At 43.6% G+C, this 132,741-nt stretch overlaps 13 protein-coding genes across 18 annotated transcripts; 6 read left to right on the top strand and 7 right to left on the bottom strand.

The window, feature by feature from the left end:
* Positions 1-10,041: 10,041 nt before the first annotated feature.
* LOC127775209 (uncharacterized) lies at positions 10,042-13,798 on the top strand. 2 transcript variants are annotated; one of them, XM_052301535.1, is made up of 4 exons: positions 10,042-10,372; positions 11,879-12,412; positions 12,895-13,059; positions 13,248-13,798. In XM_052301535.1, exons 1-4 carry the CDS (start codon positions 10,241-10,243, stop codon positions 13,341-13,343), a joined length of 927 nt encoding a protein of 308 aa, XP_052157495.1. In that variant the 5' UTR covers positions 10,042-10,240; the 3' UTR covers positions 13,344-13,798. The 2 variants fall into 2 exon arrangements, with proteins under 2 accessions (XP_052157495.1, XP_052157496.1); XM_052301536.1 differs by lacking the exon at positions 10,042-10,372 and adding an exon at positions 10,411-11,286.
* Positions 13,799-14,080: 282 nt separating this feature from the next.
* On the bottom strand, positions 14,081-21,060 carry LOC127774315 (uncharacterized). The gene is made up of 16 exons (XM_052300540.1): positions 20,900-21,060; positions 19,866-20,021; positions 19,662-19,773; positions 19,489-19,571; positions 19,315-19,378; positions 19,113-19,230; positions 18,088-18,242; positions 17,871-17,965; positions 17,623-17,656; positions 16,711-16,915; positions 16,483-16,614; positions 16,344-16,381; positions 16,166-16,216; positions 15,343-15,510; positions 14,728-14,840; positions 14,081-14,484 (listed from the first exon to the last, which is right to left on the bottom strand). Exons 2-16 carry the CDS (start codon positions 19,985-19,987, stop codon positions 14,361-14,363), a joined length of 1,614 nt encoding a protein of 537 aa, XP_052156500.1. The 5' UTR covers positions 19,988-20,021; positions 20,900-21,060; the 3' UTR covers positions 14,081-14,360.
* A 10,226-nt stretch (positions 21,061-31,286) lies between these two features.
* On the bottom strand, positions 31,287-36,025 carry LOC127773292 (leucine-rich repeat receptor-like serine/threonine-protein kinase BAM3). The gene is made up of 2 exons (XM_052299335.1): positions 32,737-36,025; positions 31,287-31,827 (listed from the first exon to the last, which is right to left on the bottom strand). The coding sequence occupies exons 1-2, from the start codon at positions 35,414-35,416 to the stop codon at positions 31,403-31,405; spliced, it is 3,105 nt and encodes a 1,034-aa protein (XP_052155295.1). The 5' UTR covers positions 35,417-36,025; the 3' UTR covers positions 31,287-31,402.
* A 2,158-nt stretch (positions 36,026-38,183) lies between these two features.
* Positions 38,184-40,138, top strand: LOC127773293 (aspartic proteinase NANA, chloroplast-like). The gene has a single exon (XM_052299336.1). It carries the CDS (start codon positions 38,477-38,479, stop codon positions 40,085-40,087), a length of 1,611 nt encoding a protein of 536 aa, XP_052155296.1. The 5' UTR covers positions 38,184-38,476; the 3' UTR covers positions 40,088-40,138.
* A 2,712-nt stretch (positions 40,139-42,850) lies between these two features.
* LOC127773295 (uncharacterized) lies at positions 42,851-44,596 on the bottom strand. Its single transcript, XM_052299337.1, has 4 exons — positions 44,269-44,596; positions 44,028-44,144; positions 43,881-43,951; positions 42,851-43,442 (listed from the first exon to the last, which is right to left on the bottom strand). Exons 1-4 carry the CDS (start codon positions 44,332-44,334, stop codon positions 43,202-43,204), a joined length of 495 nt encoding a protein of 164 aa, XP_052155297.1. The 5' UTR covers positions 44,335-44,596; the 3' UTR covers positions 42,851-43,201.
* An 8,187-nt stretch (positions 44,597-52,783) lies between these two features.
* LOC127774411 (putative RING-H2 finger protein ATL12) lies at positions 52,784-54,356 on the top strand. Its single transcript, XM_052300654.1, has one exon. The coding sequence runs from the start codon at positions 52,902-52,904 to the stop codon at positions 54,057-54,059; it is 1,158 nt and encodes a 385-aa protein (XP_052156614.1). The 5' UTR covers positions 52,784-52,901; the 3' UTR covers positions 54,060-54,356.
* An 8,463-nt stretch (positions 54,357-62,819) lies between these two features.
* On the bottom strand, positions 62,820-75,457 carry LOC127772938 (structural maintenance of chromosomes protein 5). Its single transcript, XM_052298933.1, has 29 exons — positions 75,101-75,457; positions 74,861-75,014; positions 74,662-74,735; positions 74,350-74,499; positions 74,107-74,211; positions 73,850-73,995; positions 72,876-72,987; positions 72,641-72,796; positions 72,336-72,457; positions 72,117-72,261; positions 71,967-72,032; positions 71,453-71,581; positions 70,907-71,005; positions 70,637-70,802; positions 70,396-70,541; positions 70,235-70,298; positions 70,048-70,172; positions 69,861-69,938; positions 69,454-69,526; positions 68,671-68,774; positions 67,641-67,757; positions 65,614-65,691; positions 65,417-65,516; positions 65,273-65,327; positions 64,205-64,253; positions 64,043-64,130; positions 63,862-63,934; positions 63,676-63,779; positions 62,820-63,255 (listed from the first exon to the last, which is right to left on the bottom strand). The coding sequence occupies exons 1-29, from the start codon at positions 75,365-75,367 to the stop codon at positions 63,203-63,205; spliced, it is 3,198 nt and encodes a 1,065-aa protein (XP_052154893.1). The 5' UTR covers positions 75,368-75,457; the 3' UTR covers positions 62,820-63,202.
* A 67-nt stretch (positions 75,458-75,524) lies between these two features.
* On the top strand, positions 75,525-80,844 carry LOC127772939 (peptidyl-tRNA hydrolase, mitochondrial-like). Of its 5 annotated transcripts, XM_052298936.1 has the most exons (8): positions 75,525-76,090; positions 76,474-76,685; positions 76,773-76,857; positions 76,975-77,017; positions 78,593-78,642; positions 78,717-78,791; positions 79,315-79,391; positions 80,179-80,844. In XM_052298936.1, exons 3-8 carry the CDS (start codon positions 76,785-76,787, stop codon positions 80,239-80,241), a joined length of 381 nt encoding a protein of 126 aa, XP_052154896.1. In that variant the 5' UTR covers positions 75,525-76,090; positions 76,474-76,685; positions 76,773-76,784; the 3' UTR covers positions 80,242-80,844. The 5 variants fall into 5 exon arrangements, 3 of the variants coding, with proteins under 3 accessions (XP_052154896.1, XP_052154895.1, XP_052154894.1); XM_052298935.1 differs by lacking the exon at positions 78,593-78,642 and having other exon boundaries at positions 76,474-76,656; positions 76,746-76,857; positions 78,718-78,791; positions 80,179-80,843; XM_052298934.1 differs by lacking the exon at positions 78,593-78,642 and having other exon boundaries at positions 78,718-78,791; positions 80,179-80,842.
* A 3,471-nt stretch (positions 80,845-84,315) lies between these two features.
* Positions 84,316-85,321, top strand: LOC127774939 (transcription factor MUTE). The gene is made up of 2 exons (XM_052301230.1): positions 84,316-84,450; positions 84,546-85,321. The coding sequence occupies exons 1-2, from the start codon at positions 84,355-84,357 to the stop codon at positions 85,131-85,133; spliced, it is 684 nt and encodes a 227-aa protein (XP_052157190.1). The 5' UTR covers positions 84,316-84,354; the 3' UTR covers positions 85,134-85,321.
* A 2,805-nt stretch (positions 85,322-88,126) lies between these two features.
* On the bottom strand, positions 88,127-91,158 carry LOC127774854 (histone deacetylase HDT2-like). Its single transcript, XM_052301144.1, has 10 exons — positions 91,052-91,158; positions 90,241-90,311; positions 89,922-90,140; positions 89,764-89,791; positions 89,649-89,693; positions 89,387-89,544; positions 88,925-88,993; positions 88,709-88,805; positions 88,490-88,622; positions 88,127-88,408 (listed from the first exon to the last, which is right to left on the bottom strand). Exons 1-10 carry the CDS (start codon positions 91,062-91,064, stop codon positions 88,348-88,350), a joined length of 894 nt encoding a protein of 297 aa, XP_052157104.1. The 5' UTR covers positions 91,065-91,158; the 3' UTR covers positions 88,127-88,347.
* A 2,914-nt stretch (positions 91,159-94,072) lies between these two features.
* On the bottom strand, positions 94,073-96,266 carry LOC127774120 (origin recognition complex subunit 4-like). The gene is made up of 2 exons (XM_052300397.1): positions 96,109-96,266; positions 94,073-95,980 (listed from the first exon to the last, which is right to left on the bottom strand). Exons 1-2 carry the CDS (start codon positions 96,184-96,186, stop codon positions 94,445-94,447), a joined length of 1,614 nt encoding a protein of 537 aa, XP_052156357.1. The 5' UTR covers positions 96,187-96,266; the 3' UTR covers positions 94,073-94,444.
* Positions 96,267-97,519: 1,253 nt separating this feature from the next.
* On the top strand, positions 97,520-102,130 carry LOC127774737 (uncharacterized). Its single transcript, XM_052301023.1, has 7 exons — positions 97,520-97,713; positions 97,950-98,045; positions 98,133-98,274; positions 98,352-99,689; positions 99,802-99,875; positions 100,989-101,103; positions 101,820-102,130. The coding sequence occupies exons 2-7, from the start codon at positions 97,999-98,001 to the stop codon at positions 101,850-101,852; spliced, it is 1,749 nt and encodes a 582-aa protein (XP_052156983.1). The 5' UTR covers positions 97,520-97,713; positions 97,950-97,998; the 3' UTR covers positions 101,853-102,130.
* A 9,340-nt stretch (positions 102,131-111,470) lies between these two features.
* On the bottom strand, positions 111,471-111,987 carry LOC127774779 (uncharacterized). Its single transcript, XM_052301071.1, has one exon. The coding sequence runs from the start codon at positions 111,904-111,906 to the stop codon at positions 111,658-111,660; it is 249 nt and encodes an 82-aa protein (XP_052157031.1). The 5' UTR covers positions 111,907-111,987; the 3' UTR covers positions 111,471-111,657.
* Positions 111,988-132,741: the final 20,754 nt, after the last annotated feature.

The following is a 132,741-nucleotide window of genomic DNA, read 5'->3' on the forward strand; positions in this document are numbered from 1 at the left end:
AAAAGTTGAACACGTTGAGAACTATAAATGTTTAGTTGATAATGTTTTCATTTAAAGTCATTTAGGGTATTAAATATATGTTAAATGATTTGGACACAAATAGGAAAAAATAATAATAACACTGATTGAGTAGTCAACATGTGATGAGGAGGAGATTTGGTAAGGGTGTTCTTTGTGGAGGCGGAGGTCTTGAGTTTGAAACTCATAATACGCATGCATGTCTATATTACACAAAAAAATGTGGATCTGTAGGTTGTGATGTGTGACCTTGTATAGGATGGCTAGTAAAATCTAAAATATTTTTTTTTACTTTTTGTTGCTTTAAAATTAAGAGATTGTCATTCTTGCTTTGTCAGTAATGAGTCGTTAGCAACAGGCGAAAGTTACGACGACACGCCACTAATGACTTATCTGTGACGGATGATAAGTTATGACCTATTACAGATGACTTAAATACCCGTCAGAGATGAGTTATCTGCAACAAATGTTCACTCGTCACCGGTGAGATTTTGTCTTTGCTGGAACTAGATCCAAAAACTTGCAAGGGGTTGTTGTATTCTTGCTTTCTCTTCTATAATGAAATTGGTAGAGCTCATGCCCTTTCCTTAAAAAAAGATTTTGTCATCACTAACCATTTATCTACGATGGGGTTTGGACCTGCCAGTGATGACCTAATCTGATGTAGTGACGTTAAATTGTTGTCGACAGTAAGAGAGGAAACCGAGGAGTTACGGACGACGACTTGTAGCTAAGTTTTGATAAACACACACACGCCATGTATGCTCTAAATTGTGTTTGTGTCGGTCACAACGTATATACATGTACCCCATTTTGTTCCAAGTTCCAACATCACGAGTTCATGACGGATTAGTCACCCTTGTTGGTGGATCAATATAATCTCGACTGTACATGATATTTCATACTTTTCTTAGAATTAATCAATTATTAGTCTCATATGTCTCTAAGAGTATTTTGGATATTGAAGATGTTTCCACGGTCAGTCACTTGTGTTTGAGTCGGTTTTAATTTTATGTTTTGGTTTTAATTTATATATCTTCTCTACCTCTACTATATAAAAATTGAAGATTTTTTGCTGGTATTTTGGTATGTTATCCGTGTATGAGTCGGTTTTTAAGTTCGTTTGCTTTTGATAATACAGAAGGAATCATATAAGAAATCTGTTAAAAAAACTTGCATGCTAACATGAGACGATCAGACTCCTACCTACAGCTCATGATTATATAAAAATACATGTGCGTTGCAACAGATAAAGTCTATTTTAATCTTATTATTGTTATATGGTTTAATTAAGATGAAATTCACTGTAGGAGTTCGCTTGGAGATATATATACAGTGAATTTCATCTTAACTAAACCATATAACGATATATTATATATATATCTCCAAGCGAACTCCTACAATGAATTTCATCTTAACTAAACCATATAACAATTATAAGAACAATAATAAGATTAAAATAGACTTCACCTGTTGCAATGCACATGTATTTTTTCTAGTCTTAAAAAAAATCTAAACCAATGATTTATTGTAGAACAACCAATAAAATCATTGGTACATTATAGAAAAAACAATATCAATCCCGTTAATTGACCATATAAGAGCTCGATGGATGGGAACACTTCCCATAAGAAGATTTTTCTTCTCGTTAGCCGTTACGACGAGAAGATCAAGTACTAACTTTTTCCCCATCCCATATTCATTTTAACTTTTGCTTATTCCAATTCCTTAAGCATTTCTATTTCATTTTTATCGTTTTCTTGGTGAAGCTAGCTAGGGCAGCTACGTGTATGTATGTATACACGGTGCCATTTGAAGTGACCAGACAAATATGTCTTGCTAGCTGGCTAAAATAGTTGCCTGGTTTAATTTGGAATGAAAAGGCCACAGGATATGCTAGCTAACTTAGGTGATAATGATATGCATTGCTGCTATATCACACCGTACAAGAAAAGAGAGAAACAAAAGATAGTTAAGCTTGTCCACTTGATTCCAAAAGGAGAACTTAAATTAATTAACACCTGATAGATGCAAAGCTGCTAATCTAGCTAGCCGACGTCATACATTAAATCATTCACACACACAAATAAAAGGAGACGTGCATTCCAAAAGGGTCGCGGTCTGGAACGTGCATGTGGGGCTACTTCGTGGTGTGACCCAGTGATGCCTTCTCTCCCGTCCTCCATAATATCACTCACAATTTTAAGGCATGTCACCTTCAATTCGAACATAAGAATAAATTATTCTCAATTCATTTATAAAGTGACTTAAATTTTATAGAATTATTGTAAAATACTTATATAGATGTGTTTTTCAATTAAAAACCTCGTTTTTTTTTGTCAAGAACATTTGATGATGGTGCCGCATCTTTGGCATGAAATATTTTTGACTGGAGGTAGTGATTAATTTCGGGATTCATGTAAATAGGTAAATGCGGCTAGCTAGTACAATTGCTAGCTAATAAAAAATTGAAGTATTCCATCCGTTTCTAAATATAATTCGTTCTAGGTTGTTCAGCAAATATTAAGGTGAGGGGAAAGATTTTCTTTTAGTTATCCCATTGATCAAATTTCAAATATTGAATATTAATATTCTCCTCGTAAGCATCTCATTGGTTAAAAATGCTTGAATTCCTCAACATTAAAATCAGTATATCAGAATTACTCATATTACATATAAAATCTAAATCATAGAAATGCTTAAGATTGGAAGGACAATAAGACAATTAAGGGGATGAGGTGAGGACGGAATCGGGCGTTGCCATCGCAGGCGAGAGGCCACTATCTAGCTAGCCTTCTAGTACTAAAAAGCTAAGCTAGAGGTTGAAGCTGTGACCTGTGAGTGCCCACCAGCTGCATGCTGAGATTCCCACTATCTATCCAACGCCACTTCTTCTTCTTCTTCTTCTTTCTCGGCACAAATTCATCAATTCATCTCTCTCCCTCACACACAGTTCTCACGTTGTACACTTGCTCTGCAACACGCCTTTCTATTTGATTCGATTTTATTTCTCATATATATTTGTATTATCAGCATTAGGTCTGCTTAATGGAAGTAGTAAAATTTAACTCCCAGTGTGACTGATCAAATAAATTAATAGAGCTATATATATCTATCAAATAAATAAATATTGGCTAGCTAAATCAAGAATATGTCCGGCCAGGGCCCAGACGGCCGCGGGAAGAAGGGAGACTCTCAATTCTGGTTTTGGTCTCAATTCTGGTTTTGGTCGGCATGCTGGCTGGTTTCCAAATCTAATCATCATTCACCACTGAACATATTGCATTGTCCCATCATATAAGGGTTTTTGAAGAGATATGACACATCTAATACCATAAATATAATCTAGACAGATAACCTATAATATGTCATATCTCATACTATGTTAACTTATTTTGAAACGGATGGAGTATATAATAATAGATTATGAAATTAAATTAAAATTGAGTTATTATGTTGCTAGTTATAGGTATAAATCAAATTATCATACGTATATATACTCACATGATGACTAGTTTCTACTATGTACCCATCATATATATCTAGTACGGTTCTAGCTATGTATACAGCTAACGTGAGTTGCTTCTCATTTTCTAGTGTTAAATTGCTTTATTGTCTCTAACTATAAATAATATAGAGAGAGCTTTCTGGTGGGACAAGTAGACTTTTCATCATAAAAATAAAACGAAACTAGTTACAGTTCACCTGATCACTTGATGCATGCATCGATCTTGTTCGCGACTAGCTTTTATCAACTGGTCGGTATGCCTTGCTAGGTGCTGATCGATGCCTGATGCTGCTAGTGACGTTCTGTTATTTTATATGCTATATGTCATCAATTAGGAAGCTAAGACGATGTTACTTTGTTGGTTATGTATAAAGCAATATACTTCTTCCGTTTTTTAATATATAATATCGTTGATTTTTTAATATGTTTGATCATTCGTCTTATTTAAAAAATTATGTAATTATATTTTTTTTATTGTGACTTAATTTATCATCAAATATTCTTTTAGTATGATTAAATATTTTTATATTGGCAAAAAATTAAATAAGATGAAAGATCAAATATTGATAAAAAGACAATGTCATCATATATTAAAAAATGGATATAATATAGAGGACCAGAAGAAGGAACCATATAGACCAGCAGGATACAAAGGCAAATTAATTAAAAAGCAGAAGAGGAAACAAAAGCTAAGTAATCTGAACTCTGCAAGAAGTATATATCGATTTCAACCTTGAATCATGAAATCAGAATCGGATACTTGACAACCCAAACTGCTAGTTTCATATTCTACAAGCAAATTACCCATGATATGCCATGTGATGAAAAACTAAACCGTTTTGTCATATTTTTAAGTAGACAATTATGGTTTTCGTTTTCCTATTTTTGTGTTTTTTTTTTCCTAATTGGTTGGTTTTCTAGGAAACCTTCGGTTCTTTCTAGAGGGATGGGGGCAGCATCGGTTTCCTAGCAGACATTTGGGTCGAGAAAAAGAAAGGTAACATGGAAAGGATGACTAGTAGAGATATGGAAAAAACATTATAGTTTCTATGGCGCGACGGTGATTCTAAAATTCACATTTGGGTGAAGAAAAAGAAGCGTAGAATGGAGAGGATAACGACTCTCCTTTTAATGTAGTAGAGATATGAAAAAAATAACAATACTTGCTATAGTTTCTAAGGCATGATGATGATTTCAAAATGCGAGTTTTATTGGCATCTACAGTAACATATGTACTCTACGAGATCCCCTAACTTTAGAGTCATTAACATATAAGACCATAGCTAGCAAAATAGACCCGCATGTTAGTAACTTAGTAACTTCTGGAGAAGGAGGGAGCCAAGCATGAACATTACTAGCTATCCTTAATTGATATTGCGGCCGGAGGGGGGATGGCATAACTACCTTTAATCGAAATTGTGGTCGTCAATGATTTATTTGCAAGCCTTAGGAACATGACCATGAGCACCAACCTAGTTAGTTTTTTTCAAAAACAGCAGGCGCTCACAACGTGCGCGCATTCATTCTATGATACCGACTCTATGGCTTCAGCGATATGGAATTGGTATGGACACTAGCCCAATAAACAACCAAGTCACGTATCAAAACAACTGATATATATGTGTCATGGATAGATTTTTGGATTGGGGGGAGCTGAGGGACGGTTCGAGGTTGAAATCCAGAACCTTATCTTTTAGGCTACAAAGAATCTATTGCTACCAAAACAAATTTTGGAGTTAATTTAAGGGCATTTCAATGTAGTTTTTTTCTATGTTGGTTTTTTTAAGTCGCTAAGAACATATCTGTAAAAGTATTATGCCAATATTATTTTTATAGCTAAGAAATTGTTTTGACATATATATAGTTAGCTCTTGGCCAACGATAGGGCTAGCTGCCATACTTTCTACAGAGTTTTGGAGGAGGCAATAAATATACTTTCCAAAAATAATCACTACAATCTATCTAGCAGATGTGATGATAGTGGTGTTGATTAAGAACTAACTGCCCATCAATGTCATCTGGAGTAGCTTTTCTTGGCGGGGGACTAAAATAGTAATATTTTATCTGTCCTAAAATATTTCAAACCGAATACAACTTGATATTTATATAATTACGAATATCAGAATTAATTAGTAAATCAAGAAAAATGTTAAATATGTTTATATAAAAAATAATAGTTATGTAACACACGGATAGTGGTTAATTGAATAGTATAATAAATAGCTTACACATATTTTCTCCGTCCCAAAATATAAGCATTTTTAGATTCTGACACGGTCTACGAGATGCTACTTTGACCAATAATATATATAAAAGTAAGATGTTTTAAACAAAAAAGAGTTACACATTATGATACTTTATTTAATGATAAATGTAGTAAGATCAATTTTACATGATGGATCTTTTTAATATTTTTTCTATTAATAGTTAAAGTTTAAAATGTTTGATTTATCGCTATGCTAAAAATACTTATATATTAATAGTCAAAGTTTAAAATGTTTGATTTATCGCTATGCTAAAAATACTTATATTTTAGGGTAGAGGAAGTACTACTTATTTCAACATATCGTTATCGCGTCTCTTTCAAACTAGGTTTATTACGGCTTGAGCCCGGGTCGCGTCCCTATATTGTGATGAATCGATTTCAGGGGGGAATAATGAATTTGCGGTTTTGGGTGTAGCTAGCTCTTCACCAGCTTGGTTTCGTTCCAAAATAACGTTGCGATGAACTAATGGTAATTGAGCCGGCGCACAAAGCATACTAATTAGTATTAGATAGACCACAGTCTGATCATACACACACAGACGGACTAATAATATATGTCTAGATTCATTAATATCTATATAAATATATGAATATGAAAAATACTAGAAAGTCTTATAATATGAAACAGATGAAGTATTTAAGGACTCCTACTTACGAGTAACCTGGTAAGAGACGGGTACTAGAGAAGGGAAATGAATTACCGTAGCAAATTAATTGAACAGGATGGCAATATATATATATATAAAGATCGTGTGTATATAATGGATACTACTCCAGTAGGAGTACTAGTAATTAAGGAGTAGCTATCGTGGAATTGATATCGACGGCGTGGCGTGGCGTGGTGTACGTGCCACTTGTTCAACGGCACGCGCACGGCGGTAGCCGTACGTCTTTGTCGTCGTCCTTCCTCCGATCCATCCCAATGGATCCATGGAGTATGATTATGTTTTAGCCGGCTCCACCGCAGGCTACCATCCAAACCCCCTTCAATTCATCACCCTAGCCTAATTAATTTGCTTACATATATATACAATTGTCGTCAAGTCGATCGACTATATATGACACGAAATAACAAGTTCAGTAATACGTTACTTCTGCTTAATTAGATTTATTATACTAGAACATATCTAACCTTATCCTAATTTATAGACACAATATAGTATATCCAACATAGACGAAACTTAGGTCGCTGTTTCAGTTCTCCCGCTAGCAGATTTGCAGGGAGACGACGGTGTGGTGGCCACGTAATAAAGTTGTTTACATAGTGGTAAGATGTGTTCTGGGTAAAAACCCGGCCTGATTTATAAGCCGGCAACAGTGACATTCTCGAACACCGCCACCCCGTTGTGGGCATTGTCGTGGCTTTCTCCTTCCATAGTGGATTCCTTCAGGTGGAAATGTAGTCTCGATTTACTGAGGCGACGGCGGCATCCTCAGTGTCATTTGAAGGTCTATTTTCTGATAATCACTTCTCTTCTTGAGACGGTTTGTCCTCTTGCAGTGCCACTTCTGACCGTTACAAGATGGCCATAGTGGGTTTGTGCAAAGTAAGAATGGATCCATCTCCTTCCTTGCTCTCTCCCTCTCCAATCTAAAGATGTGGATGGAGATGAGTACAGTCGGGATGTTGCGCTCCTGTGTATTCCTTAGCGGGTTGTTTTGTTGTAGGCGTGTAGTAGGTCTTGTTGTTTTCTTTTTTTTTTTTTGCCAAATTATAGTCTTCACCGGTTATGACTTGTATTTTTTTTATATTAATAGGAAAACCCATACTATCTTATGCGGTTTGTTTAAAAAATATAGTATATTGTGCATCAGATGCAATGTCCTCTTTGGTTGCTAACAAACAATTAATTGCTGCTGCTTGGACATATATATATGATACTAGTACATAATATGATGCCGGGGCCTTCGATCCAGTAGGCTCCGAGAGGAGGGGAGAAACACCTAGCCAGCTGTTTGGTTTTCATAGGATGGAACAAGATTAGAAGAGGACACGACAAACTGCCTGCCTACATGCATATTCGTGTGTGGTTAATAATTAATGCAGGGAAAATTGTATATACTATACTGGGTAGGATGCATATGTATGTTGTGTGGTGCCAAGGACGAATTAGAGGAAGCAAAGCATGCAACTGTGGATATGTGATTATTGATGGTGTAGATGCGCAACGATGAAAAGATAAAAGACCCCCATGTGTACCTCCCAGAGACCCAGACTGCCGTACGTACTGCCTGTCTGTCCTACGATGCAGTGGAGGCGCAGGCACGGTTGATTTTGTGTCCACGGCCGATTATTATTAATTAGGATTAATTTGATACATGCAATTACAATTTTACAAATATCAATATAATTCATAAAATCTTCTACGTGTCACTGAAATCTTGTGAAATTCAAATCATACTATATATTGCAGTCTTGTGTCCAAACCTCTATCTCTGTTTAAGGACATGCTATTTCTTCCTCCTTGGTCTTCTTCCTATGGAAAGATATTTTGAAGCCTCCCTGCTCCTTTCCCTTCCCTAGCTAGCTCAGGCCGCCACCATCGCTGTTCAGAGGGGGGGGGGGCACCGCTCATTCTGCCGTCGCCGCCAAGGCCTAGCTCGGCTGCCCATCAATCGTCACCGCCTCGGCTTTCCCCTACATATCTAGTACTCCACAACCCTAGGAAAGGCTCAGTGGCATAGGGGCAGTGGACATCGTCACCACCGCTGCCTGCTACTTGTGTCGGAGCTGGGAAAGAAACGCCGGAGGAAAGAGAGAGAAAGGATAGAATATGGAAAGACCGTGCAATTTTGATGGAGTTATGGGCGACAATAGCACGGTTAAATTTTACAAAATTTCAGTGACATGCAACAGGTTTCACGAGTAGTAATGATATATTTTTTTTAAATACGCTAAAATTACATTAGTATATGGATCAAACTTACCGTTGTTATTATTTAGTGGAAACACATAACGGGATACTCTACTTTAAGATAAGTGACTTTATAGTCACTTGCATGAGTTCACTCTGCTATTGGTCCGACGCATTAGCAGCTCTTAAGTCAGGTAATAATATAAGGTAAAGGATCTAGATCCGTATGAGCGGTACAGCTTGAGCAATAGTTTCTGAGAGTAATTCTCAAAGAGAAGAGGTAAAGTAGTAGTTTGAGGCAGATGAAAGGGAGAGGTAGGTAGGGAAAATTGGCTTGTTGCTAGAGTAGCAAACGGAGTAGTGTAGTTTGCATGTGGGATGAATGGAAGCAATCTGAGTGGAGATCAGGGAAGGGAAGGGAGGGAATCACCTGCAAAGCGGCCAAGGGAAGCTCCACAAGAGGAGGAGGAGGAGCACAGAACAAGACACTCTGCCTTAAGGCAAGTGATTTTATAATCAACGGCATGAGTTCACTTTGCTATTAGTGGACACGTTAGTATGTACTCCCTTCTTCCTAAATTGATCATCATATAAGTTTATGCACCAAGACCGAGGACAATTTAAATCACATCAATCAAGACACCATGCACACATTCTTCCACGATGTATGCATTGATTAAAACCCCATGCCGATTACATCTTAGCATGCACACATTCTCTCATACTGCATTAATTGTATTCCGATGAAATCCGTGTCCATACAGTTATATGATGATCAATTTGAGAAATTTTGGATTCTATTACATGATGATGATCAATTTGGGAAGGAGGGAGTAATAACGTAAGTGAAGGATTCAGGTCCGTAGGAGCGGTATAGTTTGAGCAATATAATAGTTAATATGAGTAACTCTCGTAAAGAGAAGAAATGGTAAAGTAATTTGAGGTATATGAAAGAGAGTGGTAGCTAGGGAAAATTGGCTTGTAGCTGGAATAGCAAATGGAGTAGTCGTCTGCATGTGGGATGAAAAGCAATCCGGGTGGAGAGGGAAGGGAGGGAGGAAATCGCCTGCAGAAGCGGCCAAGAATAGCTTGGCAAGAGGAGGAGGAGTAGACCTGCGAAGTGCACAATAAACATAGTATAAGATACGATATATTTTAATACTATAAATCTGGAAAGTTTTCTAGCAGTATTAGTAGTAGTAGTAATAATAATAATAATAATAATAATTGGAAAGAGGAGGAGAGAGAGAGGGAGGGGAGGCTGGCATCAGCTGTGGTGTGGAGCTAGAGTGGTGAGTGGCACTGTAGAATGCGTGGGCCCATGGACCGCGACAGGGGGGGCCCACACGCCACACATATACTGCAACCAGCTTTTGGCGTCTTGTACTCCTCCACTGTCTCCGTTCATTGTCACGCGCTCCTTCGATTCCTCTTTTCTCCTCCTCCTGAAATGAAAGACAAGAAGAGCTGGTTGTTTTCGTTTTGGCTATAAATAAATCTGTTGCATAAGCCCTCTCCCTGCTTCCGCCTTGTTCAATAATCAATATACTCTTCTCCTCGATCTCTTCTCTTGTCCATCTCCAATAATTCTCCATGTACGCCGCCATGTACCCGGAGACCTTCGGCTTCTCTGCTTACCCCCAGCAGCAGCAGCCGCCGCCCGACGCCGCCTCCTGCATCTACACCACCGCCTTGCCGCTCATCGCCGACCCGCCTGACATCCTCGTGAGCTGCCTCCTCCTCCTCCTTCCTTGCACACTAGCCAATCCGCATGCATGTATCCATGGAATGGATTTTCCTCTAATCGCTCTTTCTCTTACCCATGGTTCATGCATCTGCTCTCTCTCTCTCTCTCTTTCTCTCATCACATCACACGTATGAAGATATGAAATGAATGAAGAAAAACAGTCGCTTTCTCTTGTTCCTATTTCTTTCTGTTTTTTTCTTGCTCCGTTATGATTAAGATGGCTTGTTGGTCCATGTACTATCTATGCCAACAAAAGCCCTCAATAATTCACCCCTTCACTTTCCTCTTTTAAGCAAAGCAACCACAACATGTATGTACCTCAGACATTTCATGAGTGAGATGACTAATCGAATCGATCCATCCATCATCCTTAATTGCTGCTGTTGCTTTCCTAATTTCTCTTCAAACGCAAACGCTTAGCTAGCTTCCTAAACAGAGCAACTAAAAATTCACTCACTCACCTTTGAGATTTCTTTTCTTCTTCCACCACTACTCTACTACATACATGGCGTGGCGAATGAATGAATGAATTAATTAAAATTCATACTCTCACCTTTCCTTTTCGCACTCAGCTAATAAGCAGCTAAGCCACCGCGCGAGTGGTGCAAGCAACTGGTCATGTTGGCTGCAACTTTTCCTTTCCTTTTTGTCTTTTTCATTCACATCTTTCTTCCTTTTTCATACTTTTTTTTCTACTTTTCTGCGCGCGCGCGCGCACACACATATATTGGTACATACATGCATCGCGCATGGGTTCAGTCTTTGAGATATTTAGTTTAGTGGCAGGGAGGGGGGATCTAATTAGGTTGAGTCTTAATAGAGCTTTTTTGGCCAGGATTTCTGATGCCCCTCCTGTCCATCAGTATATGCTCTCGGAGCATGACAGGGACCTGTAAGTTGACATGTACTGCACCATCAACATACTACATGCTTGTAGTCGTAGATGTACCCAAAAAAAAAACAAAAAAACAAGAGAGAGGCATAGTACTACTTGCAAATGCATCCATATATACTCACTTTTAATTACTTGCCAGCCACACTCCACACACACACTTTGTTATTGCCTCGCGCACTGCTTCCTCTCTTCTGCAATCTTCCCCTCCCCTCCCCATTGAGAGAGGCTACACTTTTCTCTACTCAAATTCCCTAGGAGTACTTTTTTTTTCTCGTCACTCTCCTTGCCTTAATTTGGAGGGAAAAGAATATCTACTTACTGCTGTCGACTCATGTAGACAAAACAAAACAAAGCACAGTCATTAATCTGACCTTAATATCTTTTGGCCTTCTCTACTTTTTTTCCCATAGTAAAAATAAATTATGTTTTCACTCCTGAAACAAAAAGTAAAATCTACTGACCAGAAAATAGAATGCTTGTTAGTAACATGTTTGCAATTAAGAACGTTACATTTCAGTACTTCATTCATTTTAAAATGAATTAACTAAGTGGACTGAAATAACCTCTTTGTCATCTGTCGATCCTACAGGGAAACATGGCACAACCATCCTTGCTATCAGAGTATGACCTTGGAGGGGAAGGGGACCTGTTCAAAGCTCCTGAACCCATCATTGAAGAACCAGTGCTTAGCCTTGATCCAGTTGCAGCAGCCATTTCGATGATGTCTGGCAGTGAGAACGTAATGGATGAAACTATAGAGGTTGCAGATATCAGCGACATTCAGAATGACTCTCTTTTAAGCGAAGTATTATACGAGTGCGAGAAGGAACTCATGGAGAAGTCCGCAATCGAAGAGACTATTTCTGAACTGCTGGACGTCAAGATTCCTATGCTGCAAGTGGAAGAGTTCCCTAGGGAAACCCAAGTACAACTCCCGGCCATGGAGAAGGAGAAGCCATCAGTTCCTGAATGTTGTTCACTCCAGAAAAGTGTCAGTTCTGGGTGCCTCAACTCAGCTGATTGGATCAATGGACCAGCCAGGCCAAACTTCCTGGACTTCCAAGGATTGGACTTTGAGACAGCGTTTGGGTTGAGGAGGGCATACAGCGAAGGAGACATTCAGGTTTGATCATTTTTCTCTTGCGGTTATGTTATGTACTTACTACTGTATATAGGTAAGGTAGTGATAGATAAGGAATCGTTGTGAGCAAGCAACGGCTGTGTATTGTAAAGTGTGTTTCCGAAACACAGGTGTCGAGAAAAGGAATCACCTTTGCCCTTGTATGTATATGTGCGTGGTGCTTCTTTACTCAAATTAAAGGCCATCAAAGCTATGACACTGATTTTACTATTTCTGCCCAAAGTAGGCCTTTTCCTTGTGGTTTTAATTTTCTTTCAAGATACTTTTACATGCAAGCTTCTGCATACAAAGTTGGTTTCTAAGAGACTACCTAGGTGCCAAAGCGTACGTGTATATCCTATGGTTTTTTGTTTTTATATACTGTATTATTTTAGAAAGGCCGTGAGATTGTTCGAGTAAACATTTGCAGACCCTGCTAGGTTGTTGAAGAATTGTACTTACGATGCTAGTTGTCTTTCCAACAGAATCTTGGAGCTAGCACCCCTCGACCCGGGAACTCAGGAAACGCTCCATTAGCATCTTGCGAGAGGCTTGTAACCATCAGTGACCTGAAATCTGAAGAAAGGAAGCAGAAGCTATCTAGGTACAGAAAGAAGAAGGTGAAGAGAAACTTTGGCAGAAAGATCAAGGTAAAACTATATATTGTCCTCTTTCTTTTTAATTTTTCAAAGGAAAGAAAAAAGAGAACATAAGGACAGAGAAGGTACTACTACATGATTAATTAGAGAAGCTGATTGAGGCTGATGAATAATAGTACAAACAAGGAGACTGACTGACTGACTGACACTGACTGATACATCGTTTGGCATGGTTGCAGTATGCTTGCAGGAAGGCTCTTGCAGACAGCCAGCCAAGAGTGCGAGGGAGGTTTGCCAAGATCGAAGAAGGCGACCTGCTCAAGCCAAGGAAGTAGTAAGAGGAAGAAACAAATTAAAGTAACTCCTGGAGAGGACGAATTGCACTGGAGCTGCCAGTGAAGGAAGGAACCTTGGCTTCTAGAAGCTTCTAGCAGGTGGAGGAGGAGGAGGAGGAGGAGAGGAAAGGATCCAAGGTGCAAGGGCCAGCCTTTGTGTGTAGGGGGAGGGCGAGGCCAAGGTGGAAGAGAGGCGCCGTAGTCGCGGCTGCACTTGTCGGAATTAATTTTAGCTGCTTTGGATCGTCTCCTTCTACTACTAGACTAGTACTTGTAATTCTATTTTCCTTCCAATGCATGTGTAATAATAATTAGTAATAATGCTAGTAGTCGGTATTACTTGCTGCGAGCTGAAGGCCGCCCATCCATGTACAAATGGCTCGATGAAGAAACTTATCACTAGTAGTAATAAACTTCAGCTCCCTTCAGGCTTCGCACTGGCACTGGAAGGCATCCATTATCTCTCTCATCTCGTGTGTACATCTTCTTCTTCTTCTCTTGTCACGACGACTCTCGTACAAGTTAAAATGCCGTACTCAATCAACGCCTATGCAATCTTTAAACTAGTAATACCTCCATCTGTACAAGAAATGGAGCTTCCAAATGCTGCACTATATATCTTATTATTATGATTAACAACTCCTTTCCTTTCAGTTCGAGAATGCTCCAAATTAGCATCTCGCACTCGAGCAAGTCCAAAAATAAGGAAAAGACATCATAAGGCTAAAACAAGCAAGAGACAAAACATGTAGTACCATTATATAACAATAACAAAACAAGTGGCATCACCATCCGTTCGACCATTTGAGTGAAGGTGGTGGTCTGATTACTCAGTGCACGCTCTACAATTGAAGGTAGACAATTCTTCTTGAGGCCTCTTATTTGCGCCAGATCACATGGGCATAACCCCAAATGTCACGATCGCAACTTTATTACACTCTTCCATGGTGATGTAATTAGGTAAAGTGAGAGAAAATGAAAAAAAAAACAAAACAAACAGGGGAGATGATTCGCCGGTTAGTTGACCCCGTAGATCCACTTCTCTTCGTTGCTGGTGTAAGAGACCAGCTCCCTGGGCTCAAACCAGAGACCAATCTCAGCCTTTGCAGTCTCTGGGCCATCGCTTCCATGGATGATGTTCCTGATGTTGGAATTGATGGAACGTCAGTTAGAAAGATTTACAAAGAGCACATGATGGCATGAAGAAATTCAGGATTTAATTGACAGGTTCTCTACATCTGTATATATGGATGGAAAACAAAATGGATGTTGGGTAATATCTGATTACAATATCAGGCAATAGAGATGGATGCAGTGCCCTTTCTTCATACGAAGTATATACCAATCAATGATAGGGCTAATGCAAGCAAGATGAAGTATTTACCTGCCAACAACAACAGCAAGGTCACCCCTGATGGTTCCTGGTTCAGACTTCTGTGGGTCTGTAGCACCAATCAGTTTTCTCCCGTACTTGATAACACCCTCTCCTTCCCAAACCTGTATAATTGTGGAAGCAATTCGTGTATTGTTACCCAGCAGCACAGGGCATAGTATAAAATGTACTAGGTGATTCCCCGCACTTTGCTAGGGGAATTACTAAGTAATTTTCAATATATATTTTTTTCGTTAGAATCAAGCTAGGGGTAAAAAGAGAACAAATGAAATATCAGAGCTTATCAATATTTTTCATGAAACAAACGAATGAAACACGCGCTTTAATGTGGAACATATTGATAAGTTTATGTTAAATATTATAAAAATGATAGATAGATTTGTAAAAATATTGTGAAAATAATGTGAGGGGTGATGATTGGATATGTTTGCATGTTGATTTGTTGAATTAAATAGATTGTAGATAATGTTGCATACTTGCATGAGGTTGAATATGTAATTATTACTAGTGGGTGATGATGTGGCATGGTTGCATGTTAAGGTTTAGAGTTAGTGGGTTATAAGTTTATAGAAAGTATAGATTTGCAGGGATGAAGCATCAGTTTACCATGGCAAGCACAGGGCCAGAGCTAAGGAAGTCACACAATCCATTGAAGAAAGGTCTGTCTTTCAAATCATGATAGTGCTTCTGAGCAAATTCTTTGGATGGAACCACCAGCTTGATGGCAACAAGCTTGAATCCTTTTCTTTCAAATCGGGACAGTATCTCAGAAATCTGTAGAAAGAGGAGGAAAAAGCGGATATGAACAACATCCATCATACAGTATTCCCGTAGGAAATTATTAGCAGGCATATGGAGACAATAAACAGTAGAGTACAATTTAGTGTTTGGTTGCATGATTGAAATTGGTTACATGTCGGCCTGCCACTAGCCAGGATGTTAGTAGTAGTACTGGGGACCATTGATTTGACAAACCTGAGAGAAGAGGAGATGAGAGGAGAGGACCCCAAGTGTGCAGTGCAGAGTTGAGGAGCCCAATTGGAGAAAAGAAATGAAAAGAGAGCAGAATGACAGATCTGCCATCACATCTCAAAGTTTGTCTCATGTGAATGTGATTACTACTCAGTATTATTAGTCATATGTAGAACTGAGATGAGATGGTACTATGCATTATATAGTTGTTACTAGTGGTATATCGAAGTATATGTACTCCAGTATGTTAGTAATAGAGATGTACTAGTAATCGGAGGAAGCACATGGTACCAACATGAGCATGTAATGGGATTCCGTAATTTTATATCGTAGTATGATGTATGCACTAGTAATTTGCTGGTGTTAACGCTACGGTGATACTTAATAGAACCCATGTTAGTATTATTAAATTAAAAAAAAATCATGTTGGTGATGCAATACAAGTAGGAGTAGTTACCAGGCCCCTTTGGACGCCGTCAGGCTTGATGGCGATAAAGGTGCGCTCCATCTACATTGGAGGAAAGGAGCATTGTCAAATAAATCAATTCTAATAGAGCAGTGGATAAGTAGGAGTTAAAAAAAAAAGTGGGGAATGGGATGGGTGGGGGCGGAAGGAAGGAAGGAAATACTAGTACCTCTGCAGCATGCGCCTCCTGATCCTGTAGCATGTAAACTGCAAAAGAGAAGAGGAGAAATGGGAATTCGATTAGAGTAGAGACAAAAATTAAGAAAGGATCGGTTGGTGGTGGGGATCGGATGTGGAAGGAATAGAACCAGCGGCGGGGATGGCAGCGAGCCATCCGGCGGCGGCGGCGGAGGAGTTGTGGTGGTAGGAGTAGGCGTAAGCTGTGGGGAGGGTCTTCCTCCCCAGGTTGGTGAGGGTGGCCAGCGCCGCGTTCCTCCCCTCTGCGTGCAGCGTGCGTACAGTATTTCATCAGTTTGTCCACTCCTGGAACCCTCCTCCCTAATCAAATCAAAAGAAAAGAAAAGCAACTAACTGACCGGCTAGGAGGGAGGTGCGCGGGGAGGAGGCGGCGGCGGTGGCGGAGAGGAGAGACCTGGCGGCCTTGCACGCCGACTGGCAGAGCTTGCTCATGGTGGCTTGGCTAGGGTTCCGCTGCTGCTGCTGGGTTGCGGCGTCGATCGATGTGATTTGATTGGATTGGATTGGATTGTACCCCCACCCCACTAGCCCTCCAGTCTTGTACTAGTATGTACTATGATATGGTAGTAGTGGCCTCGCCGGCGTCGTCGGTGCCGCTTTGATCCGGAGGACCTCTTCTCCTTCTCAGTGGCTGGCGCACGCCTCGACACGACACGCTCAGGATTCCTTTTTTTTATTTTACTCTTTTCTCCCTGCCTCGAGGCCTCCTTGTCGGGGGCACCACGGTCATTTCCCTTCTTGCCCCTTTGCCTTTTTTTTCTTTTCCCTTGGGCCTTCGGCTTCGGGGAGGAGAGATCGAATCTCGTTAATTTTCCCCCAACCAACGCAATGCATGAGCATCCCATACCATTCCTTCCTCGCTCCTCCCTCCCTCCCATCTCATAGCCAGCCAGGAGTATTATACCGGAGTAGAGTACCTACCATGCACCTCTTTTTTTTTCTAATAATAAAATCAAACCAATTAGGAAGAGCACAGCACAGACCCGAGTAAACAATTGTTCCATCGGATCCGCAAGCCAGGAAAAACATTTTACATGTGGTTGCATGCCGAGATGAGATCCAATCTCACCATTTCCCTCCCATTCTGCAGGGGCAGGTCTCCCAGCGTACCATTCCACATCACCCGCTCATACTACTAGTATTCCTTGCTTGTATTGTTCCTCACAACTCCCAAATCTTCAGTTAACCGATTCAAATGTCTTACACTTGCCCATTTACATGTATCACCACATACATATGCAATGTCTTACACTTTGCCCATTTACATGTATCCACACATAGTTGCTATCAGCACAGGCATTCGCTTCTCTATGGGAAAAAAAAATACCACCTATCTACTTAAAACCTGAAAACTATCGTAAGATTAAAAAATGGACATCTTTTTACATCTTATGCTAGTTTCCAAGTTTTTCACTATATATTTTCTCGACTTATCTACTGTACATCACTGCATAATACATCTTTATGTGTACGCCCTTCAAGAACAAGGATTGATTACCATGACCCAACTTCTTGCCTGCTTGTCTTGCTCCTACTCTCACCACCGTCAGACAATCCGCAATCTCCTCTTATCGCTCTCACCCATGAATCCACCTGCCAAATCGTCAACCATATATACTAATGATTGTCAGGATCAAGCACGACCAAGTATACCAGTATATTTTCTGTTTTATTTGGGGGGGGGGGGGGGGGGGGGGCATAGCGCACTCTTTTACCTGTATCTCAGACATGCTCGAGCATTCAAACTTCAAACCTTGACTGGTCATTATGTAGAATGCGTATCTTGTTTTCTCATCTTCTGGCACAAAGTTCGGAAGCTGTCCCACTTCCACAATATCACACAGCAGTGTGGATTCTTGGGGACTTAGATCTGAAATCAGTACTTAGCTAAGATTGGACTCTGTGACAGGTTTTCTTTTGCATAAAAGTAAGACACCTAGAAGGCAGGGTTTACCAAACCGTTTGGGGTGGGGTTACTGCCACCCCACAGTTTTGGCGGTTACCGTGGTAACCACGCGGTTATCGTGAGGTATCAAAAACTGAGAAGGTTATCGCACGTGATAACCGCACGGTTTTGTAAACCCTGCTAGAAGGTTTATGAATTTAGTCGATCTAACTGTATCAAGATTCCAGCATACCCGGCAAAATATGCTGTTGCTGGGGCATTAAGTACATATGTTTCGACTGTATTTAGTGGCAGAGCCACCCCAACAATTTTTTTTCTCCAAACCAGCTAAGTACCAAATTATGTATTATCTAAGCTCTAATGCAGCCAACTGCTAATGGGCTAAAGCAGGAAACAAGCCAGGAGTCATCCCCGTGATCAATCGGTTAATTAGCCATGCCTCTAGAAGATCACAGTATGCATGTTATTTGTCTTAGGGTTCACTTTTAGTTATTATGAAATCTTAGTGGATACTGGAATGTTGGTTAGACATTTTTGCTGGGTAATTTTGTGAATATGTAATTTATGTGTTTATCAGACTAATGAAAAGGCAAACGAATGTTAGATTGCTTTTACAAGACAGTTAGGGCAAAATATTCTTTTGTGTTGCCTAAGATGCCTAAACGCATATGTAATATATATAGATATGCTCTATTACCCTAGATGCAGAATATATATTGTCATCTTTTATGCCATTGCCTCTTGCCCCGCCTCATGTTCAAATCCTTGACCCGCCACTAATTAATGTGTGATTGAGTGACCAACACATGACATACTCCATAACAAAATATTTACCTGTAGATTTAAGATAATAGTATACACATTGCCCTTGCAGAACAACAAACCGAGGAAGCCAATCATCGACATCAGCATCATCTAGAATAGGTGGCTCTCCAGGAAGTTGAGTCCATCTCTATATGCAACAAAATATCATATCAGCCTCCACGTGACAAGAGTGAAGCAATGGGGAGAAGGTCAAAGTGCAAAGGTTTCTTACACTTCTAATATAGAGATACCCAGAGAGCCGTGCATATCTCAAAACTTCATCAATATTTTCCAACCTGGAAGACACAAACTATATCAATCACATATGGCGGGAAAAAAAATGCTTACATACTGTGACATTGTTGGAAAATAAGGTCAATAAACTTGGTTAACTAATGTACCGTACCGAGCTTTTAACTGAGATTCCCTCTCTTCAGCATCAGCAATCTCGGTTCTTAATGATTCTACTTCAGCTCTGGTTAACTCAATCTGTTACCAATGAAAAATGCTTGTGCTATATAAGACAGAGATCACGGTAGCATGATGTAAAATTTCTACACTAGGAAGTACTTGATTAACCTTGTCATCATCCTCAGTGCTGGAAGACCATCTTATGCGAGGAAGAGACAATAAATGCAAAAGTGATGCAGCTCCCATTACTCGTTTCGGAGTCCAGGAACGTCTACGTGAACTGTTAACATGACAAGAGCAACATACTATTGCAGTAAGAAAGGGGGGAAAATAATTTCAGAGCCAGAGAATTCCTTTGGTTGAAAGTATCACCTTGGTGGAGAATCCAGGTTAGTCTTACTTGTGGAGAGACCATCAGCAGGGGTCTCCATGGATTGTTGTGATGGTAAGAAGTGCTGGGGGAAGACCTCTATCCTTCCATAAACATCATCCATCCAACTATGTTACCTCTATTAGAAAGAGCATAGTCTGTTTAACACAATGCAAATAACTGTCAACGGACAATGGATAAGATGATACTCCTACTAGAGAGAAATTTATTTATAGTATTTAATACTGTTTGTATAAAGGGGGAGCTCAGGAAAATACAAGTAGTTGACTACTGTGTTGGAAGCCCAAAAATGTTAGCTAGTCATACTCAGGGGCGGATCCAACGTGGGTGCAGGGGGACTCAAGTCCCAGGACTCAAGTCCCCCCTACACCCACAAGACTCATGGATACCCCCGGAGCACCCCCTTCAATTTTTTCACCATAAATGATAAACTAAAGGTCCCTAGATAGCTGGAGGTTGAAGAAACTGTGTAATTAAGCCCCCCCAATTTTTTGTTCCTGGATCCGCCCCTGGTCATACTTGCATGTTTAGGATTGATTATTCATTTAATGCCTGGAGTAGTTTGAAAGAAATTTCCATCTCTTCTTATTGTAATTGGCGCATGCGCGTACAACATAAGCTGGATGCAGGAGTTAGATTGTTTTTGTTGTTGATGATGATTTGGGGGTAAAAAAAAACAGATAGTGAATTGCACATTGAGCCAGGTATTTTGAACATAGCTTCACATTGAAGCAGGGCATACCTATCCTTTTAAGTTGTATTGTTATAAGGCCTTATGAGGTGTGCTACCGTAAGTACAAGGTAGAGAATAGGAACAGGTGCTAGGTAGCAGGGGCGGATCCAACTTGGGACATGGGGGTTTTGAGGGGAACAAACAAATCGTTACTTGTAGTAAGGTTAAGGATCTGAAATTAAGAGATCGAAGAGCTTCTTCCAGATCTAGAAGAGAAGCTAGGGTTAACGCAAGCAAATTCGAGATAAAAGTAGGTGGGAGAGAGAGGATGTGGATGTTCACCAGGATGCAGCAGGACGGGTGACTGCGCCCCTCCCCTCCCCTCCCCTGCTCTCTGCTCGCGACTCGCGGGATGGAGATCGGCGCAAGGAGCGACGACGAGACGGGAGATTTCCTTCGACGCAGAGGGGAAGACGGATACACGACAGAAAGATTTTGGACGCTAAAAGATTCTCTCCTACCGTCCCTCTCTTTCTAAATAAATTGTATTTCTCTCCGAACTCTCTACCTTTAATTTTTCTTTTATTTTATAACTCCGACTTTCAATTAGTGCAAATCAGAAACAGAATAGGGTCGGTTTTATAACACCTCAACTGTGGTTAGAGTTTGATTCGTATCCCTCGATCATAAAACACGATATAAAAACTCCCTCAACTCTTTAAATCGAGTGAATTTACCACCCAAAAAACAACTTGGGTAGCAGTTTTGTCCTACGTGACATTAAACACAAAATAAATAATAAAAATACCAATAGGACCCACCTGTCAATGTTAGTTAGTTAGGGAAAAAATTAAGACAAATAATATGGGACCCACATGCCAGGGGTACTTTCTCCTTACCAGGCTCCCTCCCTCAATCTCTCTACCTCCTCTCTTGATGGAGCCATGGAGGCATAGCAGAATCAAAAGGGAGCTCGCTAAACGCCACAAGGAGGAGGTTGAGCTCGAGGCAGAGGTGGTGCTCGGTACTATAAAAAACTCGAGGCTCAACCAAGGATCACATTCTCATTTTTTACAAAATATCATCCCTATTTGAGATTTTTGTTGCAAAATTAACCCCGTCTTGGTGGCCACCCTTGCAGGTTCCATTGTCGTGCCTCTCAGTAACCCCAAGATCATCTCTGTATTGACCCAGCCCATGTCGCTACCCCTACACCATCACCGAACATAGTCTTGTACTTGTCAAACCGGTCGTCCGAGAGCTGCTCACATCTTGTCAACCAGCCACTGCCACTGCACGCTCGTGTCTCGCTCGCCATTTGCCAACTCGATGGGTGGTGAAGATCGGTAGTGGCGGACGGCGGCAAAGCCTAGATTGTGCGAGTGGCCATCTTCACTAACATCGCTTACACCCACCACCCAAAAGATTTCTCCCCGATGACCACGAGCTTCTACCCACCTCTTCTTCCCTCTCTCCAGATCTGGCACTATGGTCGAGCTCGTGTTGGTGGCCCATCCATCGAGTACATGAGTCTGCCACCATCGTCACGTTGCTCCTTGGCAATGGCTTGCTTCTAGAGCCATGCACCTCACTCCGACTAATCTCGTCATGGCCTTGCTCCTCGGCACTTGTCAACTCGTCTTCCTCCACCGTGGCTTGGGTAGTAGCGTCAAAGGCTCGTGTCTTGCTCCTAGTACTCTCACCGTCATCTTTGCCACCAGACCTCGGGTCCCTCAGGACGCTGGCCACTACCTCTATTTCAACGCTGAGGTGTTGCTGGATGGCCATGGATAACACCCGTCGGATCTCCTCCTCCACTGACATTGAGTTTTTTTTGTTCTCTAAGAGCGTCGAACCCAAGGTGGACACTTGCCCTGTGCTAACTCAAACCGCGGTAAACTTGCTACGTCAGTGTAGTCACTTCTCAAACAATTGAAGGAGTCTATCTGTACCGGTTTTTGAAGATGGAGGATGCGTTATACCCGTTTTTTCAGTTGAGACATTAATGGCCCGGGCCTATCAATCCCCGTTGGAGGGGAGATTGAGGCCCTCTTACCTGCTCGGCTGGGCTGGGTTTGCCCCACTTTGCCTAGGACTACATGCATATCAAGCTGCTTTCTCAGTCTCCGCATATTGAAACTTTTTTAGATAAGACCCGACATCATACCATCTCGATCAAAAGAGGTACTTCCCCGTTTCATATTGAAAGTGCATCTAGGACCCCTCATTTATTTTGGTGTTAATGACAACACAATTAGAGGGTAACTAATGCTTTTTGTTGAGATGTATGCAAGGATGAAAAAGGAGTGGATGTCAACACAATAAGTATTGCGGCATCTTTTGTGGTAATTGTCTTCTAATCCATGTATATCTTGTGTTCTTGAGTATTAGGATGCCGTACTATTAAGAGGGATACTACATGCATATATTTGGTAGAACACTAGTGCTCAAAATCATTTATTTGAAGTGTTCCTGTTTTATTCCTGTCGGACTATCCGATCTTGATCAGACTATCCGATGCTCAGACTATCCGAAATTTCACAGAACTTTGCTTTCTGTCTTTGGTCTGAGTATTGGCTAAAAATATCGGACTATCCGATATAAGGTCGGACTATCCGATACTTTGGACTATCTGAAATTTCCCAAAACTTCACCCTCTGTTTTAAATTGCTTTTTATTCCTCTTGAGTGAGTTTCAAATCAGACTATCCGATGTGATCGGAGTATCCGATGACCCAGAGACTCCGAAATTCAATGGAACTTGAGTCTCTGTGAGAGGATGAAATTCTTGGTTCAAAAATAACGGAATATCCGATATGACATCGGACTATCCGATCAATCGGATTGTCCGAAATTCTCCAAAATTTCGTTCTCTGTCTCTGGCCTACTTGGGTGTCAAAAACATCGGACTATCCGATGTCACCTCGGACTTTCCGAGGTGGGATGAAAAGATTCTCTCCCAACGGCCATATTTTGGAGGCATCTATAAATACCCCCCACCTAACCCTTTTCTAGGGTTACCCAACTCATTTCATTCTCATTCACTTTGGGTTGAGCTTGGTGCTAAGGTGCTTTGGATCTTTGAGCTCTCTCTCCCTCTCTCAAATCCCTCCTTGTTCTTTGTGTGGTGGATCTTGGTGGTTGTGGATTTGGTGTTTGAGGGCCTAGTGTGTGTTTCACTCGATCTTGAGCACTAGGGTTTGACCAAGAGTTGTGTGGTGTTTGTTACTCTTGGAGGTTGAGGACTCCTAGACGGCTAGGTGTCACTCCCGAGCCACCGATCTACGTGTGGTTGGCCGGGAGAAGTTTGTGAAGGCCGGATCTCGCCTCCGCAAGGAAAGAGATACCCCTTAGTGGAAGGAGGAGTGCTTAGTGCAACCTCTTGAGGAAAGGGTTAGCAAAGACCCGGCTCTTAGTGAGCTCCTCAACGGAGAGTAGAATCCCCTCAAGGATTTGAACTCCGGGAACAACTCGGTGAACTTCATTGTTGGTGATATCACTTCTCCCCTCATTTAGCTTTGCTTTTTTGTGCCGCTATAGATCTAGTCGCTGTTTGCGGCATATTCTTGTTTGTGCACTAGATCTACTTGTAGTGTTACTTTAGTGGATCAGACAGTCTGATCCAACATCAGACTATTTGATATTTTCGGATAGTCTGACTGTGGATCAGACTTTCCGACCCTAACTCAGTTTTAGCTTCCGCATAAAATTTTAAATTAGCCTATTCACCCCTCCTCTAGGCCTAATTGACCCTTTCACATATTATAAGACTTTCTAGCATTACCCACATTCATATATATGTTAATGAATTTAGACAAATATGTGTGCCTTGATTCATTAACATCTATATAAATGTGGGCAATGCTAAAAAGTCTTATAACCTGAAACGGAGGTAGTAGTAGCTAGTTACTTCCCCCGTTTCATAATGTAAGTCATTCTAGCATTTCCCACATTCATATTGATGTTAATCATTAACATCAATATGAATGTGGGAAATGCTAGAATGACTTACATTGTGAAACGGAGGGAGTAGGTACGTAGGGACATTGATCTCTTGGATATATATATATATATATATATATATATATATATATATATATATATATATATATATATATGTGTGTGTGTGTGTGTGTGTGTGTGTGTGTGTGTGTGTGTGTGTGTGTGTGTGTATGTAATATATATATATTCATAATTAATATACACATTGATCAGATCAGGTCGATCGTCAGTGTAGAATGGAATGGGGAGAACACCACACACCCAATGGGAGGGGTGGCCATGTATTAATATAGGAAGCACATGTACAGGATCCTCAATTAGAGGATAATACAAGGAAAGAAACAATACAATACAATCTGTACATATATGGCAAAGTATTCCTAATACCCGCCCGCAGTCGCAGCGGGAGGATCACGGACGCAAAGGCTGGATCGACAATCTGTAAATAACTGCACAGGCAAGCCCTTGGTCATGATATCGGCGAACTGATGCGTAGATGGAACATGGAGCACACGGACCTGTCCCAGAGCCACCTTTTCCCGAACAAAGTGGATATCGATCTCAATGTGCTTGGTGCGGCGGTGGTGAACCGGGTTGGTGGTCATGTAGACAGCACTGACGTTGTCACAAAAGACAATGGTCGTGGTGGAGATGGGAGCATGCAACTCCTGGAGTAGCTGGCAGAGCCAACAGCACTCGGCAACCACGTGAGCAACGGCACGATACTCCGCTTCGGCACTGGAGCGGGAGACCGTCGTCTGTCGCTTGGAGGACCAAGACACCAGGTTATCGCCGAGGAAGATGCAGTAGCCTGAGGTAAAGCGACGAGAGTCGGGGCAGCCGGCCCAGTCTGCGTCGGAGTAGGCGGTCAGAGACCCGACCGGACCGGTGCCGATGTGGAGGCCGGCGGAGAGTGAGCCCTTGATGTAGCGCAGGATGCGTTTAACCAAGGCGAGGTGAGGCTCGCGAGGGTCATGCATAAAAAGACACACCTGTTGAACGGCATAGGCGATCTCAGGACGGGTGAGGGTGAGATACTGGAGGGCACCGGCGAGGCTCCTGTACTCGGTAGGATCGGCGACGGGGGCACCCTCCGAGGCGGAGAGCTTGGCGCGAGCATCAACCGGGGTGGCGGTGGGGTGGCATTCAAACATGCCGGCTCGTTGCAGGAGATCGACGGCGTACTGTCGCTGGGATAGGAAGAGGCCGTCGGGTGTGCGAAGGACGGAGATGCCGAGGAAGAAGTGGAGGTCACCAAGATCCTTCATGGTGAACTCGGTGTGCAACCGAGCCGTGATGTGGTGAAGAAGCTCAGCGGAGGAGGCCGTGAGGATGATGTTGTCGACGTAGAGCAGCAGGTAGGCGAGACGATCACCATCCTGGAGGATGAAGAGCGATGTGTCGGAGGCCGATGGCGTGAAACCCAGCTGACAAATGTATGTAGCGAACCGTTGGTACCAAGCCCGAGGCGCTTGCTTGAGGCCGTAGAGGGAGCGCTGGAGGAGGCACACAGCATCGGGAGCAGCGGGGTCAATGAAGCCGGACGGCTGCTGGCAATACACCGTCTCATCGAGGGTGCCGTGGAGGAAAGCGTTCTTCACATCAAGTTGATGAATCGGCCAGGAGCGGGAGGTGGCGATGCTGAGGACGACACGAATGGTAGAGGGCTTGACGATGGGGCTGAAGGTCTCGTCGTAGTCGATGCCATGTTGTTGGGAGTAGCCACGAACAACCCAACGTGCCTTGTGACGGGCGAGCGAGCCATTGGAGTGGAACTTGTGCTTGAAGATCCACTTGTCGGTAACGACGTTTGCACCAGGTGGACGAGGGACGAGCCGCCACGTGCCGTTGTCGATCAAAGCCTTGAACTCTTCGGCCATGGCTGCACGCCAGTTGGGGTCGGCGAGGGCAGAGCGGTAGTTGGCCGGCAGTGGAGAAATGGCGCTGTGGGATGCCGAGAGCACGAGTCGATCCACTGGCTTGAGAGAACCGGTCTTGGAGCGTGTCACCATGGTGTGGACCCGCGGGGGAGGTGTGGGTGCAGCCGGAGCGACGACTTAGGGTGGAGGAGTCGGCGCCGGTCGTCGTTGGTAGTGGTACGGGAATGGCGCCACCGTGCCGGCTGGTCGTGAAGAAGACGTGGATGGCCGGATAGCTGGTGACGACGGTGGCTTGCTTGAGGAAGATGGAGATATGGCAGCCGGCTGTGTGGAACTTGCCGTCGTCCCGCCCGCAGTGTGATGCGGCTGCACGTAGTAGGGCAGGTGCTCGTCCTCAGCCGAGGGAGCACCCGTGCGCAGCCGCTGCTCGACGTTCACAGGGAACGGAGCGTGCGGCAGGTGCAGCTGCTCAACACCAGCCAGTGGTGGAGCGACCACAGAGGGAGCAGGAGCATCCTGTAGTAGAAAATCCAAAGAGGAAGCATCGACGGGATCTCCCGAAAATGGAAACTGTGTCTCATCAAAAATGACATGGCGTGAAATAATGATGTGGCAGGTGGATATGTTGAGGCAGCGATAACCTTTGTGCGAGGAGGGGTAGCCCAAAAAGACGCAAGCGGCGGAGCGGGGTGCAAGTTTGTGGGCAGCGGTGGCACTAAGGTTAGGATAGCATAAACACCCAAACACTCGTAACATGGAATAATCGGGAATCTTGTGATGAAGAAGCTGGAATGGGATTGAGTTGTTTACCGAGGACGAGGGTCGACGGTTCAGGAGGTATGTGGCAGTGGCTAGACCTTCGGCCCAATAGGAGGGTGTGTTACCGACCAAATTTGGTAAATTCTATCACTATTGGCATCGGAGGTGAAGATCAGATTGAAGTGGAATCCAAGATGAAGATCGTTGCGGAAACAGAGTAAGAATCGGCTGCAGTCCAAATCGGCTAAGGTTAGGTCGGCAGAGTTCGAGTCGGACGGGGCTAGCCGATACAGCCGATTCCGATAATATGACTCGGCGTATGTCGTCGGGTTGAAGTTGATGTGCTTCAAGATGATTGCCACGCATGGATAGAGTCCTGGGAAGGCAATTGTATCTATTAGTTAGGATATTCTGTGTAATTTCCTTAGAGATATGTTTGGGCAAAAGTCTGCCGTAAAGACTTATGGTATCTTAGAGTTTGTTAGAGATAATAGCCGTGTCCGTTATGGACGTATCTTGTAATTCTCGGGTATAAGTAGACCCGAGCCCTATGTAAAAAAAGAGACATCCAATACAATCTCGGCGCATCGCCACCCTTTTTGCTTTACTTTTATTTCGACGAGTTCGTACTCTCGGGTTGAGCTGCATCGGTTTCGATCTTCAACAAAGAGGTAAAACTTGTCATGATGACTTATGTTCTCAAGATTAGTGCTTCCATCTTTATGATACTCTAATCTTGTCTATATAATTCGTCGAGTTATCATATATCTCACATAATCTTCGATAATATCTTTATCTAACCTATAATCGGCTAACATCTGTTAATGGAAGGCAGCCGATTAGGTTAGATAATGACGTTAACTTAGATTATGTGATATATCTACCACTCTATGAAACTTCCAGCGGCTTGATTGTCTAGATATTGTTCTTCTTTTCATACTTAATGCTGCATCAGTTGAGTTTGATCTATTATGTCATGTTTAGAATTGCAATCTCTAGCCTGCTTTCTGGTTGCCGATTAGGGTAGTATCGGAGTTTCAGCCGATCTTATCTAATTTAACTACTTTTATTCCATATGCTTAATCTATATGTTAAATCTGCCTTTTATGTTAGGATCTTGTCGCATCTAGGTGTATTAGGCTTCTGTTTGGTATATTCTACTTGCTTTAACATCTTAATATAGAGTAGTATCGGAGCATTAGCCGATACATGCTAGATCCACTTGACCGGCTATGCTATAAATGTATATAATCCCACTATTAATATATATTTTGATCTAAGTGATTTATATTGTCTCGGCAAGACGACCGATCTATCCCAATCACTTGATTTAAGTATATATCGATATAAGGATTATATATCATTAATATCTATAGCCGATCGAGTAGATTTAGTTCTGATTTACTTATTGATATTTGTCGATCGATGTACGCATGACATCGGCTTGAAATAAATAATATGTCATCGGCACCTAACCGATCGGCTATCATTTATAGGATTAATTGCGGTTTCTCTGTTCTATTTCTTGTTGATTGCAGGATCAAATCAACTGGCACGCTCATACACCTGAAGGCGAGTTTTGGACCTGCACTGGAGTTAAGCAGATCTCCCAGTCCACGTGTTTTCTGTCAACAGGGTGGCATGGAGGCTTGTAGGAGGAGGGTACGAACGGAGTTGTTGAGGGTGCGAATCATGCGTTCGGCCTTGCCGTTCTACGGGGAAGTATATGGACAGGAGAGCCGTAACAGGGAACCTCTACCAGCGAGAAAGGAGGTGGTGTTGTGATTAACAAACTCGGTACCGTTGTCGGCTTGGAGACACTTGAGGCGGTGGCCGAACTGTGTGTGGGCATACTCAACGAACTCAACAATATGGCGATGAACATCGGATTTGTGGCAAAGAGGAAACGTCTAGCAAAAATGAGTAAAATCATCAACCAGCACTAAATAAAATTTGAAGCCCGAAATGCTCATAACGGGAGAAGTCCATACATCACAGTGCACAAGTTCAAAAGGAGAAGAGGTACTGAAGGTGGACTTATTAAAAGGAAGACGAGTGTGTTTCCCTAACTGACAAGCATGGCAAAGGGAATTATTTGTCTTGGAGCGAGGTATGGCGGATAAATGTTGGAGAGTGGTGACGGCGGTTGGACCCGGATGACCGAGGCGGCGATGCCATAACGTGGAGGAGGTGGCGAGGTTGCAGTGGGTGGCGATGGAAGGTGCAGCGGTCGGGAGGGTGTAGAGCTCGCCATGGCTATTGCAACGAAGAATCACGCGCCGGGTCCGAGGGTCCTTAATAGAAAAACCAAACTCGTCAAACTCAATGGAACATTTATTGTCATGGGTAAATTGACGAACGGAGAGTAAATTGCGAACCAAAGAGGGAGCAACAAGAACATGACGAAGGTCAAATCTAGTGGTGCCAATAGGGAGAAAGGAAGTGCCACGGCAAACAACCGGAATGGAGTGACCATTACCAACGGTAATATAAGTTTGTGAGTTGGGGAGGCGAGTAACGAGTATACCGTCGGTGGAGGACATGTGCGAAGTTGCACCCGTGTCGAGAACCCACGAGTTGGGGTTGTGAAGCGTCATTCCATTGAGAGTGGCGACAAGGCCAGCTTGGTCCCAAGCCGGCTGGACAGACCCTGCAGGCAGTGGCGAGGAGTATGGCCCGGCGAAGGCAATGTGAGCCTGAGGATACGGCCCAAGTATCCCGGCGCTGGGAGCACGCCCGGGTTGCTGCTGTCTTGCCCAGGGCGAGAAGCACACCCATGGTGCAGCTTGGCGTGGAGCAGGGACAGAGAAAGTGCTAGTGCCGAAGCTGTTGCTGCCGCTGTTCTGTCTACCAGGGCGGCCGCCGAATCTACCGCCGCCGTTGCCGCCGGAGTTGCGGTTGTTGTTGCGGCCGCCGTTCTTGCCCTTGTTCTTGCTGCCGCCGGCGCGGTTCTGCTGCTGCCCACCGCTGCCAGAGGAGTGGCAAGTGCCCCCGGTGCAGTTGGAGTGGGCGTTGTTGGCTGCGATGAGGGCAGTCTCGGACTGGACTTGTACCGAGTTGGTGTTGCGAAGCTCCTTGAGAACTAGCATGTTCCTCGCAGAGGCAAAGGACGGCAAGACAGGGGCGCTCGTGATGTTGTCGGCCGTGCTGGTGAAGCGCGAGTTGACGCCGCGAAGGAGGTTGAGGACGAGCTGGGACTCGGTGACGGGGTGGCCGACGTCGCGGAGGGCATCAGCCGCCGTCTTCATGCACTGACAATAGTCGGCGACGGAGAGATCGCCTTGGGTCATGGAGTGGAACTCGTGATGCGGATAGATCGCGCGAGGCTCCTTGTTGGCTTGAAAGAGGTTGTCGATGGCGATCCACAAGTCCCGGGCCGATTGATCATGCTCCATGGCGAGGTCGAGGACATCGTCGGCGACAGAGCCGAAGATCCAGCTGCGGAGGCAGCAATCGGCCTGTTCCCAGGCGGCGTCGGGGTTGGCGGGAGGAGCAGCGTCAAGATGATCGAGGAGACCGAATTTCCCACACATCGAGCGGAAGAAGGCCTTCCACTTGTTGTAGTTGGGGTTACGAAGCTCGAGGGAGATCGGAACATGGGACTTGACGGCGACGGTCGCATACGGGTTGACGAAAACCGAGGCGACGGTAGAGGTGGAAGACGACACCGTAGCGGAGTCGGTGGCAGCGGAAGTAGCCGAGGAAGTGGACATGGTGAGGGAAGAGGGGCGCGGCAGCTAGGGAGGCGGCGACGCTCGGTGGACGCAGCGACCGGAGAGGAAGCAACGCTAGAGCAGCGGAAGAGAAGAAAACTTGGAATCTGATACCATGTAGAATGGAATGGGGGAGAACACCACACACCCAATGGGAGGGGTGGTCATGTATTAATATAGGAAGCACATGTAAAGGATTCTCAATTAGAGGAGAATACAAGGAAAGAAACAATACAATACAATACAATATGTACATATATGGCAAAGTATTCGTAATAGTCAGCAAGCCGGCCGGCCGGAGCTCCATGCATGTCGTATATATATATCTCGATCGTACGTTGTCATCAGACATATGAGCATCCGTTGGACATGTATGTCTCGGCTCGAAACGATCCGCACGCATATGCATATGTGGTGTAGAAGTACTCCTATTGGCAAGGCAATTAGGAGACGTACGCTAAGCATATACAGTAGCAGGCATATCATATCATATTATATCATGCATGCATGGTCGATCGACGTGGATGTTGGAGGAGGAGGAGGAGGGTGGCAGCGGCTGAGCTGCTGCTTTGCCTGCTCGAGCATCTGCACGACCTCGCGCATGGTGGGGCGCTCGACGCTGTGCTCCTGCACGCACAGCATCGCCACGAAGAACATGTGCGTGGCCTCCGCTGCCGGCACGTCGCCGCCCAGCCGCCGATCGAGGACGCGCCACACTCCGTCCTTGCCGCTGCCGCAGCGTGCCCGCACCCACTGCACCAGGTCCACCACCGTCGTCGTCGTATTTGCTTCCTCCTCCTCTTGATGCAGCTGCAGGTGCTCTCCCACCGGTTTTTGCCCCGTTATCAGCTCCAGCAGCACCACCCCAAAGCTGTAAACGTCGCTCTTTTCGTCCACCTTCAGCGTGTATGCATACTCTGCAAAAGCACATTTATATACTCAATTAATCAGCAGAAATTTTTAAAAAAACTAACTAAAAGAGGAGCATATGCTTTGTGAAGAAAGACCAAATGAAAAGAGACTTTGTTCATTCTTTTTAGACTCTGTTTAAAAGCAAACAAGGCTTTGTTGTTCTGCTGCCGCCGCATCGCATCGCTTGTCTAGGTAGGATAGGAGGACGACGCATTGAGGCAAATCATCAACCGCAAGACATGTACTAGCAGTAAAAGTAAAAGCGAAAGCGAAAGATTCAGTCGATCCATGCATGATCCATGCATGCATCCGTACTACTATGCAGCAAAGAAAAGAAAAAGAAAGAAAGGCTCGTCCTTTGAGGAGTCTAGTCATCATCAGACGCAGCAGAGGGCTGCTGCTTGGTTTCCTTTGGCTGGCAATGGCATGCAGATGCAGGGCAGGCCAAATGTGGTGTGGTGACACACAGTACGGAGTACATGCTTGCATGGAAAGAAAAGAATGCGCGCACTCTAATAATAATAATAACTGTAGTAGGAGAGGAGATTAGCACCACGTACGACGACTAGTACACTACACCACCAACGTCCGTCCAATATGGAATGCTGGATGGATGCATGATTGGTCCGTCTAGCTAGTAGCTGGAGTCTAGAGTAGTGGAGTAAGGGACTGTTTGTCACAGCTTCAGCTTTTCATCTCTTCTAGAACTGGAGCTCAGCCAAATAGTTTCAGCTCTACCAGTTTAATGGAGCTCTCTTATAAAATAAACTAGAGAGGTGGAGCTGGATTTAGGCAACTCCACACCAGACCTAACTTTTATAGCAAAATTTAGGAGTTAAAGTTCTACCAAACATACCCTTAATTTTAGTCGGTCAAAGATTGAAAGCTGCCTAGTAGGAGTAGTAAGCTTATACCTGGCGCGATGTAGCCGTAGGAGCCGGCGATGGCGGACATGCACTCGGAGGCGCCGGCGCGCAGGTACTTGGCGAGGCCGAAGTCGGCGACGTGCGCCTCCAGGCGGGCGTCGAGAAGGATGTTGTTGGACTTGACGTCGCGGTGGAGGATGGGAGGGGAGCAGTCGTGGTGCAGGTAGCACAGCCCCTTGGCGGCCTCCGTCGCCACACGCAGACGCGCCGCCCACGGCAACAACAACGACCCAATAATATTAGTATTGCTGCCATCGTCGTCGTACTCGTCGTGGTGCCGGTGGTGGCCGTGCAGCGCGTCGCCCAGGCTTCCCCCGGCCATGTAATCGTACACCAGCAGCTTCGCCTCCGCGCTCCAGCACATGGCCAGCAGCCGCACGATGTGGCGGTGCCGGATCCTCCCCAGCGTCTGCACCTCCGCCGAGAACCCACCGTCGACGATCCGCTTCACCGCCACCCACTCCCCGCCGGGCATCTCCCCGGCGTACACCACCCCAGCCCCGCCACGCCCCACCACGCTGTTCTCCTTCACGCACCGCATCACGTCCTCGCATCCGAACCGCACCTTCTGGAACGCCCTCATCTGCCACCCCGACCGCCGCCTCCGCTCAATCGCCGATCGCGTCGTCGCCACCGCCGCCGCCGCGAACGCCACCGAGCACGCCAGCAGCCCCAGCGCCGCCGCCAGCCACATCACCGGCGCCCGTCCGTCCCCCACGCTGCCAGGCGTCGTCGTCCCGGGGGCGGGGCCGGGGGCGGGCGTGCCGCACAGCACCAGCCGCGGGTTGCCCGCGAAGGACGACGCGTTGAAGTAGGCGAACTGCCCGTTGTGGGGCACGTGGCCGGAGAAGTCGTTGTGGGAGAGATCGGCGTCGGTGAGGCTCTTCATGCTGCCCATCTCCGCGGGGATGCTGCCGTTGAGCTTGTTCCACGACACGTTGAGGTAGTTGAGCATCCTGATCTGCACCACCCGCGCTGGCATGGCGCCCCACAGCTGGTTCGCGCTCAGGTCTAGGTACGTCAGCGACGCGCACTCGCCGACCTCGCCAGGGACCTCGCCGCTCAGGTTGTTGCCGCTCAGGTCCAGCTTCAGCAGCCGCCTCAGCTGGCCAACCTCAGGCGGGATCTCGCCGGTGAAGTGGTTGCCGCTGAGCAGGAGCGTCTGCAGGGAGGAGAAGTTGCCGATGGAGGCCGGGAGGGAGCCGTTGAGCCTGTTGCCGGAGAGATTGAGCAAAGACAGCGGGCTGCCAGCGTCCTCATCCTCATTATGGAGCTGCCCCGTCAGGTAGTTGCCCTGCAGCTCCAGCGTGGTGAGCGCCGGCAGGTAGAGGAAGCCGCGCGGGAGCGGGCCGGTGAGGTAGTTCCGGGCCAGGCGCACCCGCGTGAGCGTCCGGCACGCGCCGAGCCCCTCCGGCACCGGGCCGAAGAGGAAGTTGTCGAGGAGGATGAGGATGTCGAGTTTGCGGAGCGCGCACAGCCAGCGCGGCACCTCGCCGGTGAGCCTGTTGGTGGACAGGTCCAGCTCACGGAGCGGCGCGACGCGGCCGAGAGCCCCGGGGATGGAGCCGGTGAAGTTGTTCTGCCAGAGCTTGAGGACCTGGAGCGAGCGGAGGTCGGCGATGAACTCCGGGATGCCGCCACGGAAGCGGTTGATGAACATGTTGAGGAGGCGGAGGTGGGTGAGCGCGGCGAGCTCGGGCGGGATCTCGCCGGTGAGCGCGTTGTTGGAGACGTCGAGGAACCTGAGGGCGGTGAGGTTGGCGAGCGCGGGCGGGATGGTGCCGTTCAGCTGGTTGGTCTGCAGGTAGAGCGTGTCGAGGTTGGCGAGGCCTCCCAGCGACGGCGGTATCTCCCCCTGCAGTCCGCAGCTGGCCAGGTCCAGGTGCACCAGGCTGGCGAGGCGGCCCAGCGACGCGGGGATGCCGCCGTCGAACTGGTTGTAGTAGCCCAGGTAGAGCTGGCGCAGGGCGGTGAGGTTGCCGAGCTCCGGCGGGATGCGGCCGCTGAGACTGTTGCCGGCGACCGAGAGGAACTGGATGGCCTGCAGGCGGCCGAAGCTGGTCGGGATGCTGCCGGAGAAGAAGTTGCCACCGAGGTCGAGGTGGCGGAGGTTGCTGTTGGTGTCCGGGAGCGGGAGCGGGCCGGAGAGGTCGTTGTCGTAGACGTCCAGGACCTCGAGGCTGGTCATGGTGGACAAGTAGTAGTGGAGGGTGCCGTTGAACTGGTTGTTGGAGAGGTTGAGGTAGCGCAGGTGCCGGAGGGCGGCGATGGTGGGCGGTAGGTCGCCGGCCAGGGAGTTGGCGGCGAGGGAGAGGAAGCGGAGGCCCTGGAGGTGGGCGATGGCAGAGGAGAGCTCGCCGGAGAGGTTGTGGGCGGAGAGGTCGAGGGAGACGACGGTGCGGTTGTCGGGGGCGCAGCGGACGGCATGCCACGAGGAGCAGAGAGAGGCGTGGTTGGCGACGCTCCAGGTAGTGCGCAATGGCGTCGGGAGAGGCGGGGAGAAGGCGTCTTTGATGGACACAAGGACAGCAGCCTGCCCACGCAGGCTTAGCAGCTGCTCGTCGCTGGCGGCGGCGGCGGCGGCGGCGAGGAGCAAGACAAGCAGAGGTATGACAAGGCGGCGGCGGTGGGAGAGCAGCGGAGGCACAAGCTGAGGCCGCAGAGCCATACTATGAGCTCTTCTTCAAGTCCTTGCTTTCTTCTGAGACGCCATTGATTTTTTTTTTCTTGAAGCAGCTCGGTACGTGAGCAAGGCAAGGGATCGATCGTCGGAGTATATATATATATATATCGTCCCTACTTTGATGCGTTGCGATGTTGGGCTGGCCGCGCGCCATGCAAATGCGCAATCAAAAACGCTGCTGCTGCATCAAAGGGAGGGAAAGGACTCCAAAACAGAGTATCATTATCCTTTCTTCTGTTTGTTTAATACTCCTACTCCATAAGAAGGGATGGAGAGTAATTTTCTCGGAAAAAAGGATAGTCCTCCAGTACTAGCCTAGTAGTTGTTCTTGTTGGGCGTGGCGGACGACCAGTCAGTGCATCGGTCACCGGTGCATGAGAATGTACTGTTACTATGACATGAAAGCAGCAGCAGCCACAGCTGTGCTGCGTGCCGATTCATGCGAGTACTAGACAAGAGAGGGACATCACAAGGTATGCAGAAGCCGGAAACTATTTTCATCCCTGGAGGGATATTCCCTCGTGGTATGCATGTCACTCAAATAATTATGAAAAAAAATTAAAAAATTTGAGAAGATGTATTAAGATGTGATATATTGCTCTACAAATATGTAAGTTCAAATTCAGCTTCTATATTTCGTAACGAAAAAAACAAACTTGATTGTGGATATACGTTAACTGTTAACTAGTTGTAGTTTAATTTGTTTCTTTCGTTGCGAGATGTAGAAGTTGAATTTGAACTTGCATGTTTGTGAAGTGATATACATGTTAATACATCTTCTCTCTCTTTTTTTTTAATTTTTTTCATAACCATTTGAGTGACATGCAAATAACGAGGGGATATCCCCTCGAGGGATGAAAATCCACTCCGATGCAGAAGCTGATGGTGATGCCACATTCCTCCTAGTTGCACTGCAGAATGAGTGTTTGTTGTTGTCTTTCCCAATGAGTTCACTTTAGATATGTCAAGTTTTAATCACATCTTTAAATTGTATGGCATGTTTAGTAGAGCTCCAACTCTTAAATTTAGCTTCAGGAGTTGGGTCTGAAGTGAAGTTGTGGAGCTGCCTAAACCCATCTCCACCTCTCTAGTTCATTTTGTGAGAGAGCTCCACCCAACTCCACTCCCACTTTAGGTGGAGCTGAAATTATTTGGCTGTGCCAAACAAACCCGTAATATCAGACATAACATGTCTCTTAACTTGTAAAACCAGAGCACCCGAGGTCTTAATACGGTATTATGTCCAAGTTTTGCTGATGTGACAAGTTTAGTACAATGAAATCAAATCAGTTGAGTAAGCGTGGAACCCTCATAAACCCCGCAAGTTAGTACCCTAGTCTTCATCCTCCTCCCACCCCCAAGGAGTAGGGCAGCGCGGAGGCATAGGGCGATATTGTAGAGACCGGGAACTACGGATTCGATGTGGCAAGCGGCTTGCAGGGGTTACGCTAGGGAGCCAACGAGAAGGCAAGACCCGCACGCTGGCTACTTGGTGTATACCAGAAGGTGAGGCCTGATAGATGCTTCTGAGGCAATATTCTAATTTCTAACACCTGAAATCATAAACTAAATTCATTAAACAAAAAGAACAAAACAAAACTATAACCTAATTTTCGAACTACATAGATGCAAATAAGATCAGAAGACCTCACCTTGCCCTAGTCTTTTCTGCTAATTAGATGCCTCGTGAAGGTAAGGCAAGGCCACAAGGGCAAGGCGTGGCTGCATGGCGCGTGGGCGACGACGTCGCCAGCCGGTTCGCTACGTCGGCCATCTTCCTTCTTTCCTGGTGGCGAGTCAGCAAGTTAGCGTGATGCGTGAGATAAAATGGCGACACGAGGAAGAGGCGAGATTAGAAGTGAGAACATGAAACAACGCATTGCGTCACGTCCTCGAGGCCTCGATCGACTCATTGAGATCAGCGACAGCCACACGACCGCGTCTCCCTGCCTCCCTCATTCTTCCCTCAAGGCACCGAGAATAGCAGCGGTATTGGGTGACCTGCCTCGATGCCCAGCAGCAATATTGGGTGACCTGCATTGGGCAGGTGTGGTGATGATGGCCCCCTGCTGACCTAGGCCCTAAGCGGTCGCACAACTCGTCTAGACCCATAGTCCCCTGCTCGTACCGCTTGCCACAGAGCACAGAGTAGAGGCCGACGACGATGAGCACGCCGTTGAGTATATTTCCAAGATGCATCTTCTCGTTGAGGAGGGAGCCCAGCACGGGCCACCACCACCAGCATCAGCATGAGCGGGTTGAACAGCGGGCCGCATTGCTTCACACACCACGATAGCACCACCAGCATGATGTCGAAATAGTTGGAGAAGGAGAGGGAAATGCTACAGCTCGCCGATGAGCTCCTCCGCGACCGTTACCCCTCTCCCCGTCGACCACCGCCTTTCTCTCCGTCGCCCGCCTCCCCCCTCCCGACTTGGAGCGAGAGATGGGGAATGAGAGGGGAGAGGAGTCTGGGAGAGAAATAGATGAGGAAGAAGGGTTGGCGGTTGACATGTGGATCCCACTCATCCCGTCAACCAAAACCAGCTACTTTACCACTCGCGAGTGATCAAAGTTGACACGATATTGTGATTCGGGGGATGGGCCTAGTGAATTGAGGGATTTATAGTGAACTTACTCCTTATCTTTTCAGTTCTTGTTCCAATTCCGATTACGGTGGTGGCCCATGTAATTAAAAGGCCCATATATATATAAGCTGGCAAGGCCGCAAGACTGAAGAGAAGAGGCAATGCCATGCATGCAGATGAAGATCGCTTCTCTTGTATGTAAGTATGTATGTAGAAGGAAAATAAGGGGGAATATATATAGTAAAATAGTAATTCAGGAGTGGTGGGTGTTCCTGAAAGAGCTCATGGCCACAGGGCTTAACATAGAATCATCTTAATTGTGCGGAAGAAACAAAGCATGCACGCGCAGGAGGATGGAGTAGTAGAATGGATGGATGGATGGATGGATGAGGGTAGCTAGCTAATTGGCAAATTAAACAAAGAAGAAGAGGAAAGGAAGGAAGGAAGCGAAGGATCGATGATGCCGGCCGGTCCCGGTCCCTTGGTGGTGGTCCTCCTCCTAAGCCTGCTGCTGTTGGTGGCAGGGATCCATGGGCGCCTCCAGCACGAGGAGGAGGAGGAAGAGGAGGAGGTCCAGGACCAGGAGGGAGGCAGCAGCAGCTTCACCCTTCCGGTGTGGGCGCCCCACGTTCCGGAGTCGGGGGAGGAGCGGCGCGAGCACTTCCGGGCGTTGATGGCCAAGGACATGAGGCGGATGATGCGGCAGGTGCCGGAGCTCATGTCCAAGACGGACATGTTCGAGCTGCCGATGCGAAGCGCGCTCAACATCGCGCAGGTGGGCATGTACGTGGTGGTTGTCCGCATCGGCACCCCGGCGCTCCCCTACAGCCTCGCCCTGGAGACGGCCAACGAAGTCACCTGGATCAACTGCCGCCTGCGCCGGCGCAAGGGCAAGCACCCTGGGCGGCCCCACGTGCCCCCCGCCGCCACCACCATGTCCATCCAAGTCGACGACGACGGAGGCGGAGGAGGAGGGTCCGGCGGCAAGTCCAAGGTGACCAAGGTGATCATGAACTGGTACCGCCCTGCCAAGTCCTCCTCGTGGCGCCGCTTCCGCTGCTCCCAGCGCGCCTGCATGGACCTCCCCTACAACACCTGCGAGAGCCCCGACCAGAACACCTCCTGCACCTACTACCAGGTGATGAAGGACTCGACCATCACCAGCGGCATCTACGGCCAGGAGAAGGCCACCGTCGCCGTCTCCGACGGCACCATGAAGAAGCTACCTGGCCTCGTCATCGGCTGCTCCACCTTCGAGCACGGCGGAGCCGTCAACAGCCACGACGGCATCCTCTCCCTCGGCAACAGCCCGTCGTCCTTCGGCATCGCTGCCGCCAGGCGCTTCGGTGGCCGCCTCTCCTTCTGCCTCCTTGCCACCACCAGCGGCCGCAACGCCTCCAGCTACCTCACCTTCGGCGCCAACCCGGCCGTCCAGGCTCCCGGCACCATGGAGACGCCGCTCCTGTACAGGGACGTCGCGTACGGCGCCCATGTCACCGGCATCCTCGTCGGCGGCCAACCACTGGACATCCCGCCCGAGGTGTGGGACGAGGGCCCCCTGGGGAACGACAACCCAGAAGCCGGCATCATCCTCGACACCGGCACCTCCATAACCTACCTCGTGTCGGCGGTGTACGACCCGGTAACGGCGGCGCTGGACAGCCACCTGGCGCACCTGCCAAAGGCCGAAATCAAGGGCTTCGAGTACTGCTACAACTGGACCTTCGCCGGTGACGGGGTGGACCCGGCTCACAACGTGACGATACCCAGTTTCAGCATCGAGATGGCCGGGGATGCGAGGCTGGCCGCCGACGCAAAGAGCATCGTCGTTCCGGAGGTCGTCCCGGGGGTTGTCTGCCTCGGCTTCAACCGGATTTCGCAAGGCCCCTCCATCATCGGCAACGTGCTCATGCAGGAGCACATCTGGGAGATCGACCACATGAGCACTGTGCTCAGGTTCAGGAAGGACAAATGCATCAACCATCAGCAGCTCAACAGGCACCACAAGAAGGCCTCTTCTTCCTCCTCCTCCTCTTCCTCTTCTCCTCCTCCTTATCCGGCCGCCTGACAACCTCGCTCGCACGCACGCATCTTCAATTCATCTGCTGCAGCGGCTCATCCCTCTCCTATTAATTACTCATCTTCTGCATATATATATATCTGTAGCGTACGTACGTATCTATCATGTGCGTACTCACTCACTCCATTATTAAGCTCGCATCGCATGTAATACTATTACTTATATATGTAATATATAATTAATCATATATATACATGTACTCTGCTCTACTACTACTACTACTACAACAGAAGTAAGTCTATATATACATTTGCTTGTCCTTCTATATAATATAGGGACAATTGCATCCATGCCCCCCACTTTCAAAGCCAATTGCTGTTTTGTTTGCAGTTTTATCCCCACCTTTTAAATCTGAACCGGCCGTTTACCCCCACTTGTAACAGCCGTCTGGCGGGTCCTATGTTTTGTGTTAAAGAAATACAAAAGAAAATAAAACAAAGGTTTGAGAAAATATGAAATTACCATTGTACCCCTGAGGGAATGGACAGGATAGGGTTGAATCTGTGTCCTCCACCTCGTGCGTCGGTCGTCGGTCCCTACGTGCGTGCGAAACCATAGCGGCGAGAGCGTGGCGCGGCGGCGACGGGGAGGGCGTGCGCGAGGCGGCGGCCGCCGCCGCAAGGGCGACGGCGGCTGCGGCGAGGGTGGGCGCGCGCGCGCGGGGGCCACCGTCACCGCCTCCCCGAGGCGGAGCAGCGGCGGCGTGCGCGGCCTCCTGCAGCACCTCGACCTCCCCCTCTCCGCGCGCGGATCCGGGCGTCGAAGCCAGCAGCCGCCGCAGCAGCTCAATCGCTCCGAGCCGTCCCCGACATCGTCGCCGCAGCAGGGAGGGTCGGGGAGGAGCTCGGGGATTGGGCGCCGCCGGAGTGGGCACTGCTGCTCATCGGCTGCCTCCTTGGGCTCGCCACCGGCATTTGCGTCGCCGCGTTTAACCGTGGGGTGAGCATTTCACTGGTTATGCTCAGAGACTGGAAACTTGACTATCCTCTGCAATTTAAGTGGGTTTTGCTGTTTCATTGTGTTGCACATGGCTGGAAATGATGCGAAGAAGCTACTTCCTCCGTTTCACAATGTAAGTCATTCTAGCATTTCTTATATTTATATTGGTGCTAATGAATCTAGACAGCACCAATATAAATGTGAAAAATACTAGAATGACTTACATTGTGAAACGGATGGAGTATCACTTATAGGATCTAAACATAGTTAATGGATGCTAGCAAATGTGAACTCAAGGGACTTCGCATATGTGATTTTGATCCGTTTATGTGTGCAGACTAAACTTTTTTTGACGGAAGTGTGCAGACTAAACTAGTGCAAATAAATTCACCCAAATGATGCAAAATCAGTTTCATTTAATTGTGCAAACTCAAAGCAACTTAACAGTGCACTGAAAGCAGTAAATGAAAAGCCTTATGTCACACGGTATCTGCGGTTGCCCAAAACACGATAAATTTTGTTAAAATTTAAAACCTTCCTAGTGATTCCAATGTAAGTTAAGGTTGAGATTTTTCAGTTCTGCCTTGCATGACTGATTCTATAGATAGCTCCTGTTATGGAATTTTTAGGTTCATGTCATCCATGAATAGGTGCTTGGCTCTGCCTTCAGAGGCTAGCTGATACTTGGCACAGAATACTGCTGATCCCTGTGACAGGAGGCGTTGTTGTTGGAATGATGCATGGGTTGCTTGAGATATTTGATCAGCTGAAACTCGTGAAACCGCCTCAGAAGCAAGTGGCCTTCCTCCCGATTCAATCCACCCTAGTCCCTAATCAATCCTTGCTCTCCTTTTTTCAGATTCTATGTATATCTATCCTCCCTGATTCCTATATGTGATTTATTACTGAAACTTCATTACTTGAGGTATTTTTCAATGCCTATTATTCTATTTAGGCTTGTTTGCAAATGGATAACGGATTGTGATCAGTGATTATTGCCATGCTGAATGTTGATACAATGTTGTGCCGTAGTGCGATTGATACTGTTCTCATCTACCTTCTAGTCTCTGATGTATGTGTCTATGAGCCATACCTCATTTTGTTTTCCGTCCCCTACCACTGCCGTGGACACACTTTGTAGTTATATTTGTGGACACTTTGTAATGCTTTGCTATATATGTGACTTGTACTAGTTGTATCGAAATTCTGTCAAAATTTTGTTCAAATTTTGGTCAAATTTTGTAATTTCCCTAGTATTTGTGATTTTTTTGTTAAAGTATAAAAACATCACAAGAGATGCTCATATTTGAATTATTTATAACAATCACACAAGCTGAAATCACAAAATAGGGGCAAAATAACACAGCTGAAAACATGGGGGCAAAAATGCAATAACCGCCAAGGGTATAAATGTCCTTTTCTCTACCTCTAACACTGTTAAAATCAACTATTACAAGTGGGGGGCAGATGGCTGATTCAGATTCAAAAGATGGGGGTAAAACTGCAAACCCTAAAAAATGGGGGTAAAACAACAATTGGGTTTGAAAGTGGGGGCATGGATGCAATTGTCCCTATAATATAATATTCAATCAACGTAACAGCAAGAAACCAGTCCCCCCCTTTGACAATACCATTTTTCTCATTTGCCTCTATTGCTTTGTAATTCTAATCAATTTCCATATTAAGCTGCAGTGCAGAGTCCCACATCCAACATGCTCTAGCCGTAGCTCTAGTGCTGTAAGTAACACAACAAATCTAATCTTTTCTTTCTAGGCAACTTCAGCATAACAATGTCCATTCCCAATGCAAGAGTAACAGCAATGCAACAAACCAAATCTTATCTACCAAAGGTAAGGTACGGTACCGTGCAGGTACAAATTGCAGAATACAACGACACCAGCAAAGCAAAGGGAAACCTATTTATCTTTAGCTCCACAAAGTGCCTGTCTTTACATAAGACACAATGCTGCCAATATGACTTTATTTTATCATTGTAAAGGATCTCCATTTTTCTTTCTACTCCAATATTGACAATAAACAGAAATGTTGTTCCACCAGAATCATCATGAACCCATTTGGTTGTTACCGTTGCCATGGAAACCTCAGAGCAGCACCTGTTTATTAGCCTTGGTGCTATAGGAATATGCTGGTATCTGAAAACTATCATCCCCTGGATCTCTTCAGTTTTACAATGAAATCGTCATCGTCATCGCTGTAATCGACTCTTTTTTTTGCCTTTGAATCTGAACTATTATATGAGCTTGGTTTTTTTGAACTTTCCGGTTTGTCTTTCTTTACGCTGGGTTTAATTGGTGTTCCTGATCGTATTTGCTGTTGCCGCTTTTGCTTTTTTTCGTATGCTTTCTTTGCTCTTTCGGGAGATAACAACCCGTGTTCCATCAACCTGTTGTACATTTTCGTGGATGAGGTACTAGGGTAATATAATTGATCACTGCAGTTTGTAAGACAAACCTAGGATTTATCATTGGTAAGTGAGAGAACTTATTTATATGAATGGTTTCATGCCCTTCATTAGAATGATGTGTGAACTTGTGCTAACATGAGGCAACCAAATTTAGTACTAGTGTCTGCTTTGAGTAGGCGATATTAGTCAGTTGATAACAATAAGCTTCATGCGTTGAAGCTACAAGTATTCTTAGAAGAATTTACTGTCAGAATCCTACTAGATAGCTAGTACTCCACTAGTTAGACAGACACCTGAATGTCACTAGTATGTACTACTACTGTATATATATTCCATATAGGGGTAGGAGTATTTCTAACAGTTGAGATAGAGGAAAATTTATATATTACGCTAAAAGGTGTAAAAATTTGTGCGTACCAGAATTCAGCCATCTCACTGGAGGGTATCTGCTTGGATAAGGACTCGTAGAATATCCTGAGAGGCTCTCTCTGGACGAAATTAATGGCATCAGGCAACAACACAGATGAGATGAGATGAGATTTGGTTGAGTGGAAATAAGCTGACCTCCTCAGGGGGGTCGAATTTCTGGCCTGGCAGCGAGTAGACCTTCTTCTCGGTCTTCCCTCTGCTGCCGGTGGCGGAGGCGGATCGCTTCGGCTTGGCGCCCAATCCCTTAGACGCCTGCGCATCAAGATCGATTTCGATTTAGATTTTGGAGAGGTAGCCAGCCGTCTGGATCTGGCCGCAGCTAAATTCAAGTGTACTCCATGTGTGTTAGGGAGAGGGGTTGGGGGAGAATTCGTACTTCGAATTTAGCGGCAGAGATTCCGGATTTGCCTCTGGCTAAGGCGGCGGCGGAGGAGGACGACATCTCTACCCTCCGGAGCTCAGCGAGAGCTTGAAAGCAAAGCTCGAGCGCTCGCTTGGGGACGCGGACGCGGAGGGGCCAGGAGGACGACGACCGGAGCTGGGGCGGCGTGGCGCGCCAGCGAGAGAGGAGGCGCAGCGACGGCCGGGGAGAGAGGAGACGGGGCGGCGGCGGGCGAGAGAGGAGGCGAGGGGCGGCCGGCGATTTCGAGAAGGAAGATTTTATTTTTCCTTTTTTCTGTTTTTCTCCTTCCCCTTTTACTTTGGAGGGGACTACCGATCGGATTTGGATCTGCTTTCCTTCACTCTGTGAAGGCACGGTAGTGCAGTCATAGCTTATCCACCGTCCATGCAATCTAACGGCTCATGTGTCACGTATACTTAACTGCTGTTGAAATCAGTCCATGGCAGCCCGGCAAGACACACTGATGAGTTAATCCGATGAGGCCTCTCGTCGCTGCTGCCGCCGCCACCACTGTCGATGCCGACGATGGCGATGACTAGCTAGCTCGGAGCTCGTCTGCTTGTATGCTTGTAAGCGTGCGCCGTCACCAGCCATCGACTGGGCCCAACTTTTTCTTTGTTGTTCTTCATTTTTCGGGGCCAAAGTACCAAAGACATATTTTAGTTCTTCATTTTTTGTTGTTTTTCATTTGTTCAACTGTTGATGGTACTGAAGACATATTTTAGCTATGGAGATTGTAGTTTCTAGTGCGTTGCTTTTGTTCTTTTCAATCCTTTTTGATTTACGATCTCTATTCTCTATCTCTTTTAATTTACGATGTGGCTTATTCTCTGTTGTAGTTAGTAATGAATGGTGTTGTTTGAAACCTATGCATTGTCTGATGGAATGCATGCTTTACTTGCTGAATAGTTGAATCGAATGCATGCTCTGCTCTGCTCTGCTCATTGTAATAATGTTCCAAAATCCAAATTCCGGGCAGCAAGCATGCTGCATCACTACCAATTGATACATCCAGTCCTAGCAGGAAGATGGAATGGCAAAGCTTCCATATGAAGCCCAAGACGGCGGCAGTGGCAGCGCGTAGCGAAAGACGAGCTCCAGCTATTCGCCGGCAGCAGCGATGGCGACACTACAAGTCTACCAAACTGACTCTAAAGTCTGGAGAACGTGCTTCTTGTTGGGCTGATATAGGTCTCTGTGCTCGGGAGCTGTTGGATTGCATGGACGGTGGATAAGTGATGACTGCACGCCCGTGCCTTCACAGGGTGAAGTCAGACGATCCAAATCCACTACCGATCGGGCAAAAAAAAAAAGACGTCAGCGCCACCGGATGCGTGTAAAACCACTTTAAACTAATTTTTCTCTTAAATTATTTATCCAAATCATGATTCGATTGTACCATTAAATTCATTGAAATTAAAGCTTCAAAACAAGACCACACATAGATAGATTCCGACGAATTTTTTTAGCTTATTATTGAATTATTTTTAAATGTTGCACTATGTTCCACCAAGTATATCGGAATTATTTCACTAAGTAGATCAAAAATATTTCAATCGTTTAAATCAGGCATTGTTTCACCTTATATAAAAACAATGTTTCAGCGAATAGTAAAAGAATGTTTCAATCCATCGCAACATTAGATCTATAAATAGTGAAACATTCTGATTACACTAGGTGAAACATTTTTGGTGGAACAAAAAATGAAACGAATTCCAAACGAATTCCCTCAATAGAGGGTTTTCAAATATGTGAGTGATTTATTGCAAAAGAATGTTTCATTCACTGCAACATTGGATCTATACATAGTAAAACATTGTGAGTACACTAGGTGAAACATTTTTTATGGAACAAAAAAATGAAACGAATTCCTTAATAGAGGGTTTTCAAAATATGTGGGTGATTTGTTGCAAAAGAATGTTTCAATTCATTGCAACATTAGATCTGTACATAGTGAAACATTGTGAGTACACTAGGTGAAACATGTTTGGTATGGACACGTGGCAGGTGGAGGCATGACAAATGGTGGGGCCCAGGAGGCATCCGCGTCGTGCTGGGGAGGGGGGGCGATTTCGCTCCCCCGCGCCGGTCACCCGAGGCGAAGAATTTCGTTCTGCTTTTTTATTGGAGCTGCTATACAACATAATCCCGTTGGTACGAGATGATACCGGTTAGGTATCAGGACATGATACCTAACCGGTATCAGGCGATATTTGCGAGGTATCAGGTGATACCTATAAGGTATCAGGCGATTCCTACCATGTATCATGTGATACTTGCGAGGTATCAGGTGATACCTTATAGGTATCAGACGATTCCTACCATGTATCAGGTGAATCATGTCTGGTATCAGGCGATTCCTACCATGTATTAGGTGATACTTGCGAAATATCAGGTGAAACCTGTCAGCTATCAGGCGATTCCTACCATGTATCTGGTGATACTTGCGAAGTATCACGTGAAATCTTTCAGGTATCAGGCGATTCCTACCACGTATCAGGTGATACTTGCGAAGTATCAAGTGAAACCTGTCAGGTATCAGGCGATTCCTACCACATATCAGGTGATACTTGCGAAGTAGTATAAGGTGAAACCTGTTAGGTATTAGGCGATTCCTACCACATATTAGGTGATACTTGCAAGGTATCAGATGATATTAAAAGAGCCCCCCCTCTCTCCCTAATCCTGCCAAAATCAGCCTCCGGGAAAAAAAAGCCCCAACATATCTCATTACCAAGGAGTTAACTATTTTCCTTCTCCACTAACTCTAAACCCTAGAAAATCAAAGACAATCCCAGTTGCTATCGGTTATCACTGATCGGAATAGCAGCCCCTGAATAAATAGCCACCATGCGCACGAACCCTAGAACAGATGGGGAGCATTTGGGATCTAGATTCGAGGGAATAAAGGGGACGAAACAAGGAATGAGAACGAGAAGAACCTGGAATGCAGTATTGTGGGAAGAAAAAATGACCACCGACGCCGTCGCTAGCGTTGTCTTCGCCGCCGCAAGATTCGCCGATTCCTCCCCCCACGCCAGCCTTGTGTTTCTTTCCCAAGCCTGCCTTAGTTTTGTCTGAAGTAAAAAAAATCCCAACAACAATGGTGTCTTAAATGAGATAGATGAGAAGCGGTTCACAGCTAAAACCAAAATTATAATGGCATGGTTACAATTTTTTTGATTTGGTTGTCCCTTTGGGACGGAATACCGGTAAGTAGCATTTCCGTTTTTATTTCTATTTATATTTTTTTAGTAGACTAATATTATTTTGGGTCTGGAGAATTTGGAGGGGTAAACTTACCAACTCTAATGAAAGGGTGATTGCAACCACTTATCCATCCCACTCCCCCAACCAAACAAAAAAAATGGATCGCCATATCCACTTTCATCCCTACAACCAAACAAAAAACTGGATCGTCATATTCACTCCACCGAACAAAAAACTGTATCGCCATATCTAGCAGAATATGGATCGCCATATCCCATCCAACCTTAACCGGGAACCAAACACACCCCTAGTGGAGTAGGAGGCCAGAAAGGTGGTTCGGTCCGGTCTAAAAAAGAGAATTTTTAAGGTACATTATACGGAAAATCCTACGTGCCGGGCGCCTAATCGCTGAAGAGAAAATCGGACGCCCGCGCCTCCTGTGCTCCCGCCGTGCCTCGCACGCTCGCGTGCCTCCCCCACCAAGCACCCCACCATCTGTAGCCGTTGCAACAAATCACTCACATATTCCGGAAACGCTCTATTATGGAATCTATTTCATTTTTTGTTCCACCAACAATGTTTTAGCTAGTGTACTCATGATGTTTCACTATGTATGGATCAAATATAGCAGTGAATTGAAACATTATTTTGCTATTTGCTGAAACATTGTTTTTATATAGATTGAAATATTGACAGTCGTTACAGACAAATTTCGACCGTCAATATAACTAAAAAAAATGAAGAACTAGCCATGCTTACAATGCATGCTTATTTGCAAATAATATACTTCCACTTATACTTGGAGAATAACATGTTACAGGAATTTATCAAATAAAATAAAGAGAAAGTGGAGAAAACCTCACTCCTAAGCAAGCAATTGGATAAAGGGGCCCACATGTCAGATGTAAACGTCCGGAAACCACCTTAACTGTCAAAACCGACAATGGGACCCACCTATCAGCCATTGTACTGAAGGGGAGGTCGGTTGGAGCCGACCCTGGTTCGGCCGAACCAGGGGCAAGTCGGCTCGCCCCCTCCCCCTACACATGGATGTCTAGGATGCGTTGCTGATGGCGGTTACGAGGGTAAAATGAACATTTCGCATGAAGTAACCGTCATACCGGCCCTATAAAAGGAGGAGCTCACTTCACTTCTCAACACACTCAAGCAAGCTCAATTTCTTTTCATACATTAGTATTAGTAGTATAGTGCTAAGTGGAGTAGTATAGAATAGTGTTCGGAAGTCCTCGGAGTCTCCGGAAGAGTTTTCGGTATGGCTCTAGCAGCTTTTGTAATCTCTTCTGTAATACTTTCCGAATTACTAAAATACTCTTCTTTATATATCTTCGGTACTTTATTTAGTCTAAGTATTGGTCTTGCTTTATATCTGCATTATGTTAATTGTGTGGATAGCCTACCATAGAGGTGTAATGGTGCGGGTTTAATGTCTGATTTATTAGAGTAGTATTTAATAATGTGAGCATGGTGCTTAGATTATTAAATATCATCAATTGGGCATATATGCTGCAGGACAGTAGAGGTGAGCCGCTAATGGTGATAGCTCAGTACTGGTATTCCTCCACGTTAGTATATATTCCTAAGACAAATTCCTAGGGAGGGTACTCCTCCGTATTTAGCCCTGGTTGGACGGCCATGACATGTTGTCGTAAGAAACTCGGCAGCCCAGGGTGGTTTCTCGAAGTACCAGGAGGACACTGTTAGGGATATTGGCCACATGATTGTACATTAGCAGATGTAAACTAGAATTTGAGTGTATACTTTTTTTAAAAAGGAACACAACAGGGGAGGCCCCCGTTGTTAAAAGAGCTTTATTAATAAAGGTAAAAAAACCAAAAAATCACAAGACTCTAATCCAATTTATAATTACACCTTTATCAATCTCCTTCAATCTAAAAAGCAAAAGGATCAGATCACTCTTAAGTGAGATCCTCCAGGAAACAACTGAGGGAAGAATGTTTTCAAAAATATAACCATTCCTTTGCTTTTAGATATTCCATGCGCCCAACAGAAAGATTTCCATGAAGCTACAGTTCTGGAAAGATTTGAATGTATATTAGAAGTATATGAATTGAATGATTTCTATTTCTTCTTCCACTTAGTTAGAGTTATTTTGTTATGAGGATTGAATAGCATCCCTTCGTGTCGCTCTACCCCTATGTTATATCTAACCCCTGTTTAGGCTCTGACAATTATAAGTAATATATGTATCAAGTGCATTAGTAAAGTTCGCTCTTATTATCTTCCTTTGGGATTAAAAATACGATACCTTATAATACTTTCAGGTGAAATGCTACAATGGTATATCCGTGCACTTGCGGATTAATTTTGTAACCATAAATATACCAGGACTATTTCTGGCACCATTGCTGGGAATGAATATTTCTAGTAATATCGTTAAGAAATACCAACATGAAACAACATCTAATTTTTTGGATAACCGTTTGTTTCATACGTTGTAGCAAAATGTTCCATGAGTTGATTTGGTTGTGTTTTAGCTTTTTAAAAGACTGAAACATTTTCGATCTACCTGGTGAAACATGCTCAATCTACCTGGTGTAACAGCAACCGATTTTTGACAAAAAAAAATCGAGCGTCCGATTTATAGGCGACTCGACATTATACTAGTAGGTATTTCTTTTAAAACATGTAAAGGGCTGCTAAATCATTTGAAGTTGAGATTTATTTTCAGCAGGATTCAGGAGTAATTGTTCTGTATCTCGTCGTCCATTTGTGCTAGCGTTTTTTTTACGGACCGAGTATGTAGCTAGCGAACATGCCGACCTATCGACGACGAGACGGGCAAGAGATCAGGACTCTGGCATGCATATATCATGGACGGATAGACGAGTAGTACATGTACTGGAATTTCTTGTCTGTTCGTTTGGTGCGGGGCGGGCCGGCGCTTGCTCGCGGTGGATATCGGCGGCGAGCCAGGGACGCGGTGCGGTGGCTGTCCACAGCGGCGTTAGCGCATGGGACGAAGGAAAGGGAACGGATTTCTCTCAAGCTGATTTCATCTGAGCCACTCGAGAGCAGGTTCTGAAACGCGAAAATACAAAAATACCCTCACGCAAAAAGATGGAAAGACAAATATATTCTTTTCGATTTATACTGCAAAACTAATCGAAAGAAAGATTGGATGAATCTACACCGTTAATTTATACTATAAGTATATACTTTTGTAGTATAGTGTAGCATAAAAATCCTCCAAAAAAAAACTTCGGTCTCTCTTCAGAAACAAGATTAGGAAACCCAAGTTGTTATTACCACCTAAGTTACGATAGTTCGGTCTGACCGACCAGATTGAAGCGTCACATCTAGTATGGAGTATGCACTACTAGGACATTACAGGTTTATCAGTCAACAAAGAGGCAGGATGAAGAGAAGCTCTGCTGAGTGAAGAGGCCAAACAAACATAACCACAAGGTCTACTATAACCAGGCAAATTCAAGCTGTGTTGGCTGTGTACATTTTATCATGGATGTAGAGGTCGGGTTTCTTAATACATTATTAAAAAAAAAGCTGTGTAGCAGGGCTGTTAAACTAATAACGTGTGAGTTGTATTGTCAGGTTTTTTGAGTGAGAGCAGCAACGTGGAAGACAAATTTCTGCAACGTGTGCAGGATGTGGTCAGGTTGTGTCGAACTGCATGCAGGGGCCGGCCTGTTTGGATGCAATTGAGAGCAGTCGGCTTGGGTGCAACCGTTCTGTGTAGTGGAGAAATATTTTGGCAACAGAATTTAATCCATCTTTTTGCGGATTCGTGCGAGGTTACCATCTACTCCTTCCGTCCCGTCCCATAATATAAGAGATTTGAGTTTTTATTTGCATTGTTTGACCACTTATTTTATTAAAAAAATTGTGCAAATATAAAAAAAAATAAAAAGTTGTGTTTAAAGTTCTTTGGATTTGGATAATATAGTAAGTCACCAAAAAATAAATAATAATTCCAAAACTTTTTGAATAAGACGAGTGGTCAAATAGTACAAGCAAAAACTCAAAATCCCTTATATTATGAGACGAAGAGAGTATATAGGGAGTCCGGTTGTAGATATATCTTATTTATACATATAATATATCAATTTCTGTTGTATACCTTATTATTTTCTACTTTTTTATGACTGAGTTCTAGCACTAAAAAATTTGGTTAATATTTGTCGTTTTGCTCTAAAAAACGGTCGTGCTAGCTTCTTCAACAAAGCAAGAAAGTTATTCTTTGCTAGTTTCCTCGAAAACTAGTCATTTGTCGTTACGTAAGTACAATATTTATCTCATTTACTAATTTGCTCGTAAATTAGTCGTGTGATTATATGAAAGTGAATTAGTTTCAAAATCAGATTTACTAGCTGGTTTTTGATATATCGATTTTGGTGACTCTATTGATTATACCGCAACTCGTTAGGTGATATTGTGTTGGACATGAGAAAAAACGTCAATATAAATTTTCTCGACCTCTACCTCTCCCGACAAGGCACTGCTGCCTGCGTCACATAGGAGAGAGGATATGCCGCTCTGTGATGTTTGTGAATCCCGACAAGTCCTAGTTGTGAGATTGGAGAGAGAGGCTGTAGGTTACAGAAGAGAGAGAAGGGATGGAGAAGAGTAGAGGAAGAAGAAGAAGGTAGCCCCTATCATGTGGGTCCACGTGGGTCCCAAGATGAAACCAGACAAGGATCTTACGTAGTTTGGTAATGCAAGGTGAGGGACGTCTAACGTCTTATATTTGAATATTGCGTTTTAAGGGAGCGATTTAAACTCGACATCAAGATTAGGATCTTAGGTGGACTTATACCTATTTTTACCTTACAAGTATTCCTTTGGACCCAATATGCAGCGGGATGGGCTTAGTCCTGGCCCAAACTTAGAACGCCCTTATCTGTGAAGGAAATGACAGTTATAGTACAATCCCATCCATCGACGAAGCAAATGGACGTAGTTTTGTTGCCACCGGAAATGGGCAGATGAAAATGATGTTGCGCTGGAGAATTTAATAACGAGAAGAGAATGAGGCGAGGAGGAAGAGGTTAGCAGGACAGAAACAAAACTTTTTTGCAAGCGCAGACGCAGGCGTATATAGCACAACAGAAAGAAACACCGAAAGAAAGAAAGAATAGTATCGAGATAGATAGAGATGGGGGATTAAGTAGAGAAGGACGTCATCTGCTGGGGCCCACTGCACAGGACACTACATTAGTTGACACTGGATTAGTAGTAGTTATAATAAAGAATACTCTAAACAAATTAAGAGAAGGTAGAGGAGGTCAGTCACACACTACATGTACAGACAGACAGACTGAGTACACTACAGGCAGCAGCGTCTGAACTGAAAAAGAAAAGAGAAGAAGAAGAAGAAACTGAAGAGAGGAATCCGGGCGATGGGTGCGGTGTCCATGTCGACAACGACACGCCTCCCCCTCGTCGCCGCCCTCCTCTCCGCCGCTGCTTGCGTCGCAGCAGCGCAGCCGGCCACCGCCGAGGCCGCCCCGGAGACGCCCGGCGTAGGCATCAAGGTGTCGTTCCGCCCCAGCGTAGCCATCGTCGTTGGCATCTTCACCATGATCTTCTCGCTCACCTTCCTTCTCCTCATGTACGCCAAATTCTGCCATCCATCCTCCCCCGTCGCCGCCCCCGCCCCCACGGTCGTCCCGGCGGCGGCGGCGGACGACGGCGTCGCCAAGCCGGTGATCGAGTCTCTGCCTTTCTTCCGATTCGCGGCTCTCCGCGGGGCCAGGCAGGGGCTGGAGTGCGCGGTGTGCCTGGCGCGCTTCGACGACGCGGACCTGCTCCGCCTCCTCCCGCGCTGCCGCCACGCCTTCCACCTCGACTGCGTCGACCGCTGGCTCGAGTCCAAGGCCAGCTGCCCTCTCTGCCGCGCGCGCGTCGACGCCGAAGATGCCGCGCTCGGCCTCAAGTACGCCTCCAGCGCACGCTTCGTCCCGGCCGGGGGGGCGTCCGAGTCCGAGCGCTTTGACGGCGACCAAGACCTCCTGGGCATCTTCGTCGAGCGCGTTCCGTCGTCGCGGATGGAGCCAGCGGCAGCGGCACACTGCCCTGATCTGGACCGCTACAAGCACCGCATCGTGGTGTCGGACGCGGTGTTCAAGAGCCGATGGAGCGAGATCAACTCCTCCGACCTCATCGCGCTCGACACGGAGCTGCTTCGGTCCATGGAGACGATGGAGGTGGAGATGGAGATGGAGCTGTACAAGGAGACGGAGGAGGAGGAGACAGATCATGATCATCAGCGGAAGACACTGCTGGCGGCAAGCGGCGGCAGGTCATCAGTCGACGCGGCGGCGAGGGCGAGGATGATATCGTCGTCGTCGTCGTCGGGGTCAGTGCGGTCCATGTCGGAGATGGTGAGCCTGCCGAGGCTGCGGGCGGCGATGAGGGAGCGCCTGGCGCACGAGGACCGCTGGGTCCCCATCGCTCGTCGTACAGCGCGCTGGTTCGCCGGCCGCGAGAGCCGCCACGACGAGGCTGCCCCGGTGGTTGACTCGCCGCCGGCGTCCCATTCCAATTCCCTTGTCTAGTCGTCTATCTCATCTATTCTAACTTCAAATCAAACAAAAAGTCAAAACCCGCGCTGTGGGTCCCATTGGTCAGTGTATTTGTTTTGTTTTGTTTTGTTGTACCATTATTCCCTGTCTGTCCAATACTATTATCATGCTGGCCTGGTGGGGTGGAGTCAGGTACCGTAGTACATAGCATAGCTTAGGAGAGGTACTGACCAAACCTGCTACTTCTTTTGTCCATTAATTATTTGCTACCGAGATTATTTTTAAGAACAAACATAGGTAAGGTGGTCTCCAACACATGAATTAATTCTGCATATTTTTGTACAATATTTTAGGAATGAAAAAATCATACGTGTTCCAAAAACACATTAATTCCTAATACCCTTTTCTTTTTATCAAGATGATCAGTGCTAACATTTTAACACCTCCCAATCTGATTTCCTAACATTAATTGTAGTGACTTGCTGGTGATCATATAGTATCCACAGCCTATGTTTCCTCGATCGCTTATTAGTATATGCTAGCTGTCTTTGTTAACGTGATTTTGACCCTTTTTATTTTACTCTGATATATTTGTGAAAAATAACATTATTACGATATATATGTAGTAGGTGTATGACATGTCTCCTTTCTCCCTTATCTGCAGTTAGTTTAAAGGCGTTGCGATGTCACTCAGAGGCAGGCCAAATGCAGCGAATGCTAGCTGCAACCATTGAATTAACCACCCAACATGGAAATATAATACTACTCAGATCATGGTTTACCTCTAAAAAAAATATTAGATACCCATTGTCTCTGTTTTCTTTTCTCACAATTATTGGTAGTTGCTTCGTATGCATGACGTACTTTGCCTGCTAATGTAGTGCACGGAAATAATACAAGCGGATCATCAGTAAAAATTAATGGTGTTATTTTTGCGTTGTATTATTTGTCCTATACTTTTCATATATATGTTCTAAAGTTTTACAAAACCTCACACTTATGCATGTTGAACGCGGATTTACTTAAAATGTTAATGAAATTTTTAAATATTAAGTTCTTTTTTTGAGAAATAATTATTAAGTTCTTGACTTAGTTTAAATCTTCACTACTAAAAAATTGTTTAATATATGCTGAAATTAATCAAGATTTGAATAAAGGTGGGGGTAAAAACATGTGGTTATGTGCCACACGTCTTAAACCTTTGGTTTTCTACGACTTAGATCATAAATGTGGGGGTATTTTGAAATTTGCTTAAACTTTAAGTAGGTCAAAACGTACCGCAGGAAATAATTATCAATTCTATTTTCTCTTGTTTAGTTTAAATTCGGTGTCAGTTCTTCTAGATAAATTAAACTATATGTATATGAGCCATCACATTAGCAACTGTCAACTTGCTCAAGATGATCGGGCCGGTTTGCATATTTTGTTGATGAATCTATATACGTATACGTATGTGGCCGTTAGATTTTCTGACCGCAGGCTGGTGATGATCAGGTCAAACTCAACTTCTGGGACGGCAGACACATCTTTCATGACGAATATCCTCCTTTTTCTGCTACTACGACTACCTACGGGATTCATAACGGCAATTAAGCATATGCATGCAAACTATATATAATACATATATGTATGCATAATATCATCCTCTTGCTTATAGGAGTATATATATGTATGCCATGCATATATTTCTGTTTTATCTAGCTAGGTCAGCAGAGCGCGATCGGAGAGTACATGAGAGAGAATAAACATGAATGATAGTTATTACTCTCTCCGTATTTTAACGTATGACGCCGTTGACTTTTTGACTAACGTTTGATCACTCGTCTTATTTAAAATTTTTGTGCAAATGTAAAAATACTTATGTCATGCTTAAAGAAAATTTGATGATAAATCAAGTCACAGTAAAATAAATTATAATTACATAAATTTTTTAAATAAGACGAAAGGTCAAATGTTTGTCAAAAAGTTAACAGCGTCATACATTAAAATACGGAGGAAGTATTAAATTGAAGAACAAAGTGAACTAATTAAACTGGCTTGATGAGTAGTACGTAGTGATCGATTAGCTAGCTATCGCAACTGCTCCGAGGACTACTTTATGAGATCACCCCTGTGTCGTGGACTCTCAACTCTGCCCATAAAAATTGAAACCATGTCTATATAATTTGATTTGATTGTCTCCATTATCTAAAAAGAAGTATAATGTGTTTTTCACCGCAAACTCTAGACAGAGACAAGTCACCAAAACCGAAGGTCTAGGATTTTATTTATATATGGGAGTGGCGAAGTGCTAATTAATTACCGGGATACCAGCCGTCCGGCGAGTGACGGACGACGGTATCGGCCATCAATACTGGATCACCCTTCATTTCTCCTTCTATCTTATCCTTTCTATTATTATCCGTTTCAAAAAATAAAACCCTTTCCATTATTCTCCCTCTTTCTTATCCACAAAGAACGCACACGCATACAGAGCTAGTACACGTGCTACCACCGCTCGGCTGGCTGAGAGAAGCCTTCTCCAGCCGATGGAAAGAAACAATACATACATATAGTATATCTCTCTCTCTCTCTCTCTCTATATATATATATATATATTTGATGGGGAGTTTATTCCCCAGCGGAGTTTATTCCCAATGAATTAATTAGAGAGAGAGAGGGGGATCATTCACCAACCATTACTTCTTCCGTTTTAAAATTTAACAATCAAATGGCTGGATTAGACATATACTACTATAAATTTAGATAGAAATATATGTAGATTCATAGCACTAGTATATTTATTTGCTTATTTTAGCAAGCAGGCAGCAGCCACAACCGAACATGCGCATGATCTAGTTTAACTAATTAATTATAAATATGTCCATTCATCAAGAAAAAATGCTGCGCGGCATGCATTAATTCTTTATCCACTGGGGCCTTGCCAACTCGATTGTACATGTATCTAGTACTAGTATACTAGTACTATCTTTCATATCGGAGTGGTTAGTGTCTTAGTGATGTCAAATACTAGCAGATTCGATGACGATTCTGACTTGGCCATTCATATGCTAGCTACTTAGCTAGGGTATTAGTCAAAACTCAAAAGTGTTCTTTTTAATTATACTTGCATCGATCAACTTGCACCCATGAATATATTGGCATCGATGAAATTAAGTAGCTTGTAGGTCAGTAGTAATATCTGTGTATGATAAAGAACGTTTATGTGGTGGATTAATCCATGGGTGCATAATTTTCCCATCAGGATTTAAATCCTGAAGTTCATACATGTAATTATGTGTATTCTTAATTGACAAAAAGGCCAAAAGTTTTACTTTTTATGTAAGAAAAATCTAATATCTACCATTGCACAGAAAAACGTCATCAACGCCAATTCGGAAAGGCCATAAGTGCTCGTTTTGAAATCACGACACTTTGACTTTTCAGCAAGAGGGGGTTAGGGGGGAGGCGTGGGGGATTGTCCATGCCGGTATTGTAAGCAAATGTCGAAGCTCGAGCTAGTGAGGGACCTGTTAAAATTTGGTAAGCCCGAAGTCACCATCGGCCTAAAGTTAGTGTCGGCTTCAGAGTCCTGGGATCGGCCGATGAGAGTTATCAAGTCTCTAGTTGTCGGATTCTTACTATATTCGGTTAAGGAAATTAATCTACTAAAGAAAACTTATCCAGAAGTGACCAAGTTTAAGGAGGATGCGGCATGACGAGTTATATATTAATTAGGAATAGTTTGTTAGTTTCCTTTTATCTTTAGGGATGTGTGTTTAGTGTCCTATAAGGACTTTATGTTTTCCATTTATCTTTAGGAAAGTTTCTTTCTTGTTCTACAAGGACTAGTAACTCCCCATGGGTATAAATATGTACACCCGAGGTCATTGTAATGAATCTCTCGATCAATACAACTATTCTCGGCGCATCGCCACCCTCTTTACCAAGGTTTTTACTTATCATCTGACGGAACTTGGCACCTAATGCGGGGCTGCATCGACTTTCGATCTCCGGCGAAGGGGTAAGTCCTACGTTCCGCCGACCCTGGTGAATCTATCGGCTGCATTGGTGTTGTTCAAGGCTGCATCGCTTCGATCTCTTGGATCGCTCTGGTTTGGTTGATATATTTGCCTACCTGATATCTCAATTCTATCTCTAATTATATTGTGTTTAGAGACGCATCAGTTTAGTTGGGACTGTCTCGGTTAGGTCCGATCTTCTGTCTTAGCCGATATATCTCTACAATCACAATGTTGTTGTAAATAGATTTGTTATATCCATTACATTAGACAGATCTATCGGCTCATCGAGTATTAGACTATCATATACAATCTCATGCTGCATCGGTTAGGTTCGACCTACTAGATTGTTGTTGATAATATAAGTCTTGTTAAGCCGATAGGTTCATGCTAGTGTTTTATCGGGGTGCTAGCCGATAAGTTATCTGGACGTTGCATCGGCTTATAAGGATTGAATATACATATAAGTTGGATTTAGCCGATGACAACAAAGGTTTCATTGATCTATCTAATATTGTGGATTTATGACATCGGACCTCCAGCCGATGTATGCTTTAACCTTCGGATCAATACTTGTTAAACCTTCGGATCATACTGGATTATATTGCTATATTATATTATCATCAGCCGATTGCCTTCATATCATTATATACATTGGACATATAGCCGATTGCTCAAAACCCTATCGCTATCGGCTGGTATCGGCATCGGCTGGAATTGCTTCATCGGCTGGTCAGCCGATCGGCTCATTGATCTGCTGTTTGTATGTCTTGTCAGTTGCAGGATCAAACTGACTGGCACGCCCGCATCTCATCAACCTTTGGACCTGCGCTGGAGCTAAGCTGATCTCCCAGGCCAGTGTGTGTTTTTCGCATCAACAGGACCAGAGGAATCCGTTTTAGTGGATTCACCTAGGGAGCAGGTGTATGGACACAAGGTCGTGATCAGGTGACACAGGGGGAGACAAGAGGTTTTAAGTCTGGGCCGCTTGGAAGCGTAATGCCCTACTCCTATTGTGCTCTTCTCTTAATCTCTCTTTACCAAATCTTATAGTTTGTGAAACTTTTTTCAGCTAGAACTACTCAAGTCTGATCCCCTTCTTTGTGGCCTTCATCTTCCCTTTATAGTTGACTTTGTCTGGGAGATACCATAGTGGTTGTCACTTACAAATGGACCCTACATGAGGGAATTAGGTATGATAGGTCTTATCACATGTTGACAAATTGGGCCCGCTGCGTGTCCCTTAGGGCTAGGAGTTCCCTTAATGGAGCTAGCATTGCGCATGGCAGGGTTGCCTAGCTAGCTGCCACCTCCTCTCGTTGTGTGGCCTGGAGTAGGTGACTGGGATGCTGGTGACGTCTAGTGATGCTAGGTGGACCCACTTGCCAACTGCAATGAGCTTAGCGTGCCGGGTCATGGTGGTCCTAGCTAAGCGACGTGACAGTCAACCATGTTGCCTGACAGCCCACGACCCCGACTTTTTAGGACTGATGATGGCTTATTCCATGGTCACTCCCCACACGTAGCCGACAGATTCATATCCTTCGCATTAGATGTGAGACTGGCTGTGCGATGCAGGGAATGACGACTCAGGTGTTGACGAAAAACACGGTGGCCTGAGAGATCTGCTTAACTCCAGTGCATGTCCAAGGCTTGCCTCTAGTGTGCTAAGGGCATGCCAGCTGGTTTGATCCTGTAACCAGCAAGGAAACATCAAACAGAGTGAGTTAGCCAATAGCCGATCAGCCAATAGGCCGATGACGTATCGTTAGTGATCCCAGCCGATATAATTAGACCAGATCGGTAATGCATTGATATATAAATTACGTGCAAACCATAAAAATGCCTCATCGGCTGTAATATCATCTAATTATTTTGTCAAGTTTACGTCAGATGATATTATAGAAGTAGCCGATGGAACAATATTTAGAGCAAGATAGATAAATAAAGATAATATACTAGCTAGTACTCTAGTAAAAACTTATATAGACAAACCAATCTATAGAAACATATCAAATAACGATCATCTACCAAGTTTGGCAACTCGGCTGATATTGACCTAGACTTGATATATTTATATAGGGTGATCTCTCTATATAAGTGGGAAATATACATAAAACTAGCAAAATAGCATGTATATAAAGTAAGATCGGCTGAAACTCCGATACTATCTCTAATTATGCTTAATTCCATATTAGTTTCTAGGGTTCTAGACAAGACTAGGGATGATGCATCTCTGAGTAAGTAAAGAAATCTAAAGTCTAAACAATCAAGAAATTAATCACTTTTCAAGATGGTGGATGCCTTAGTTAATCTAATATAGTAAGGCAATTAAGCTTATACCGACAGGAACCCTGAAACGAGAACCAACTGATAGGGCTAAATTGAGATACTAAGACTAGATTAATTAAGACATATAATAGCAGATGGTTATGGTAAAAGGACTAGAACATCTAAAACGACATAATAGCCCCGATAGCACAAGCCATCAAGACGGATTACCTCTTGTCGAGATAACTCATCGAAAAGAAGAACAAAAAGGGTGGCGATGCGCCGAAGTTGTATTAGATTGTCTCCCTGATTACAATGGTCTGGGGTTCATATTTATACCCCGAATAAAAACTTAGTCCATTAGGGACATGACTCAAACTTTCCTAAAGATAAGATACAAATAAGACCTCATGGCAGTCTCTTGCCAAATCTCTCAAATCAACTTAAATATCCTAATTAATATATACAATTGCCTTATTCGAGCTCTATCTCTAATTGGCAATGATGGTTATTCGAAAACAAACCCAAACCAGGCCCCAAGTTGTATCGTATTGGCTACTTGCTATGTCGGCCAAGTCAAGCCTCTGTCTTGTTTCTAGCCGATACGATACTCAGCCGATGCGTAGTCCGAATTGGTAATTAACTCGATTCCACACCAAATCTGCTTCGATCTTGTTTCTTCTTCTCCGAATTTGATGCAAAATTCCGTTGTTAACATCAGGTTGAATCGTAGTTATGGTGTGCCAGGGGCCCCGAGCAGCCAGCGAAAGGCCGAGCTCGAGGCTTGCTTTGGGTTTACCCCTCATGCTTAGGGCATGGCCTGCTGAACTAAGAGACTGAGGTCTTGGTCTTGCTTGTGCTTGGCGGGATGTGGCGCCACGGGGCCTATTTTGCAGACCTTTGATGTCCTGAGCAGTCAGTGGTGGGAATCTCGGTTCCTACTTCTTCGACAGTAACCCCCCAATCTCATTGTTGGACCGGGGGCAACTCGGTACCAAAGTCAAGGCTTCCTTCGCATGCAAGGCAACAATATACCATTCTTTTTTTTGGTAGCAAAATTTCTAGTGTTTTATTGAGGGAGACTACCTTCTCGGGGAAGGTAGGGTTTCTCGAAGTAAAGGAAAGATAGTTATTTTTTATGGGAAAGGGTAGTTGGTTTTGTGCGAAGGAAAAGGGTTTGTTTTTTTAAGGAAGTGAGAGAAGGACTGCCTTGGGTAAGGTAGGACTCAGAGTAAATGAAAACACCGTGATACGGGTTGATAGTATTGTTGCTAAGGGACCCATGTATGGGAGATATGTTGTCAAAGAAAATGGTCCAGTCCTTTCAGAAAAAAAAGAAAATGGTCCAGAACTCGATTTTCACGCTTTTAACACATGTTTGGGGAGCTTTAGGTGCTTTGATACCTGAAGTGATTTTAAATGTATTTTGACACGTTTTTTAGGCCTTTCAGATCAGGCTTTGCCTCGTTGTGCATGCACGTGTGGACGCGCACATGCGTGCGTGTTCTATGGCGCGCACACGTATGCGTGTGTGCATTGCTTTCCTCACTCACTTGAATGAGCCCCCTTTCCCAGGATTCATTGTCTCGTTCTTGGAGCACAACCTATTCAACAAAGGATTGAGATCTTGGTCTCTCTTGTGATTGACGGGATGTGGTGCCACGTGGTATGTTGTGGAGACCTTTGACGACCCGAGCAGCCAAGGGTGGGGATCCGGGTTCCCCTACTTCTTGCCATCCTTGGACCAATTCCATCGATGTGGACCTGTCACTCGAGGGTTGCCCAACTCCTTGGCTTCTGCACGGCTGGGGCAAACATCACTTTAGCTGACAGTCAAATCGAGTGCAATTATCGATATGGTGGGACTCACTCATGATTGGATGTGCCCTTGATCTTAGCATGGACAGTACCCCCTCCATCCCATAAAAAACTAATCTAGTACCGGATGCGACATATTCGGTTCTGGATTCAGTTTTTATGGGACGGAGGGAGTAAATCTAAACTCTTCAATAAAAAAACAGACGAGTGAGATCAATTACAGTCGTAGTGATGACTTCACTTACGGTCTCATCTTTTTTCTTATGCTTATCTGTCAAAATTTGAATTTTCAACGTTAAATTTAAAGTTGATTTTGAGGTTTTTTTCGTTGAAGTTTATCTTTCAGCCTTTGCTTTTAGATCGCTAAGAACGCATATATAGAAGTTTTATTCACAAATTATTTTTTGTTTATGAATATGCCGTTTCGCTTATTCCCTGAATAAACGAAACGATGGGGTCGCTAGTGTACGAATAATCTCAATCGCATAATAACCATCCAGCCCCGTCTCAAGTTTGTACATACTCGCTAGTGTTCGAGTTGTCATTTGTAGAAGACCACATATACTCGCTAGTGTTCGAGATGTCATTTGTAGAAGACCTGCCTCATTCGCATCGGCTCAGTTGTACAACTGATCGTTCACCAGGAGATTCAGAGTGCAGAACAAGGCGTTCACAACTAACATGGACATGATGTAGGGTTGAATTAGGGCAATGAAAATGTCAGTCGGTGTTATCCCCCTCGACAATTCAAGTAGATATATTTTGCGATTGGAACCAGCCTTCATCAAACGATAAAACCTGGTTGGGAACATGTCACGATTTTAGCGCCACTTTGTCCTATGAAGTCCCTGAGTTAACGACATGCCGAAGGGTCAGCCAGTAGCTGTTTAAACCACCACTGCAATAAACAAAGCACAAAAGGCAGCTGGCTAGCAGTCCAGCACATTGGAGCTTCTGGTTTCTGGACTTAATTTATCTACATGGGGTACAAGCAAACATCACATTGAATACCCTAAAGCTTCCGCGTAAAACGATTGACTTGAAGAATCACTTGTGAAGTGCAGTACTCAAATCCGTATTTGACCATCAGTGCCCACTCACGCTCATTACTGTTCTCCAGCAATCACCGGTGCTCCAGGCTGCAAAGCATGCATCAAATATGGATTGAGACCGAGAATATGCTAAAATGTCTAAGGGGATGTTTAGATCCAGGAGTGTAAAGTTTTGACGTGTCATATCAGATATTATATAAGATATCGCATGAGGTGTTTGGGCACAAACAGAAAACTAATTACAAAATCCGTCAGTAAACCGCAAGACGAATTTATTAAGCCTAATTAATCCGTCATTGGTAAATGTTTACTGTAGCACCACATTGTCAAATCATGGATCAATTAGGCTTAAAAGATTTGTCTTGCAAATTAGTCGCAATCTGTGCAATTAGTCATATTTTTAGCCTATATTTAATACTTCATGCAGGTGTTCAAACGTTCGATGTGACAGGGTGAAAAATTTTCGTGTGGGATCTAAACAGGGCCTAAGTACAGAACACATATTACCTTTAGCTGGCTTCTCAATCCATGGGCCATTCATGATATTTAGGATGCTGCATGCATCACTATATTCCAAATCAGGCAGCAACTTGGGCGTCAGGAGGAAGCACCTATAGCCAGATTAAGAAACATGGGAGTTGGTAGATGCTATCTGAAAATGCCTCCTGAAATGCTAAGAGTACTGTCACTAACTGTGGAGTGTTTGGCTGACTGGCTGCTCTCACAAGCTGCTGGAACATCTTCCTCTCGTTTATGGGATCCATTCCTGCAATTTTGGGGAAACAGTTACCTTTGTAATGCTTCAACAAACTAGTAATCATTTTATAACAGCATTGAGTGCATAGGGAACAAAAACTTGTGAGGGTTGGCTTGCCTTGATTTATCTCATCAACGACCCGAAAGGGGCAGTTGGTAAGATCTTGAAGTGATACAAGGTACAGGATGGTTGAAACTGATCGCTCCTATAAAGGAGCAAAAAATAATAGTAAGTATAAGGCATATTTTTCTAGAATGCATCTAATAGTTTTTTTCATACCCCTCCAGATTGGTGATGAGCACTCAACACCTGCAACTGACCTGTTTGCCTGAGGAAAATAATGCCACAATTTGATTAAAAACCACAAAATAAGGCCAACAGAAACCTTGTGGAAACCCTTAAACTACAGGCTACAGTAGAAGCAGGCTGAACTATGGAATTAAACACTGCGGGATGAACATGGCTAGAAACAGGCAACAAAAGACGGGTTACAGGACCATCCAAATAGCACCTTTAATGATAAAATAATCGGTAACGCCGTTCTAATCTTGAGTAGATGTTAAATGCTCCCTCGGTTCCATATTGTAATATGTTTTAAGTTTGTCAAAGTTTGACCAAGTTCATAGAAAAATGTATCTACGTTTCTGACACAAAACAAATATATTACAAAAGTATATTCGGTGGTGGATTTAATGAAACCAATTTGCTGTTGTAGATGTTGCTACGTTTTTTTTATAAACTTAGTCAAAGTTTGACATAGGATGAAACCTAAAACATCTTACAATATGGAACAAAGGGAGTAGAACATAATAGTCACAGATAAATAGCAAATAAAAGATCTCATGATTGAAGTATGGAGTTACAAATAAGAACACCTGGCTAAGGACTAAGATCTCTCCCATGTTAGAAGACAACAGAGCTATTCTCGTGAAAGTAATAGTTCAAGTGCTACTGGCATGAGGTATCACTAGAAGTCTAAGAAAGATAGAATCCACAGAAAACAAAAGATCTGAGAGCACATCGGAATTCAATACAAATGAACAGAGTGTTTTGTACTTCACCTTTTATCCTTCTTAACATATACATTTGATGATCACTTATCATCATATAATGTATGAGTGTAACCTAGAAATAATCAAGTTACCCTATACTATAACTCAGTGATTTGTAAGACTGTTCTCTGCTTACTGGTCATATCTGTTTAACCACGGATAGCAGTCCCTAGTTTGGTTGCCATCAGGAAATAGTACCACTACTCCATCAGTGATGGACAAGTAGTGTACTTATCATTATTTACTTAATTGCAAGAAATCAGAGCAGTGCTCTCAATTAGGAAAAGAAACTCACCTAAACTTGACCTTTATAAGGATGCCATATTGCTCAAAATCAAGACCATGTTCATCTGCAGGAAATTTGGTACAGATTGGTACGCCATCTGAAAATAGTACAAATAACAGTGTGATAACACAAAAAAGGAACTGCCACACGTACCAAGTGAAACTTCTCCAGCAACAGCCATTTCTTGAAAGTTACGACTAAACGTGCTGTTTATTTTTGAAACAAGAGTGCGCAGAGTTGGAAGCCATTTACCCTAGGATATTGCCAAAGTCAAGTCAAGTGAGGCAGGATGCCAAAAAAGATTTGGACAAAGTATGGTAATATAGCTGACAATATGAAAATGTCCAGACCTTTGTAGCCTCTATATCAGAGTAGCATCTTTCACATTCTCCTTTATCATCTTCCAGCTTTCCGGATATTGATTCTATCTACACAGTTAAAATAGGTATTGTCACTGTCAAAGTAATCAGTGTAGTGGTAGATTTAGGACGGGACTAGGCATTGGGCGTGCAGTAAAACACAAAAAATCAGGTGCTATCCCCATCTGGCAGCTGCTGCATGTTGCCTCCCTCTCACACTTTCTGCGTGCTGCAGCTGCATATGCAAGCCTCTAAGTCATTTTTTGCAATGTACCCGCTCTACATTTCTCTCTTTGTACAGTAGGCCAACCTCTTTTGCATGCACGCATGAAGCTCTATTTGCAAGCTTCAAATGTTTTTCTTTCTTTTAAATTACTTAACAAATCTACGATCCGATTACTGTTGCAATTAAATCTAAAACAACATATCACATGATTATATTATGATGAAATGCCATTAAGTTCTAATAGAAACATTTTCATAGCACATGTGAAACATCGAGTATTTCCCGTAGATTTATGGGTAACAAAACCAGCAACATGAGAAATATACTGTGTTGCAAAAGCAGCATTCTTTAAATAGTCCAATGCTCCGATCTCCTTTATCTGCTATACTACCTTATTAACATATAGTATAATGACAAATATATAAGAAAAGAAAAACTGCATGAAGTATCTTCTCTGCACTCATATGGTGGCGAAATTTTGACAAAATGACCCTTTTAGAAAACTTATTTGAAGAATAAACCTTGGTAAAAACTAATTGCAAAAATGAACCTTTGCCTCAGCGCCAACGTCATCAGCAAAGCTAGCCTAGCATGGTGGGGGAGGACATCAGCTGTGTGCCAGCCTACTAGGTGGTGTTGAGTTCGATCCTCCATTCCTCCACCACAATACTCATATTCTTTTAAGAAATGGCATGTTTTATTTGCAAATTTATTTATTTTGATCTAATATTCTTTTCATAAATGACATGTTTAATTTGTAAATTTATTTATTTTGAATTTGAAAAAATATATGAAAGAACTATAAGTTGTTCTATTATCTGAGAAAGAACACAAAAACATAATGTGTATGTGTATATATCTGGCGATGTGCTTACTACTGACCATCACCATTGGAGTTGATTTTGGTCGAATCCTTGGCAGGGTCAGGATAAACCAGCGAGGTCAACAGATCAATGCCTTTCACGGGAGATAGCAGGCTAGCGAGTAACAGGAACATGGTGAATGCGAGCAACGAGCTCTTGAGGCCATTTTACGTGTGGAAATACTGGCTATTGGATGTGGATGTACGCCTCTGTCTATTTGAGCAAACATTTTGTAAACAAATATTTCAAATCAAGCAAAAAGAAGTATACTAAAAAGAAAATTAGGAAAGTAAGAGAAAACAAAAAAAAGGTGTGGAGGGAGGGGATAATCGAAATCGAACCCTGCACACTGTTTATAGCTGACGACCTCCACCAACATGCTAGGCTGCTTGGCGCTGAGCTCTGATGAGTCAGCAAACCTGGGGCACCTTGGACAAGAGCTCAGCGCCATCGAGGCTGGCGCGGAGTCAAAGGTTCATTTTCTCAATTAGTTTTTGCCACGTTTATTTTTTAAATTAGTTTTCTAAAAGTCATTTTGTCAAAATTTCAGCATATAGTGGAATATTCTGTCTGTAAGGAAAAATATTCCCACATGGGAATCCTGAAGGAGATCACTATGGGGAATTCAAAATTTTTAATACTCTTCAGGAAATAGTCCCTTTAATAATACCAACATGAAACCTCAGACTCTAGCTTATTTCTGTTTTGTCTAGAAGCAACTCTGCAGCAGTATTAGGAGAAAATAAGGGTCTCTCAACTAACTGCTATGAAGGCACCACCCAGTCCTATTCTGAAAATACAAAACCTGCTGGGTGGCTAGGTGCTATTCCTGATGAGACAAACTGATGCTGAACAACTTATGCATATTGCAACACTGAAGTAAAGAAAGTATGAAATAAAAAAGAGGTACACTTATTAATCCATTGTACCTCACGCTGCCGGCTTTGATACTCCAACAAAACATTTTGATTAAGAAAAAGCATAGAATTTGCTTCGGATTCAGTATCTTGAATTGCACAATCCAGTTCTTCTATGGTAGTAGGCATCTGCAAACAGAAACAGTGGAAGCAGGATCGTGGGTGCTAAGTGCCAGCATATGCTGATAATACATGTGGTTTTTTTGGCCAAAGTAAATGGCAATGCATCTCAAATTATTCACATAATAATAAAAAGGAAAACTGGAAGTAATAGAGAAAACAACATAAGAAATCCAGTTGTAAACAGCAGATAATTAGAGGGACATCATAAATCCTAAACAACAAAACAAGCAGTGAGGATCTTTTATTGTGGCCTTATGAAGCATTCCAACAACTAAATGAGCTAAAATCAGAAGAGTTAATTCTTATGAGAAGAAACTAACACCCTAGAGCATAGGTGCTTCAGACAGAATTCAGCCATTCGTGGTTGTTTGAACATCAAGTTGTTGCTACTGTAGTTGCCAGAATCATGATCTGTTGGTTCCTGGTACGTGTCCCTGCCTGCGCAATTCATCACTTGACAAACCTAGGATTTCGCAAGAGGGATGTACCTCTCCTATTTATGAATCCAATCTGAGGTTCATAACCCAAACAATGCCACAAAGTTTCATTGAATATCGAACCGTGGCCTTATATTAAAAAGAAAAAGTAAAGGTAAAGGAGCTTGTAGTTGACTGGCTCAACCCAGCAACATCGTTAAGCTCATCCTGATTGAGTTCCTGCTTGACTTTCACGGTACGTGCAGGTAGATCGCTGGTAAACCGCAAATCATGTGATCTGATTTTGGGTTTGACAAACTATGCTGCAAATCTGGTAACTAAGGTTTTGTGATTAATTTATCATTAAAAAAATAATTTTATAAAAGGATCTAGTGGTTGCAGATTAGGGAGATTTTACAGTTGGTATGCTAACTCAACTAAAATATGTGAATGCTGATTCACAAATAAGACAAGAAAAGTACAAAATTAAATTCAAACAGTACCTCAAGAAACTTTTTTGCAAGGTCTTCGGTGATCATAGCTATTGACTCTGCATGCTGTTTTGCATTAGACAACTGCTGCTTATGCTCTTGAGTTTTTCTTTTACCTGATTAGAGGAACATATGTCATGTGATAGTGCCAGCATGAGACAAATGGAATCAATCACGAAAGTAATGTATTGCCAACTTGCCATATGCTACACTACTCTCAATCATTACAGAAATGAAATTTCCTACAAAGGCCTTTATAAGCTTGCCAGGCACATTCAACCGCAGTTGACCATTCATAGTACCAGTCTCAAAACATAGTTGTCTTTATTCAAAACTCAAAAGCCCAAGAGAGCATCTGTTCAACTTTGTCAGTCAATACTTAACAGATTCTTAGAACACCTCAGAAAATAAAAATACACTTTTTTATGTAGAGTAGTTGTTAACTTACGACATGTTAGAATACCCATGACTTGCCTGGGACTAAAGTCTAACGTAGAATATTAGATATATCCATTCAAAAATCAGCAAGAACTCACATGGTTCTGATATAGCTATACTTCAAAAAAAAAAAAAAAATCTACTCAGGAGATGCATGATGGATTTTGAATAGTCTTCACCTCTACAAACCAAACAGACCTGAGGAATGACCATGACACGAAAGTGAGCATAAGATTTGTCAACCCAAAGGCAAAAACTCAAAGAAAAAATTGCCTTGGACCCTAAGCCACTTTCCAAAATATTTACCAAACTGAGTGGTTAGAAACAACAAAAGAATGGATTGAAACATCAACTCACAGTTTTCATATTCTTTAGCAGCTTCAATAGCATTCTTTTCAAGTTTCTTCACATCCTTTTCCATCTCCCATATCTATCAGATGATTAATGAAGGACAGATGATTACATGTGCGAATTGTTTCGGTACAAGGAACAGGATAAGACATAAGCAAATATGGCAATTTTCTGGTGTAACATGTGCAAATTATGTGTGCTTTAGACCAAACTAGTATTTTAGTAATTTATATATCTTATTGCAAGCAGCCAAACATTTGTAAAACAGCTGTGATTAATTGGGTGATTAATTGCAAAGTTTCCAAGCGGAGATTAATTGGGTCACTGCAAGGTAATCAAAATGCAAGAAATATGCACAGTTCAATTCAAGAAGTTTTGTGTTATGAAAGTAACTAGTTTCTCACAAAGCATACCTTTGTATCGAGCTCAATGGAAGCCATGTTCTTTTGTGTGCAACTCCATTTGAGAGCAACAGCTTCAATAAGTAAATCCTGAGAGAATTTAAATAAAATTTATGCAAGCACAAATGTGATGATGTTCTTCAAGATAAACAAAATATTGTATCATCGTCAGAAGCTCCAAGCTCTGTTAAGTGCTAACCTTGAGTTTTAGCACTAGTTCATATCTCTGATCATTTAACTTTGCCGCCTGATCAACAAACTTTCTTTTGCTTGACTCCATATCTTCCTCTTTATATATAGTCTCCAACATTCTTCTTTTAATATCTAGAGACAAGCACCAAATATTAGAAAAGCTACAAGTAGAAGAACAGCAATAGATATCGTACCAACACGTCTCCGTGTTTCTTCTTGCCTCTTCTTCTCAAACATCATCGTGTCTGTAATCTCTTCCTGGAAATATGGCAATTAAAAGATGAGCACTATGAGAAACAACTGGGCATTAACTATATCCAAATCTAAAAGTGAATAGAGCTTAAATCAATGAAACCTTTTTCCTGCGAATTTTTGCTGCTTCATCTTCTAATTGTCTCTGTTCCTTCAGAAGCTTCTTTAAGTCTTCATCCATGCCGTCAATATCTTTGATATGCTTATCCTTCTGAGATCGAAGTCTTTCAGAGTCAATAACATCTAAATCTGCATAAAAAATCTGACAAGCATCAGGCACCACCAGATCAGAATGCACAACCCAAGTAGCTGACAGGCATTAATGTTGAGATTGTAACACATACTGCACATAAAAAGACGGGAAGGATTGACAGCATCTACAAATGCTGACAAATGACCGCCATATCTTGACCTGGACCACCGATAGTGGTTATCTGGGGTCCAAAAGTCAGAAATGCCTAGCTTTGGTACATCATCTGCTCTATTGTGTGTTTCATCTGTACCTATATACTATATAGGCATAATAGAGGGGGAAACAGAAGAGGAAACACGATTGAGGATTCTGGTCAGTTCAGCTTGGTATAGATTAATGAAGTCGACATAAACAGTTATACCGAACGGTCCAAATTAGCCTGACTAATTAAAACATCTTTCACAGCAGGAGGAGCTTCAAAAACTTGATCAAGTCGTGAGTAGATCCCAACTTGTTGCATCTGCAAAAGAAACAGCACACTCAATCTAAATTATTGCTCTTACCATTCTTTCATGTTTTTAAGAGGGAACAAAGACTGAGAAAGCTTTAAGATTGATGAAGTCACCAGAAGAGAATGACTCTGGTGCCCCTACATTGAGTGCTTAGACAAAACAAGAGAATATGTGCTTAGGCCAAAAAAAAGAAGACGATTTGTGTGGGGGTGTTCATACACAACAAGTTAGAAAATAGGATGAGGGAATAATGTCAATGTAGAACTTCTGTTTTTTTTTGTAACTGTTTTTCTCCTTCTTAATGAAATGAAATGATGTGCAATTAATGTGAATGTAGAACTTACAACTTGCAATTAATGTGAAACTTAGGCCAAAAAAGGAGTAAGAAAAATATCTATGTTCCCAAATGCCAAATGCTTTTTTTTAGATTAAATGCTTGGACAATGCCTGCTGACCTCCAGAGTGATGTTGAATGGTTCTCTCCTTATGCCTTTGTCCCCCATGAAGTTCAGAACAGGAATATCATATTGCTTCATTTGTCTAACCAAAAGGTCACGATCGGAAGCATCCTGAGTAATGAATGACTGCCACATAAAAGCAAAATGGCAGTTAATTACAGATGCAGTATCTTCCATAGGAGGAAAGAATAAGATGGCATGGTAGTGTTTTATGGTTTCCAAGTCAATGATGACAATAAATAAGGGACCTTGTCTAGAAATGGTTTAATGAGATGCCATCCTACTGGACACTAACCATGTCCAGCAACTGGAGGATAAATTTGCAACAGCACATTGACTATGTGAAGGAAAAACAAAACACAATGTGCAGTGCACAACAGAACCAGCAGCCACTGGTAAGTGTGTTCCTCTTGGCTTTCCATTGTTTCATGGAAATGCTAAAATAAAGTAAAACATAAGCATCACACTAATTAGCAGAGAGGAACATAAGGTGCTATCGTAGTATCTGTACCTTCCATATATAGCTTGCGACATGGCCTTCCAAGTACGAAGCGTGAACCTTATCCTGGACATTTACCTGACAGCAGTACAAAGAAGATGTACTATTACTTGTATGATCAGCAAAGCAGACAATAGTTGGTGAACATGCAAGTAAACAAACCTCAAGGAGAACAGGTCCATAAACTTCAGCCCTGAACATGTGTCGGTTATCTTGCACCCAGTTGTATGCTTCATTGATTTTCTCAGCACCAGAATATCGCAATGCTTGGAGCAGCTTATTGTTTTTATTTTCCATTTGCTTCAACCTGTGATAAATAATAACTAGCTAGTAGGTACCCAAGTCTTGGACAAAGTAGAAATTAATAGACAAAACGAGTACCTATCAGAGCAGTTCCTCAGATTTTCTCTCTCTCGAACTAACTGGGACTCCATATCTGTCTTTTTCCTTTTTAGCTCATTTATATCGCAAGTCAGTCGTGCAATTTCCTCCGTGAGTTGAATCTGTGAAGAAACATAAAATTATTAACGGGCTTAAATAATGACTAGAGCAGATAAACCGTACACAATACTTGTATGCTACATATGCAAAATTGCAAACAAAAAAAAAAGATGTATGACAGCAAAAGCTCGTTATCTAAAATAAATGACAGCAAAAACTAGGGAAAATAAGGTGAATAAACCAACCATTTCAGCTTTAGGTGCTTCATATGGTTGTAGATCATCAAGTTCCCTCTCAGCAGCAGCAAGGGCTTCCTTAGCCTTCAAGATCCTTTGCTGACGGGATCTTTCTTGTCTTTTCAGATCTTCTATGTCCTCCAGTGTAGCTCTCAATTGTCCTTTCTGATAGAGAAGACGTGTTAATGACTTGCAGCAGTGAAATAGTACTAGAAATATCATTTAGGTAAAGAAGAGTTTATACCAGTTGTAGTTCCTTGTGTGTAATATCTTGGCGCCTCTTCATGTTTTCCGCCATATGGCTGTTTATCCTTTTTGTATTTGAAGTATGAGACATTTTCTTTTTCTTGAGCTCTCTACAAATAGGGAAAGTAACAAGAGGGGGGTATTCTATTAGAACTTAAAGCTTCAAACTTTGATATTTAAGCCAGTCACATAAAGGTAAAGTGTGAAGAGAAACTTTTCCTTAGAACTGGGAAAAGAATGTCAAAAAGCTGGCAGTACACTATATCCAATGGTAATTCAAAAAAATGTATCCTGACCTCTCCCTGCCTCCCTCCCTCCCTCTTTTTTAGTTATCTGTTGCTCTCTTGAGTAATCAGAGAGCATTCCTATCCCAGTATAGGTTGATACTAATTCTTCCTTCTTCTTTTTTCCCTTTTACATTTAAGGTGACAATGTGATAATGTACAATGATGAAATAGAGGGGATTCGATTTGTGTTGAATCCAAACAATATGATTACACAAGTTACTTGAATATGAAAAAAGTTAAGGGGAGATGAGGAACATAAAGTTAAACTTATACTAGCATGTGGTTGCAAGCATGACCAAGGAATCCTGTCATTTTATATGAAGTGATTGGATTCACAAAATGCTTACATATTAACCGTGATAGTGATAACATATTCTGTATAAATCAAGTTCTAGCTTGTTTTAATTAGTGTTACTCAAGTACAAAAAGGAAATTGATATGAAAAATTAAAGGGAAGTGTGTGTCAATCAAAACATAGAAGTACTACTGAATCAAGGTTGGAAGTTAATAGAACTGTCCTCTTGGCTGTACGTGAATGTATCCATTCAGATTGAAGGGCTTTGAAAGGAAATCTTCATAACGAAGAACATCAGAACAAATGCCTAGCCCACGTAGTTCAAAGATACCTCTAGAGATGAGTTTATAAATGAATGAAAAATTGAAGCCAGTTGAGCATGAAACATACTCGACGGGGCCTTTAGAATCTTCCCAGAATTTTGCCACTTCCTCCATTTTTTTCTTCTCAGTTTTCTCCTTCTCCTGTGCTTCTTTGTATTCTTTCTTCTTCATGTCATATTTTAGCCATGGGAGCTTCTTCTTCATTAATTCAGCCTAAGACAAAACCAACAAGATGTTATAATTATCACTAAAATACTTTTTATGCCCTTCATGTCATAACCCAAAAGGGGGAATTTACCAAACCAAAAAAATGAAACTGCAAACCTTTTTCAGAAGTCTGTCTCTCTGCCGGACACGTTCAACATCTTTTTCTAGTTCAGCATTGAGGGCCTTTAGATTATTCAAAGTCTGCTCCTTTTGCTTTACAGCCTAACAAACGAGATAAATTTATCGTGAATCGATACCATAGGGTTGACATCTAAACAAGATATGCAAGGAAATGGGAATAGCTTTCACTGGTCCAAGCAAGCATAAGGAAAGAGTGAATAGTGAATGATTCAGCTTTACCACTTGAAGAATCTTCAATTCCTTACTCCTGTCTATAAGCTGACGGTGCTGGATAGGTAGATTAGGATCTCCAACAGCCTTTTCAGTCTCTTCCAGTAATTGGATAGGTGTCAACTTCGCAAATTCACATACTCGGTCTTGAGGAAGAAACTGAACAGAGTTGAGCACAAAAGCAACAGAAATCAGGAATAGATTCACGATAAAAGGGTAAGTGAGTGGCTCCTCTGGATTACAATATCATGGCATGCAAAGGAAAATGATAAGGAATGGATCATGTAAAAGAGCTGAATCTAAAATGGACTGGAGGTGCACCTGGGTCAAGTTGTTGACTTGAATATTGAATTTCTTGATGAGATCAATGACTTCCTTTTTGGGGACAGTGGTGCCTGCAGGAAACAAATGTTAGTGATGCAGGAATCATCGCCTCAAATCCAATCCATTTGCTGAATAAAAAGGATAGTGAAAGAAATAAGCATCGGTTTGTGTAATGAGGAGTAAGGAGAGCATGTACCATCGAGCTGCCACTCAGACTTGTTGTTGGTATCGACCTTCCTAGTGATGCAGAGCTTGTGGTCGGGTGTATTGCCGCGGAGGGAAATCTTGACATGGCCGGAGTCCTCTCCCCTCTTGACGAAGGCAGCGACGCTGGATGCCCTCCCGAGAATCTGCAGTGCATTGGTATGTAGTATTAGAGTAGCATGGAATCAATCGTACAGGAGAGGAGAGGAGAGGAGAGGAGAAGAGAGAGTACGGCGGGGTCGGCGGCGAGGGCGAGGGCGATGGCGCAGACGAGGGAGCTCTTGCCGGAGCCGTTGGGGCCGACGACGAGGTTGAGGCGGGGACCGGGGCGGCAGGTGAGGTGGTCGTAGGTCATGAAGTTGCAGAGCTCGATCTCCACGATGTTGCCCGGCACGTAGTCGTCGTCCCCACGCTGCGGGGGCGGGGGCGGCGGCGGCGGCGCGGAGGAGGAGGAAGAGGGATCCACCTTGGGGCGCTTGGCGGCGCGGGAGCTCGCCATGCTCGCTCTCTACTCCAGTACTCCTCCTCCAGTAGGTTGGTTGGGGTTAGGGATTTCAATCAAGGTTCTTCTTCTACTGCTACTGCTAAACCCCTTTCCTCCGCGGCTGAGGGCAACAAAATAAAATAAAATCCCCTTCCGATTCATATTAGGCCGGGCAGTAGGTTAATGGGCCTGAAACCCATTCAGGCCTAATTAAAAAGGCCGGCCTCGAAGGGGAAGCCCACTACTATTCTCCATCGCTCGCAGCCTCCCGCATCCCACCTCGTTCGCCTTCCCCGGCGCCGGCGCCTCCACCACCAGCGGGCACCTGTGTGGATCTGCCGTCGTCCTATATATAGCTAGGTGAGGTCCAGCCGCCTCTTCTCCTGCTTCCTTCGTTACGCTGCCCTGCCCGGGGATCCCACTCCGCCTCCGCCCTTCATTCAAGCCACACGTGATTTCTTCTCCCTCCAACTCTACTCTCCCCTTTTTATTATCTTCTCCTCTCATGGAGTGGATTTTTGCTCATTCAGCTAGTGCTGCCGTTTCTTCATTTCTCCTCAAATAATCGTTCTCCCTCCACTAGTGCATAAGTTTCACTTCACACAATTTGCATCCAAGTTCTAAAGTCATACCCAACACATCCTTAACTTTTATTTTCACTTTCGGTCAACAATATTATAGTTACTACGGAGTACGTGCTACGGTGATCCTGATGTGAGATCAAGCTACTTTTGTTAGGTATGTCATTGATTAATTAAACAACTTAATTTTTCTGAGCCATTTCATTTTTTAGAAACTCACCTCATCTTCAAAAGAGGAAGCAGGCTTGAGTGAAGACTTCCATGCCCTGTTTGGAATTTATACTAGTGCATAATAAATCAACTGTTCTCTATATGTTGTTAGGGTAGAAAGATGTTGTGCACATTTAGATATTCCTTTGTACATATCATCTAACAATCAAGCTGTCAATGCCTACAAATTGGAGACTCAAAGAAATTTATTGCTGAAACATCATTGCCCTTAAAATCAATAAATGAGCGAGTCTTATCATATTTTTTATTACTATATGTACTATTGTTTTTGTTGTGTATCTGGAAGAATAATCTGGTTTTCTGCTGCAGACTGCTGCATCTGTTTTTGGATCTGTGGATGTTTGTAATTAGCCATGCGAGGAAAGCCGTGGACAAGACTTGCCCCTTTCATATCCAAGCGTCATATTTCAACCTCTCAGACCTCATTATCTTCATCCTGCTCATCATGATCCGCGATACAGCCATGGCTCTTTGTTGGTCTTGGTAACCCTGGTGAGAAGTATCATTGCACCAGACACAATGTAAGCTTTGCATCTCATTCTTGTCTTGGTCATTTAATTGTTTCAATGATTTATTTTCAGATCCTGTGACACCCCATTTCGCTGCAGGCTGGGTTTGATATGATAGACATGTTTGCACAGTCTCAGGGTATATCTCCGACCAGGCATCACTTCAAGGCACTATTTGCGGAAGGTTTGGCTCCATATATCTGATCCCAGAGAGAATGTATTTTGATCTTTTGAGTTATGTAAACTCTGTTTTCCTGGTTCGAAGGGCTGAATTGGAACCGTTGTCTTTCCATTGATGCAGGAATGGTCGAAGGTGTGCCTGTTTTGCTCGCTAAGCCTCAAACGTATATGAATCTCAGTGGTGAATCTGCAAGCATCACTTTTAGAACTCTTTCCATGTTTTAATATCTGATTTCTACTCTGCCCTACTATCTTGGAATAAATCTATTTCATGTCCCTTAACTCTTGGCATGGTTTAACTTTTGTCCCTGAATTCTAAAACTAAATCACTCTGGCTCGTGGTTTATTGCCACTACTAATCTTCGAACAGTTGCATGCCCCTGTCCTGGTCATTGACCGATGGTTCATGCATGCTTTCCATCATGAGCATATCTTGTCATATTCTGTTGTGCCTTTTTTTTTTCTGTCAGCCTCGGGATTGAGTTTGCCAGTTTCATGAGAAGCTAGTATTGGCACTGAAATATGTTCCATCAAGAGTAAATTGCGCCTACAGTACATAGAACTTATAAATTGCTCGCTCTGATACTACAACTTGCTTAGTCCGTGTGAACTAAGACTAAATGGCCCATACAAGTTATACTAAGGTACTACTAAGCAAGTAGTACCAAACGAGCGATTTGCAAGTTGCTATACTTATTTGCATCCACCACCTAAGTTTGTGTATTGTGAGTGTAATTTACTCTTCCATCAAACTCAGCAAAAGACTAACAAACTCTGCTGCCACCAGTTCACTGGTTCACCTCATTCACGTCCTACATGTATTCGACATTCTTCACCTAAATCCCCTCATTCACTCCGGGGAATGCAGTGGCGGAGCTTAGGCTAAATTCTAGAGGGGAACAACACTTACCAGAGTTACATAAGAAAGAGGGGGGCATTTTGTAATTTAATCACTTGCTATGGGTAAATATGTGCTACATGCCTACATTTATTTTAAATCTTGCAAAGCTGGGGGGGGCAAAGACCCAGGTTGGTCTCTATGATCCTCTGCCACTGCCAGAATGGTTTGAGGTCAAACTGTGATTGCCTCAGCAGAAACACTGATGTTGTCGTCATTGGTGGTGGGTCTCTTGAGTACCACCAATTTAGGATGATACATTAAACTTTTTGAGGATTAGGCTTATCTACTAGTGGAAGTGGTGCTATTACTCATCAGAGTTTCCTGGCCACAAGCCTGGAGAATGAATATGTGGCTGCAATGGGTAGGTTATGGGTGACCAAAAAGGTTCAGTCCAATTGAGCTAATTTAAGTCGATATAACCGCAGGGCAATCCTGGCACTTCTTATTATCTTGATTTTGAGATAATTTAGAATATATACCATATTTGGATGCTATGGAATGTCAAAGAATGGAGTACATCAATGTTTTTGATGTTACTAACTGAATCAGAACGATTTGCTAAGAGCCATTTCCCCCTAAATTCAATTATGTCTGCAGCTTTACTTTGGTTGGGGCAACCAAAAGCCTATCAACAATCAGATATTTTAGTTGCTATGACTTGAACTTGATATCTCAATATGTCTGTTTTGTTTTGGTTACTTCTATGTCTTATTTCTTTGATAGGTCGTGTGTAATTCAGCTTGTAGAAATTCCTTTAACTGGACATAAAAAAATGGTTATACCATACTGACCCTGATCTGATGACTCTTGGTGATAAGTCTTTTTTGGCCTATTGCAGGTTGGGCCACTTGCTGCCTATTATAAACTACCACTTAATCGTGTCCTTGTGATAAGTATTGTAATATCTAATCTTTATGAGTGCTAAGTTACATAGCAATCTGACTTTTCTGGTGTGAATTTCAGGCATTTGATGGCACGGACCTGCCCTGTGGAATTCTTCGTTTACAACCTAAAGGAGGATTCGGGCGCCATAATGGGTCTGTTGATTTTGTAACCATGTGTTTTAATGAAGTAATTTGTCATTCAAAAGGTGACCTGATAAGCAAGATGCTGACTTCATTAAGAAGAGACAGCATATTCTTCCTTTCCAATTTGTTTACTTAATTACATTTTTTTTATTTGTAGTGGTAATTTCTTCATGCACCTTTCCATTTTCCCCACATGTTCTTTTTTGCTCCCTTTAGATAGCCTGAGGCAACGTTCTGTTGAAAAGTTTACCAGACATAAGCACACTCTTATCTGAGTGTGGGGTAGCATGCTCCCTTGTTTTATACATGTTTAGTTTACCATTAGCTATGTGAAACTATTTTACGTCTGCAACTAAGTGTTTTAATTTTTAAATTGACACAAAATATTTACCTTTCTAGCTTATCAGGGCAAAGAGAATGATATACCATTTTCGTAAGAACCGAGAATTTAGTCAATATTAAGGATTGGTAGGTTTGACATCTGTGGCATTCAGTTTTTTTTCCTTAATGTGATATTCATACTTTTATTCAGGAATTGGATGTCCACCTGGCCAAATGGACCCCAAAGCTTTTGTGCTCCAGAAGTTTAATAAGACCAGTCTAGAACGGGTAAATATCTACTCCCTCTATTCTAAAAAAACTCAACCTCGTACTACGACGTGACACATCCTAGTACAATGAATCTGTACATACTCTATGTTCAGATTCGTTATATTAGGATGTGTCACATTCTAGTACTAGGTTGCCTTTTTTTCTTGGGGACGGAAGGGAGTAGGCATACTTGTAGTTTCGTGTCATTCCTTTTTTTTTCTGAGTTGAGGTTTTTTGAAGTAATCATTGTATTATTACTTCCATAATTCTCACTCGATGAACATGCTCATTTGCTGGGATAGATTCATATGACCAACAGTCTAAAACCCTGGTTATATTCTGCATGTAAGCCGCACCTAGATTTATTCTACTTCATTTAAAATCTTAGTAATTTCTGCGGTGCTATACGCAAATGAGAGATGATTTATGGGCTTGCAACATGTGTATGATTAGAAGATTGGCTTAACCTTGTGGTCAACTTCCATATGGTGTACTAATCCAATTCCGTGAAGCTCACAGCCGTTGAGATCTCTTTAATCTTAATTGTTTTAGATAAATGCCACGATGCCCTAGAAATCGAACTGCTGGAGTGAAGTTACTTGGAGGACTTATTATGGCATTATCTGTGACACTCTTGGCGAATTTTTGTCATTGAATCACTCTAGTGATACCATATTTCCGGAAACACCGTATTTGACTTAATAATTTCAGTGTTACAAATTTCATTATTATTCTAGATGTAAAGACCCTGAAGGTGTGTTGTGACGAGCAGAGTCTAATGCTTGCATGTTTTGTTTTAACCTAGATTGATTCAGCCATAGAAGAGGGTGTTGAGATTCTAAAGTTGGTTGTTGCCAAGGGTTTATGAGTCTGCAATATCATCAAATTGGATCAGAAGGATAAGCATCTAGCAACCATCTGACAACACATGACATGCAACTGTAAAGATGACGATAGACGCTGCTTATCTGAGAAAGCGATCTAAGCCTGTTGAATTTCCCTCAAAAATGCCTGATGGGAGAACCTGATAACATCTACACCTCATGATTCATTGATTTGTCACACTTGCTACAATGGCCGTCTCCTTTGCATTGGATTTGTAAGTGTTGATGCTGCCAATGTTTCTTTTTATACTTTTGTACTACTGACTTAATAAAAACTTGAAGGTTCTATCTACCATGCGCTTTAAAGATAGAGCTGATCATTTTTCTTTAAAAGAAGATGGATATCTATTTTACGCCATATTCAGACCTGTTACCTATACCACGTGCCAAAAATCTTCAGCTTCTACCCCATGGACTGAATGGACGGAACCTATAGAAACAATCCAAGTACAAAAGAGTAACTAAGTAGTATTTTCCGTATTGCCATACATTCTCTGAATAACTGCGAGCTGGTAATATTAGAAAAACCACATGCATGAGCACATACATTGCAATTTGATAAACAGTGGAGTATTTGACGAAATGACACGTACTGTGAAAAACATAGATGAACGCAAAGATTTTTGAGCCGCCTCAGCAAGCGCAGCTTTTCCGATCCATTTGAAGTTTTGAACTGAAATATAGGGTAGATTACACTAGTCATGGCAAACAGTTTGCCACGCACGACAACAAAACAACCAAGCAAACTGATTATATGTATGCAAAACTAGAAGAAGCAAACTGCAAGCACAAACACCTTTTTTTTTACGAGGACACAAACACCAATTATCTAATGAGGAAAATATTTTTTAGCACCTGATTTTGATCCACCCCTGATTGACCTGTTTGCTGTTAGAGTGACAGAAATGCATCTGAAGGTAATGCATTTTTTTCCCTTTCGCATGTAATGAAGTTATTAATTCCCTTGCAGTAAAACATGCTTCTTTTCTCAAACTTATGGACAAATTGGATTTTTTTAGACTCTTAATTTCTTTTTCTAGGATGAACTCTTAGGGTGTGTTTGAGGAGAAGGGGATTGAGGAGATTGGGGAGATACGCAAAACGAGGTGAGCCATTAGCTTATGATTAATTGAGTATTAACTATTTTAAATTTCAAAATTGGATTAATATGATTTTTTTAAAGCAACTTTCCTATATAAATTTTTTGCAAAAAATGCACTGTTTAGTAGTTTGAAAAGCATGCGCGCGGAAAACGAGAATCAATCTCCCCTATCTCCCCAGAACGAACAGAGCCTTAATCCGTGATTGTATGCAATGTGACTATTGTTTAATGTAAGTAGCTTCAGATTTATCCTAGCTGCTTTTGGAACCAGATCATCCAACGTTAGTGGATTCTACGTTAGAGGGACTGGGACGTAGAAAGCTGGAGGAAAAAGTGCACCGAAGGTCCCTCAACTTGTCATTGAGTTACAAAATCATCCCCCAACCACAAAACCAGATATATAACATCCCTCAAGTTACAAAACCGTTCAATTTAGGTCCTTCGGTGGTTTTGACCCTGGTATTGTCCGACGTGGCGGCTGAGTCAGCGTGGGACCCACATGTCAGACTGTCCACGTCACCACTTCTTACCCTCCCCATCAACTCACTTCCTCTCTCCTTTCCTCTCCATGGGTGGTGGCCGGCGAAGAGCAGCCAAGGAGGCACGGCAGGACGGTGCAGTGGGCGTGGTCGCCGGTGCAAAGGAGCATGCCATGGTCGGGCGTCGCCATGGCCTCTCTTGTCCCCGTCAAAGTCACCCCGCTCGACGAGGTCGGCGGCGGCGAGCACGGTGTCCCGTTGCGGCGTGCCCTGTTGAAGTCACCCCGGTCGACAAGGTCGGCGCACGCGAGCGGGGAGGGGCGTCGGTGGCGGGACCACAGGGGCAGAGCGAGGGGGGGCTGGAGGGGAACGGCGGTGGAGAGGTGGAGGAGGAGGACGCCGCTCCGACGAAACTCCCATCCGGGGCGAGGGAGGAGCGGAAGACGGAGACGGCGACAGCGGGAGGGAAGTGGGGATGGAGGCGGCGATGCGTTGTCGCCGCCGCCGTTGTCCTTCCGGCCGTTGCTCTTCCGTGAGGCCGTCCCCAACGAGCCACCGCTCCGGCCGTCCTCCCCCGTTCCAGCGCCATGGCAAGCGACGAGAAGCCGGCGGCACGGCGCCCCCACCGCGGACGAGCGACAAGAAGCCGGCGGCGCAGCGCCTCCACCAAAGCTGCCGACAACGATGAGGCCGAGCGGCGCGGAGTCGTCGGCGCCGCCGCTCCCCATCCGCAGCCGCGCTCGCCTGCTGCTGCCGCTGCCTCTGCCTCTCCGCCACCGCGCTCGCCCAACTCCCTTGCCGCCGTCGGCCTGCTCCCGCCCGTCACCGTCCACTCCTCAACCGCGTCTCCGCTGCTTCCTTAGCCACCGCCGCTGTGGGCTCGCCTTCGCCGCCCTCGCTTGCCCGCCGCCACGTGTCGCCGTACCTCACGCAGCTGTCGCCGTGCTCCGGGAGCCCCGCCATGGCCTCCCGCAGCACCACGCTCCTCATCTTCTTCATCGAGCCCTCCTCGCCGCGCCGCCCTTTCTCTGCCTCGCCGCCGTCGTCGGGAGATGACGGCCTGGCCCTAATCTTCTCTGCTCCTCTAATTGGTCCCAAACCGGCGCCCGCAGCGCGTCGTATGCCGCCGCCGCCACCCGGAGTCTCGCGCCTTGGCGTCCTCACCGCCACCGCCCGGGCCTCTCTGACGGCCCGACCTTGAGGTCGCACGCGCGGTGAGCCTATGACGCTCTCCCTTCTCCCGCATCGTCGACGACGACGCCGCCGCCGCCGCATCGCCGGCCCGCTGGATGTCCTCTCCCACCTCGCCACGACGAGCTCCCCACCCGCCGGGCATCCTGCAGAGGGGAAGAGAGAGAGAGAGAGAGAGAGAGAGAGAGAGAGAAATAGAGAGAGAAGAGGAAGGGGGAGAAGGGGGAAGGGAGAGGTGGTGACTGTACACCCTGACATGTGGGACCCACGTGGGTTCCACGCTGACTCAGCCGCCACATCGGACGAAACCGGGATCAAAACCACCGAAGGACCTAAAGTGAATGGTTTTGTAAGTTGAGGAATGTTATATATCTGGTTTTGCGGTTGGAGGATGATTTTGTAATTCGATGACAAGTTGAGGGACCTTCGGTGTACTTTTTCCAAAGCTGGAGCGCCGTTTTCCTTGGATCGGCCCGGAAGCTTAGTGGCTCGGCCCAGTTGCGAACAAAACGAAGGGGAGAAACGATGATCGGCCCAGTTGTGGCAGGTGTTCAAGCCAGAGTGGAGCGGAAGAGAAGAGGAGACAAATGACATGAGTAAAAAATCAGCAGGGTTGCATTACTCCAATGGATCGAGCTGCTGTTCGTTGCCTCCTCCTTGATTTACCTCTGTCGCAACGAATCAGCTAGCATCTTCTTCTTCAAAAAATAAAAAAATAAAAATAATTAAAAAGAATCAGCTAGCATCTTCTTCTTCAAAAAATAAAAAAATAAAAATAAAAAGAATCAGCTAGCTAGCAGAATTAATGTGGCGGAGGAAAAAAGAAAAGGCGAGCATGCGCACGAGTTGAGTAACGTGAGATTACTTGCTGAGGTTCCAAAGAGTTGCCGGTATGGAGGCATTGAGTGTGCATGGGCGCGGGCGCTTGCGCTTGGTCACGGTCACGGGGACATGATGATCGAGCTAGCTGCCGGCCCAGCGCGCCGCCAATAAATCTCGTCACATATATAGTACGTGCATACATGTATGCGACCGTGTACAAGTTTATTTGTTCGTACGTGGGCCCACACGCACGTACGTACGTACGTGAGCTTCTACACTCACACACTCCATACATGCATCCACGCAGATAGACCTGCCGTAACTTATTACTACTACTACTACTACTTTGTGTTGTGACAATTAATGCCATATGCATGGCAGATTGGCATATATATACATATTCGATATGTGCTAACCTAGCCAAGCCAAGACAAGCCAAGCCAAGCAAGCCGTGGTCCGTGGAGCTAGCGCATCGACAAGGTCGTAAGTAAATTAATTAAGTTATGTCGCACATCGCCGTGGAGCGCAACCGGCGGCGGCAGATGAACGACCACCTCAAGGTGCTCCGCTCGCTCACGCCCGCATTCTACATCAAACGGGTACGTACGTACGTACTCCACGTTGTTAATATTTCTAATGGAAATGGAAATGGAAATGATAAACAAATATATAATAATATGGTGCATGCATGCAGGGCGACCAGGCGTCGATCATCGGCGGCGCCATCGACTTCATCAAGGAGCTACAGACGCTACTGCAATCGCTGGAGGCCCAGAAGAAGCGCAGGCAGCAGCCGCAGGCGCACCTAATCTCGCCGGCATCGATATCGGCCTCCGGCGGCGGCAGCCCCAGCCCCACGCCCAGCCCGCGCTCCCTCATCACCTCCTGCTCTCCCACTGCCGCCGCCGGCAGCAGCGCCGGCAGCTCATCCTCCATCTCCCCCAAGGACGAAAATAAGCAGCAGCTGCAGCTGGTAGCAGAGCTCGCCGCCTGCTGCAACTCCCCCATGGCCGACGTGGAGGCTAGGATCTCCGGCGCCAACGTGCTTCTTCGCACGCTCTCTAGGCGCGCCCCTCCCGTCAGGATCATCGCCCTTCTCGAGAGCCTCCATCTCGAGGTGCTCCATCTCAACATCACCACCATGGACGACACCGTCCTCTACTCCTTCGTCCTCAAGATCGGCCTCGACTGCCACCTCAGCGTCGACGACCTTGCCATGGAGGTCCACCAGTCCTTCATGCCGCCACCTGCAGCGCACCCCGATCATCACCTCCATTCCTAGCTACCTACCTACCTTAATTTGCTTTTTCTATATATATAATAGTATCGTCACCTCGCACGATTCATCATGCATGTTCCATTGCTTTTTATATATATATATATATATATTCCTCCTAAGCTAGCTAGCTACATCGTATATATATGTATCGATCGATTAGTGCTCCGTCTACTCCATTTTAATTATTAGCAGCCTTTAATATTACTTTCTTATAATTATGTACGACTCTCTTATAGTTACTGGTGTTAAGACAAATAATGTTGTGTGAAAAGTACTTTCAAGTATTAATATGTTGGTGTAATTTTTATTCCCTACTTTTTTTTAAGTTTTACTTTCTCAACTGAATAATGACTTATAGGAGTAAGGTGAATGGAGAGTGAGTGCACTACGGAAGTGTTTGGTTTACATCCCAATTTATTTTTTTGAGAATTATTCGTGCATTTTATTTATAGGTGCGTGTGTACGTTTATAGGAGTGAGTGTGCGCACGTTGTGAACGCCTGCGTTTGTACTGTGTTTCTTAAAAAAATATCGCTCGTGCAATATGTATACAAGAACACCAAAAGAAAACAAAAAAGCAATCCAGTCCTTGAGCTTGCTTCTTCTTCCTCCAAACCGAACCGGTGTTCTCCATGCTTCTAGCGATGGGTACAGTGGGTGCTGCAGGATGCCAAGCCACGAACCCGGCCAACAAGCAAGCCAAGCAAAAGAAAGTTCAGCCAAACCTTGGAGCTCTGTCGCCGGAGACATGAAGAAGCACTAGAGGAATAGCAGGAACCTCGCCGGAGAAAATTCGATTGGAGTACGCCTTTCAGCAGCTATAGGCGTCGAAGCTTAACCCTACAACTGTTCGGCAGATAATTCGCGGTTGCCCGGATGAGGAAGACATATTCTTCAATCTATACAAAAAAAGGGGAGGAAACAACAACGGGATGAACCCGACTATGGGATAGACCCTACCACTCTCTGGACCCCCTCTCCTGGCCCCTTGTGGACAGCTCTCGGCCACCGACCGAAGACAGAAGGGAAAGGGGGTCTCGCGAGAGGAAAAGCCGGTCTCCTTTGGGGTAGCCTCTCAGTCTCTCAGAGCCTCATGATGGTTTGAGACAGAGGAGAGTTTACTGACGTCGTGTTTAGTTCCAAGCTATTTCTTTAAACTTCCAACTTTTTCATCACATCGAAACTTTACTCCACACAAACTTTCAACTTTTCCGTCACATCGTTTCAATTTCAACCAAACTTCCATTTTTGCCGTGAACTAAACACACCCTGAGAAAACGGTTCGAGAAGTACTACCACAACCCAAATTAAAACCATGAGAAAATAATTAGCTATGCCATGAAAATCTTTCACCTATTTCATTTGTAAAAAAATTACGGATATATTTAGTAATGCAAATTAAAGCCCACCCATTATTTGCAAAAGTCCAAACAAACGGCCTACAAAATTTAGCCATTGGCATGAAAATTGGTAAGGCTAGTAATCGAGGTTGTACAAATCTCGATTTTGCTATACAATTTTCCGACTTTATGATCCTAATTAATTAAAAATTAGATGCGTGATTCTACGATTCTTCTCTCCATTCTCTAAAAGACTATGTGTATTTATATTCAATTATTTATGATGTCTCATTTTCCATTTAAAACACTCAAAATTTTTAACATCTAATAACACTATAGTTTATATATATATGTTACATTTGAATTTGCATATACTTAGACTAAGTTTTCAAGTTTACAATGTAATTTCTCTAGTACCTAATCCCACTATCTCAAAATAAGTAATTTTTAAAAAACAAATCTAGACATAGGCTATATTCAAATCCGTGTATAAAAATTGATTTATTTTTTTACAGGGTACTATGTTCAAAACTAACACTTTAAAAAGGATGACATAGATACATAAAAGTTGATTTATTTTGGGTCGGGTGAGTGTAAGTCAAAGAACTTAAATTTTTTAAAAAAACTGTGAATAAAGCATGCGACACAACTCGTTACACAAATGCTGTTGACTAATTATTAAGTAAAACTGCAAATGCTGTTGTTACTCTCGTTGTTGTAACTTCAAAATTTTATTACAACCTTGGTTGAACACGAGTATTAAAAAAGTAGGTAAAATTAGATATGTGATGGTTGTGATTGGTTAAGGAGAAGGCATAGATATTAAGAGGTGAAAAGTTGTGATTGGTTGTGAAGGCTAAAAGTTATATATTTTAGAAAGGAGAAGAAATATTCCATATTCAATGATGATATACTTATGGTTATATTGTAGGCGAAAAATAGAAAAGGATGGGCAGGGACAAATGCGAACAAACTGGAATGACTGTCGTGTCTACTGCCTAGCTGCAGTGCCATCTCGTGTTGGTGAACAAAGAGTTCCAACTAGGAGCCGAATTGTTGGGTAGAGGCCTGTTTGTCTGATATTAAGGCTGGTGCATTGTCGCTGCCTTTTGGCGGAGAAAACTTCCTGTAGTTGCGGGCCTTGCGGCTGCAGACAGCAAACGATCAAGCGCTCAGCCGCTACTAAAATGCTCACTAAGGCCTTATTTAGTTCTTACTCATATCAAAAATTTGAACACATGTAACATGTGCAGAGTATAGAGCATTAAATATACATTAAAAAATTAAAAAACTAATTGTACAGTTTAAATGTAAATCACGAGACAAATCTTTTAAGTCTAATTAGTCCATAATTAACTATAAGTGCTATAGTAATTAATAAATGCTAATGACAGATTAATTAGATTTAATAAATTCGTCTCACGGTTTCCAAGCAAGTTATGAAATTAATTTTTTTCATTCATATAAAAAAAATCCTTTCTAAGGACATCTAATGTGACACCCAAAAAATTTCTTTACACGAACTAAACACACAATAATATTCGGATTTGGCCGAGGGCAAAACCAGATATTACGACTTTGTTCAGCTAGTCAATTCAGTGTGGTGTTATCAATCCTTTCTCGTGGGAATTAACCGAATAACAGGGAAGAACAATAATTCCATCCAAAATAAACCAATCACTCCACTGACCTTGACCGAATAAAATTGTAGCTCAGTACGCACCACAGATTTTTTTTTCTAGACTAAATAGTTTGCACCACATAAACCGTCACGACACTACTCATAACACCAAATAGTATGCAGCATTTCATTTCATTTCAGATAACCAACTCAAACGACACCAATATTTCTCAGCTCAGCATCCGTTGTCTCATTCTTCACTTGGCGGGGTGCTTGGCCTTCGAGTGAGACTGCAGAGCCATTTCACTGTTGAACGTCCTAAACAATGCATTCATGCAAACTTTGAATCATTTCCTTACGTAATACTCCAAAACAAGAAGACAGCGCATCTCAACTTACTTGCTGCATGACTTGCAAGAAATTGACCCACCACCGGATTTTGGGGACTTCTCCTTTGACTTGTCATTCACGGGGGTCTTGCTAGCCTGCTTTGCCGGATGTGGAGTTGCTACATGGACACCCTTCTTGTCACCTGCTCAGGAGGACCAAATGATACAAATTCATCACTACTTCCAGTGCCAATTTATTCATCGCAGGCGCAGCTTCACAGCTACTAACCTGTCTTCTGGCCTGACGGTGTAGCAATCTTTGCTTTCTTATCAGACGAAGGTGTCTTCAACACAATTTCAGCTACTTTCCTCTTTCCAGTCTCTGGCTGCAAGTCATCACATTGTTTATGGTAAGAGTACAGAACAAACAAACAAACTGTATCCTTCAAACACATATAAGTGCACAGAAACAAGCAGACTATATCCTTCAAACACATACACATACCTTCTTGGGAGTTTCTTCCTCGTCACTCTCATCCTCATCATCTTCGCTGGAATCATCCTCAGAAGAATCCTATAACAGGCCATTGCACCACTGTTAGTATGGAACAATCCTCCACAATAATACTCCCTCCATTCCAAATTGATCTACATATTTCATAGGTACACCAAAACCAAGAAAAACTAATAACTCTTTCATACTATATTTACTCTAGCAACAAACTCTATGCATGCACCATCCCCACTATTTCCTAGCCAATAGCAAATCAAGATATTGCATGTGGGTTATAAATACTTGTGTGCATGAATGCATGCATCAATGTCCATTTACTCCAATGCACAAATAACGAATAGACTTAATGAATGAACACAAATATGTAGATCATTTAGGAATAACCTCAAAAAAACTATATGTAGATCAATTTGGAATGGAGGGAGTACACAACAGTACCCATAAATTACTCACATCATCATCATCCTCAGGAGAAAGATCTTCGTCCTCAGAATCATCCTCATCACTGTCATCATCATCATCGTCGTCATTCACTGCAGCCTTTGATTTTGAAGCTGAAGAATCTGTCTTGCCTTGTTTTTTCTGCTCATTTTCCTTCCCTTCAACTTTGCCTTAGAAAAGTTTTAGTCATAAGTACTTCCTTATAAAGTTTTAAAGAGAGGTGCAAAAGGATTCTGTGATTCCAATCATAATCAGAAAGGAGAAACTATGGTACCATTTGCCCTGGGAGCTGGAATGATCTTTTCTTCCTCCTCTTCATCTGAAATAAATTATAAACAGGCTCGTTAAATTCTCTCTAGGCAGAACACAAGCACTAGTAGCAATCATACCTTCAACTTCTTCAGAATCAAAATCCATTGTGGAACAACAAAAAAGGCAGGTCAAGGAAAACAATATTGTAATACATACCTTAATGAAAATAAAATAGAGTATGACATTATACGCATTACATATATTGACCAAACATGGTAAAACATTACAAAGGATATTCATCTTCCTCAGCCGGCTGGGAAACTTTGTAGCCAGAAAAGAACACACTAGCAGTCTTTGAAGTGTGTGACAGCTCAAACTCTTTGTCAAAGACCAAATCAAACTGGATTTGAGGGAACTTGTCAGCTGAGAGGGTTCCAATGACTAGCTTTTGATCATCAGTTTTAACATACATTACTGCATTGTCAGATCCTTTCTTTGATTCCCCAAGAGCAGCCTACCAAGCAATTGTTGAATAACAAAAGATTAAGTACTCAATGAGAACACAAAAGCCTCACTGTTCAAAAAAAGGAGGACAGAAGAGGAACATAATAAACCTGAGAAAGGTGCAAAAAGCGTTCATCTTCAGGCTCACATTTGACAGTCTGTCCAGGCTTGACTTCAAGACCTGCACAACTTTGACTAATCAGCGAAAAACACATGTATAGAGTAGTCCTTCCCTTCCAAGAAGGCATGGTATACTACAGTTCATATTTGCCTTTAGCTAGTAAAGTTGAAAAGCAACTAGCATAGTAAATTAACGAGGATGGCCCATAGAAACAAGCGACCTTATCTTTCCGCTTATGCTTATCAGCCAAAATTTGAATTTTCAATCTTAAATTTGGAGTTGATTTTGGAGGTTTTCCGAAGTTTATTTTTCAGCCTTTTCTTTTAGATCGCTAAGTTTTATTCACAAATTATTTTTCGTTCGTAAATATGCCAAACGATGGGGCCGAAGCAAGGTAAGTACTGTAGTAATATATGATATCAACTATGAGACTGAAGATAATCAGAATGTGTTAACTGAAACAGAAACAGAATGAACAAAATGATGATTCTCGCAAACATAAAGGCGGGCAACCAATGCGGTTACGCATGTATGATGGAAATAGTCGCGGCCCATGAAAACTAAAATCCCTAATTAATCCCTAACGAAGACAGGGAAGAGCCATGGCCGCGATTCCGCGCGAACCCAAAACACTCGATGGTGAAACGAATCGCGTCTAATCCGTAACGAAGAGAAGCGCACGAACCAAACACCGTATCAAACGAATCGCGTCCAAATCAAATCAAACAAAAACCGAAACTGCGCAATATAGATGGATGGAGAGAGGGAGGGGAAGAGAGAGAGGTAGAGGAGGAGATTACCCCAGAACTCCATCGGAATCGGCGGCGGCGGCGGCGGCGGCGGAAGAACCCTAGAAAAGAAAAGGGAGGTGGGAGGCGGAGCTAGGGTTTAAGGCTGTGAGGGGACTGGGAATGCGAGAGAAGTGATACGGGTTTTAAAAGGGCACCGGGCGAGCCCTGGCCGTCCGATGCCGCGCTCGGCGCTTCACGTCATCACAGCCGTTGGTTGGTACGCATTGGGCTTGGGCTGACTATGCTGCTGGGCCGTCCATTCACTCTTTTCTTTCATTTACTCTTTTCTTTTCGGGCATGTTCACTTTGATATCATTTTCAACCTTACCAAATTTTAATAAAGATATCAAAAAGTGGCTACATTTAGTTTGCTATCAAATTTTGGTAAGAAATCCTACCAAATTTTTGTCTCATATACTACTACACGACAATTAGAATACACGTACTTGTACATACATGAGAAGCAAACACAAGCCAACTTTCCAGTCAACACACGAACTATTCTAGTACAGGAAAGAAGAAGCATTGAAGCTAAGTTACTATCGCATGTTTCACTGGATGTCGGAATGGGTTTTCGGACACGAATGAAAAAACTAATTCCGTACTCCTCCGCCTCTTTTTCTACACACACGCTTTTCAAACTGATAAACGGTGCGTTTTTTTTAAAAAAAAGTTCCTATACGAAAGTTGCTTTAAAAAATCATATCGATACATTTTTGAAAAAAATAGCTAATACTTAATTAATCACGTGCTAATGGATCACTCCGTTTTTCATGCGCACTGTGCGTGTTGGGAACCCATGGTTCCAAACACAGCCTAAGGCCTGTTTAGATCCCTCCTAGAATTTTACACCTTGTCATATCGAACGTTTGAACATCTACATGAAGTATTAAATATAGGCTAAAAAACAACTAATTGCACGATTGCGACTAATTTACAAGACTGAATCTTTTAGACCTAATTGCTCCATGATTTAACAATGAAGCACTTGCTCTATGATTTGACAATATGGTGCTCCAATAAACATGTGCTAATAACGGATTAATTAGGCTTAATAAATTCGTCTCACGGTTTACTAACGGATTCTATAATTAGTTTTTTTATTAGTGCCCAAACACTCCATGCGACATCCTATACAATACCCAGTGTGACAAGCCAAAACTTACCCCCTAAACAAGAATGTTGTCACAAGCAGCAGGTAGTAGTGTAGTACAACTAGTTCAACATGCTGACCTCTCAAGGCACGCAGGGAACAATGCATCAGTCTAATTATCTGGAAATAATTCTTGCGAGGTTGCCATCATTCAGTTTATATATATACCCTAAACTAGAACAGAGAACACAATTGTATCATGTTTGTTAAAAAAAATAATTCTCAGCTGATTTAACCCTAAACCCTAAACCCTAAACCCTTACTTCATCTGCCTGAAAGTAGAAAACCTTTAGCAGGTACTACTAATCGCATTCAATGTTTTTTTCCCACACTCAAACCTAGCTGTTCCTTCCACCTCCTGAGGCTGTTATCATTCTTCAGGGAAAATCAAGCCATCCATAACAAATGAAATGAAAGATTGTCTGCTAACCAACCTCTGTAATCATCATTTTACTTTGTGCTCTGCCCGCCCTTGTGTGTAAAGTGAGATAACTCATCTATATCAATATCACAACCCAGAACATTCATCTAAAAAACATTCATTTCAGTGATAATATTTGGTTGGAGATTGTACTGTGCACAAATGGTAATGCCAGTGATAATGGACCAAGACAAAAAAAAGGGATTTGTTTGGTACTCAAAGTTATGGTTTTCATACCAACTTCTCACCATAGCAATCAGAGAGCTAAGCAAACCAATCTTACGGAACCATCGTTTCGCTTATTCGCCTTATTTGCGGAATAGAATAAGCGAACCATCGTTTCACTTATTCACGGAATAGAATAAGCGAAACGGCATATTTACAAACGAAGAGGAATTTGTGAATAAAACTTTTATATGCGTGTTCTTATCGATCTAAAAGCAAAGGCTGAAAAATAAATTTCGATGAAAAAACCTCAAAATCAACTCCAAATTTAAGGTTGAAAATTCAAATTTTGGCTGATAAGCATAAGCATAATTGAAAAGATAAGGCCCTTACATATCCTTACACTGTAACAATTTCTTAACAACAAAAAAAATATTGCACAATAACAAGGAATCAAGAATGTACTAAAAAGTACACAAAAAAAGGAACCATTATATGCACTGAACAAATGATGAATGGAACTTCTCTATAAACTGTTCAAAACAAAACAAAACCTTCTCTATAAACTGAATTTTGCTGCAAATTCAACTCCATAAACCCTATTCATTACAGTATCATTATTAGGAAGAAGGGGCACTTGTGTTCAAGAGGACTCAAACCCATGCATCTACACCTCCCACCAACTGAGCTTGATTGAAGGCGGTTCATAAACACATAATTGTATTATGCAGAACCAAAGCAGGCCACGTGAGAACAGCTAGTGTGCAGTAGTATAGTATGACTTGTCAGCCAAAACTCATATGAACAGAACAAATATTCATGCAGGACCTCATATAGGATATGGGAAGATATGAGAGAAACAAAGATTTTGATTAAATTCCTTGCTAAGTTGCTCAGCCTACAAGCGGTATAAATTAACTCAGCAACACAATAGGACCAACCATTTTCTATGCAAATTCAGAGAAACATGCAGATTGAGCATGATTAGGGTATCTAGGGTAATCCTCACAGTAAAATGACAAGAGCACCAGACCTCATGGTCATGGACCAACAATTCTCCCCCCACAACCTATACTATGTCACAAAAGATATCTGGAATTATTTAAACCCCACAAATACTAATAACCATAAACAAACAAGCTGTGGCAGTAAAACTTCATATCATAAGAGCACATTCTAGGCTGAATTTGCACAATACAACAATGAATAGAAAAATACTTGCTAGATTAACCTTACTATTAATAATTAATAAGAAAGGAAATTCACCAAAATTACTTAAGATATAGGCATGGAAAAAACAGAGATATTGATTGAATGAAACACTAATGGATGTTCAAATTGGAAGTAAACATTGATGCATCTCATCACCACTGGGTGCACTAAAAGCAACATATATGATATATCCAGTCATTCCTAAAGGAACTATATGTGCTACCTAAGGACCATTATAAAAATTTATCCGAGAAGTGGATATCATTAAAAGCATACTCCAATGTTGATCTCGAGAAACTACTTAACAGCATGACAGTAATAATTTTGGTTGCAACATTTAACAGTTTTCACAGTATGTCTCCAGCTAAATCAGTGAATACACATTCACATCTGCAGGTAGTGCCAGCCATCCAGGTCCTCCCTTCTGTGCTGAGTGCTGACGCCAGCCACACTATGGATTAGCAGTGTGCAGGTCAGAGTTCATGCGATCAACTTCTGCATTAACACATGGCATTACACTTCCAGCCTCCACCGGATCAATCGATGTCTTCTCTTCAGAAACCACAACACCCCCAGCATCTGCAGGCCTAGTTTCTTTGTTCTCCACTGAAACTACAGCTGCAGTCTCAGGTTCCTTCCTTGCCAGTAAATCTGCATCTCCTTCAGGCTGAGCTGCTGTGACATCTCTTGACACCTGACCTGCAGCTTCTGCAAACACAGCTTGAAAGGAACTGTCCTTTCTTGGTCTTCCGTGACCTCTCTTGATCCCCATTGATTTAGCATCTCCAGTTTCAGCAGGCCTTGCTGCTGATGGTTTCTCCTTTTTTGGACGGCCACGGCCTCTCTTTCCCACCAATGTAGAAACTGTAGGTTCATTTTCCAATAGCACCTCCTTCCTAGGACTCCCAGGCCCTCTGTTCCCCATTGAAGAAGCACCATCAGAGAGCAGACACCTAACTTCACCTCCATTTTGAACGGCTCCAGCCTCACCTCCATCTGCAGTGTCTACCTGTGCTGCCACAACACCTCCAGCTTCCAGTGGCCTCTTCTTTCTTGGCCTCCCAGGCCCTCTCTTAGTCATTGCAGCACCGCCAGAGAGCACAGACCAAGATTGCAATGGTTTATCCTTTCTAGGGCGCCCACGGCCACGCTTCACTCCCAACACAGCAGCAGCAGTGGGTGGCACTGACAGCACAGGAGGAGTGGCATTCTTGCGAGGGCGGCCAGGTCCACGTTTGAATCCAGACGGCCTCCCAGGTCCAGGCTTGACTAGAGGAGTGGCGTTCTTCCTTGGGCGTCCAACACCCCGCTTCAGTGGAGATGCAGGCGGCGGAGCAACGGGAGAGGCAGCAGCAGCAGCATTCTTGCGCGGCCTCCCAGGTCCCCGCTTAACTCCCAGGCTCAACGGCGTAGCAGTGGCATTCTTGCGCGGTCTCCCAGGTCCCCGCTTCACTCCCAGTCTCAACGGGGTAGCAGCAGCATTCTTGCGCGGCCTCCCAGGTCCCCGCTTCACTCCCAGTCTCAACGGGGTAGCAGCAGCATTCTTGCGCGGCCTCCCAGGTCCCCGCTTCACTCTCAGGCTCAACGCCGTAGCAGCAGCAGCAGAGGAGGTGGAGGAAGCCACAGGGAGAGGGTTCTTCCGGGGTCGCCCGCGCCCAGGCTTCGCCTCAAGCACAGGAACCGGAAACAGGGCTGTATTCTTGCGGGGTCGGCCGGGTCCGCGCTTTTGAGGCGGCGCGGAGGAGGAAGCTTTCTTGGGCGGTCGTCCTCGTCCCCGTCCTCGAGCGGCGGTGGCGGAGGTGGAGAGAAGGTACGAGTGTCCAGACATGAGGAGAAGGCCCTGTGACCTGAGGCGGCGGAGGTGAACGGTGAGGAGCGCGTCGTGGTGAGAAGGGAGGCCGGAGAAGTTGTCGGAGATGTACTTGGCGATGGCACGGCGGCTGGAGATGATCGGATCTGGAAGCTCCTTGAGCGCCCGCAGGATCATCTGCACCAAATCAAGGAGATCTGGAGCAAGTGAGAAGTAAGAAGCATCCAGATGCATATGCTCGATTCAACCGACAAAAATACTAGTATAATTTTGGGATGGGGGGAGTATCTGAGAGAGAATCTTGCCTCCTTGTAGGTCGGGTGGGGGCGGCCGGCGGCGCCCGGCCCCGGCGCCGACGAAGGTGAGGCGACGGCGACGACCATTTCCGTCCCCCGGTCTCTCGCTCGCTGCTTTTCCTCTTTTTTTTTTATTTTCTTTTTCAGTGGGGATGGGGGATCGATCGACCGGATCGGGGGTGATGGTTTAGAGGCGGATCGCTGACGTGGGGTTAATTGCAATTACAAATTTGCCCAAGCCTAGCTACTAATTTAACCGTAACCTTACTCATTTGACCTCGTTTTTTCACTTCACCGTTAGCACTTCATTTAGGAAAAGGAAAAAAAAATTGCTAGCACGAAGTGACCAAAATACCTCTATTACAAATCAATCCTATCCCCATCCTCACCTCGTCGCCTACTAAGCTACAGCTAGGTGACGACGACACGCGGAGGCAGGGAGCGGCAGCAGCACACGGAGGCAGGGGGCGGCGGCAACGCGGGAAAGGAGGGAGCGTTGGCGTTTGCAATGACGATTAGGTTAAAAAAACATGCACGTAGAACACAACATGACATTGATTAAAATTTGAAATAAAAGTAAGATAAATTTCAAAATTATAAAAAAATGAGAGTTCAAGGGAAATAATGTAATATAGAACACAATGATGGTAAATGCTAAAAGAGGGATAGGGTAGCGAGCTAGCAAGTAGTGTCATAGTGGTTGATGAAACAATAAAAACTATGAACAAACCTCTCTTACAATGACATTTAGGTTTGATATTTAGAATCCCAATAAAGATTAAGAGGAAAGGCAACTAACAATTCGTGAAGCAGCAAGGTCATGGTGGTTTATGAGACCTCTACAAAGTACAAAAATGAAACCCAGCTCACATTACTTATTGGTGAATGAACAATCCAACACTTTGGCAATTTTTGCACGAGGGATAGGTTACAACCCACCTGCAACCTATTGGGGCCTTGTCCGCAAAAATCGATTATGTACTATTTACTCCATTCCATAATATAAGACACAACCATAATATAAGACATAATATAAAACTCTACACCATCAAGAACTTAGTACTAGACACTACTCTTTCAATGCAAACACCACTTTTCCATACTTAAATTTAATGCTACTTATCTCACACGATATCTTGAATGTTGTGTAGAAAACATGTCTCATGCAAGACCTAGTTTCCTTCTCTCTCCTCATTTATTTACTTGTTACATCAATTTTCATCGTTTTTATTTAATGTTATGGACACCATCCCTGTTATTGGGTTGGGAATGGCCAGTCGAATTGCGATGGAGTGCGCCCTCAGTTGGATATAAAAATGAATTAGTGGCCGAGATCAGTAACAGCTATTAATGGTAGTTGCCAACAATTGAGGTTTAATTTGGAAACAAAGGAAAGAACGGCCATTCGCTCACCTCTCGATCGATCGACCTGCCAACATCAACATGCAATCGGCCTCCTGTCCTGCTCCTGCTCTTGCTCCTGCCACCGGCCGTCCGGCTGCAAGGAAAACGAAGCAGCGATTGATGAGAGCAAGAACTACCACCTTGCAATCGTCCGGCCTCCATCATCTCTTTATCAATTTGCTTCCGCACGACGTCGCGTACGTCTCGTCGGTATATTTGTTACTCCTCCGGGTTTGATTTGATCATCTTTCAATCCCCGGATTTAAATTCTAAGCTAATAAGTCATCGTCGATATATCGGCTCATGCATGGCGCTATGTACTGTTAATTCCGTTCCTTCATTATATAGAGTATTTATTTCCGGTCATTCATGAACTAGCTAGCTAGCTAAAGTTACCCAAAAGTTCTTCAGAGTTGGTCGATCAATCTCTCTTTATTTATTTGCAGATCGATCAACCTTAGTAGTAGGCAGACGGCATACATACATCTTGCACACATGGAGGCCTTGCCAGATATCTATCCATTGACAGGGTTGCAAATCGGGTAACTAATTAAGTAGATATATTAATCGACCGACATGAATGCCATGATGATGATGATTTACATCGATTATAATTATGTTGTCTGCAGGGACATGCAATCTTACGTGTCACGGGCGTTCCTGTATTTTGCACCTCTCAGCAAGAAGGTGTTCATTCTGGTGGATAACCAGCCATGGCGGTCGAGCAAGCAATCTCGATCGGCAAGACTCTGGCAGTTCATGGTGACCAAGGTATACTAGCTAGTACTACCTTCAATTAATTCCTGCCTAGCTTATGGTCACGAGCTAGCTTCTCTCTCTAATTGCAGTACAGGATGTCTCCATTCGCAAACTCGAGGGCGCTCCCTTGCTCCGGCCGGAACACCTCGAGCGCCGCCGCCGCCGCCGCAGCAGCAGCAGCAGCAGCAGCAGCCGACGGCGAGTGCAGCATGGCGGCGCGGCGGTGGTTCGAGGTGGTGGACCTGAGGCTGGCGCTGCATGGGTTCCTAGTGTTCGAGGTGTCGTGGAGAGACGTGCACGGCATCAACTACCTGAACGAGCTGCTGACGGACACGTCGTTGGCGCTGGAGGCGAGGTACATGAAGAAATGGGAGTTCTACAGCGCGGAGCAGGCGGCCGGCTGCACCAAGCTCTGGTTCCTTGGCCGCGCCCCCGAGGCTGAGGCGCTGCGCGGCTACCTCACCAACCTCTACTCCCTGTCCCAAGACAACGTCGTCGATAACGACGACAAGGACAACAATAATATTAATACTAGTACTAGTAATATGCGGCGGCTGATTCATCAACAGATCCGACGTTCGTCGTCGTCGGAGTCGGACAAGAAGAAGGAGGACGCCGATGATGAGGATGATCAGGCGCCTTCTTCGTCTTCTTCCTACACCGACACGCTGATCCTGCTCCGGTCCAGGGACAGCGCGCTGCCGATGAAGCTGAGGCAGATCATCATGTCGGACATCCGGCTGCTGACGCTGCTGGAGTCTGGCCTGCCGTCGTGGGTCATCTTCCTGCAGTCGTACCCGCTGCTGTGCCTGCTATACAGGCCGTGGATGAGGCCCCTGGCGCGGACGCTCTACCTGCTGGTCTCCCTGGCCACCGTCATCATCGGCTTCTACGACCTGTACAAGAACGTGCCGCTGCTCAAGGCCGCGGCGGCGCGCTTGTGTGGGCCGCTCTTCGGCTGGATCGAGACGTGGGACATGGTCACCCGGATCCAGTACCTGGGCACCATCCTCTTCCTCCGGAACCATCTGCGCAAGTGCCTGCAGGGGATGGTGGCCCTGCTGCGCATGGCCAGGGCGGTGCTCCGTCCGCTGTCGGCTCCGCTGTCGGCCATCGCGGGGCCCCTCCTGGCCGCCTGCGGCGAGGTATGCGAGCTGCTGGGCGACCTGGCGGAGGCGCTGTGGGCGCCCTTGGACGCCGTCCTGGACTGCCTCAACCCGCTGGTCCAGGCGCTGCTCCTTCCGCTGCGTTTCGCGGCCTCTCTTGCTTCCTGCGCGGGCTCGCTGCTCTCCAACACCTACAACTTCGGCAAGGACATCTGGGAGACGGTGAGCAGCATGTTCGAGCTCAACCACATGGCCGAGGCGCAGCACAGCGCCTTCGACGTCTCCTTGCTCAAGTCTCTCTGGAACGATCTCTTCTCCCAGGTACACTACTATATATACATATACACTATACTCCTAGCTAACTAGTACTATATCGATTCATACAATATCCCTCTGTGTATAATATACACCCATTTATATGTATAATTAATAGATCTTCCGGGCAATCAGGAGCATACTGAATGGTATACTGCTCTTCTTTGCATCTTGCAACAGGCATAGGCTCAGGTAACCCTACTACAAGCTTAATTAATTCGGAATTGCAAAAGCTTTGTCGATAGAAAATCATATCTCAAATCTTGCAAATTTTGGATCACTGGATGTACTTCACGATTCATGCTCTTCTCCAACTCCGGCGACCACCTCTTCTTCTCCAGTGCCAGTGAACCCAAACTCTAGTAGAGGGCCGACGAATTAGGTCCCGGGGTGGGGTGGGGGTGGGGGGAGGGGGAAGAGGGGGGAGTTCGCCGGCTTTAGAGGGATGGCCGTGGGAGACGGCAACCCGGCGGTGGGCGGCGGATCGGGCGGGCGGCGAGGCGGCGGCGGCGGCGGCGCCGAAGCCGCAGGGCTAGAGGACGGCGATGGGCCGGTGTAGGCGGCGGGGGCAAAGCGGAAAAAGTGGTAGGAGGAGGCGGCCGGTGGTGGCGCCCCGCCGCCGGCAACGGGGAAGACGACGACAGCTCGCCACCGCCGGCTTGAGGCAAAGGAGAGGAGGGGGAGGGGGAGGGGAAGGGGGCCGGCCGGGGGGGCCTAGCCGGCGCCGTTGACACCTTTTGGCCGGCCGGCGAGGCCGGGCGGTGGCGCGCTGGGGCGGCGGCGGCGGTGGCGGAGGCGGGTGGGAAGCGCTGAGGAGCGGTGGCGTGTGAGGAATCGGGAGAGGAGAGAGGATTTTTAGGGTTTTGTTGCCTGCACGAATCTTAAAGCAATCGGGTGGTAAAAAATTTGCAAGATTTGTGAGGGGGTTTTCTGTCAAATGATCTATAGACAGTCCCTAATTAATTAGGGTCCACAAATTGCTCTCGTGTACTGTACAACTACTAGTTATTAGAGCAAGTTTAATAGTATAGCCCACTACTAGCTCCAATTCATCTAATAACCAATCTAATAGCTAATTCATACAATAATTGCTTACTATACTATTAGTATATGGTCCTACTTGTCATACACACATTGTGTCTTGGAGTCTGTGCTGTAGCTGGCTATAGATCTGTAGCCCGCTACTATTCTCTCTTATTTTTTATCTTATTAAAATATGTTTGTAGCTGGCTAATAGTTACATGCTCTTAGTATAATAATTTACTGAATACACTATGCGCGGGGCACTCCTGCCTGCGCGCGCAGCATCTACAACCATGTGCAGGCAAGGCTGCGGCATATGCTCCACGTTTCTAGGTTGGCGCCCTATTCATGTCCATGCAAGACCAAGCGCCGTCTGGAGGGACACGATAAAGACGAGGTAAAACAGACACGCCTCTTGTACTGGTTGATACACAGTGTTTTACTGCAGGTTATATGAATTAATACATTTTATACGTTATAGAAATAGTGTGTGTATATAAGAATAATATGAAGATAACAATTTGATATTACTTGCATATTGAGCTCTAAAAATACAGTTGTAACTGATATATCATGTTTGCATGATATTTAAAATATTCTAGATAATAATTGCTAGTGGGTGATGATATGGCGCAGTTGCATGTAATTTAAAATACTCTAGATAATAATTGCTAGTAAATGATGATGTGTCAAACTTGCATGTGATTTAAAATACTCTAGATAATAATTGCTATTAAAGGTGATGATGTGACACACCTGTACGTTAAGTTTTAAAAGTTATTTAGCATCAACTTTATAGTAAGATAGGATTTGCAACTATTAGCATATTTTTCCACTCATTTTTAAGTACGTGAAGCTAAATTTAAATGTTGTTTACGTTTATATAACTGTATACATATATGTCTTATATATCCATGTATACAACCATATCATTCCATTTATTCTTTTTATAAATACAATTGTATTTTAATCTAAACCCACCATGCATGATTAAACACAGTAAATATATATTAATTTCTCCTTTTCTCCTACTCACTTAGTAATATTTTAAATCTCCAGAGTGAACACGTGGCTCTTCAATTGTTAATAATACAAAACAACTTACATATGCAGGACGATGTTGTCGAATGCGATATCTGCAAATGATCAATCGATTGTTGGATGTCTACGTACATGCAGCTAGGATGCGCTCACGCAGGCCAGAATTGAAGGAAATCCCATTTGTATCATTAGTTAGTCCTATGCAAAATTGTATGAGAGGGAGAGCCGGAGAGGTAGATAATGTAGATTCCTTTTGTCCTTATGTGACGATAATTGTGCACACATATCCGTCAGTGGTTTGTTTCGTGAAGAGGTATATGGGTGTGTAATTAAACTTGTCCATCTTTTCCTGGACATGCAAATTAATGTACAGATGGGGAGTACCTCGTAACTGTTCAGTTTTTTTCCTCTATCTGTGATACTGTCTTCTATCTACTTTTGATAGATATATTTCCAAATTTAAAAAATTTATTTTTGATAGGCATATTTCAATCCAACAACCTATCATCTTAATGACTTTCCTTCCTAAACCCTAATGTGTAACTCTCTATTTTTCCATACAGGATTGGTTATATGGGTATCGAGAAATGTAAATATTAATGAATCGCTCGTTTACGATGAATAACTAGTACTCCCTCCATCTACTTTTGATAGTTATATTTCCAAATTTGAAAAATTTATTTTTGATAGGCATATTTCAATCCAACAACCTATCATCTTAATGAATTTCTTGGATTTAGTGCGTGACTCTCCATTCTTCCACACAAGATTGGCTACATGGGCATCGTGAAATGTAAATATTAATGAATTGTTTACGAGGAATGACTAGTACTCCCTCCAGTTTCATTTTAATTGACGTTTTGGACAGTGACATGGTCTACAAGATATATCTTTGATCTCATTTTTTATTATAATATATACGATAAATAAATGCATGTTTACTTTTATTATAGTAATTTGAAAGACAAATTTATATACGTTGTTCTAGTTTCTTTAAACTAAATATTTTTAAAGTTATTGATGGTCAAAGTTATAAAAGTTTGATCTCAACCTTGTTCAAAACGTCAATTAATATAGAACCGGAGGGAGTAGCATGTTTAAATGAATGATAAGTATAATCACTTATCCTTGGTCTGTGTGCCAAGATAAAATATGACTATCAAAAGTAGATGGAGGGAGTAGCATGTTTAAATAGATGATAAGTAAAATTACTTATCCTTAGTCTGTGTGCCAAGATGAAATATGACTATCAAAAGTAGATGGAGGGAGTAGGACTTAGAGGGACGGACGAAATATTATTGGATCGTAACACCTAAACGTCTTGCGGTGATTTGTAGAGTCGCCAACCACCCTAATCCAACAAAAGCTAGACCAAGATGGGTTTTGATAGATTAAACCGGCTAGCGGAGACGATCTAGATAGAACGGTGGATAACTACCCGTCTCGTGGGCAAACGGAAGGTTTACGGGACAAACCTACAAAGGATTTCGCACTCTCGCTACGAAGCCAGACGATTTACGGTGTAAATCGACAAAGATGGACGAACCAAAGTAGAGCTATATGAAAAGTAGAAAGCAATATTGAAAAAAGGGATTCAATTGATTGATCGTTGTGAGATAATTACAAGTGAACCGGCCTTGTCCCTTAAATAGGGGTTGGTCTTGCCCTCTACAGGCCCTTCTCCACGTCCAACTCGGGGTAGAAACCAAAAGGAACTCGAAACATAGCCTCCCGAGTAAGGAATCCCGAGACCCAATGAAACAGAGTCTGTCTTGGACTTTACCGGTCAGACTGGCCATGTACCGCCGGTCTGACCGACCCTCTGGCCGCGGTCTAACCGGCCTAAACATGGCGGTTAGACCGGCCCTCTGGACGAAATCGGCAGATTTCCCAAACCTTGGTAATTTTCCCTATTTCAATCCTATGTGCCAAATTTGGGTGTAAACACATGCCCCCTGTATTTTTGATGAATATCGTGAATCTAAAAGCATAGAACATGTTATCTTCGTAGATCGATATTCTTGTACCCTTGCAACCACTCTAGATTAGCATCTTTACTCATGATACAAAGTAATATTGCCTAGCCGTGCTAAACTAGCCGGCTTTACAGAGATAGGTACAAAACCAATCTTAGAAACACTAATGAAATCATAGCTAGAATGATCTAACCCTGTTAAACTAGCCGACTTTACAGAGATAGGTACAAAACCATTCTTAGAAATGTTGTAGGATTCCCATGTTCGCACTCAATTGAAGCATCGGCCATTGCATGTATCTGCTTAAACAATCTCAATATCATCGCCGTCCCATTGAGTTAAACATTGATGCAAGGTAGAAGGCACACAACAATTGGCATGAATCCAACAACGCCCCAAAATAACACTACAGTTACCTTGCACATCGACGATAAAGAAAGCGGTTGGCAACGTCTTTTTAACCACGGTAAGCTCCACCGAAAAGATACCTTTCGCCTCCGTTGGTTCACCATTGAAGCCGTTGAGAGTCATGTTGGTCTTCTTCAACTCATCATCTCCACGCCCCAACTTCTTGAATAATGATGTCGAGGGAAGATCCTCGATAGCGGGGAGTCGTGAGACCCCTCTTTCGTGAGTTCGGCTGGGGGCAGAGGCTCGCCTCTTGGAAATCACGTATTCGCCCCTAAGACTCTCGGCTAGCTTGCACACAATCGGATTATACAGGTTCGGGCCGCTATGGAGCGTAATACCCTACTCCTGTGTTTGGGATTATGGATGAGTTTTACAAAGGTTCCTTTACTCCGGAGAGCGTTCTCGCTTTCCTTCTCCTAGAGTTCAGGTTTTCTGAGAGTCGTCCTCCCTGTCTCGGTGGGCAAGGTCCTCCCTTTATAGCTCAAGGGGATACCACATGCACCGCCTCTACCTAACCCTCCATGGGGGGGACCCCACTCCACTTTGACCGGGCATCGATCCGTGCCTTCCCCCGGAAGCTAAGCAGCAACCGGTCCTTGAGTGGGTCCCAACGCCGTCCCCCGCCTGACACAGAGGACAACCCTGCCATTCCCTCATAAATGAGTGAAGACTTGTGGCAGCCCTCCTTCGAGTGACGCTCCGATGTGACAGGTCATACCTACCACCACTCTGCCAGAGACAGAGGCGACGTGGGGGCACGGCCGCCCATTCAATCGGACGTGACCGGCAACAGGCCGGTCACAGACTGGTCACCTCCGACTGACAGGGGTTAGCTAGGCGCACCGCACGCCTGCCCTTACCGCGTTAAATGCAGTGAGGGATAGTTGGGGCGCCGCATTTTTATGACTGTCCAGCCTGGGTCCCCCTCTCACTCTCTCCCCCTGCCACGTGACAGCTGGGCGAGGGCCTCGGGGGGAGCAGCGGGAGAGCCCGAGGGGGCGACGTCACGCCCCAAGGCCCCCCCGCCGCTCTCGTGACTCACGAGGTGTGTGAGTGGGGCCAGCTTGCAGTGCCACGTGGCTGGACGGGAAGGTAACTTTCCTTTACTTCACATACCCCCGGGCCCATATCTCCGACAAATGAGTATGGAATCAAGTTCATGGCGGCACCTCCATCCACCAACATCCTAGAGATTCCCATCAATATGACCCTTAAGATAAAGAGGCTTCATATGACGGTTAGACTCATCGGGCTTCCCAAAAACCGCATCTCTTGGACCTAGTGAAAGTTGAGAAACTTCAACCTCATCCATAGCACAAAACTCCATAGGAAACATACACACCATGTTTATGTCCATGTCTTCCTTTGGCGGCAATTCATCTTTAACAACCAGTTGGTCATCTTTTCCTACTTGCTCAACAACCGGCTCATCAATCTCTAATCTCTATGGATTTAGGCCTCCACTCCTTCATTGGCGGCAGTCGCAACTCATTAAATCTTCTATCCCTCCACTCTTCGGCTTCTCTCTCTTTTAACTCTTGAGTCCGAAGATGTTGCAACCTCCTCTTTTGAGTAGCCGTTAAATTCCTAGGCATCCGCCTTGATTTCGGCTATGTTCCATGAGGAATATTATGCCCCTTATTAATTTTGCTTGAAGACGACGAAACACCCGAACCACCTCTAGCAAATCTACTGTCAAACCGGCGCTGGAGACCAGTCAGACCGGTCGTAAACCATCAGTCAGACCGGCCAGTCGGCCCGGTCAGACTAGCGTGTGGCCGGTGGTTAGACTGGCAGAGATGGTCCCTGCTTCGGTTCGTCGCTTGGAATCGCCTTGGCTCCATCTTTAGAAGGTATTGGCATATCATGAGACCCCACTTTGATAGTAATCACCTCCAAAGTCCTCGCCTCCACTTTGACACGCTTTTCTTCCCCCTTTTCTTCATTAACCCGATTTCTTGATGGAAACCAGCCTTTGTTTGTTCAAGACAAACGCTCTAAGGCCAATCCCCTAACTTTCCCTCTCCAGTGTTAACCTTCCCCTACCCACTCTAGAAACCCTAACCCCAACCTGGCGCTTGTCGTGAGATAGAGTTGGGGCCACGTGCGGAAGTTCGCCAGCTAGCGCGTATGCGTGAATTAGCATTCCTGGGATCGATGAGAAGAGGTGTGCCATCCGTGCTAAGTGAATGGAATGATTATATATGTCCCATGTTTGGTCACATTAATAGACCATATTAGAGATCTTTCCTCTATTATCTCATTGTATTCATGGTGCCGCCATTGAAATCTCACGGCCAGGTGCTCCGCGGTGCCTTCCCTAGCACAGAGGGAGAAAAAAATGGAAAAGATGGAGAGCGTTCATGAAGTGCGGGAGAAGAAAGAAAGGTATTTAGGGTCCTAGACACCGAAGAAATAGCTTAATAGGACTACCTTTTGATATTGCGATAGATTTATAACTTCGAATCTTGCAGAAATTTCAACCAATGGCTATAGCCCATTTTAAATGAAATAATAAACAAAAAAGACAAGCATATAAACAATCAAAAATCTAGAAAAAACTGATCTAAAATATAATTTTGATGCACTAGAACTGAGTATAAGTGCTATGTAATTAAGTGCAAGTGCACTATAACTGAGTGTAAGTGCTATGTAATCGAGTGTAACTGCAAGTTGGATATACAAGAACAGAAATCTTAATGCAAGATCTTGCGGACGAAAAAATAAAGATAGAAGCCCAAAAATCTGACGCAAGTGAAATAGCAAAACCATAACTTCTTAGGGGTAAGGTGTGAACACCTTCCATACAAACTGAAAGAAAAACTTTTGTTAACAATATTTCAAATAGGAATTCCATATTTACTTCTTGACTTGAGGCAAGGTGCATCTGCGGTTGCATGACGATGCGCATTGGTAGGTAAACAAGTAGTACTAACAACTAAGCGGTGATGCATGCATTTTCGAGCTCACGTAACACATGTCTTTTTTTTACTTTCACTGTTGCACCTTACCATATACATCCTACTCCTATGAGCACATCCGAAAGATTGAGCCAACATATTTTGATATTGACGAAGTACTATGGGCGCCTCGCTGTTGACGAGCACCTACCACTAAAACAATAATTAATCGTAAATACGAGCATCCGTGCCAAATATAGAATTTGAACCTGGTTGTGCTGGTTCTACCACAAGAGACGTAGCTCGTAACCAGTTAAGCTACTGTTGATGTGAAAAACACACACTGGCCTGAGAGATTTGCTTTAGTCTAGTGCATGTCCTAAAATCTTGCTTTTGGGTTCGGGGCATGCCAGTTGGTTTGATCCTGCAACCAACAAGAAACAACGAAAACAAAGTTAAATCTATAAACGATAGCCGATCGGCTGGATTGCCGATGACGTATCGTTCGTATCAAGCCGATGCGATATGGATCAGATCAACTATGAAGTGTATAGCAAAGGAGTTAAATTTTACTCTATCGGCTGTAGATATCAATAATATACATAATCCATGCTTCAAAAATATGCTTAAACCAGGTGATTGGGATAGATCGGACAATATACCGAGACAGTATAAACCACTTATGTCGAAAAGTATTCTAAAACAAAGATTATATATATATATTCATAACATAGCCGATAGGCAAAACACACCAGTGACCCAAGTTAATTCGTGGGGTTTTTTAAACCCACCTGTGAGATACACACGAAATACGTGCAGGATCACCATTAGAACCATCATACTTGATCTAACGTGTACATGCTAGTACTCGGTACTACTTTATACTAAGATACTAGTATGGATTAAATATACTAAACAAGAATCGAATCAATGTCAGTATACCCTAACAGACCGATAGTGAGCTTAACGTATTTCAACCAAACGAGATCTTAATATAAAGGGCAGATTCAGTATACCAAGTAAACATATAAGAAAACAAGATAACTGAACCAGGTAAGATCAGCTGAAACCCCGATACTATCCCTGTTTTTTGACTTTAAACAATAGGAGAGGCTCCTACTGTGGTAATTATATTAATATATGAACATGAGTTACATCAAAATTACAAAATATGTACTAAAGAGGAAAAAAATAAAATAAGTTGTCAATCCATGATTGATATTTAGGCATGTCTTCCTCCTTCACTCTATGCAAAAGAAGAGTGAAATCCTCCTTGAAATCAGCTTTCCAAATATTGAAAGATGGTTGGACATTGTCAAAAAATGAGAGCATTTCTTTTCAACCAAATTTGCCAGCATGCTGTACCCACCACTTCCACAAAGAAGTTTTGACCAAAATTTCTGAATGCAGTTTGAATCATGTCAAAGAGATCAAGATTCACATCCAAATAGATTGCAAGAGAATTCCAGCAGTTTTGGGCAAATGGGCACGTGAAAAAAAGATGAGACATATCCTCCAAAATATCTAAGCTGCAGATTTGGCAAGAGGGTCCATCCTGAATAGAGAGGTGTCTTCTTTGTAGCATGTCTCGTTTAATCTATCCATAAACAGGAGCCAGAGGAATGCCTTCACTTTCACAAAAGAGAAAATGGTGGAAAAGGAGTTTTGAAGTAAAGTGTCTGACCACAGATCTTTCTAGAAAAGAGCTGTGTCCCCTGTGTTGATCTGAATAGAGCTGAAACCTCTAAAGTGAGGTATTAGTTGAGTGATGTCTTTCCACCAAAAGGATCCAAAGTCTTGTAATGCATGCGATGGCATGGATCTATTATTATAAAATGACGTCCAAAGAAGTTTTACCCATGGGAGATTTTTCTTGTTGAAAAATTTGTCGAGATGATTCATCAAAAGGGCATAGTTTTGGAATTCTAAATTAATGACACCCAGTCCCCCTCTTTTTTTTGGTCTACAAATCTTGTCCCATGCTGCCAAAAAGAATGAGCTTTTGCATCAATTTCGTGAGATTTTCTCCAAAGACAATGCCTTCTTGCTCTATCGATGTGCAACAAAATCTTTTTAGGGATTTTAAGTGTGCACATGTAATTTGTTGGCAGGGATGACATAACTGAGTTGACCATGGTTAGTCTCTGTCCCTGATTCTAAAACATTGTTATAGCCAGGAGTCTTCTTTCCACTCTATCAATGACAGGTGCAAAATCACAGATTTTGGGTTTTGTTGTTCCAACTGGTAGACCAAGGTACGTAAAGGGGAGAGATCCAATTGGGCATCCAAAAGTCTCTGCCAGGATTTCAATTCTATCCTGATTAACATTGATTGGGATCATAGAATATTTGTGAAAGTTGATTTTTAACCCAGTGGACATGGCAAAAGATTGCAGGATGCCTTTTAGACAGAAAACTTCTCTTTGACACGCCTTCATAATGATAAGGGTGTCATCAGCATATTGGATTATAGGGAACTTGGTGTCAACTTGAGGAATAGGAAGGGAGAGGACTCCCAGGTTGAGAGCTTTGTTGATCATAGATTGAAGAAGATCAGCAGCAAGGACAAACAGAAGAGCAGAGATAGGGTCTCCCTGTTTTACACCTCTGAGACAATTGAAGTTTTTTTTCCTGGGACACCATTGTGTAAAATTGAGGAGGAGGCTGTAGTTAAAATATCTTTTACCCAATTGATCCATGTATTGTCAAAGCCCTTTGCCTTAAGAATTTCCAAGATACAAGCATGCTTTACAGTATCAAAAGCCTTTTCAAAATCAATTTTGAGAATGAGGATTTCTTTTTTGCTCTGATGACATTGGTGAAGGAATTCAAAAGTCCACGCCAAACAGTCGTGAATTGTCCTTTGCTTTATGAAACCATATTGATTTTCATGAATAAGTTCAGTGATCACAGATTGAAGCAAGCTAGATATTATGGCTCTGGATATTGCTTTGTAGATCAAACACAATTGATGCAGCATTAAGCATAAAGAGAAACATAAGATCTAAAAAATCCAATGGAAGCCTTTTCGGGATGGTGGATATGCTATATAATCTAATTTGACAATAGTATCGGATCCTATCGGCTGTTTTTGATGATAGAGGCTAGCCGACGAGATCAGATAGTAAGGTCGATCTAGATTATATAGCATATATGATAACTCGACGATTTACATGGACAGGATTAGAGTGTCATAAAGATGTAAGCACTAATCCCGAGAATGCAAGCCACCATAACAAGCTTTACCTCTTGTCGGAGATTGAAACTGCCCAACTCGAAAGTAAGAACTCGTTGAAAACAATGAAAAGTAAAAAGGGTGGCGATGCGCGGAGAGTATATTGAGTTGGTCTCTTTGTTTACAAGGTCTCGGGTCATATTTATACCCAAAACACATATTATGTCCTTGTCGGACACGACTCTACTTCTATTACAACTCTAAAACACGAACAAGTCCCTTAGGCGGATTCTTACCGAAAATATCTATAAGGAAACTACTAGAATATCCTAATTAATAGATATAATTGCCTTCTTCGGACTCAATTCATACTTGGCAATACTTATGCAGCACCTCAATCGATCCCGACAATGACTCTAGAATCATTTTGGCGAAATCGGCTACATCGGCTTCTCCTCATTCAATTCGGTATTAGCCGATGCAGACGGTAGCCGATACAGTCCCTAGCCGACGTGTACTCTGTTTCCAAGAATAACGAACTCTTTCCAAATCTGCTTTGGCTTTGATTCCAAATCCAATCTATGATTTACCAAATTTGGTCGTTAACAGCTACGTACTTCGCATCTCTATCTTTTTTTTAAATCCAATCTATCTTTTTAATTAACCGAAAGGTAGAGGAGCTCTATCATAGACGTACCAATATTATGGCACTGTTCTTTTTATTCAGGATTTTAGTTTTTTGTTTTACATGCTTGTTAAGCTCTTAAATGGTGTGTTTCGTATAAAACATTTCCATATTACATTTTAACGAATAATTTTGTAAAGCAAGTTTTTAAGTTTATACATACATAAAGAAGTAAATGTATACCCTCAAAATAACTATATATAAAAAAACTATCCATCAATCCATCAGTTTCAGCTATATCTCAAACGGGGCTAGTATTAGCTATATTAAATGTTATCATCAAATGCATGCATGCTCATGAATTTACACGGCTGTAATTCACAAGATGTATAGAAACATGGGCTTGCTATTTCAATTGCTATAGCCTTTGATCGCAATTTGTATTCAGTAATTAATTTGTTCAAAATCTATGGATAAATAGACCGACATGTAGAGATCATGGGAGATGAGAGGTGGCCTAATAATAGAGAGGTATATAGATGAGACATAACATGAACTTGTTGGTCTTACTGAATGCGCATATATATATATATATATATATATCCTTATAATAAATAAAATAAGAACAACCATGTATGCATGGAGAAAGTGTTTCATTTAACGTAAATAAAAAGAAAGAAATAAAAATGAGCAGGCATAAATCAAATGCACATCAATCGGCTGCATGTACAACTAGAGCGCGCATGGTTATATAAAATGCGAAAACAACACATGAAAATAACAAATATATACGTATATATATATATGCTAGGTCGATGTTGAATTAATTGTTGGGGGATGGCGCAGGTGCTGGCCCATCAGAGGCGGAGGCAGGGGCGGGGGCGGGGGCGGAGTCGGAGTCCGAGGGAACGACCAATCTCATGTCGGCGTAGACGACGCGGCCTTCAGCTTCAGAGCCGCCCTTCTTCAAGCCACCGGCATGGGCGTTCTTGGCGTTAGCAGTGGTGGCGACGAGGAGAAGCCCCACCAGCACCAGGGCCAGGCTCACCATTGCCATCCGCATCTTCTTCATCTTGTGTTGCTGATCGATTTGCTTGCGCTTCGACCCTTTTTTCTCTCCAATAAGCTATCTAGCTTGTCTCCTCGTCGATCCTCTTCTCTGATCGATTTATATATTGGCATACATGGACCTAGCCACCGCCCAAAAATGGGTGGTACAAATTAAGTCAGCCCCCTTGATTATTTGCAAAAAAGTAGGCACATTCTCTGGTTCTACTTCCTAAATTTGGACGTCGCATGCATATGCTCTCCGAAACTTTGAACAAGTATCGTGCCATGTGTACAACAGTTATGCAACAAGTCTCATGGGTAAAATGCATATTAATAAGCAGGTTTCCCCTTTTTCCAAAGGCTATGTGCTCGCGTGTTGAAATGGGAAACCATAATTATTTTTCTTGGAAATCATATATTTTGTATCTGTCATAATGAAGATGGAGCTATGCATCAGAGCTAGCTTGGTGAATTGTGTTATACAAGTTAGTCGATATAGCAGAACGACGACTAACCTTCCCGATCGCTTCAGTCATTGATCACCCAAGACACGCTAGATGACGACATAGGAAAACACGATATTTGTTAACGAGGTTCAGCCGAAGCCTACATCCCCGAGGCTCTGATTATGGGCGCTCCCCCCCACCAATATAGCTCCTAGCTGCTACGAGTCCATGGCCTCGCCGCCATCCTCTCCCTGCGTGTCTACGCTATATTGTAGTCGTTATGGTTACATTATGGTGCCCTCCTCTCTATTTAAGAGAGATGCCGGATTACAGAGTTCGACTCTAACTCCACCCCCTAATACTTATTACAACTCCAAGTCCAATCGTAACCAAATAGAACTAGTATATTCGACACCTATTCTAACAAACTCCAGAAGTAGTAGAATTACCATACCGATCCACCGGTCCTCCAGACTTGGGTTGTCTTCTTTGCAGCTTCACCATGAGTCACCTGACAAGCCTACACCAGACTCACCGTCATCAAGAGACTTCATTATCACTGTAATTTTCTTCCTTTGGACTCCACCCGTAATAGTGCTCCACCTTCTCATCTATCATCCTAGTCGTTTTGCCATCACATCATAGACTCCCGAAGACCATGTTCACCTCCATCTTCTATCTTTAATTTGATTTGATCTAATACATGGCTAGATAATCGATGTTATCACCAAATAGATAAATCAAACTCACCAGACATGAAGAAAACCCTTTCTTCCTTGTTTTTTTTGACCGGAAATACTGCCAGGGCTTTGCCAGTAGTGTAATTTTATAAGGAAAGAGAAAATTTACAAGGTTACAGAGTTACATGCGGGTCACACAGGAAGACTATAAGGTTTGTAACCAATTAAAAACAGTTTGCTTTAAAGGATCTTTCATTCTGCACATATGCAGAAGAACTTCTTTGACAAAAAAAGATCTCCATGCTTGGAAGGAGGGTTGAACATTCTGAAATATTAAGCTTTTCCTTTGCTTCCAGATGTGCCAAGCTGCCAAAAAGAAAATTTCCAGGAAACCCCTCTGAGCAAACTTGAGTCTTGCTAGGGTGATCATTTGGAAAAACTCCAAATTATGATTCCACTCAATTCCCAGGTATTGCCAACACCTGATACTGAATGGACATGAGAAGAAGGGATGTAGCCTTGTCTCTCTGCAATTCACATTGCACAAAACACATGTGAGATCATCATTTTCTTTGGCACAATGTCTTCTATCCAACATATCTCTTGTACTGAGCCTATCACAGAACATGAGCTAGGCAAAAACTTTGATCTTCATGACACATTTTATTTTCCATAACCAAATCATGGGCCTGGGGTGTTGCAATGCAGAATAGTTTAGCTTATAAAATTTCTTAGCTGTGTACTTATCTGAACCCCAGATAAAATTCCAAGCATCTCCCATCCCTGACTGTAAGTTCAAACTGTCCAGAACTTCCTGAAGCTGCAAATATTCAGAATATGCCTCATCTGAGAGGGGTAGGGCAAAAGAATCTTCTAAGGGTCTTGAACACATGGCCTTGACTAAATCAGATTTATACATGGTCACAGCAAAGGGATTGGGGTAGCTGGTGCATTTAAAATCATCATTCCATAGATCATTCCAGAAAATGGTAGTTCTTCCTATCCTGATTTCGCATTTTGCTATCCCCCTGAAGGTGTCTACAAGAGATGTGATGTCCCTCCACAAAAAAGAACCCTTATTCATCATCAAGTGTGGAACTTTAGAATCATAATATGATTGTGAGATCAATTTCACCCAAGGTAGATCAACACCATTATATAACTTGACCATATGTTTTAGAAGGAGGGCTGTGTTTTGAACTCTCAGATTGATCACTCCTAAGCCTTCTTTCTCCTTAGGGATGCACACCCTATCCCAGGAGGCTAGAGATTTCCTTGTAGAAGAAGGGTTATTCCCTCTCTACAGACAATTCTTACGAGCTGTGTCAATGGCCTTGATGACTGTAACTGGTAGCTGCAATGAGGACATGTAGTAGGTTGGGATAGAAGGCAGGACTGAGTTGATCAAAGTCAATCTTCCTCCTTGAGGAAGAAAAATGGAGCTTGCTGTCAGCCTCCTTTCTACTCTGTCTACCAACGGTGGAAAGTCTACCACTCTAGGCCTGGTGGTGCCCAAAGGTAGCCCCAAATAAGTGAAAGGAAGAGAACCAATCTTACACCCCAAAATGCCAGCTAGCAAATCAGCTTTGTCCTGAGACATATTAAGTGGGTACAGATTTGATTTATTAAAGTTTACCTTGAGGCCTGTGGATTGAGCAAACATATTCAAAATAGTCTTGAAACAGAAGACTTCTTTCTTAGATGCTTTTAGCAGGATCAATGTGTCATTAGCATACTGTATGATTGGGAAACCCTCCCCACTGCTTTCATTAATTGGCTTTGACAGAAGGCCTTGATGGAAAGCTTTGTTGATTATTCTTTGTAACAACTCTGCACCCAATACAAAAAGCAGAGGTGAGAGAGGATCTCCTTGTCTGACCCCTCTCTTGCATTTAAAAGAATTCCCTGGCACCCCATTCAATAGCAAGCAATAGAGAAAACCATTTGTACCTACTCAATCCATTTTAGAGGAAAACCCATATGCTGCAGAACGGAGAGAATTGCAGAATGCTCAATGGTATCAAAGGCTTTTTCAAAGTCTAACTTCAAGAGGACAATTTCTCTTTTTGACTGCTGACACTGGTGAATATATTCAAAAGACCAGGCAAGACAATCCTGTATGGTTTTTCCTTTGATGAAACCATATTGATTATTACTCACCAGTTTGAGAATTACCCCTTGAAGTCTGTCAGCTAGTAATTTGGTTAAGATTTTCAGACTTATACCCATAAGGGAAATAGGTGTGAAATCATTAACAGTCTCTGGGAGGTTTTCTTTGGAACCAAGGTTATGAAAGAGCTATTAAGGATTTCCGAAACAACATTTCCAGCATGAAAATGAGCTGCCAATCTGTAATAGTCCTGAGCTATAATATGCCAACATTTTTTTTCATGAAATAGCCATTGAAACCATCTGGTCCTAGTGATTTGTCAGCTGGAATAATGGAGATGAGACTATCTATTTCCTGAGTGGAAAACATGTCAACCAAGCTGCTCAAATTTATATGTCTGTCAAAAAGAGACTCCAAGTCAAAAGCCATATGTGGGGAATTAGAAACACCCATCTTGTTCTTAAAACTGTGATGAAACAGGGAAGCTTTCTGCTCATGAAGATGTATAATCTGTCCATTATGATCTAGCACTTGTGAGACAGTGTTGATTCTGAACCTTTCAGTGGCTAATAACCGGAAGAATTTTGTATTCTCCTCCCCCAACATCATCCATCTATTGGTGCACCTTTTTTCCAATAGATCTTCCTAAATTCCAATAATTTCAAAATATGTACCTTAACTGTTTCTCTGAAATTCCACTCATAGACTGAAAGCATTCTGTTTTCTTCGACTAAATCCAGAAAATCCACCACTTTGTTACAGTTTTTTAGCAGTCCCATCAACTTAGACAGATTCTTACTCCAGGCAAGGAGCTTTTACTTGAGCACTTTCAATTTGAAAGAAATGCACTTGGCATGATCATCAAAACTAGGATCTAAAGACCAAACTGCCTAAACAATATCAAAAAACCCATCCATCTCTACCCAATAATTTTCAAATATGAAAATAGGGGATTTGGGGATTTTTGTGTCAATCTTAACTACACATGGCACATGATCAGAGATGTTTCTGGTTAGAGGCAGCACTAATGTATTTGGATAGTCCATTGTCCATGAGGCTGATGTGAATGCCCAGTCCAATCTCTCAAGAAGTGGATATGCTGCATATTGCTCCAGGTGAATTTTCTGCCTTTAAGAGGGATTTCCAGAAGGCCAAGGGTGCTAACGATATCATTGAAGATGAAAATGTCATTCATATCTGCCCCATCTTTATTTCTATCTTGCACAGATATATAAAAATTGAAAACACCCAAGGAAAGCCAATTTTGCTGATCAACAATTTGTACATTTCTGAATCAAGAAACAAAATTTGCTCTTTCAGGGCCACTACAAGGGCCATAGACACATGCCAGGGTCCAATTCTGGGCAGAGTGCCTTGAGATGAAGTCAATGGTGACTGAAAAGAGGTTAACCTCTACCACTGTCCCCACAAAAACTTGAGACGACCAAATAATCAGGATACCTCCTGAAGCTCCATTGGAAGGAGCAAAAGCAAAACTATCTAGATTCTTTGGAGCAAATTTCCTGATATCAGATAAATCAAAGTGGTCTTTTTTAGTTTCCTGAATACAACAGACCTGACAACCACTATGCTCAATCTTCTGCCTCAAGGAGAGTAACTTGGATTCGGCATTCATCCCTCGAATATTCCAACAGAGCACATTCCAAAATTTAAAATTATTCATGATAAACTGGATAAAGGAGACTGAAATAAATAGAACTAGCACAACCAGTCTGTAATAGAGGAGCATCCCAAGTATTCAAAATGTACATAATTGAAACATTTAACTGATAAGACACAAATATTTTTGCCTAAGTACAGACCATTACATGATGGATAAAAATCTGATTAAGGTCTGCAGAAACACACAAAAGGTCTAAATTCATTTTTCCTCCATGTCAGGCCTGGGCATCTTCTTCCTTCTCTGGCCTCCCAGGCTAGACTCAGCTACCTCGTCAGGAGCTAGCCCGCACATGTCCACTCCCATCTTTTGCAATAGAGAAATTGAGCAATCAGATGGTGAGGAATCAGAATGAATATCATCATAAACATTTGCATTAAAATCAGTTTCCTTTATGCTAGTATAATCAAATATTTTTGCTATACCTGCCAATTCTTTGAGCTTTCTTGCAGACTTTCCCCTTGGCTTACCAATGCCCATTCTGGGATCCACCTTTAGTTCAGAATCCCCTTTGATATGCTGAAGTCTTGCACTCTGCCTCCTGTAGGGATTATATAGAAGAGTTCTGCCTTCCCTTTTCTTAACAGGGGCTTTTGGTAGCATCAAAGGAGCAGCTGCTTGGCAGACTAGACTGGAGGGTGGGTGAACCACCAAAGGCAAGACTTCAAGAATTTCCATGTTTTCATGGGCCTGTGACTGAGGAGGACAATTAGATTTATGAAAGTCCAAAGCCCAGGTAGCATCTAGCTTACTCACTTGGGGGGAGAAATCAAACATAGTCTTCTTTGGTAGGACTAGAGCTTTAAAGGGGCTTGGCTCATAAAGAGTAGCAGGAATAGAGTTACTAGCCAAGAACTGATGCATAGAACCCCTTTCTTTGCACAGGTGGTCAATCTTCTCATTGATCTCTTTCATGGGGTAGAAATAGGGAACCTTGGGGTACTCATTTTTAGCAATTTTCTCCAATCTTGCTAAAGACCTCTGCACCTGTGTATCCTGGTCAGATTCTTGCACCTTTTTCCCCTTGTCTGCAGCAGGAACAAAGGGGACCACTACATTATCATGTCCAGGGTTAGCAACAGCCAAATCAATTATTCCATCAGGGTTTACTTCCATGATCTGGCCCATAGGGTGATCTTGGCCCTAAGTATCTTCCACCTGCTCATTTGCTATATTCTGTTGCTGGACTAAATCATCCCAATCACCAGGACCTGCTTGGGGATGACCCATTTGCCAGATGTGGCCACCTTTAGGATCCTCATCATCATCAGCAGCAGGATTAGGTTGTGGGCCAGCTAGGGGAAGATCCTCATCTAGCGGCATATTGATGAAATCACCTTCCAAAAGAAAAACAGAAACTGTCCAGGATTCGTCACCACCACCCATTCCCACTGGATCATGCAGCACAATTTTCGTGGGCACAGAGTCATTGTCTTTAAATTTAGCTCTAATGAGCACCCTCCCCTTCATCTGATCTCTTTCAAGCCAGTAAGAGAGCTGTAACACCCTAAAAATTCCCAATAATAAAAATCACTAAAATTTTGAACTTTTTAAAACTTTTGCATCATGCTGGTTGTTATGATTGCTATTGCTTGCCAAACCGTAAATAATCACAAAGAAAGTAAAGAAAAGATCGACATTTAAGCAATAGATATAATTTACGAGAATATATTATTGTTAACCCTACGAATATTTATGCACAAGATAGTAAAGTCAAATATTAATTTCTATTATAAATTACAAATCAGATATTAAATATTTGAACCATGATTGATAGCTTGATGTCACAATTAGCTAAAGAAATAGTAAGATTAAATCTAATTCATTTGAATCCAATCTCACATGAAATATAAGAACACATGAAATGATGATCACCACTATAATGATCGTGTTTATAAATAAGTAATTCACCAGAATATATAGATTGATACTTAGAACATTTCGCCGAGTTCCTCATGACATGAAAATCACTCATATAAAATAATGGTCATATAAATAAATTAAGCTTTATGTATAAATAAGAATATGTGAGTGTTTAATTAAACAATTAGATTAATTTTGTACTGAGTCTCAATTTATATTTATAGAATGAATAGACCCACGTAAAATGCATTGTTATACAAATAAGTTCATTCAATGTGCTATTGTAATAATAATGGCCACATTAGGATATTTTAATTAATTTTAGAACCCTCAAAGCCTCCAAAATTATCTAGGTTAATTTTAAAATTAGACCCCATTTAAATAATGCAATAGAAAAATATATATAAGAATAAAATATGGGTAATATTAAAATTTGGTCAACTTTCATTTAAACTAAAACATATATTGGGTAAACTCCATTTGTGTGAAATCTAGAATTTATGGGACAAGTTTTAATAGGAAATAGGCCCCAAAAGTGGATAAATAGGAAAAAGTCACTGTTCATTATGGCCTAGGTGTTCGATGTGGTCCCCTAGCCCTTTCCCCTCCTCTGCCACACCGCGCCTAGCCGTCCTCGCGCCCCGCGCCGCCGCGGGCCATCACCGTCGCCGTCGCCTCGCTCCGCCGCTGCCACCGCGCGCCGTTGCGCCGCCTTGCGCCCCACGCTGCCGTCGCCGTCGCGTTCTGTCGCCGCTCCCGCACCGCGCGCTGTCGCCGTCCCGTCGCCGCGCACCTGTCCCATCGGCCCCGTGCCCCTGCCCCGCCGCGCGCCTATCACGCCGCCGACGCGTCGCCCGTCGCGTTGCCATCGCCGCGCGCCGCGAGCTGTCGCCGTTAGCCTCGCGCCCCGAGCCGCCGCGCGCCGCTCGCCTGTCGCCATCCCGCCCGTCGCGTCGCCGCTCCAAGCCCCGCGCCGTCGCGTCGCCACGCGTCACGTCGCCTCGCTCTCCGCGTGCCGCAAGCCGTCGCCATCAGCCGCGCACTGTCGCCGTTGCGCCGCGCCGTCCCGTCGCCGCGCGTCGCCGTCGCCCCGAGCCCCACGCCGCCACGCCGTCCCATCGTCGTTTAAAGCTGGCCACCCCTCCCCCGAGCCGTATAAATACCCCCTCCCCTTTCCCTTTCCTCCCCACGCCATTCCCCCTCTTCTCCCATTTTTCCTCTTTCTTCCCCTCCACCGACGCCGCATTCCGCCGCTGCGCCGCCGCTGCCATGCCTCGGCGTCCTACCGCCGTGGCGCCGCACCCCGCCGCCGTGTCCCCGCCGCCGTCGCCGCCAGTCCGGTAAGCCCTTCCGCCCCCCTTCGTTGCCAGTTGCCGCGCCGTGACGCTCGGCCGTGAGAGAGAGAAGAAAACAGAGAAAGAGAGAGAGAAAAGAGAATGGAGGAGAGAGGTTAGAGTGGGCCCCACGTGATTAGTAAATAGTAATCCTCCCCTTGATCTTTATTAGTTAAGTCCCTTACATGTGGGGTCCCTATGATTAAAATCTATGAAAATTCACTTATATGTGTGTCCATGGCAGGCCGGTCCCACGGGTCAGTCAATGTAAATTATGGAATAAAAATAAATGAATTAGGAACAGTACTATTTCGCAATTATTAGAATTAATTCAAATTTGAATCTTTACACTAGCGTAACTTATTCATCTTAACTCGGATTTGAGTGAAACTTGAACCTAAATTCATCTAAATTCATAAGCTTTTCAATGGTATATAATTCACTATTTAATAAAATATATTTATAATTATAAATTAATTAATATCAAATGATTAGATAATAGTTAGCCTAAATAGTGTGCCAATAAATAAAAATGGATATTGTACAGTAGCATAATTATCTTTAATATGTTTTGTCACTGTAGCAACCACATAAATTAGTTATAATCAATCCTTCAAATTAATGGGTGTATAGGAAAATATTAGTGCCATTTATTAATATATGTCAATATATAATTATACTCATGACGTCCAAATTGCATAAATAATGTTTAGCCTCATACTTTGTGACTAAAAGTTGAACACACGTAGATGAGTCTTTAACTTGTTTATGAGAGATAATAACAGAGCTAGCGTGACTAAAATCACCCGCACGAAATTAATTAACGGCATTTCCTATACAGTAGTATATGTTTAGGTTGGAAATCGACCCTTAAGTTGTATAGACGGTAACTCACTCATAAATCCACTTAAAATCACATGTACTGTGTAGCTCGTAGTAAATAGCAACTATTCAAATAAATGATTCAATATTAAGATATTGTGCACACACCTATGCTGTACATCCCATTATAACTATACGATATAGTATTAGTTTGCTTGTTGCATATATTAAATTAGAGGGACTATATGACAAACATGAATATTAGATAAATACTAGTTATAAACCTTGATCTCATATAATTATAGTTCAATTGTAAATTAGGATTATTCATTGTAAAATTATGTGAAGGGATAAACTGTAACCATAATATGATTAACCTAAACAACTCTAACATACAATGCGTGGATAATTATTAACCTTTTATAATTTATTGTGACAAGTAAAGTATGTTCATAATTAAAGTAAAGCCCCCATCAATAGAATAATAATAATACAAATGTTTCACTGTAATTATTTGATTGATCCTAAATCCATCCGACAACAAAATCTCTAGTATATGACCACTTTATTTAGATAAATGCATGTATAACCATAATCCTTCCATAGCCATTTGGTAGACTAAACCATCGATTAGCCAAATATATATGTATCCCATAAATGCTATGTTGGTTAACTCCTAAATAGACCACGATGACAATAGAAAGATTAAGAAGCCTTAGCCCTAGCTTGATTGAAATCCATTAGCAAACACGAACAGTATGGGCAACCCTAGGATCGACCCCAACAATTATTTTTTTGCTTGTGCATATTTGCTTGTTGTTGAATATTGGTTTTTCTCGCGTATTATAGACTTTGTGTATCAATTAGTCGTGAGGCAACGTCTGCAACTTCCAGGAGGAGAAGGTTGATCAAGATTATATCAAGAATAAGGACTATCCTGAGCAGGCAAATCATCACTATCCCTTGAACATGTTGATCCCAATTGCGAAATTATTTTGTTTACAAATAAAATTGCATGCAATGATGAACATCCTACTTGTGATTATGCCATGCCTTGATTATTGTTTATCCCTTATGCCTTCGTAACCATGTTTACGTATGAGTCCCTAGTCAATTATGACAATTGCTTAGAAATGCTATTCTAGAATCATGCATACTCATATTTATCAAATGCTATATGCTGGGGCAATTACCTTTGGGAAGGTAATTAAGATGCGGCATGTGGAGACATGAGCGCCACATTGCCATGATGTTGATGACATGATTTGTGAAAGGAGAAATAAAATTAAACAACTGTTTTCGACTGGGGCGGATGGAGGATTTGGGTGGTGTCCGGAAAAGGCTAGTGCCGTCCCCGGTCAATTAAGGACCGAGCCATGAAGTTAAGCATGAAACGACCCCCGTACAACCGCACTTCTCGTATGGGTATAGACCTAGCGGAGTAGATAGCTGAGCGGAGGCAGTATCCATGCATAGTGGTTTCTTGATGTGTGAGGCAGGGGCTCTACGGTGGGGCAGCCATTGGTAGGACCGCGAGGCGGGTGTCTACAATGGTGTCGCCATCGGTAGGACTGCCATGTGAGAATCTAAACATAATTATAGCTTAATGCACGTGTGAGTCTTCCCTTCCCGGGTGCGCCAGAACTCCTCTCACTGCTAGAAACCATGTACATCTAGAGTGCATGAGGATGTAAAGTTCATGGAGTGGGTACTGCCAATGCGAGGTTATCAAAAAGCTTTGCCGTGACGCGTCTCATGTGTTGGGACGAGGCTCATGTGTTAGGCAGTCGCGGAGTGCGGGTAAAGTGTACATCCACTGCAGTGTGAGTAAACCAAATCTATTCGAATAGCTGTGCTCGCGGTTATTGAGCACCGGGACGTGTATTACACTTGGCTAGACTCTAAATTCTTAACTTATGTGGGATGGGATATTGCATGATGATTTTTATGCTGATGGAGCCACTTCCTGAGAGGCGGAAAGGTGGATGTCCTCAGAAAACCATGACGACTCAATGGCAGGAAGCTATCCTTGGGATTACAATGAATGGTGGACAGAACCGTCGTTGTTTAATGTGAACACTGGTATTAAAACTTGACCTGTCTATGCTAGGTCTTAGGCTTGTGAAAAGATTTGCAAAGCTTGCTTTACGCAAAAGAACCTGGAGCCCTTCCTTGAAATACCCTCTATCATATGCATTGTTGTTGTGGTGGCTTGCTGAGTACGGTTGGTACTCACCCTTGCTATTTATATATCTTTTAGGAGAGTGTTGAAGAGAAGCCCTTGTCGGTACGCTTGCGTATCCAACAAGATGATCGGAGTGCGGTCTTGTTCTAGGTCTCGTTCCCCAGTCGACTGCCTGTGGCATGTTAACCGGGCCCTTATATTATTTTGTCTTCCGCTGCTGTTCTCTGATAGTTGTTGGCCTACCTAGCCCTTATGTAAGTATTTAACTCTTTTAGCCTGAATTCATTCGTGATATGTTGTGATCCAACTATGTATGTGTGTACCAACTACTGATCCAGGGATTGGTACGGATAAACACAAAAGATTTCCGATTTCCAAAATCGGGGGTCTACAAGAGCTGACCGAAGGATGCTGTGGCTATGTTGAGATGGTCCCAATCAATAAAGTCAAGCGGGAAGTCCAGAAAGAGGAACCATCTGTCACGCCCGGAATTTCTATCCAAAATTCCAAACGCTTACATGTGTGTAAACCCTCGTCCAGGAATCAGCCGAGGCACACAATAACAAATTGATAATAGAGTACAATTATTACTCTAATTAATAAGCGAATGTAATGTCATTACAGAGGTAGATAGTTCCTCTCAATCAATAAGGTTCTAAGCAGCGGAAAAATATAAGATAAACGGCGCAGACGACTCCATCCCACAAGCAGCTTGACCAGGGCTACACCTAATCATCCACACCTTCGGCATCACTGTAGAACTCCTCTAATGAATGATTGCAAGGTGAGTATATGACATACTCAGCAAGCCACGCAGCAAATATGCAAGTGCAAGGGATAACAAAGGATGGCATAATATAGTCTCATTTGCATAAATGGCATTTAATAAATATTTCAGAATTTAATAAAACAGTAAAGTATGTAATTAAGCAATATTAATCCATCACTATACAGCATACCCGTTGCATAGGCCCAACTATTCTGAACAACCAATCCCGGCTGCACAATTCTATCTCCAAACCAGGAATATACCATTCCAAACCAGGAGCTAAACCAGTTATTACCAATTACAGCATCATTTATTATGGTGAGAGGTGTGAAACTAATCACGAAAGACATTGTTAGACCCACCCATAACCACGGGCACGGCTATTCGAATAGTTTTACTCTGGCCAGAGGTGTAACACTGTACCCACAAGACACAACCTCAACATCATGTCAACCATGCGTCGCGATACTTAACAAGTACCCGAATAGAGATTGTGACAATACCCTTTGCATAACACAATTCAAAGCAGTGCACCATTCCTGGATCATAATCACCCCCTTGTAAACAAGGCATGGACTCCCCAGCGACCCCCGTGGGCTTATCTCCGCCACTTCACAGTCTGGTGCTCTACAATGAACTATATTATACAGAAAGTAAAGCCGTTGCCCACACTGGCTTGTGGTTGGCACGGTTAATGTTTCACAACCGAAAATCGTGAACCGGTCCTTAATTGTCATGAGCAGGACCATCAAAACCATGTGCTCACAACCCACCATTATCATATTTTAGTTGACAAATTAATTATCTAACCAATCACGATCAACCATCCTGAGCTATCATTAAGCCATCATTAAATAATAGTGAATCATAAGTATCCCATTTATATGAGCTAGTGTCTCTAAGCATGGCTAAGCATCCTAATCACTTTAGCTAAAACCATATAATGTTCTAGCTAATCAAATTATTAACCAAGTGAAAAAGAATAGGGAATCAATCACAAAAGGGCTATAACATGGCAATAGGTTAATTCCACCCAATGACATTCGAAAATAAATGCAATAGTTGGATAGAAACAATAGCTTTAAACGGGATCAACATGTTCAAAGGGTTGTTTAGGATCTGTGTGACTTGCCTTGCTGGCCTTGGAACTCTTCAAAATCTTCTCCTGCAAATTCGGACTCCGGGAACGTCGGAATCTAAGCAGAAAAGAGCAAAATCACCAAAACAGCACATACACAAGCATGAACAGAACATGTGGATATTTTTAACATGTAGATCTCAATTTTAGAAAAATTTAGAGACTTGAACCAACTAAATCCGAGCTAAGATGAATTAGTTATGAATTTTTAAAGATTAAATCGGATTAAATCATTTGTATAGATTTTAATTGAATTATGACGCAATAACGAATTATTTTTGAAAAGGAAAAGGGGATTATTGTGTCAGCGGGCTCGGCTCACGGTGGACCGGGTGCACGGCGACGGTCTACGGAACGAACGGCCGAGATCTATCCTATCCAAAACGAATGGCCGAGATTGATCTGATCCACCGCGGTCTACGGTGGACAGCGACGATGACGTCGGTGATGACGTCATCACCGGCGGCGGCTCGGCCTCGCACGCTCGCCGGCGAACGATGGCGCGACGGCGCAAACGGACGGCACCTACGGGTAGCGGGTGACGCGGCGAACTCACCGATGACACGGACGGCGGCGTACGGCAACCGGACAGCGACGGTGACGAGGTTGAAGCGGCGGTGACGATCGGGTCGACGACGACGGCGGTGCTCCGGCGATCCTTGGCGGAAACAGAGGGGTGGACGAGGACAACGACGACTTGGCGAACCCGGCGGTGGCCTTCCCGAGCGACGACGACGACCGGAGCGGCGGCGGCGCACGGCCGGACTAGCGGCGGCGACGACGGTGCAAAAGCGAACGCGGAGGCAGCGCTACAGGCGGCGGCGAGCTAAGGCGAGGGTGGCGACGGAGAGAGGAGGTCCCGGGGGTTCTTATATAGGGGCTAGAGGCGGCGATGGAGGCCCACGGCGACCGGCGACGACGATGGAAAGTTTAGGGTTCGGGGGAAAGAAACGAATCCGATTCGAGATTGAATCCACCGATTTCCAAACGATTTTAGCCGATGATTCCAAAAGAGAAAAGATAGAGGAGATCGAGAGGATCATTTCCCCTCTACCAATTTGACTGGAGATGGAAAGGCGCGGCCGAATTTGGAAGGGGCGGCGGCGGCTACGCGCGGCGTGGCTAGGGCACGGCGGCGCGAGGAGGACGAAGATCCTAACAGGTGGGCCCCACCTGTCAGCGGGAGAGAGAGCGCGAGCGGGTGGCTCGGCTGCGGGCTGACTTGGGCCGGGGAGAGAGAAAGGGTTTTGGGCCGACTTTTGGCCCAAAGCCAAAAGAGAGATTTTTAAAACCTTTTTCATTTTAAATTATTCATGAAATGCAATTCCATTTATTAAAAATACTTCCTTGGCTCAAATAAATCCCAGAAAAATCTAGGAACCATAGAATCAAGTGAAGTATTTAATAAATTTTTATCTGGCCCACTTTTATATTGGAATTTATTATTTTTAAAAAAAATCTTCTCTTCTAGGCTTTTAAAATCATTTCTAATAATTCCAATTAAACAACAATTTATATATTTAGAGATTTTTAGGGCGTGACAAACCTACCCCCCTTAAACAGAATCTCGTCCTCGAGATTCGGAAGAACTGGCGAAAAGATGCGGATGAGCTGACTTTAATTCATCTTCTCGTTCCCAGGTAGCTTCTTCTTCCGTGTGATTACTCCATTGGACCTTGCAAAAAGGATAACTCGATTCCTGGTTCTTCTCTCATCTGTCTCCAGGATACGGATTGGTTTCTCAACATATGTTAGATCCTCTTGGATCTCAATCTGCTCAAGATTAGCTTCTTCAGTGGGTACCCTTAAACACTTTTTCAATTGTGACACATGGAACACATTATGGACACCTACCAAGGATTGAGGTAACTCCAACTGATAAGCAACCTCACCCCTTCGACTAACATCTTATAAGGTCCCACAAAACGCGGTGCCAATTTTCCTTTGGTGTGAAAACGATGAACCCCTCGAAGAGGCGTGACACGAAGGTACACATGATCTCCTTCCTCAAAACTTAAATCCCTGCGGCGATTGTCAGCATAACTCTTATGACGAGACTGAGCTATATGCAATCTTTCTTGAATGATCTTTACCTTCTCTTCTGCTTCCCTCAGGATATCAGTCCCGAAAACCTGACGTTCTCCCGTTTGATCCCACAAAAGCAGAGTGCGGCACTTCCGACCATACAACGCTTCATAAGGAGCCATTTGAAGACTAGCTTGATAACTGTTGTTGTATGAGAATTCCGCGTAAGGCAAATTCTTATCCCAACTTCCACAGAAGTCTAAAGCACAAGCTCTCAACATGTCTTCCAAAATCTGATTTACCCTTTCATTTTGTCCGTCTGTCTGCGGATGATAAGCGGTACTGAAGTTCAGCTTGGAACCCATCTCTTCTTGAAGTTTCTTCCAAAACTTTGAAGTAAACTGACTACCTCGATCGGATACTATTCTCTTAGGAACACCATGCAAACACACAATCCTTGCCATATACAATTCCACCAAATGGCTTCCGGAATATGTTGTCCTCACCGGGATGAAATGAGCCACTTTGGTAAGTCTATCGACTATCACCCAAATAGAGTCATGGCCCGATGACGTTCTGGGTAAACCGGTGATGAAATCCATCCCTATTTCTTCCCACTTCCACTCTGGTATTTTCAATGGTTGCAGCAGACCTGCGGGTTTCTGATGTTCTGCCTTGACTCGCTGACAAACATCACACACAGCTACATACTCTGCTATCTCACACTTCATACTTGCCCACCAAAATTTCTCCTTGAGATCTTGGTACATCTTGGTACTACCAGGGTGAATGGAGTATAAAGTGTCATGAGCTTCCTTCAGAATTGCATCTTTCAACTCCTTGTTCTCTAGGACACAAATTCTCTCGCCCAACCATACGGTTCCTTGCTCATCTTCCAAATATCCAATAGCTTTTCCTCTTCTCATGTTCTTCTTAATCTCTTGAATATCAGGATCATTGATTTGAGCTTCTCTAACCTGGTCAATGAGAGTGGGCTTCGCTTCTAAAGCTGCAACGAAACCTCTACTGACAATTCCCAAATTCATTCTTTCAAATTCCTTACATAATTCCCTCGGCAACTGTCGTCCTTCTGTAGCATTGCAATAGCCTTTCCTGCTGAGAGCATCTGCTACAACATTAGCCCTTCCTGGGTGATAATGGATTCCCATGTCATAATCCTTAATCAATTCCAACCATCTCCGATGTCTCATGTTCAGATCCGGCTGGGTGAAGATATACTTCAAACTTTTGTGATCAGTGTACACTTCAGTACGAGTACCAAAGAGGTAGTGATGCCAAATCTTCAACGCATGAACCACTGCGGCTAACTCAAGATCATGAGTAGGATAGTTCTTCTCATGCGGACGTAACTGACGAGATGCATAGGCAACCACCTTCCCATCTCGCATCAGAACACAACCTAACCCAAGCTTAGATGCATCGCAATTAGGGATGAAAACGGAGCGGATAGTTTTCGTCCGCTCCGGACAAAAACGGATACGGATACCTTTCGGATCGGATAATTCTCGGATATTTCGGATACGGATACGAATACGGATATTTTCTCCCGGATACGAATACGAATATGGTATCAGGGTTTCCGTCGGATACGGATAATAATTCGGATATCCGGTGAACAGTGCTATTCGGATATCCGCAGGAACCATGAGACATACCCCATTTCTTTCTAACTCTATAACCTTCAATATACCTTTATAGATTTTAATGGTAGTTTATCTCTTAACACTAGTCCATACTATTAATATTATTTAAATTTTAAAAATATTTATAAATTATACCTCATTTTATATAAAATGAGCTAATTATATATGTTGATATTTATTTCTATTAGAAGTTGAGTTGGTTTTCGTGTTCCGAGAAAAATTTGTTTCCGTATTCGTGTCCGATCATATTCGATTCTTATTCGTATTCGAGATAATCCGTATTTGTTTCCGTATTCGAGCTATCCGTATTCGTTTTCGTATCCGGTAAAAAAAATATGAAAACGAATATGGTATGAGCATTATCCGTCCGTATCCGCTCCGTTTTCATCCCTAATCGCAATACACTTGGAAACCCTTCTTTAGATCAGGCAAAATCAAAATAGGTGCTGATATTAAGCGACTTTTCAACTCTTGAAAACTCTGCTCGCATTCTTCTGACCACTTGTAATTCACGTCTTTCTGAAGTAGTCGTGTCATGGGCTTAGCAATCTTGGAGAAATTCTCTATAAACCTCCGGTAATAACCTGCAAGATCCAGGAAACTGCGAATCTCTGAAACTATCTTCGGTTGTTTCCAGTTGGTCACTGATTCCACATTACTAGGATCAACGGCAACTCCTCCGGCTGAGATGACGTGATCAAGGAACTTTACTTCGGACAACCAAAATTCACATTTGCTAAACTTGGCATACAATTGATGTTCCCGTAGCTTCTCTAGTGCAAGGCGAAGATGTTCTTCATGCTCTTCTTTGGTTCAGGAGTAGATAAGAATGTCGTCAATAAAGACTACCACAAACTTGTCTAGGTATTTCATAAATACCTTATTCATCAAGTTCATGTAGAAAGCGGGGGCATTGGTAAGTCCAAAAGACATAACGGTACACACGAACAACCCATACCGAGTGGTAAAAGCCGTCTTAGGTATATCTTCCTCTTTAATTCTCAACTGGTGATACCCCGATCGAAGATCGATCTTGGAGAAAACGGTGGCACCTTTAAGCTGATCAAACAAATCATCAATTCTAGGCAGCGGGTACTTATTCTTGATAGTAACATCATTTAATGCACGATAGTCCACACACATCCTCTAGGTATAATCTTTCTTTTCCACATAAAATAACTGGAGCTCCCCATGGAGACGAACTTGGTCTAATGTATCCTTTCTGAAGCAAATCATCTACTTGCCTCTTGACCTCTGCTAATTCATTGGCTGCCATTCTATAAGGTCTTTTATGGATCGGAGTTGTTCCTGGTACCAGATCTATTCTGAATTCTATGTCTCTCTTGGGCGGCATACCAGGTAAATCATCCGGGAACACATCCGGGTAGTCCCGTACTATGGGAATCTCTTCCAAAGTTATTTGATTTAGACTTGACCTTAACGACTCGGAAGGCAATGCATGAACAGTTACAACTCGACCATCATTGCTGGTGAGAGTTACTTTTCTATTGTGTTATGTCCTGATAAATTCATCCCGAAATAAAAATCATTCCCTAAAAGGAATAATAGAATTAATTAAAATTCGAAAAGAAATTGGCAAACATTAAAATGCGTACAAGAAAAATTTGAATGTGGCCCGGAGAATTTTAGTTAAATTCTCCTTGGCCTAAAAAGAGCCCTCAAATTTTACTTGAATTTTCAGAGCACCGGAAATAATTACTAAGCAACAATAACAATTATCAGAGTTTATTAAAAAGAAAAAAACTTAAAAATAATCCTCCTTCCTCCTTTGGGCCAAGTCTGGCCCAAAGTCTTCCTCCCTTTCCCTCGGCCCGTGGTGGATGTCCTCCCTTCCTCCCTCTCTTTCTCTCCCTCTCCTCCTCTCCCTCCTTCTCTTGGGCCCCCTCTCCTTCCCCTCGGCCCAGCTCCCTCCTCCTTCCTCTCTTCCCCAGGCCGCCTCTCCCTCCTCCTGGGCCGGCCGCACGGCCCAAGCCGCGCCCCCCAGGCCGAGCCGAGCCAGCCGCGTGCACGCGCGCCGCACGCGCGCTGACTGCGCGCCCGACCGGTGGGTCCCACCCTCCCGGTCGTCTCCTTCCTCCCGCCCAGCATCCTCTCTCTCTTCTCTCTCCCGTGAAACCTAGCATTGATTCCTCCCCTAAATCCACGAGAATCAATGCCCTTCTTTCCAAAATTGATTAGGGGGAATTAATCCCCTTTCCCTCCTCTCTCTTTCTCTCCTTGAATCTCGATTCTGACAGAAGGGCTACGTTGTGATGAGAGTGCTTGATTGCTCGGGGTACTAATCATCAAAGGACGTCTAAGATCTTCTACCTCCATCCCATGATTTCCCGCAAAACTTATAGATAAAAAGGAATGTGTAGCACCAGAATCGAAAAGCACTGTTGCAGGAACTGAGTTAACAGGGAATGTACCCAAAATCACATCTGGAACACCTTGGACTTCTGCGGTAGCAACATGATTGACACGAGCCTTTGACGCTGGTGCGGTGGAGTTGTTCTGGGCAGGGACAACCTTCACGCGGCAGGGCTTCGGACACTTGTCAGAATAATGTCTTGGTTCACCACAGTTGAAGCACACTCCGGGCTTGTTTCCTTGCTCCCTCTTGGCAGGCTGGTGCAGGGTTGGAGTTGCAATAGGACGTGGAGCTGGGTTGCGGTTGTTGTTGCTAGCATTGTTGTTGAAGAACTGACGCTGCGGACGAGCAACCGACGAAGATCCTCCCTGTGACACTGCCTGAGGTCCCATAGCAAAACGCGGCCTCTGACTATTCCCCTTTTGAGCTTTGAAGTGAGCAATCCTGCGTTTCTTCTGCTCCATACGGTTGTACTTGTCTTCCTGGCGAATAGCCTTATCCACCAACTTCTGGAAATCATGATAATCCCCAGTCATTAATGGGTAAGAAAGCTCATCATTCAGTCCTTCCAAGAATTTCTCTTGATGCTCTTCATCAGTGCGCACATCTTCCGGAGCATAGCGAGCCAGACGATTAAATTCATGCAAATATTTAGTGACAGAGCGAGATCCCTGAGTGAGCGCCCTGAACTCCTTCTTGAGAGACACCACTCCTGAGGGTATGTGCGTCTTCCGGAAAGCAGCAGTGAACTCAAGCCAAGTGATTGGTTCAGCGGTGGTCCTGTTGAGACGGAAGTGATCCCACCACTCAGAGGGAGGGCCATGAAGCTGATGTGAAGCGAAGGAGACCTTTTCTTGATCAGTACGCTGAAGCAGGTCCAACTTCTTCTCTATGGCGTGCAGCCAATCACCAGCCTCAACTGGATTGGTAGTGCTAGAAAAAGTGGGTGGCCTCACACGAAGAAATTTCGCTAGCTTGTTCTGGGGAGGTGCATGGTTGTTTCCCTGGTTCTGTTGGTTCTGGAGTTGCTGCATCATCATGTTCATAAGCTGTGCTTGTTGAGCTAGGACTTGAGCAAGCGTGGGATTCTCTCCATTGTTGTTGTTGTTGTTGTGGTTGGGGCCATTCCCATTGCTGCGAGTAAGCACCATCTGGCATAAGCAGGAGCACAAGAAGAGAAACAGGGGAAAAACTACTTAGGACAGGGATTTAACTTTTACTAACTTGATTTTTATTGATCTTAACTGAGTTTCATTATTACAGAACTGAAGACTCTCACACCACCTAACTCACCAACTTCCTAACACTCGAAAGCAAACAAACGCATGCATTTACATCCCACCAATGATGTAAACCACATGCAAGACCCACACACACAACCAAACTTAAACAAGCAAACTAACCCAACGATCTAAGGCAACGACTTGACAAAGCGTTCTAGGTCTTCTGGGCATCGGAGTTGATTGAAGGCTCATTTGGCTTGTCCCCATCATCTTGAGTAGCTCCCCACTAGACCTTTGAATGGGTGCGCTTTGATTCATCCCCTTCATCATCACTTACGTTAACGATCGGAGGATCCGCTGGGGCTGGGGCAGCTTCTTTTTCCACCACACGAACCTTTGGTGCCAACTGGTAGTGAGGGACAAAGGGTTTAGGGTTTAGGGTTTAGGGTTAGGGTTTAGGGTTTAGGGTTTAGGGTTTAGGGTTTAGGGTTTAGGGTTAGGGTTTAGGGTTTAGGGTTTAGGGTTTAGGGTTTAGGGTTTAGG

The sequence above is a fragment of the Oryza glaberrima genome, chromosome 5, assembly GCF_000147395.1.
Source record: "Oryza glaberrima chromosome 5, OglaRS2, whole genome shotgun sequence".
Classification (NCBI taxonomy): domain Eukaryota; kingdom Viridiplantae; phylum Streptophyta; class Magnoliopsida; order Poales; family Poaceae; genus Oryza; species Oryza glaberrima.

What these genes read in the sequence shown, in the direction of transcription:
- LOC127775209 (XM_052301535.1), top strand. Translation starts at nt 10,241, where the DNA reads ATGTACGCCGCCATGTACCCGGAGACCTTCGGCTTCTCTGCTTACCCC. An exon ending in ACAGCGAAGGAGACATTCAG is followed by an intron (nt 12,413 to 12,894) that starts GTTTGATCATTT and finishes TCTTTCCAACAG; the next exon opens with AATCTTGGAGCTAGCACCCC. An exon ending in ACTTTGGCAGAAAGATCAAG is followed by an intron (nt 13,060 to 13,247) that starts GTAAAACTATAT and finishes GCATGGTTGCAG; the next exon opens with TATGCTTGCAGGAAGGCTCT.
- LOC127774315 (XM_052300540.1), bottom strand. Translation starts at nt 19,987, where the DNA reads ATGGATGATGTTTATGGAAGGATAGAGGTCTTCCCCCAGCACTTCTTA. An exon ending in CGAGCATGTCTGAGATACAG is followed by an intron (nt 17,966 to 18,087) that starts GTAAAAGAGTGC and finishes ACGATTTGGCAG; the next exon opens with GTGGATTCATGGGTGAGAGC. An exon ending in CGCTGCCATCCCCGCCGCTG is followed by an intron (nt 16,382 to 16,482) that starts GTTCTATTCCTT and finishes TCTCTTTTGCAG; the next exon opens with TTTACATGCTACAGGATCAG.
- LOC127773292 (XM_052299335.1), bottom strand. Translation starts at nt 35,416, where the DNA reads ATGGCTCTGCGGCCTCAGCTTGTGCCTCCGCTGCTCTCCCACCGCCGC. An exon ending in CTACGGCTACATCGCGCCAG is followed by an intron (nt 31,828 to 32,736) that starts GTATAAGCTTAC and finishes GTGCTTTTGCAG; the next exon opens with AGTATGCATACACGCTGAAG.
- LOC127773293 (XM_052299336.1), top strand. Translation starts at nt 38,477, where the DNA reads ATGATGCCGGCCGGTCCCGGTCCCTTGGTGGTGGTCCTCCTCCTAAGC.
- LOC127773295 (XM_052299337.1), bottom strand. Translation starts at nt 44,334, where the DNA reads ATGTCGTCCTCCTCCGCCGCCGCCTTAGCCAGAGGCAAATCCGGAATC. An exon ending in AATTCGACCCCCCTGAGGAG is followed by an intron (nt 43,952 to 44,027) that starts GTCAGCTTATTT and finishes AATTTCGTCCAG; the next exon opens with AGAGAGCCTCTCAGGATATT. An exon ending in AGTGAGATGGCTGAATTCTG is followed by an intron (nt 43,443 to 43,880) that starts GTACGCACAAAT and finishes AATGTACAACAG; the next exon opens with GTTGATGGAACACGGGTTGT.
- LOC127774411 (XM_052300654.1), top strand. Translation starts at nt 52,902, where the DNA reads ATGGGTGCGGTGTCCATGTCGACAACGACACGCCTCCCCCTCGTCGCC.
- LOC127772938 (XM_052298933.1), bottom strand. Translation starts at nt 75,367, where the DNA reads ATGGCGAGCTCCCGCGCCGCCAAGCGCCCCAAGGTGGATCCCTCTTCC. An exon ending in CCATTGAGCTCGATACAAAG is followed by an intron (nt 69,527 to 69,860) that starts GTATGCTTTGTG and finishes ATCATCTGATAG; the next exon opens with ATATGGGAGATGGAAAAGGA. An exon ending in CGTTGATGAGATAAATCAAG is followed by an intron (nt 63,935 to 64,042) that starts GCAAGCCAACCC and finishes CCAAAATTGCAG; the next exon opens with GAATGGATCCCATAAACGAG.
- LOC127772939 (XM_052298936.1), top strand. Translation starts at nt 76,785, where the DNA reads ATGATAGACATGTTTGCACAGTCTCAGGGTATATCTCCGACCAGGCAT. An exon ending in TTGCTCGCTAAGCCTCAAAC is followed by an intron (nt 77,018 to 78,592) that starts GTATATGAATCT and finishes GGCCTATTGCAG; the next exon opens with GTTGGGCCACTTGCTGCCTA. An exon ending in ATAAGACCAGTCTAGAACGG is followed by an intron (nt 79,392 to 80,178) that starts GTAAATATCTAC and finishes GTTTTAACCTAG; the next exon opens with ATTGATTCAGCCATAGAAGA.
- LOC127774939 (XM_052301230.1), top strand. Translation starts at nt 84,355, where the DNA reads ATGTCGCACATCGCCGTGGAGCGCAACCGGCGGCGGCAGATGAACGAC. An exon ending in CCGCATTCTACATCAAACGG is followed by an intron (nt 84,451 to 84,545) that starts GTACGTACGTAC and finishes GCATGCATGCAG; the next exon opens with GGCGACCAGGCGTCGATCAT.
- LOC127774854 (XM_052301144.1), bottom strand. An exon ending in GCTTTTTGCACCTTTCTCAG is followed by an intron (nt 90,141 to 90,240) that starts GTTTATTATGTT and finishes ATTGCTTGGTAG; the next exon opens with GCTGCTCTTGGGGAATCAAA. An exon ending in AGCCGGCTGAGGAAGATGAA is followed by an intron (nt 89,792 to 89,921) that starts TATCCTTTGTAA and finishes TGTTGTTCCACA; the next exon opens with ATGGATTTTGATTCTGAAGA.
- LOC127774120 (XM_052300397.1), bottom strand. Translation starts at nt 96,186, where the DNA reads ATGGTCGTCGCCGTCGCCTCACCTTCGTCGGCGCCGGGGCCGGGCGCC. An exon ending in CCCACCCGACCTACAAGGAG is followed by an intron (nt 95,981 to 96,108) that starts GCAAGATTCTCT and finishes GATTTGGTGCAG; the next exon opens with ATGATCCTGCGGGCGCTCAA.
- LOC127774737 (XM_052301023.1), top strand. Translation starts at nt 97,999, where the DNA reads ATGGAGGCCTTGCCAGATATCTATCCATTGACAGGGTTGCAAATCGG. An exon ending in TTGACAGGGTTGCAAATCGG is followed by an intron (nt 98,046 to 98,132) that starts GTAACTAATTAA and finishes TGTTGTCTGCAG; the next exon opens with GGACATGCAATCTTACGTGT. An exon ending in GGAACGATCTCTTCTCCCAG is followed by an intron (nt 99,690 to 99,801) that starts GTACACTACTAT and finishes TATAATTAATAG; the next exon opens with ATCTTCCGGGCAATCAGGAG.
- LOC127774779 (XM_052301071.1), bottom strand. Translation starts at nt 111,906, where the DNA reads ATGAAGAAGATGCGGATGGCAATGGTGAGCCTGGCCCTGGTGCTGGTG.